At 36.9% G+C, this 144,179-nt stretch overlaps 1 protein-coding gene across 1 annotated transcript; it reads left to right on the forward strand.

Moving 5' to 3' along the window:
• Positions 1–28,344: 28,344 nt before the first annotated feature.
• PCDH11X (protocadherin 11 X-linked) lies at positions 28,345–105,863 on the forward strand. The gene is made up of 5 exons (XM_027911471.1): positions 28,345–28,805; positions 74,232–74,815; positions 92,713–92,760; positions 95,690–98,176; positions 104,267–105,863. Exons 2-5 carry the CDS (start codon positions 74,276–74,278, stop codon positions 104,270–104,272), a joined length of 3,081 nt encoding a protein of 1,026 aa, XP_027767272.1. The 5' UTR covers positions 28,345–28,805; positions 74,232–74,275; the 3' UTR covers positions 104,273–105,863.
• Positions 105,864–144,179: the final 38,316 nt, after the last annotated feature.

Raw genomic sequence — 144,179 nt, forward strand, 5'->3', positions numbered from 1 at the left:
CATTTTGGCATCTTAAGGAGAAAGAGACACTTCATAAGAAAGATGCAAAAGAAGTAATACAGTTTAGCTACACTTATGAAAAGCTTTCAAGGCAGCCCAATATAGAGAGCAAATCTACAAAGTTACCTTAAAATATCTGAGTTGCTGGAATAGATTAATAAAAGCAGATTTCAAATCAAAGGAGACTTGCAAGTGGGAATAGTTTTGAAGGAGTGCAGCAAGTACAGGAGTGCCACAAGAATCAATATCAAGATGAATACTATTATTTTCAATATCTCTTAAGGTTTCTACAATGCCACATGGAGTGTAGTGACAATATCCACTTACAGTACAAAGCAGGGGCAGTCAGCATCACTCAAGAAGGTTGTACCATTCACATGCAGAGAGGGTTCACACGACTATGAAGGGGACAGTGATGGAAAACAAGAAGGAACGTAACATTTTAATGAGTTATATCCTACAGAGACATGCAGGAGAAAGATCTGTTCTCAGAAACAACTGTATTCTTTTTTTAGCTTGGATATCTGGTTAGCAAATGGTTATCAAAGGGAAAAGAGCATTTTGTGATAAGTTTGTTAAGCTCAATTTATGTAACTATTTTCTTTATTTATATCAAAGTCAGAACAGAATAATAAAAGAAAAACAAGAAGTAGACCAATTATGTAGGAGGGTGCCAAAGATGCCCCTATGAAAACCAATAAAAGTGAATATTCTTAAAGAGAATGTGATTTATTTATGAATCATGTTGGACATGTCCTGCCTGAACACTATATCTTGGATGGAATAGGAGTCTCTTGATCATTGTTATCTGGGCAGTATTTTGGTCCATATTCATTCTGAAAGCCATGAATTCATGGCCATGTTACCCTGTACACTGAAGGGTTCATTTAAAAAAAAAAACAAACCTAATTACATGTTCAACACAGAGATTAAATGAAATCCTCATGTTTTAGAATAGGGATTGCTATTTACCTGAGCTCTCCCACCATTACATATACCTCATTTTCCACCATCACACATTTTCTTTCACCTACAACGCTTTTAATGCTTGATGTTGAATCATCTCACCTGTTCAGCATCAAGCAATACTAATTATCAGCTCCATGAAGTAGAAGCAGCCAACATCACAGATTTTTAAAATTCACCAGTAGCATAAAAAAGCCTCAAACTTTTAAGCCCTGTTTATTAGTCAGTAAACCCTTTCTAGCTTCTCTTCCTTCTGACTGAAATTTCAGCAGCCAAAACCTTCAGCTTTACCATGAAATTTCACTGAGCAATTAGTCCTTTGTCCAAACATGCACACTTAACTTAGGAGACCTGTTTAAAGCTTACCAAATTCAACAGTATTGAAACATGCAGCAAAAGACATGAATACACAGACATAAAAAATAACAATCTATATAGTTAAAAGTACAATAGCATTTGCAGTGACTTAATCACCTAAAAACTAAAGGAATTGTTTATATGCTTGACAAAACCTGAATCAAATAAAACAAAGACATTAAATATTTTGGTCGTGCAGAACACTTAAGAAAAGGAAAAGGCACACCCAATCATTACAGAAGAATGATTCAAAAAAAAAAAAAGAAATTTCTAATTAAAAATTACTAACTCCCATTTCAACTAAATTAATCCCTTTATTTGTCAACCTTTCAAACACTACTATCAGCCACAAATGACATCTGAGTTTGAGAAAGCTGTAATTACTGCAGTGATTTTGTAAAGGAGTTAAAAATTGCAAGTATTTCAGTTTTCAATTAAAATTTAAGGAAGACAGCAACACTTCCATAACACACTGGTGATCAGAAGAAAATATTTACTATTTCTCTTCTTTCCCCTCTGCCAAAGTGTCACATTTCCAACTGGCATAGTGGATGACAAAGCAGAGGAGTGCCCTGCTCCCTAAAGGAGCTTCTGTTTGACCCAACACACAATTTAACTGTAGCACAGAAGTGAACCCACGAAATGAGGATATTGCCATTTTATACACAGCCTTACTCAAGGACATGAGAGTTCCCCTCCTGTCTGCTAAAATGAAGATGGAAGCTGGTTAGCAGGATCTCATCCTCAAGACTCTATTGTTTTATTATCTGAGAAAGACAACAGGAGGCACTGCCAAAATAAACAAGATGGAAGGCCCAGAAGTGGCTGAAATCAGTGACCAAAGAGGCTCAGCTGTAATGGTTGAGCAGTGAGGGCATCCAGACATCCATGTATTTGTTAAGGAAAATACATAATGAGGGGGACAAAGGCACTCCACCTGCAGACACTGCTGATACACAGCCCTGAGAGAGCAACACTAAATGAGCCTCTGTTGGTGAAAGGCTGACTGGCAATTTTGGGTTAGACCAACAAAGACCTGCAGCCCAAGACTGCCCTAAGATTTGCATAATGGACAAGGGCACATGAGTCTCACAGCAGCTCAGGCAGCAACCAGGCCGAGGCCTAGAACACTGCAACCCCCTTACCTTTCCATTCTGCATGTTGGGATTCCACCTCCAGAAAAAAAGCAGGAAACACGCAGGTCCCATCACTGTCAACTCTCTCAGACTCCTGGGCAGCTCAGACTTGAGAAACATACCCCCATCTCAACAGCCAGAAAACAGTCGGGGTGGGAGGACTTATATCCTCACCTCACAGCATGACCCGCCCACCCACAGGTGTCCCTGGGGCAGCAGAGTGGCCCTGGCAGCTGCTGCTCATTGTCAGTAATGACTCCCACAGGTGTGGTGAGGATCTCATCACTAGTACCACCACAGGTGAGCAGCAGCAGTTCTAGACCAATCGAGTACTTGGCCACAGCCCTAGGTATCTGTGTTTTGAGCCTCCCTGTGCTCCTGACACACCCCATAGCTGCTGCATTCTCCTTTCGGAGCTGCTCTTAGCAATTGCTTATAAAGTACTTCCTCCCTTTTAGGATGATATAGGATTAAACGTGTGTGTTTAGGAACAGTGAGTCTGCTGCCAATTAACTATGACTACTGCAAACTTTTTCTAGTAGTTATCTTTACACCTGTTTATTGACGAGCTGACTAACCCAGGTGAGCTGGATTAGGATCTCATCAGGAGCTGACTCACCATGTGATGAGTTTCAGGTGCTGCAAGTTGTGGTGCCTGCCAGGCTGTGAGTGCATGACATTAATACACCCCCAGAGGGGTGAAAAAAGTGAAGGCTTTTCCCCTGGCCATGCAAACCTCACCTACCTTCACTACAGACCACCTTTCTCTTTCTCCCCAGGGCTTTCCCCAGCCTCTGGGTGATGTGGTCATGCCAGCTCAAGTTCAGCCATCCACCCACCATGCTCCCTACCGTCTCATGTTTTACTTATCCTGCATATTACCTACTAAAGGTAGTATTCTACCTTTATTTTTGGGACCAAATGTATGGATATTTTTAAATTGGCTGTATTTTAATATGTAGTATTTGTTTAAATTCACCTCAGCCATCTGGATCAGTGACCTGGCCTCTTCATTGTCTGTCTTTGTGTAATCCACAGTAATTATCTTGGATGGTTTGATGTTTTCTTCAAGCTCATTGATAATACGTCAAGCAGTGAAGGACAAAGAACCAATTACATTAGGATCCTATCAGAAAGTCTTCAGCTGAATGACATTTTCCCTCTGACTTCTCAGTTATTAATCCCTTAAATGTATTGTTTTAATTTCTTCATACATCACTGCCTATAATATCAGGATTCCCCATTAGAGTATTTTTCTCTTAATTAAAAAATCCTAACTTTTACTCATGAACTACTAGGAAAATAATTTTCTTTCAAGAATTTACTAAAAGAATTCTGACTTTTAAGTAAATCCCATAACACTGGTAAGTGAAAAAAACTGTGTTGCTATGTTTTGTGTATTTTCTTTGTTACGACATGTTGTAAATTGATCAGGAATTTCTTATTAATTATGAGAAGCTTGTGATTTCTAACACATAGTTGAATATTATTGTCTTCTATGTAGTTATAACAAAAAATTAGTATTATGCTATATAGAAGGTTGCATCAGTGATTGCTTTAAGAGAAGCCTGACTATGAAAGCTAGCAAAAGAAATTTCTAACACTTAAAGACAAAATAAAATATAAACTTTATTTCCAACAAGCAGATCATTTGTTTAAATTTGGATTGACATCATTAGGTTCTTTCTAAGGTTGGCATGATACAATGTTTTTGACCCCTTCTGTGCAAGGACACAAGGGCATTACTTTAAACAAAGTCAGGCAACGAGGTGGGCCACAGCTCTGACTTAAGCAATGCCCTGCCCTGATGCTGTACTTGAATAAAAATACCCTCAAATTTATTGTCTAAGGGTTATTTCCAAATCCGCAGTTTTAAATCCCCTTTTCTGTCGAGTGTGTAACTCAATATAACAAAAACCAGGACTATGCAGGACGCACTGATGGACTGATGCAATTACTCAGCACCTTCCACAATGATAGTCTATGGAAACCTATGTGATTGTTTGAACAAGAGCAGGAACTAAAATAGTACCGTTTAATGTCAGAAGTTTATATGTTACATCCACACACACATATTCCTTTGATTATATTCCACTTCCTGAAACACAATAGACTGTGGCAGCAATAAGACATCAAGTGAGTGCAATAATACATACCTTTTTTTTCTTTTCTTTTGGAATGAATCACATTTTAAGTGTTTCATGTTATTTTTTGTTACTAAAAAAAAAAAAAAGGCAAGCAAAGGAAAATAATTGAAATTAATAATAAAACAAACAAAAAAAATCCACTCCAAATGCTACAACCTTCAGTTTTTAACTGGCTGCTAATTTTTTTCTACCTTGTGTACAAATGTTGACTGCAGCATCTGCAAGTGCCCCACAGGCTGTTTTCTCAACCACTTTCCCCACAGAAACCACTTTGCAGATTTTCATTGACATGAGTAGATTTTTCTTCAGGCCTGGAAAGCCTGAAGGACCAGACCTGTCATCTGCTCAAAAACGCCATTTGGTTTTTCATTTGCAGGGACAAACTGTGACATAAAAGTACTAGGAGACAAAAACACACCTCTGTGCAGTCCCTTCAGTTGCTCACTGTAGGCACAAAGGATGGAGCAAAGGTTGGGCAACTCACGTCCTTTCCACATTTCTCAGGTATAGAGCAAAGAGATGTGAAGGTTTTGTTTTCTACACAAATGTGTCAGCTAACAGAGAAGGGAATGAATACAAATTTAATATGATTCTGGAAAAATTCAACACAGACCCTTGTGCTCTTCTTCTAACACACAACAATCTTAAGGTACTCAGCTGATCTTAAGGTACTCAGCTGTATAAAACAGAGAGAAAAAAATTAAAAGTACAAAGTCTTCCAGCTTTGTTATTCTTTGTTGTGGTACCTGCAATAATCTTTAAATTAATTTCAGTGTCTTTCTCATAGCAACATATTTCAATTTGTTTCTGCACTTACTTTGAAATTAAGTGTTAACTAAGTTACTTGTAAAGGAACAATGAATTTTAATAGAGTATTCCCTTCAAAATCCATTGTAATCCATTTTGTTCTTCTCTGAAGGCCATATATTAGTATTTACTTCATTTTTTTGTAAACGAGAAGCAATGTTTTTAATAATCAACATGCTTTTGTTCGTATTTTGAAGTGCAAGAGTACACATAGTAACAGCCACAAAGATCCAGAAGCTTTATTCAGATTGTGGTGGTGAGCCAACTTTTGTTTCTTACTGCTAGAAATAATTCAAATTGCAGGTGTTTGTACTGTCATTTGCTTGATATGAAAATACACTTCCAAGAAAATATGCACTATCAGGCATCTTTAGCAGTCATTTTCCTTTATATTTTAAACACATGGGTACAAGCACAGAAAACATCATTTGGGTTGTAACAGTAATCATTTAAAAATGGCTTTAAATGATGGTGATGTTCTTTCATGTTTTTTAGAAGAGCCTGTTCAGCAGCAAAGCTGAGCAGTGCCATTCACAGCTGGCTCCTCTCTCCGGTTCTGTTTTCTCTATCCCTGCACACCTTTCCCACAGCCCCACGGTGCTGCTTCCTCACACCAACCTGACAAGCCAAAATTCCTTCTTTGTTTTCCAGCACACAACCTGTCGCTCCGTGGCACACCCGGCTCATTCCCCTCCCAGATGAGAACCAGCGCTCAAGTGATACAAAAAGTGAAGCATTTCTGTTCCAGTTTCATGCAGAGTACATCTATTTCAGATGTACTTTTATGCACAAAGCCATACAGGATGTTAGCAGTTTACCACAGAATTCCACTGTAGTTTCAAAGCAGTAAAAATGTTTGAGTTTTCATGTATTTTTACATTACATATAAAGGTAAAAATGCAGTGTAGTGATTTAATTTTTTAGGTATTAGCCCATGCAGCCTTGCAGTGCAAACAAAGCTGGTCATACAACTATCTGTGTGATCAGAACTGTTAGTACGATTCTCTGGGAAATTTGTCCCCTGGCAGTGTAACCCCAGATTTTGCTTTGCTGAAAAATACTATGATCAAATTATGACTTTTTTTCTCTTCACTGTACTTATTGTGTCTTGTCATTTGCCTTGTCTTCCACATCTGTCTTGTATCCTGGCTCCTACTCAATTCCATTTACTCTCTATCTTACTGGTCACACTTGCCCTTACTCTATATTTTCACTTCATGCTGTTTCTATGTATTTGCTTCAGGTCTAGCACTACCTCCTCCTCTCAATAAGAGGATCTCAAGTGTGTTTAAATCAGTCTTGAGTATCACTCTTTTTTTCTCTGAAATTTGGTATGTTTATATACACAAGTTCTTCTTTTCTGTCCTGTCATCTCCAATTTTTTCATAATTATATTTAAGAAATAGTACAGTTTAAGGAATCACATAGAAATACAGCTTCTGATGCAATGACAGACCACCCACTCTTGTTTTTAGTTTGTACCTACAGAGAAACACACCAATAAACCTCTCCTTCACAAAAGCAACTACTAAAAACAAACAGGTCTCCTTAGAGTTATTTCTTTTAAGATCCTTCTCCATAATGGAGTTGTGGAATTTCTTCACAGAGCAGGAGAGAGACAGTAGCATTTTTGCTATAAAGAGACCTCTATTAGATTGAGGGGAAGAGAAAATTTGGCTGGTGCACATGATTTGAAGATCTCAGTGCTCCTTTCACAAGAATGGAAGATGATAACTGATGAAGAGACCTTTGAGGGACTCCAGAGCTATGTACACCTCTTATTTTATGTTAGTCTAATAAAAGTGTGGCTGCTTCCACATCCACCTTTCTAGTTGAGTTGGTAAGAACTACATTTTTCAATAAATCATTTTCAAGCCTCTTTTGATATCTATTCCCTTGTGTCGATGATAGTTTTCTGAAAAAGCAAAAGCAAAGAACTCTCCTGGGCTGTTTTTCAGTGTTAAGTACTATACACAATGGATCCCAAATGCTGCCATGTACTTATAAGCACTCATAACTCTATACTATCCTATAGTAACAAAACTCCCAGTGCTGTGTTGGTTGAGTAACATGGCACAGTATTTGCTGTACTATGTGGAACATGGGGCCCTGAGTTGTGTTCTCAGCTGTTGCTCTTGTTCTCTCATGTGATGCCCAAGCAGGTCACTCTGGGCCTGTTTCCTCTCCTGTTCCTCATCTGCTTTCCTTGCAAGTTCTTCAGAGGGTAAGATATGTCTTGACAAAGTGAGGCATCCTTATTATTTGAGAGCTGTATAGTAGAGTATTACTAAGTGGATTAAAACAGGTGATTCGGTGCTTTGTGTACAACCTATATTTCTTACTTAGCGAATTGTACAAAATAAAAACTTACAGTTGGACAGCCTCCACTTTATAACACCCAGTCTCCTGGCATCTTCCTTCCAAAGGGTACCATCTGCCCAAAGGGTAGCAATTACAGTGGCATTTGGGACATTTATCACCACTGCAAATATTTCACCAGCATGTATTATAAATGATCACAGAACTCCAGAAGGAGGGATCAGCTTTTTGAATCTGACACAGTTTTTTCTCCTAACTTTGGAATGAGAAGATTGTAGTGAGAGATTCTTTGATTTTATAATAGCATTTGCTTCGTTTGTACACTTTTATCATGTGTGCTCTCCTACATGGAAGTATCAGCAAAGTATATAAATAGAGACTATTTTCCATAAACTTTAAATAAAAATTATCTGTAATTGTCATTATTTCTAATTATTTGTCTTGTGCTGCCACTCATGTGGTCCATTCATGGCATCTCTGTTTAGCTGACCCAAACTCAAGAGTTGATAAGTGACATGACTTTCTAAGGAAGAGCCTGTAAATAAAAGTATTTGGTGTTTTATATTTAGGATAACATACATGTGCTGTCTTCTCATCAGTCAAACAAAGTATAAATAACCTTTTCACACAAGTTTTAATGTTAGGCATTTTGCTACCTCCCTTGCTGACCAAGGAGTACTTTTACATGCATTATGTGCCATATTCATTGCAAGCTAATGCATTATACAAAAATAATTTAAATATAATTTAATTTTTAAAATAATTTTTAAAAATTAAATATTTACATTCCTTTGAAGGTTTAATACCAGATATCCCTAATGGCTGCATTTTCTCATTTCTGCAAAGTAATTGCTTTCCTTACCATGTACTCTTTGGTGATTTTCCAATTAATTGCCAACCCATCTGACCACCTTTACTCTGTCTTTTATTTGTGGCTTATAAAAGAAATTTAGCAGCTGTTAAGAACATCATGGTAATGTTTTTGACTGCTTATGAATCTGAAAATGCTAGGCAGACATTAATTAAGTCACATAATGGTATTTAACAGACACTACTATGATTGATGTGACTACTTTGTAGACTGTATATGTGCAGGCAATTCAAAGTGCAATTTTGTAGGGATTCCCAAGCCTGAGTTTCATTGATAAAGGCCACTTAGGAATTAGTGGGAAATTTAACTCATAACATCAACAACATGAGACAGTATCCAGAAAGTTGTGGCAGAAAATAGAAGGCAGTCTGACAAATGTTAAATCGTATCAAAAGCTACTCATGCCATTGAATCTTCATTCCATTTGTATGAACAGACTTTACTGTCTAAGTAAAGACAGTTTAAAGCAAGTTTTCTGTCCAAAAAACAGGAATTAAGATAGGGAAGGGTGTCATGATGCCTTCCTGAAGCAAATAATAAGAGGAATCACTGAAAAGAAGAGAAAAATTCCAAAACTCAGCTGTTTTGGCTCTGTTTGGTAGAGTTTCATTTTAGGCCTAATCACAGGAACAAGATTTGTTCTAAATTGTTTGCATTTGCTCCTGAATATTTGGAAATTTGCTTGTTAAGTGTTCAGGTGGAGGAAAAAGCCTTCTCAGGTGCAGAAAGAAGTAATGCTGTGCAGTCAGTGGAAAGAAACATTCAAACAATTATACACCCTACTGCTTCAAGTCATATTAAAACAATCTATAAGCTAATTCAATGCTAACACAATGTCTCATAAATGGTAAACGGGCTGGATGAACATCTTGGCTGAGCAGGCTGGATGAACAACCTTCCAAGCTAAGAAATGCTGTATCATTGCATTGTTCAACAAGGTTTTAACTGCTAGTTACACTTTATACCTGATATGTTTAATCAGGGTTGCCAGCACAGATTTGTTTCCAGAATGAAAGTGAAATGGTGAAGCAAAACCAATAACTAGCAAGAAAGGTTCTGAAGTCTGACGATATTTTGCCGTTTTCATTTGACTCCCATATTTTCTCCCGCAAGCTGGTCAGTGGAAGATAATCAGAAGGATTAAAATAGAGGATTATGACAGTTCCAGGACAAGTCTAACCCCTACTCTCTCCACCTCTCCTTCACCAGCTCCAATCACAATTTATAACCAGTCCTGTGAGTTTGGTGTCAAAAATATATAACTTGTGCACAAACACTGAATTGATATAAGAAATCAATGGATTATTTTAAAAGTCCCTCTGCTCTTGTTTAAAAATCTTGTTCCCAGCTAGTTCTGGTAAATTAATTAATTCCTTCCCTCTAAAACCAAAACCTAGCACCAATATAACTAGATAAGAGCACTAATTGCATTACAATTGTAAAGACAATGAAAAAATATCATTGCTTAGGTGGTTTATCCAGAGTCCTCACTGCGAACAGGTTGTGACTTATGAAAGCGTGGAATCCACACTCTAGCCACTTTCACTATCCCCAGCCAGCTGGTTTACATCTAAAGTTTGATCCCAACAGGAGGCAAACACAAAAAACTCCCCCAAAATTATAGGGGAATATGTACTTTGAGAGTCTTAAGAATCTCACTGGGATTCCCTTAAAGAACTGGTGGAAAATTCCTAAATTTGAAGATGATACTTAAAGCCACCTTGCAGGCTTAGTAATGAGCACTTACAGGTCTTTTGATTGAAAATTCAACTGGCTGCCTAGTCTCTGAGGTATCTTTAAATTAATAGAACTTCCAAATACTTTTTCCTTCTTAATTTTTCATGATGTTTCTATTTGATGAAAAAGTAAAGTAAAGCAAAACAAACACACTGTGAAGGTAAAGGTAAACATGAGAATCCTGAATGCTGTAAACCCAAGGAATATCAGTAAGGGATCTCCAGTTTGCAGATTAGATGATAGCATCATCTTCCATATCTTGGAATATCAGTAGGATCAGCTGTAAGATTAATCAGCTGGGATATATGAAGAGAATTGCATTGAATAATGCTCCTGGTGTTACTTACATTATATTTATAGCCTCACTGTTTTTAAAAATGGAGGGGTACTCTAACTCTGAAAACCTACAGATATGATAAAGATTTAAAATATATTTAATTATAAAAAAAAAGGAGTAAAATTGGAGGTATATTTAAGTAGTAGAAGAAACTTTCAACTTTTCCATATTGCTATCTGCAAGCCAATGTAAGTTCATTTATCTCTTTTTTTTTTTCCCTTTCTTTTTAATTTTTTCCCCATAAAAAATTATTTTAGGTCTGGAATATGTCTCGAAAAACCAAGACAAGAAAAGGCTGCCCAAAAAGACAAGGTGGTACATACCATCTGTCATGCATCCCCAAATGTTAATTACTTATGAGTAAGATTTAAGATCAAAATGGAAATGAAAATGATCTTCAAAGTGTAACTGAAGAGCCATGGCTGTAATTCAGCTCTCTGTATGTCTTGATCCTCTTTTTCTAACACTTCAATTGAAGTATGATACTTGGGCTTCTTACGGATTCTATATTGCAGCACACACTACTCATCTGGTACAAATTTCTGCAGCACTAAAGGGCAATATCTATTTGGAATGCATGTAACAGGAAGTTTTGTATTTGTAGAAAATTCAGATTGTAATTAGAGATTTTTAAACAGTCTCTTTTTTTCCCCTTTTGGATACTATGAAAAAAGAAAGAACAGTTAATTTCTTCATATTCCAGTGATATTATTAAAACTACAGAATGGCAGAGATAGAAGAAAGGAGGACAAAACTATTGATCTAATTTTAAACCTCTAGATGTGAATTGTTGGATACAAAGTAGCTCAGTAATTTTGGTTCCCAGCTACCCCCAAAACGGAACAAAATATATTATTTTACCCTTAAGATATAAAATAATGTTTTTGTAATAACTTCTGTTCACTGAAGATTTAGCCCTGAGAGGAGGAAAGACAGCACAAAAATACCTAATCTTCAGGGGTTTCTCTACTTTACAAGGAAAAATTCCTGCACAGAGAATAATCACTTGAAAAGAACTTATTTACTTAGCCCTCAGGTAGAAAAGAGTTTATGCACACACAGAAAATCCAGATAGTGTCTTAAACAGAGTCTTGGATATCTCGCACACAACCCCCATTCATTGCTCTAAAACTGAGTAACAGCTTCAAAATAGCTGGATGCCAGATCTCTGTGGGAGGAGTTGAGGCTAAGCATAGCTAGCAAACGCTTCCCAAAAAGCCTAATAACATTTTATAACATAAGAATGGAAATCTTAATGTTCGGATTTTCTTCGAAGAACTGTTTATTTGTATCCCTTGCTCAGAAAAGGCAAAGTGGTTGTTCAAAGCCCCTTGTTTTGCTGAGGAATGTTTTTGTGGTTACTGCCCCACAGTGGTTCATTGGAATATGTATGCAGGGTGGTTGTTTTTTAATGCCTGAGCAGGCTTTGGAGAGGGGGAAGGTTGCCAGGGAATCTTTTATTTTCACTCAGCCTGCCTTGCTAATGATCTACAGTTACAGACAAATATAGTTATAGTCCAACACCACGTTTTCTTTCATGTCCTTATTAGAGAGGTAATGTATTCTTCTTCTCAATGTATAGATTATATTTTCTATTTACAAGTAGTTCTTTAGACTGGATAAAATAGAAAGGTTTTGTAGATAAATGGGAGACTGATTCAGAGAACAGGCATTTCATTGAGTGCTACTAGTGCCAGTGAATCCTGCAGTATGCCATGAATGGTAAAAACCTCAATGAGTGTAAATACACATCCGTGTGTGTAAATACTCTTTTTCACACACTGTTCCTCTGTACACACTTTTCTTTAATATGACTTATTCTGAGAACAAAACTAAAGCTACCTTACAATGTCAGTAAAAGTTGTCCTCTTTTCTACATTTAAGATGCACATTTAACAACCAGGAGCTCATTTTTATGTTAGTGGTCTGATGGTTTCACTAATGTTATGATTTGGCACAGCAAACACATTGCACAATGACCCAGATTCTGCTGTGCACCGTGGCTTTGGAGTGCTCTGCCAGCGTCATCCATCTCCCAGAGCAAAGAGGAGGCTCCAGTCACACACATTCCCATACCAATGCAACCCTTTGCTGTGCCTGTAGTCAGCAAAACCAAGGGTTAGCCTGGAATATTATTGTGCCAGCTCAGCCTCCTGGCCCTCTTAGCAGTGGACATGGTACCCTAATTCCATGCAGAGACACTGCCCTTTGTGCATAGCAGCATCAGCAGTGTGGTAGTATAGGAATAAGTATAAAATAAGCTCAAAATTACTTTTTTTTTTTTCAAACTGGCACTTGCTGGTTTGAGTTTAGATACACTTAATTCTCCAGTCAAATACATTTTCAAATTGCTATCGGATTAAAATAGCAAAAAGTACTCTGGAGTTCACAACTGCTTTCAGTCAGTGAAACAGGGAGAATGTAACAAAATCCTAAGTAACCCTTCAGTCTGACCTTGATTTGCAATCTACAATTTAGTGAATCTCACATCACATCAGATGTTCACTGGGTTAAAAAGATCAGTGAGCTTACCTGCCAGTACATATGTAGCTTATCTCTTTGTTTTGAGTTCAGCTTGTCAGCATACTAGTGATCTGTGCTCCATCTGTACATGGAAGCAGAGATATTCCAGTCTCATAATACATAGGCTAGCTCTGCACTGTAGCTCCTGTTTCAGCTGAAGAATGTTTATGGGGCTGAGCATACTTGCGCTGTCATCCTAATTTTTCTACATTGTTATTGTACCAGCACAAAGTTCTTGCAGTGTGTGGTTTAAAATGCTGGCTGCTCAGCAAATGAGGTAGTGCATAGAGCATTGTAATAACACAGAAATCTGCATGTTGAATTTCAATTATGCTTTAAAGCTTTCTAAACAGAGTGCTTACACTTTCTTTTCAACATGCAATGAAATGTTGGTTTGGTTTATTTTTTTTTTTCTTTCTCTGGAAACATCAGCTTGGCAGGGCACCAGAGAGCTTCCTTCTGTGTAAGTGATTGTTTACTTCAGCTCCTGTGCCCTGTGGAAAGCCTGCCTAGCGAGTGACCATGTTATAAAAGAAGCTCACTCTGTTTTCAAATCAGTTAATGCATTATATCCCTCTCATGAAAGAGAGGAAATTAATTCTCTGAAATGCTTTTTACTTTCCCATGTTTAAATAGCCAGGGCAGTAATGCATTTTGGGGTTGGTACAAAGTAGGAGGGTGCCTGATGATGAGATTTATTTGCAGGAATTTGTCACTGGTGCATGCAGCCAGCATCTGTAAGGGACTGGTTGCTTAGGACAGCAAATAAGAATCACTATTTCTTACTCTAAACGGAGGTTTGCAACTCAGTAGCAATCACGCTTTTTATTCTGAGAAACACTTGGATGCACCACTCTCTGGCAGACAGGATTTCATTGACGCTTTCATAGTGCCAAAAGAACATCTTTAATAACTTCAATAAAACACAAAGCGGAAATAGTGTGAGGCTGGATTGAGCCATGATGGCAGGAAGGAGGGAACTGGAAAGAATTTGTTCTGGAGCAGAGCATTCTCACTGTCACAAAACACTATAAATTTAACACTGGAATGCTGTAAAGGAGTTCTCACAGCCTAAGAAATGCAGTGGTCACCAAGTAGGCAGGTCTGTACACCAGAATGGCAGCAGTGTGCAGAAGGAATAAAGCCTAAAAGCAATATAATCAAGTTAGTGTGGCCGAATATAATCGCATTAGCTCAGTTTGAAAGGCAGAGCTAATCTGCAAATTGTTTTGATGAAGCCACACTGCTTGAGGGATCTCTGCATGGAGGGAAGGCCATGATCTGCCAGATGAAGGTAAGTTGGGTTAAGGTAATGGCATCTTCCTCATCAAGAGCAAAATCATAGCCTGAGACAAGAAAGCGTTTTTAAAGTTGAAGATTATTAAAAAGATAAGCCAGAACAATTTGAGGTTTGAAAAAAAGGGTAAAATAAGAAATGCAAGAAGCTCCTTTTCCTTCTGTAAGAGCCCAGTACTGTATGGTCCTTGAAGCTAATGGACAAAGGGAGAGTGAGAACCAAAGTTCTCATTAACAATAATGAAAGAGAAGGAAGTTGTAAATTCTGAATAACTACTTCACGAACTTCATTTATAGAGGGATGCAGTTTAAAACCACTACTGGTTTACAAAACAACATAGACTTAAAATGGAGCTACAATATATAAAAATTTTGTGTCACTTCACAGAGAAAATAGAAAGTAGGGTAGTTGGTCTCCAAGATGGCAAAGAAACAAGTGGTGGAGGAAAAAGTGAGGGAAGTAAGATTTTAACTTTCTTTATGTGCAACATAAATTAAAAATGTGAGCACTACACTATGAGAAAGGTTCTAAGTACATTTCAGGGGCCCTGGTGACAGAACAAACCACTTTAGCTCTGTTTTTCAGTTTAGTACAATGTCACCAAAGTCCCTTGAGGTGAATAACTTCATAATCCACAGAAACCTCCAACACTAATTCTTGCTTTACACATGCATGCATTCTGCATTTAAATAGCAAGCAAACTAGGAGTAAAATCTTGGATTTTTCGTACTAATGAGTCCAACAGTAGTCTTGAAACACTGCAATGGATTAAGATCTATATTTTTACGCTTTAATAATTTATCCATGGACATAGCTGTGACAACGATAAGGGGAATCGAACTGCTGCCTATTGCCACAAGACAGTAACTCCAAAATTAACACTGAATTATGGTAAAGCATCTTCTTACAGCCAAGAAGACAATGACAATGTAAAGAGCATAACAACAATCATTAGAATTATTATCCCATTTTTTCAAGTAGAACTTGGCTTCCTGTACAAACATGGATGTTAAAACAAATGAGACAGAATAAACTGGTTTGGTAGCAGCCAGATTTTAAGTTGAAGTGACAATGGAAGAAGACTGAAGAAAAAAGGGACCAGTCTACCCAGTAGCAGGCAGGGAAGAAAAAGATTTGGTCTCCTGTGAATACACTGTGACAACAGAGCTGCTTATAGCAAAAGGGCAAGAGGACATCCCTGCTCCTTTCTTGTGTAAGCCTTCTCGCTCCACAAACTGTGTATTTCCAGAGAGATTTCAGTGCTACAAATGCAAGGGAAAAACACATGGTGACAATAAGCCTCAAAGAGGGGCAGAAATGCAAGATACAGCAGTATGTTCTGTGTTTCTTCACTTAACATGGTCATTTTTGTTGATCCCATTCTACAAGTATAACTTCCAGCAACAGACTGTGGAACAAGCCTAAGCTTAACTTTACCCTTTACTTCCCCCCCCCCCCCCCGGTATCTTGTGGTGTTCTAACAACATAAAGCTGCTTGAAATTTGCTCCCTGTTAAGCTAGATGTAGATCTGTTTGTATCAGTTGAACAACATAAAGCAACCACAGCTGGTGTGCCTGATCTGAAGTTTTCTTCTGAGGCATAGCTCTGGTTTTGCATGTGTTTGAGTAATATGTACAAACATCTTCAAGTCTAGTATGAGACCGCATTTTTATTTTAAAATTATCAAAGCTAAGAAAAATGTCCATGAGAACACGGTATGTGTATGGCTAGTTCTTACATGTTTCACCATCAAGGGATACGTTAAAATGGATGTGAGTGCCTGAAGAAGACTAATTCAGGCTAATTTGTTTTCATCACTACTACATATATGTGTCAGTGGATAGTGATTTGTTTTTTGAGGAAATGACTGGTAAATACCAGTCCAAATTACTGCAGAAGTAGTGGATAGAGAGGAGAACAGCAATCTCTCATGTATTACAGGGTTATAAAAGCAAGTTAGTGTTAGAGAGGTTTTGAGTGCTGGAACACAGAGTGTCACAAATGGGTTGACACTTGTTTTTACCTTATTAGTAGGCAAACACTGAAAAAATTCCAGAAATATATGAAATAATTCTAGAGGAAACTTAGCAGTGGTCTGAAAAGCACTCAGCTTTGCTTTCATTTCATATTAGTCATTGTGAGAACTGTCTTCTGAGATACTGAAGGTATTATCATGGTTGACTACGTTACACTTAAAACCCTCAGGGTAGCACTACACTTACCTGTGCATAACCTGCAATCAAGTATGAAAAATAAATATTAAGGCACATTTTGGAATCCCTGAGGCCTTGTTTGAGTGGCTTATGCTGTCGACTTTAGTTTATATCATGTTTTAAATTTGGCAGACATATCAACAGCAACGGATACTTTATTTTCAGCTCAGATAAACCATTTTGTTTAACTATGGCTAGAATATGCCCTGAATTGCATGGCAGTACAGATTAGAGGTTGATCTTTTTGCCTTCATAGAGCAATGTGAGACATTTTCAGTTCAGGTTTAACATAGATCACAGCCTCTGCTTTTCATTTACAGCATGTTGCAAGCAAATAAATGGAAGCAGAAGCGGAGAAAGACCACAATAAATTGCTTCTGCCTTTTTATATACTGACCCATGGCTGTGGTCAGGAGAAAACAACATTCTCTAAAGAGATCTACAGTCTATTTCTCTGGTTTACATGCTGAAACAGTGCAGAACACTATGGGAATTGTAAAACAAGGTGATGTGCAGTTAAAATAAAGTTAGACAATGCCATAATGTATATGCTCAAGTGGTAATCATCAATCTGGCATTTACTGCTGCCATGCCTGTGTGGGTTTTCATTAGGACACAACTGCCCACACTGGAGCTGGAAACCTGGATAGCTTTGACTTGTATTAAAGGATAACTCCCAAGAACTTGAGGGAGGTTTTACTGAGATCAGCTTCTGGTCTTACTGTGCTCTCACGTCCAGTAAGTCTGACACATAACAGACATTCCTATTATCAATGTGGGATAAGATTTAGGCTTGATCTCATTTAAATTTTATCAGCATCCCTGTTGATCAGCTGTTGTTATTCACACATTTATCCCAGTCCTAGAGTTATCTCTTTAACTGCTGTTGTACTGATGCCAGGCTATGCCAGTAGAAACATTTTATACCTGTGTAATTTGATCTACACTAAAGCGATTCAAATAATGATAAAAGCAAAAGCTGGTCTTGTCTGTGCAGGGAATTTTATGAGCAGAAATATATGGCTATAAGTAGGGGTTCAGGCACACAGGTGACTACAAAAGGCACAATATCAGCTTATCCATGACCACTCCTGCCTGTGTGGTCTAACCATCCTCAGTGCAGGATGGGAGTGTGTTAACAACTCAAAGCTGCTGCAGTTTTTCAGGCACTTGCAGAGGGCACTGGCTTGGTCACCTGCTTAGGTCAGATGATGGATTAACTTGTTAAGCTTCAATAACTTTTGAGCAAGTCTGAGTCCCCTCTTAATGTAGTTCCAGCAATTCTGGTCACCCTGTGGTGATTCTGTGGAGAAACAGCAGCTCTTTTCTAGTTCACCTTACCCTGCCTTTTCACTTATTCAAGGCACACAAACAAAACTATCAAAATCATTACAATGACTTTTGTTCAGTATCTCTCTTCTCTACAAAATTAAAGAATACAAATATAAAAATTTATTCCTGCCAAAAAATCCAAAATAGTGTTCAAGATAGCATAAGTTAAGTAACTTAAATATGGGTGCTCTGAATAAATACAGTGATACAGATTTCAGCTACCTGGAGGAGACAGATACCCTCATCCCTAACCCAATGACCCCTAACCCCATAAATGCTTAACTCCTAACCCTATAATCCCTAACCCTTACACTGAGTTCTTTATTTGAGTTTACTGATAATGGTGATGACAACAACAATGAAGATGATGATAAATACCCATAGGTTATTTTAAAATTTTATTCATACAGATCAATTTTGGAACTGAAGCTGAGGTAATTTTTCAGGGTTGTGCCTGAGATCCATTGTTGAGCTGAAAACAGAGTCCTGTTTATGCCTTATCAGCCAACTGAGTTATTCTTCCTCTTGAGTTGTGACCCATTATAGCATATATATATATTATTGGATATATATTATTAAAAATTATTGGATCAAATGTTGTTTCTTCATTAATTTATAGCCAACATAATAAATAAACATAAATAAAATTATAAATATTCTGGGGTACTTAGATTAATCAAACTTCAAAGTATAACACAAGGGTGTTTTGGTTCTTGAGTTTATGTTGCATAGAAAAATCAAAATATCTTCAAAAATGTTAATTACCTAATATGAGACAATGCCCTGAAAGATGTGTTCTTGAAAACCTATTTGTTCCTAAATGACTTTAAAATGTTTCCAAAGAACACAACTAAGAATACTAGCAATAAACTTAGCAGCATGCAATGCAAAATGTTTGCACAAGTATGTTCTCTCAGAATGTATACTTTAAATGCACAAAGATTTATTTGACTTGAATAATATTTGGGATTAAGATTTTTTAGCCAGTCCCTTGATTTCTAATTTCTTTACCAAAAATTTCGAACAACACTGATGATTTATCCTGGCCCTCTGTAGTCCTGTTTTCATTTTTTAGTTCATTTTCAGAAGAAGTTCATGAAATTTAGGGTGCTTCTGTGCCCAAGCTTTGCAATTTATACTGATATAGTTAAAGTGACAAAACTTAATATTCATTGATTAATATCAGTTTAAAACCAGTTATAACAGTTCAGAAGGGTGAAATCTTACCCACATAAATTCTCTTTGCACCAGATCAACTACAGCTTTTATTACCATGATCACAGCCATAACTGCCATAGTAATGCAAGTAATTACACCTATTTTTAAACTCTATATCTAAGCCACTTAAGAAAATGTCACCTGTATATTTTTTGTCTCATGTTTTCTTCAAATAACAGGCACAAGTAGCCATATTTTGAAGCAAGCTCTGCATCACCACTAAGTACCATAAGTACAAAGCTGTTTGTTTCTTTAAATTGTATCTATTATGACACTCTGGAACAGAGTACACAATAATTTCACTGGATAAATGGAAATTTGAGACCTTTAGGTTATATTGGTAGCTACTAGTTATAGAAAAGAATAACCATGTGTTAGGAAAAACGAACCGTATTTTGTTGTCAATTGTCTTACTATAAATCAAATGTGTTATTTGCCAACTGTCACACTTGTTCTGTGTGTTTCCGTATATTTCAATATTACTAGGAGTAAAGATAAGAACAATGTTTAATCTGTTTTGCATTTCCTCTCAAATTCTTCGGTTCTGAGAAATTATGTGAGCTAACAACTTGGTTTCATCATGGAAATGGTCTAGGACAGCAAATACTTTATTATTTTTTCCTCCAAGAAGCATGTTCTGCCTTTGGCAGCGACAAGAATGCTATATAAAACTTGAATAAAGCTGATTTTCTTCTTCTGCATTGACATCTACATTTTCAATCCAAAAGCAAAGGAGGCCCAGGCTAAGCTGAACTAGACAAAGGTGCATCAGGTCTTACTAAAACTGATTGATCAATATACTTTAAACTGTTTTTTAACTTTTATTTTTCTTTGGCTTGTTTTCTGTAAAGTTCTTTTGAGTATATAATCATCACTGCTTTTGTTCTTTTTAGTACTAATTGAGAAATATGTTAATTTGAAGCCTTCTGTGGGATGTTTCCCTGGTTTGTTGTGGTTGTTAAGTTAGATCATGATCAGTGATAGGTGACTTGTGAGGTTTAAAGCAGCTCCACAAATAATCAGTAACTAGGCAGTGAAATTAAATTATAGCGATGGGAAATATAGAGTATTTTTCCTTTTAAATATTATAAAAAAGCCTTTTTCGATTTTTTTTTTATTTTATTTTTTTTTTGTTTGCGAAGCTGTTGGAGAGGGAGAACCGTTGCCTGGGGCTCCCTCTAGCGGCCCCGCTATGGGAAATGCAGCCAGCTCCAGGTGCCATCCCTACGGAGTCATCCCGAATTCCTCACCTGACAAATCCTTCATATCTAATTTTTTTTATTTTTTTTTAATAATGGAAATTGAATTCTCAACGAATTAAATATGTTTTATAAGCAGTGGGGTAAGGTACTGTAGAACATACACTGTTTTGGGAAATTGATGTTCTGCAGCAAATAAGTGTTTTCTGATATAAGAAGCCTTTCTTCTGTTTAATGGAGAACCCTGACAAACCATTAGAATTAAAAGCTAATTCGGTAAAACTTAACACTGCCAGTGAATTCTCAGCTTGATATTGCTGAAGGCACTTAATTTTCAAAAAATGCTGAACACTCTTGGGATAACTGGGAAACCCCAACACAAAACTGCCTCTGAGGCACTCACTGCATCACTTTGTATAACACTGTCTGCATCAGTTTGTGATGCAGAATGTCACAAGATGATCGACAGAGAACCACTTCATGGTGTGTGACTGTAATTTGCATTCTCACTGACATTTTAGAGTCTTCTCTCCACTTCAAATACTCGCTAAACCCCACAATCAGTTGTTGATATCTTCACACTATGTCGAGAAACTTTTACAAGCACGTGCTCTGTTTTCAGAAGCATTTTAAAAGGATTCTTTATAAACAAGGGCCAACATCTAGTTTGCCACAAACTCCTAAAGAAACCCCAGAACATCTATCCATAGTAAACGATATCCTGTTTTTCTCTGTATTAAACAAACAAACAAACAAACAAAAAGAGAGAGAGAAATAATGCATTAGTTCATTAAACATAAAAATGTCCTAGAAATGAGCCAAATTTCCTATTGAGAAATTATTTGCTACAATTCAATCAGGATTTGGGGACTGAATTGTTATTCTCTTCATGCAGGTATCTCGTGGTTTAATGTTCCTGGGTAGTTCAGTGAAGCATTAACTACAGGTGGAGTTTTGATGAAAAAAACACCCACTTGCAATTCCAGATTTTGATTGGCAAAAATCTGATTTGCAGGAAGTAGACTTGAAGTCCTCATCCAACAGGGAAAATTGAACTGAGTGAACACAATGCCCCTGTGATCTTAGCCCAAACCCCAGGTAAGTCTGTACTGATTCCTTAGTGTTCTTGTCAACAAACTATTTCATGACCCTGTTGTGGAAGCAAGTCTGGGATGTTATGTAATCCTGTGAAAAACTTAAATAATAAATATTTTGTTATCTAAAATGAAGGAAAGGAATCCATATCCCAGTGGCATGCGTTTCTGCATAACTCCTTCTCCCAAAACAATCCCAAGCATTTTTAAATGAAAAACTTCACTCAAGACTGCAATACAGAAATCCCAGGAATGGGAATTACTAAGCCCTTGGCAGCATTACACAGCTAGAAGCATCCATGCCCATTCTCCACTATTATTTTACCCCTGCAGCAGATGTTTGTTCAGCAAGTCCTATCTTGGACTTACTTACATTGCACGAATAAAATTCTTGCTTGGGTCCAGGTTAATGTTCTGTCTTGGGGACTTTGTTTTGCAAAGCAGTTCCTCCATTCTCTCCCTTGGAGTAAATGCTTCAAAGTTAGGGTCAAAGGATTTTGAGACTATGGATACGAGATCTTCTGTTTCTTTGATAAGCAGGTTTGACTCAGATTACAGAGCATGAAAAGCCAGGGAACCTAATTTTCTGCAAATCACACATCAGACTGAACTCCCTTTGGTATTATATGGTCACCAATACCATTAGTATTAAGGTGATGCCAAAAAAAAGATGCCTAAAAAATATTGTGTTGCTAAAGAGCAATGTTTTTCCCTTTTGCAAAATACAATATACTTAAAATATTAGGAAATCTACATCTGATGATGACTTAAAAGCACCTCACTTTCACAGGTCTTTGCTCTCTCAGCAAGACAATACAATTATATCTAGCCATGCAACCTACTCATGAAATCAATTACATTTTTGAATGTGAAAAATTTGAGATATATCAAACATTATATCAAACAATGACTGCACTTTATTAAAACATAATTTGACCCATATTTCTGTTATTGAAGTATTAATTTTCATATTAAATAAGGATCTGAAAGGCACAGGAGTTAAGTGACTTGCCAAAAGCCAGATTGAAGGGGGAACTCTGGTGGAAAAGTAAGATGGGTCTTTCAAGACCCAGACTAGTACCTGACCCGCTGCACTCCTCTTGTTCTCCAGCTACAGGTGTTGTCAGGGGAGGTATCCACCTGTTTTGTTATTGCCCTACACAGCCATAAGGAGAAAAATCTACCTTGGCATGATCGCTTCTGCCATTGTTCTCCAGAATAAACAGCTCTTTTCTATACTGGTGGTCAGACATTCAAAATCTCAATCATGACTTTAGTTGGTTATTCTTTAATTGTACACACAATTCAGCTGAAAGGAGAATAAAGAAAAACATATTTATTTAAGACCAACCAATATTTTAAGGCCTTTAATGAATATTAAATGGTATTTAATAATATTTATATGGTAAAATGGGTTAAAAAAGCCACTGAAATAAGGAAGGAGAGAAAAAAAAAAGATGTGACTTTTCATACTACTAAGTAAAATACCCTGTAAAATATCCTGAAGGTTTATTTTTTCTTTTATAGGAAATCGCTAGTAATTGCATTAACTTGGGAGGAAATTTGTTTTTATAACATCAGGTAACGGAATAGCCTTTTAGTATCTTTTGTTTTGAATATTTGAATAGATATGCAACCCTCTTAGTGTTCATCATTTTAAAATTTATAGCTTTCCAGTAGACGCTAATTTAAAATAATGAAAAAAATATTGTTTATTCTAGCATTTTTGCGTGTCTAGACTGCTTTTTAAACACAAGCTGTGCTGTAAAGTACAGCAAAAGACACAATATATTTCAGCTTTCTTAGTTTGTTTTTATTTTGCAAGACATAAATCCCCAGACACTCTTAAAGATGCAGAGAACAGCACAGCGTAACTTGTTACGTTTACAAAATGCATTTAAATGAACAGGTCCTGCAGATTTTTATTGCTCAAGTTCCTCTTATCAAGGACAGGTATTTCATTAATTCCCAGCTTAAAGACTCGGCGTGATTTTTATCTTATTTAAGTCATTTTAAGCTCTCACTTGTATTGTCATGGAAATCATTGCTCCTGACTGGAGCAGGAAACTGGCTCCACCAGCTCCTGCCTGTGCAGTAACTCCACCTGACGTCTTGTCTTGCACAGCCCTTGCCAAAGCTGTGCCCTTTGGGTGTGCGTGCCTGAACTCCCAACACGCACTATAAAAATTAATGTATTTTATACATAATTCATGGCATTTAAAAAACATTGTCACTTGACAGCAGAGTTGATAATGAAATTAGTTTGTTCTACCTCCCGCTGGCAGGTACCGGACTTCCAAAGCTCCATGTTTTAATGGTTTCAGCAGCAGCCCCCTGTGAGATGATAACCAGCACTGGGGCCTGGCTCTCCCTCAAAAATGTATGGATTTAGAAACTGAGACCCTTCTAAAAATAATCCAATCTAAACCTCTTGCATATTAGCAATAGGTGTATAATGTCACCCATCTTGGAATGGAAGGAGTAGTTTCCATATGGACATGTGACAATTCATCTCAATTTGTGGCTCTAGGGTTGTTGTTTTAATATACCTATGTAATTTCTAGTTAATATTTCACTTGACATAATGATTTGACCTGAAGTTACTCAAGTTTGTTGGCCAAAAAGTAATATTTCTACAAATAATAATAACAATAATAATAATAAAAAAAAAATCAGCCACAGTAATTCTAGAGCTATGCAAAGGGTGGGACTCAGAGAGATCCACAGTTTGTGTTCATTAGCAAAGACAGAAACAGGATCACCTGGCACTTTTGGAACACGGTGCAATGGAGATAAACCTTGCTTACAGAAAAGGTAATACTTGGGAATTTCCAATATTGCAAAGCAGAAAAACAGTGCTCAAAAAACCCAAGTGGGATTTATTTTACATTTCCATTAAATGGGGATGAGGAAAAAGTAAGAGAAAGAAACTATTGTTTACATAAATATATGGAGAAAAAAAGTCTTACTTGGGATCGAGGCAAAACCCTAGCAAAAGATGTGGTACAGTGTGGTTGCAATTTGTTTTCTGAGTTTTTCTGTTGTTCAGATAGGAAAAAAGAAACAAAGTAGAACTATGTCAGGCCTTCAGCAGAGAAAGACCTCCAACCTTATCTGTCAGGCTGGTGAAAGTAGTTTCTCTTTGTTCCCTGCACCAGGCTCCACACACACCCCATTCCCAGTACCAAAAAGGAAGGCTTGTGTCTCTTATTTTCTTGCATAGAGACATAAAAGTGAATTACAATCTTCCCTTGTGGTTGTCATCTACAGTGGCCTCTCAATGACTTATCTGGTGACCAAAGAAGGCTACTCAAGCAATATATTTTACGTGACCTTTGCAAAAATGCTGCAAATTCATCCTACAAGCAGTGCATTTTTATTAACAGGTTTTTCCATGATTGTAATGCCAGGAGTTGTATAATATGAGACTTCTCTCCTTACATTTTGAGAAGTTTACAAACAAGCTGGCATCTGTGGGAAGAAGAAACCACAGTAACTGCAATCAGGGGAAGGCAGGGACAGCCCCTGTTCTGCAAGGCAGCAGCTGCCTGCAAAGCACCTGGCCCCAAAGTCACAGGGACCTGCTGGACACAGATCACCCAAAATCAGCCACGGTGCTTTTGCAGCATCCTGAGGAATGAGCTGAAGGTGCTCTGTGGAAACCATCTTACTGAGAGTTTGTCTGTTAAGTGCAAGTTTTAGAAAGGAAGCAAGCTTGACCTTCACAGTATGCAAAACTTTGGCTCTGGTCCTAGCTCTTTTCACATGTGAATAGTTCCTGTGGGGCCTCTTCATGTGCTCAGAGTAACAAACAATTTCAGGACTTAGACCTTGATCTGAATCAAGGGTAGCAGCAATACCTTCTGATAGAAAGAAACATGTTTTGTTCATAGCCAAGTGATGCATTTTCTGCATGGACAGAGTTAATCTGACTCTGACTCTTCATTTTCATGATGTAGCTGCTCTGGTTTGTAAAGGGTTCTTGCCCATTTCCAGGGTTACCCTGCAATATCAGTTAAATAAGCCATCTACTCCTAACCCTTTTTGTTTGTTTATTTTTAAATTAAATAACAATTTTCACCAAATTTGACTTCTGGCTGTGTATTTCAAACACAGTTGAGGCTGAACTGCTGGGTCCATTGTAGCTTATCCTTAGACACCACTTTGAAAAGCAGGACGGGTCATCCCCCCCAGACATGCTGTTCGCTTTCCTTTCTGGAATGGCTGATGCTATTGCAGTTGATTGCTCTGGCACAGGACAAACCATCCTGTAGGTCATTTCTTCTCCCAGTAATGTTCAAATTTCTTTCAGTATTTATTTCTTTGTGAAGTAATAATCTTTATTTTAATTTACTCTGAAGCAAGGAGGACAAGAATATGGCAGTGTCCAAGCAATAGACAGAAATTCCTTCACCAATTGCCTCTTAGGTGTAAAATCCAGTTGTCTATAATGGACCTGATTTTCAGAATTTCAGAAACCCACCTTGGCAGCTCAATCAAATAGGTGTTAACAGGATTGACAGCCAGTCCTCATCTGCAAGCCACCATTGTGATGTAAACCAGACATACATAGCTGCACACTGCTTTTATTTTTTATTCTTTGGTCATTTATTCATATCCCATTTTATTACAATATGTTCAGAAATGTTGATAAATAGTGTCCCTGACTGGTAGGTGTTACTCTCAGCAGCATGCTGCACTGCAGCCAGGACATGAACTCTAATTTGTGGGTAATGTTCTGTTTGTACCTAACAAGGCACCTCTGCCATCTGTATGTATGTGGGACAAAAATAATGAAGTCACAACTTCACTAAGTTCATAGAATTTAGCACCCAGTATAAGTGAAATACAATGGGCATGTGGGTAGAGTCAGGAGACTGAAATACGATATGGAAATACGACCTAGAAGAAAAGGTATTACATCTGTTCTGGAGTATTTCAGCATGGTTAATGGCCATGCAATTGTTCAATTCGAGTCCGTATTCAAAGAATCTCATTGAATATATGAGTTAACAGGTAAGATGAAGACAATTCACTGAATGACTGGGGATTTCTAGAAGCTGATTTTAAAACTCGCTCATCCTCTCACTTATATACCTTTATTTCACTGAAATTCTGGCGTTTAAACTATATATAGTGATAAAAGTGAGGCATCACCTACATCTTGCTACAGTGAAGAAGGTAAAACAAGGTTTTCAGACATTTCCATACTATTTTTAAAGATGGACACTTTCATACTATTTTTAAATAAGGAGACATGAAAAATGTGTGCTGCTAGGGTAAGTGCAATGTCTTTTCTTCATCAGCAGAGTTGAAAATTGTCTCATCACCCAAGTACAGAAAAAATACTCAATTATTTACTAATAATTGTTGTGTTCACTGAGAAATGCCTACTGCAGGCATCTGGCAGAATACTGCAAATAATTTAAGATACTCAAATTATTAAAATCAACACCACAAATTAACTATTAATTACACTGTATTTTCACGCAAGCTGAACTCACCATCACGACCACCTCACTCTGCCACCACTAATCCCTCCCTGCACACAGAACGCACTGACGTGCCAAAGGCTGGGCTCTCGCCCCCCTGACACGACCACCCGCCTCCCCGCAGATACAGCGCCCTGAGAAGCGCTCTCCGACAGGACCCACCGACCCGCGGCCCCTCTGGGTGAGCGAGGTCCGGCTGCGGGACACCCCGGACCGACGGGGACCTGAGGCCGCCCGGGGGCGACCCGAGGCAGACGCTGCTCCCTCAGCAGCGGGTCCCCGTCCGAGGTTGCGGCACGACCCCCCCCGCGAGTGTCTCCCGCACCGCCGAGCCCCGGCCCCAAAGCGGACCCTCCGGAACGCGCGCCCCGCGCTGCCCCTCCCGCCCCGGGCACCCAACACTCTCCGCAGGGGAAGGCATCGCCGGCCCCGAGCCCCGATCTCGATCCCTCATCCCTCCGCGGTTCCCCCCGCCTGGCCCCGCGGAGCCGGAGCGCGGCGGCCGCTCCGCCGGCGGCTCCTCCGCTCCCAGCACCGGCTCCGCCGGGGCGGCTCTGAGGGAGCACCCGCGGCGCTGCCGAGCCTGGAACGGGCGGGCGGCGGGGTCGGGGGCGACGGCCGCTCTCCTAGCCGTGGCTGAGCCGAGGAGCTCGAGGGGCTCCCTCATTTCAGCCCCTTCCTCCGCCGCCGCCGCGGCGCTGGTGCAGGCGGGGAGCCCGGGCCGGGGGAGGCAGGGGCGCGCCGCTGGCGCTGGGCTGCCCGGAGCCCCGGGCTGCGAGAGCTACATCCTCGCTCCAGCCCCGCTCCGAGTGCCAGTGCTCCCCGGCCTCCAGCAGGGCACCCGCCCTCCGGGCAGCACCGCGGGGCGGGGGGCGCCGGGCGGGGACCGGAGCCGCCCCCCGGGCGAGGCGGCGGAGCGGGCACGCCGCCGCTTTCGGGGGATTCTCCGAGAGGAGCGCGGGCAGGGCGGCTCCGGGAGGGGGAACCCCCCTCGGTCCGGCTATTCGCGTCCCCGGCGTCGCTCCTCCTCCCGGCGCTGATGTCAGCCGCGGGGAGGGCCGGCTGGCAGCGCCAGAGCGGGGCGCGGGCGGCCGCGGCAGAGCCGAGCCGGAGCCGCCGCCGCCGGGACAGCGCTGGCTCCGGGCGCCGCCGGCAGCGCAGCCCGAGCCCCCAGGGGCGCCCAGGGCCGCCGCGCCAGCACCGGGCCAGCCCCGCCGGGGGCCGGGCGAGCGCCCAGCGCCGGCGGCTGCCCCGCGGGGGCAGCCGGCGCTCCGCCGCCCACAGTCGCCCGGCCGGGGAAAGGAAGGGACGGGAAGCGCTGCCGGGCTACGCCGCGGAGCCGCTCCGAGTTCGGGGTCTCTCCGCGCAACTTGGGTTACGCGGCCGGACCTCTGCGGGGTTTCCATCCTCTCGCCTTTCCGTCTTCTCGCAGCTGCTGCGAGATAATTGACTAAACCCAACAGAAATAAAACAAACTCAGGTTGCCTAAAAGTTAGGATACCTTACCCCCCCCCCCCTTTATTTCTCCCGCCCCCTCCCTCCCTTTCTTTTACAATTTTATTCCCTATGTGGAAGTCGTGTGTGATTCGTGCTCGGCACACTGCATGGGAAGAAGCGGCTTGTGCTTTGGATCGAGGATTTGCTGTTGCAAAGCGGTCTAACTTCCATGCAGTGGGGCAGCCTTCACTACTATAAACGCCTTGATGATGTGCTGAGGAGCCCATGTAGATTCACAGCTTGTGCAGAGAAGGCGCTGAAGGTAAGAAGGGGTCTTGGGGAAACGAGGGATTTTCTGTAGCCTTTTATATGATATCTTTTGTCCGGCATCCCCCTTTGAACCAGTTCATCCAGAACAGTATGGATAGGCTGGAACCGATGAAGTAAAATCAAAGTCTGCTCCTATGCAAAGTACACGGAGCTCACAAGTGATTGCAAAAGCTGTATTTATTTTTAGTCTGATAGCACAGCACGGCGAGGATCTGTGCTCGCGGCGCGGACACTGAGCAACTCGCATAGCTCAGGAATAAGGAGATCCACGGTCTCAGTCTCTGATGGGCAGTTTGCATTGGCTGCTGCATTTTGTTGAATGTGTACCCCCACTACCTCCCTAGAGCATCCCATCAGCCTGTGTGATTTGTTGTTTTTTGCAGATATAGTGCCTACTATTAATGAGGGAGGGAGAGGGATGAGAAAAAAAAACATATGGAACATTTTATTGATGTGATCATAATCCTGTAATGGAGATTGCATTAAATGAGGATTGCATCAAAATGCCAGGCTGCTGTGGAGAGCCGAGAAAGCAAAAACTATGCTGGATTGTAAATGAAGTTCTTTGATTGAAGGATTTTCTTGAACCACGAAGGGATGTCTGTAAGCTTAAAGTTGCTGTGTATGTGGAGTACTGGAATGGGATAAAAACCAGATCAAGCTGAAATATATTTTATTTGACTCAAGCTCTGGATACAATTAGAATTGGGTAGAGGCATTGCAGTGAATTCTTGGTTTCAGCTATGGAGACCACAGAAAGGCAAGGAGAGAGAACACAGAGAGGCAAGGAGAGAATGTGATCGTTTGGGAAGAGAAGGATGGCTCGTTTGTGACTTTTGCCATCATGGCACAGAGCTTACAGCCTGCTGGCTACAAGCAGAAACCTTGCAGGCAGTGAGGAAAGCACTTTCCTTTTGCAACCTGGGTGTAGTTGCCTGTAAGAAGTAGCTGTGAGGTGCATGTCAAGGGGCAAACAGAGACCTATTTGCCCCTCTCGGACAGTGAAGCAAACCGTGAGATTGGGAGAGATGGAGTCGGCTCAGCTGATCCTGCCTTTTGAGCTTCAGTTGCTAATACATGTTGAGTAATTGTTGCTGCTTATCTCAATTGGCAAAGGAGGGGAGAAGATGTTCAAGTTTATTGAACCGAAGCAGAGCTGAGGACAGTAGATACTATCAGCTCACCCTTGCATTCTTTTTGTGCTCAGTTGCATTCTGGCATAGAGAACTGAACCACAAAGAGCACCTTCTTCAAACCTTACTGAAAGGAAGCCTAAAGAGAACAAAAAGATTAAGTGAAAGATAAATTTTAACTTTTTTGCTTGTCTGCAGTGGAAGTAGCATTGATCTGCCAGGCAACACAGGTCAGAAGAGGTAAGATAACGAACAAAGTTATTTATTTATTTATTTACTAACATTCCCCCACACAAACAAAGTTGGCATACAAAGAAACATCACGGAGTGGGGAAGTACCACATCTGGGAAGCACCTAAGTTATAACTGATGTAGACAGCAGAGAAATTCTTGTAAGAATGCTCAACAGTACCTATGTGTAACTGCAAAAGAGCTGGTTAAATTCGAAATTATATAGAATAAACCAAAGCCAAATATCTGATATTCTCAGAAGTAATTTGTTTTCCCATTTGTATATAAAATCTGAGGTAATAGTTCCACAACTCAATCTCCCTCTTCCTTTATATTTGGCATAAAGTTGAGATAGAAGCAGTTATTTTAAATAAAGTGATGAAAAGCAGGGTAAGCATATTGAATTCCTCTTAAGCATTTTATTTTGGCAAAAGATAACTTTTCATGAATTGTAAGAGATGGGTTTAGAGTATTCATGGCTAAACTCCAGGGAGCTTAGTGTTAGCTCAGTAGGCAGAAGGTTCTTCCTCTAAAGAGATATCTGGAAAAGATGTGTTTAAATTTCAAGCCATATTCAGTGGAAACTGTTGGTTTCCACATTTTAAAATCATTTTTTTATGCCTCTTAGGGGAATGATGGTTAATCTGGGCAGTAAAGCAAGTACTCCTAGCTCACTAGAAAGAGCAAGCAGTGTGCTTTAACTGTACTTCTGTATATCAAATACTCCAGAATTTACTCTATTGTTAATCAAATAACAGCTGTGGAAAAATCTTGTCTTTTGAAACCATGGTTATCCATGCAGATCTTGGTCTGTATTTTTGCTACAGAAGAACTCTGCTTCATGGCTGCATTGTTCATCCTTTCAGCATTTCTTTAAATGTGAGCCTTTCTATAGTTAAAGGATAATTTATATTCAGTGTAGTACTGTCTGCACAGTGGAATTGGCTTTATACATCACAGCCTCTGCAGAAAAGGAGATCAAAGATCTGAACCTGTGGTCCTGTATTGCATTTGTATTCTATGTGGACTTGAGCAAGCTCATACTGGAGCCATTCACGCTCCCATAGTTAAGAATATGTCAGCCTTTCCATTAAAACATTCATTTGCTTAGGAATTTAACATTTAGTTTTAGGACAGGCTCCAAGCTTAAGTTGGACATATTCATATAGTAAAAAAATAAATATATTCTAAACAATGAAGTCTAATAACATTTGGCACCGTCAAGTTGAATTTATAGAAAGCTTAGTAGAAAACAACACCTGTCTGAAAAATTTGGAGATTAAAAGGGAAAAAAACCTCATCAACAAACCTTTCAGATTTGGAAAGCACCTTGTGGATCCAGGTGAGTGTTTCTACCTGGATTTTAAAGTGGCCTCTGATGGTTAAGCGGGCAGTAGACTTTTCTTAAAGGAGAATTGCACTGGCTCAAAGCAGGAATTAGTCAGTTCTCAATTTAATGGATCAGTGTTACATTGCATCAGAATTCAAGTTCTATTGACAGTTCTTTTGAGGGTCAAGTTACCAGAACTACAAACCCCAAACCTTGCGCTGTAACCGGTGAAGTTTTCCATGCAATGAGCCAAGGAGAATCATTCGCTTTTGAATGGTGCTTATTGTCTGACACAGGTGTTGAAAGCATTTGGGGGATGTGCTGCTAAAGCAGGCTTGCCAGGTAGTCCACCTGGGAGCAGCCATCCCGGTAATCCTGCTTCCCATCAGGGGACAGCCAAGGGGAACAACGGTCTGTTTACACTTAAACAGAGCTCTTTCTTCTAAAGCATCGCAGAGTCTTTTCCATCACCCGTCTCAGAAGTAATTGCTTCATCTGTGCAAAGTATAATAACTTTGGGCATATTTCAGGTTAGAAGTGAAAAGACTGGAATACCAAATACACCTGGATTCAAGGATACAGTTGCACGTGCTATGTAATACCAGTGTTCAAGTAGCAGGTTCTAGATACAGCTTCCTGTATTCCAGGTGGTTTGGGCTGGATGAAATAAATGACTATTGTTTGAATGAAAGTGTTGCCATTTACATGAAAATTCATAAGGGAGATTAATATTCTTCTGTCCCAATTACCTCTTTCTGCAATGAGATCACTGAGGAGTTTGTAGCAGTTGTCTCTCAGCAGTGCAGTGAAGTAGCAGCGACTGTATCTTTCTTGGGTCTTCTCAGAAGTCATGCTCTTTGCAGATACACGGGCAAGTAATGTGAAGCCAGGAAAAGTTAATGTAAAAGTTAGAATACAGATGAAAAAAATACTGTGGGATTTATTCTGTGGAAACAATCAAATCATGGTAGTTTTGACAGTAAGTAGGAAACTGTGAAGCGTTTTCTGTAACTGTGTCATAATTAAGCATTCTTTTCCTTTGAAGTCTATTGTTATTGCCTTTAAGAAAATCCTGTTGAAAATTAGTTCTGATACTCTTTGAAAATGTATATTTTCTCATAGATTACGCAAGATTTAGCCTTAATCAAATATGGCCTGAGCCAAATCTTCCTGTATTCTGTGAAAAATTCCTATTGGAACAGGGCCTTCCATAACTGCTTCTTGCATTACATAATGTACATACTTAACTTCTGCCACTCCTTTAGGAGTTCTTCATGTTCATGTGGTATGGAAAGCATAGGTGTGAAGGAGTTTAGCTTGCAGGAATGGCAGAACTCAGCCTGTTTAACAGCAAATGCTTTATTAACTTTTTAAAGAAGTTCTTTTTAAATGGCTGTTGTTTTCCTTAATTTAACTTGTGATAGACTCTGCAATGATTATATAATTTCAAGGGAACTTGTATAGCCAGATCATCAGAAAACCTAATGTGTTGTTAGAGAGGCAGTTGAATGCTGAAGTCATTGGAGACTTCCAAATTCAACAGTGAAATTGCAACCAGAGGTGCCCACTGTCTTTAAAACCCATTGCTTGGGGCTTTAACATGACAGCTCTCCGTGCTCAGAAACTTCGCCTGCTTCGTTTTCCTGCCAGGGGAACATCTTGAGTTGTGTACTGCTTTGATGTGATATGGTTGTTTTGGGGAAGATTTTCTTCCTCCAAGCTGGTCTAGAAATAAGATGTCACTGGTGATGTAGTCTGTTTGCATATCAGTGTTTATCTGTTGCATCCTTAAGGACATAGTTTTATTATTGTTGTAAGAATTTAATTAGTAATTATATACGCTTGATGCTGTCTACTGAAGTAGCAGGAAATACATGCTAAAGGGAAGAAAATCAAGCAAAAGTTTGGAATGCTTTAGGCACAGCATGTTTCATTTAACCAACTGTGCTATCTTGTTAAATAAATAAATGTATATGTATGGAAATCTATGATCTGCTGGATTTGTGTTCACATATGTGGGCACACTGTAACCACACACACTCTTGTTTCCAGCTGTAATCCCTGGCACAAGGCACATACAGGCCCACCCAAAGAAAAGTAACGTATTTGGGAGATGACAAAACTGCAGGTTCCATAAAATGGAGCATAGGAAGCAGTTATAAAAAATCCAACTGCCTGCCCTTAGCCTGTAACTCAGATTTCATTCAGTCACCTTTTCTTTATAATCGTCCTAAGAAAGGAAGTTTCATCACTTTAGGTAGAACCTGAATTTTGTCTCTGCTGATGGAAGTAAAACCCATTTTTAGAAATTTCTGCAGGTTCTGTGATTGCTTTTGCAGTTATTAAAGTTTGTATCTCTCCTCATCTGGCAAGTGCGAAGCTGTGTGTCCTGACAGGCACATGGATACTTGGGTTGTTGGTTTTCTTTAGGTGTGATGGTAGTTTTCTTCCTGAAATCAAAGGCAGCTTCAATAGGAGGCATTGTGGCAAGATGCAGGTTGGATTCACAAACTAGAAAGGGGTTTTCCTAGAACTTGTAGGATGTCTGTGATGAAAAGCCTAGACCTGACTTGTCAGCAAAAGAGGCTGCCATAGCATTCCCTGAAGAAAAGTATGGAGGAACTCCAATCCTGGAAACTTCATTAAATTATGACTTAACAGGAACTGTAATGTGCATATATAACTCTGAGCTCAAATAATTTGAGACATCACTGTAGTAGTTTGTTCAGATTATAGTTGCTGACAGTAATTTATAAATATATGCAGGATATAAGGATGAAATTAAAGTTATGGAGTAATGGAGTAATGGCTTTCCTTTGTCGGTCATTTAATTGACCTTTGGAAAATGTACGTGGCAGTAAATCAAAATCTAGAGTGCAAGGCAACACATTTTGGGGATGAAAATTAGGAAAGGAATGCGTAAAATTAATTTTCTGTTCATCTCCCCGACTTGTCTTCATGTGAGACTCTACCGGAATGAATGGTTTCCAGTGAAGGGTTTTGTAATAGTTTCCTGTAACTGAGACTCTGCTACAAGAGATCAGTGAAGTGCTTGTCAGACACGTGTGCATTCATGTCTCATTATCAGAGAACTCTCTTTAAAATTCATGTTCGGGAGATCTGCAATTTTACGACTTATTAAAAAAAATTGTATGTAAGGTAAATCAAGGGTTTTGTTGTCCCAGTTTGTTTGTTACAGTTTTCTAAGATAATTGAGACTCGCCTGATCCTTTGACAAAATAGCAGCAGAAGTAACAGTTATTACTTCTTTGTCTTCTATTATTCCACCAGAAACTTCAGGAAAAAATATCACATGCTTATACTTATGTAGTTGTTTATGGCATTAGTGAAATCTGAGGAAAGAAAGTTACAGAAGGGTTCTTAGATACCAGGAAATAACTGTATTTTAATCGCATATAATCAGTCTGGAATAATGATGACTACAAAGTGGAACTATCCTAACATATTTAGTATTCACATATTCTTCCACACCCTCTCATTTTTCATGTATAAGCCCTTTAAAAAGACAATATATCTAGGAGAACACCTTAAACCACACTTTCTTAGCAAAAAATTTCTTTAAAATCCTTCTTCAAAAGGCTACGGAATTGTACAGTTTTTTATTTTTTGACAACATACTCTGTCAAATATCAGTTAGTTTGTGTCTTTCACTGTTTAACTTTATCTACATATAGAAAGAGAACCATTTCCATCAACTGCTCTGGAAGTACCCTAGAGCATAATGCAAAGTATGTTTGAGATCAGTTCACAGAACATTAACTTAAGGTGTTTCAAGCTGGAAATGGGGAGAAAAAAGACATTTGGCATATCAGGAAAAAAATAAAATTGACCTCTCTAAAAAAAATAAATGTGAGTCAGAAACAAAAGATTTTAATACTTTCAAAGAAATGCATCACTTGTGTCTCTGGTCAGAAACTGTTGTATTCTGAGCTCAGGAATAAGGTTGAATATGTCAAACACTGGCAGCCTCCTGATGAGCCGTGAGCCAGTAACATCTTGTGGCTGTAGCTCTGTGTCAGTGCTGAGCTATGGGCGTCACTGAACAACCTGAAACTTGTGTGCTAAAGGGAGAGAGATTCTTGGTGACTAAATACCAGTGACTCTCTAAAGAGTTTTGAATGTTTTAGTGAAAGCACTTAAAAATTCCTGCTTTCTTTTGGCACTGAAAACAAAGAAAATTGAATCTATGTGGCACCCACTCTTTCTCTCTTTTTAAATTCTACTGAATTGTCTTTGATATAAGTTTGTTAATTGAAGTTTAAAAGCAGTAAAGTAATAAATTTTACTATGGAACTGAGTAGGATTAATATTTTCCAAAGGACTTCCATAGTTTGGGTGTGTAAGTGCCATTTTCGAAGCGAGTTGGTTTCTGACAGAGCCTGAAACTTCCCTGCTTTCAGAATCTTTGAAGTGTTTTTTTCAATCAGTACTATTTTTGTTAATGTCTGGTTATAGTAACAGTCTGTACCTTGTCCATGTTTTCTTACATTTCTTTGAATATTAGGTTAAATATGGTCACATTCAATATTCAAAATATAGTGAAACCCAAGGATGATGATTCTATCCAAAACCTAAATGGAAACTATGAATTTGAGTGAAAAACTGACAGTCTTTACCAGGGTTGCACAAAATAAACTCTTCAAAGGGATGATTATGTCCTTTTAATCAACTTTATTTTATTCAAGTAGATTTTAAACACTTAAAGAGAAGGAGGAGGAGCAGAAGAATTAGAAAATTAATCATACATTAATCATTCTTTGTCATAGAAATTAATCTATTATATTAGGATGAGAGTTGAGTTTGGGGCCACTTGCTTCTTATTTAACACCCTGTATTTTGTGCCTCATCAAACAGACATGTTTAAGCATCAACCAACTTGTCCAGTTAAACTGAGTGGAACCCCCAGCACTGGAAAAAGTCCCAGTTATATTCTAAGACAATCACACTAAGAAAGAACTACAGTCAGAAAAAGAGATTCTTTCTACTTTCTGTTAGTCTAAAGTTTAAAATCCAATCAGACAAACTGAGACAATAAACAGAAGTTAAAACACTGAAGGAAGTTTATAAAAACTTTGCCGGAATTTATGATAAAAGTAGTTCATTTTTCTTCATAGAATCATAGATTCCATATAGAATGGTGAGGCCAAACCTGAAATCCATTGTACTATTCATTAAGTTGGAAAATAAATAAATAAAACAAAGTAAATATACTGGTAAGTTTGTTGTGCTAGAACGGCCTTTTTTGTGATTGTATTGCATTACACAGCTCACATTCAGCTCCTAACATGAATGAATTTGGTTCCAATGCTGTGTTTGAGTAGTGCTCTTTGGAATCACTGTGTAGAGTACTTTTAAATTACCAAAAAATTCCTAATTAACGAGGTGTTATTGCTATTTGGGACTGCTTAGCTTCATATACTGGCCAACTGTCCCATAGCTGCTTCCTTTGGGTATTTTTTATCTTGATAATACAGGTTTCAGGTTTTGGTTATTATTTAACACCAATGGGAAAACATAAAAACCCAGAATATTTTCCTGTCAAGTTCAGTGGAAACCTAATCTGGCTTCATATAAATGCCATTTGTTATGAGTCCACTTAATGCCAGTGTTTGTATTTTTGTTGTACTGCACTTAACAAAAAAGAGTATTTAAAAAATAATGTCTGAATCAAAAATTGTGCAACATCAGTCTGCAAAAAATGTGTACAGTCTCAGCTCTTTACATGTAATTCATTTTGGCAGGTGCAGTACTTTTAGGCTCTATTGTATTATAAACACTAAAAAAGCTTGAAAGAAATCATTGGAAAAAGGTTTAGAGTAAGTGATTTAAGGGAGACTGGCAGTTGGTACAGTGTGGCTACTGCTGGATTAACTAAATTCTGGAAATGCAGTCACTTCAGAGTATTGGATCTGTGTCTTGATTTAGTCATCACTAAAGCAAGTCACCACTTTGATGATCTGCTGAACTGTGAGGCAGTGGTTAATGGAGGTATTAATCAACCAACACAAACTACTTTCTGAAAAATTTGGGATACTTCAGTTATTCAAGTGATAACTTGGTCAGGACACCTCTTTACCTGCTGTATGTGTAGTTTCATGTGTAGATGATAAATATCTAACACTGTGGCATTACAAATATGTCCTTTGGGGAAGACAGATAAAGTGTAGGAAACCTCTAAGGAAAAATGAAGCTGAAACGATAAGATTTCAAAATACTCTTGGAAACAGCTCGACAGGGTTACTGTGGTAGTAAAATACCTGTTGAAAAGCCTCATAAAATTAGATAGTTAGGTCTTAGTCTGATGGCTGATGGAATTAGGATTTTTAACAGACTATTTTGTGATCCATAAGACCAGATTTAGGATGCCATGCATCACTTCGTGAACCTCATTTGTGGCAGATTTTCCTCCTTTCCTTTTCTTTCAGTACACACTCTTGGACTGATGTATTTCTTACAACTTCAGCTGTAACTGTTTTGGAGGGAGAAATATGTCAAATCCTTTGTGGGCTGGCAGCAGCTGTTCTCTTTCTCAGATTTTGGAGATCCTACTAAGTTTTATGAAGGACTTTGTAAATGGGAGCCCTAGTTGGAGTTACATGTTTCTGTCAAAATGAAGAGTTGCCTGATGTCCTTGACACCAGTGTGATTTTAGGCTGCATTCTGCATCCTAATTTGCACCAGATCCTTTGCCATTTTATATTTCCTGACTGCAAACTCTGTACTTATCTGAGTTTCCTAGTGGTACGAAGTGCTGCAAGCACATAAAATAAACTTGGTAGTGAACCAAAAGAAAGACTTGAAGCAGTTTCTCCTTTTTGCACACTACAAAAGTGTTCACTTAATATTCAGAAGAATCACTGGAAATTTTCAAAGCTTGACCTAAGGCCCTAAGCAACCTGATGTAACTTAGAAGCTTTAAGCAGGTTTGGCTAGACAGGCTCTCTGGAGGTGTCTTCCAGTCTGAACTTCTCTTTGGTTCCCTAAAAAGACTTTGACTCCTCTATACAGGTCACACCTTTTTGCTTTGTCTCAATTGTGATTTTTTTTGCTGCAATTCAGGAGTTTGCTATGTCCTTGCTGTTCTGGTTGTTCAGGTAGCGAAGAAGAGAGGAGCAGGATGGAAAGAGGAACCTACCAGTGAACAGAAGAGAGCTGTTATTTTCGTGCTGGGATGTGGATCTCAGCATTGATTGCTATTCCTGTCTCAGTGTGTGCTATTTGGTGTAATTTTGGAGGCCTCCTTCAGCTGGGGTTACACAGACAAGCTGCTACTTCAACAGGTCCTCTCTTCACTGTCTTTGTACTGTGCTGTTCTGAATATAGGTTGAAGTACAGCTTTTGATCTCTGAAACACTTTCTGGTTTCCTTTCTCTTTCTGAGAAAGTCCTGTTGTGCGTTTTTGTTCTTCTGTAAAAGCCAACTGGAAAGCAGAACCCTCAGCTTTATTAACAGAGCTGAGGGCAAGAAAACCCGAGACCGATTCTTTTCCCTTAGTCCTACAAAACCTAAGTTAGTTGACATTCAGAGCTGTAAGACAAACTTGTTAATTTAGTTTTTCCTGAGTGTTTTCTTGGGTGGACACATTAGTTCCAGTGTAATTTTGTATGTATTTGTGAGGAGTGTTCTGCTGATGCTTCATATCAGTGGTTTAGTGCTCTTGACTACAAGAGTGTCTGCAGGTTGATTGACGAGTCCCCTAAAAAAATGCCAGAAATGCAGTTTCTAGAGAGGGACTTAAAAATTTGTGACTGTGAGGAAAAGAGAATGAAACCAAGTTGAGAATAGACAATATTTTTATGGACAGAAATTATTAAGTACTTCCAGTAGATAGAAGACCATTGTAAATGAAACCAAGGTTCTTAAAAATCTCTAGAAAGGATCTTTACTGTTACAGAAGCTCTAATTTACTACTTGTTTCATCATGAAATTTTTTATCAAAGCAGGCAGTCAAACAAAAATTGTGCACTGGAAAGCAGTGAAGGTGCCTGAATTTGTACAAGCATGTCATGATTGTTGTTGTTAAAGCCAGATTAGAGTACTTCTTCATTTCAGGTACTTCCACTTACTTTCCATGCTGTCTGCGGAACACGTCATTGGTATTTTTTAAAATATCTTAAAGAATCATAACACTGCATATACTAAATTTAACTGAAATTTAGATTAAAAATTACTTCTGAGGCCTTTTGTTGGTTGATTTGGACCAATTTAAACTGAAAGCTCAGCAGAATCCTGAATGTACTCAGTGTTTTCCATCCTTGATTCTTGCTGTACCATTTTGTTCCTGCTGTCTGAAAAAGAATACTTTGTTTCCCTTAAAAAATACTTACAAAATCTTTCAATAAATGTCAGCTTCATGCAGTTCTTTGGTCATTAAACCAAGTTGTTCCACAATCATGGACTGTTTCCTTCAGATTGCATTGAGGAAAGCTTTTTATCCTAATTATTTGTTTATCTTAATTAATGTGTGGTAAAACGTGTATTGCATTTGTACTGTTAGACACTCTCAGTCTGATATTTTCAGAACCCTGCAGATGTGAATTTTAAATAAATGAAAAGAGCAGATGGTGTACAGGGAAATCTTTGGTAGGCCAAGGAGCTAAATCAAAGTTTCCCTGAGTTCCAGGAGGCATCTTACGTAGGGACTATTTTTCCATCACTAGAAAATTTAATAAGGAAGTGTTGGTCTACAGTATGTTGTAAATGTAAAGAATATTCTAACTATGAAGAATATTCTATAGAAAAAGTGTGTGCCATAGGAAGAGATCTGCAACATGCACTCTCTACTCGTTAGCACATATTTTAACATAGGGCTTAGTCTTGCTTTGAGATTATCAACCCTGATGGTGCTGAATATAAAAATGTCAATATAATTAGTCATCTCCAGCAGAAAATAATTTTTTCAATTTTTTTTTTGCCTGTCTGGAGGAGGGGATGAACTGGTTTTCAGTTACTCTTTATCATTTCAGTTTCTATTTTTGCCTTCGACTGGGAACATTTACCAATTACTTTTTTCCATCTTGTATTTAGGGATGAGCTATTTTATGAGATAAGTCTTTGTAAGAACCAGAGTGAACTGGTGATAATTCAGCAAAAGCTACTCCTTTACTGATGGTCAAAGAGTAGGACACAGAACTGTACATGGTCAGCTTTGGATATAAAGTGAGCGAATTACACTATTCTAGTGATAATCCACACTGTCTTAATTAAGGCATCACAAATGTTCAGTGTAGAAACTTCATGTTGAATGTTCTGGATAAGGCACATATACATGAACAGATTCTGTTTGGTTTTGCATCGGTGAAACTACAATAAATGTTATGAAAATATATGATGGTACCCAGAAATTCAGAACACAGACAGTTGATCTGATCCTTGCCTTATTTGTATTACCCTAAAAAAATCTCAAAGGATACTTCATTTCAATGATACCTAGGCAAGAGAGTGCAATTTAAATGTATAGTTGCCATCATAGATGTATGTATGGGCTGTATAACCACAGGGAAATCACAGATTTTCTCTTTCCCTTGGAATGTATTCATTATTAGAAAGCGTTACCAGAGTATTGTTTGTTGTAGGAGAAGAAAATCCTGTTCAAGTTTTTAATGAATCTCTTGAGAGATTCATCAGATTTACAGGTTAAAAAAGCTGTAAACATTCTACTGGGAGTAATCATTAAAGAGAAGATGAATGTGAGTTATCTGTACACTTATTCTGAAACAGAAGCTCTGAAGATGATTTACAAACCAAAGAGCTGTTTGTCTTTAAATGGTCTGTACTGCTGCAGTCTGAAATGAAATACGTATGATTAAAAGTAAGTCTGTTTGCAAGATGAGAACCAGTTCCTCTGTTTTCTTTGGAGAATTTTATAGGTAAGACAGCATTGATCTGAATTTGAAGGTAAGAAGTCTGAGACAAATATTTCCTTCATTTCTAGATTAGAAAAAGCATTAGAGTGGAAGAAAAAAAAATCCTTACTGCATAGATAATCAACTTGGAGGGCCTTGTGTTACAAATCTGCTTTTCTAAATCAAATAAAAATTAATTGGTAAGAGGTCTGTAGATTAAATAAATAAATAAATTCAAAAAACCCCCCAGCTCAATCCTCAGATGAGTTACTTTTTTGGTAAATCTAAAAAGTGACAGCACAGGGCCACTAAAAGGTTTGCCTTTCCACGAGGCACTTCATACCCTTGATTACACACTCAAGCTTGACTGACCCAGCAGCATGCTAGGCACAGTTCATAATTTGAGATGAAACAGTCTGGTTAATAATATTTTTTTAGTCTGGAGTATTACAGAGGCAGTGAAGAGAACAGTTTTGAATATATTGCTAAAAAAATATTTCTAAACTAATTAATGAAAAATTGTTCCTTCAAACATTTTAATTGGTCACCCAAGATTCCAGTGAACATGTTTTTGTAGTTAATATCTCCTGCTTCTTCAGAAAACTCTAGAACTGCCATATAGAAGACAATGTGTAGTTGGGGTGAATTTTGGCAATAGTTTTGTTTTGGTGGTGTAACTCTTCAGTGAAGCACAAATGGACTGAAAACCTGGAAAACAACAAAATATGAACTGTGTCCCAACCGCATCTGTTGGACATAACAGCAGTAGTTTCACAGTCAGTCATCTTTCCAAGAGGTCACCCCCTTTGCAAATAATATGCATAACAAACTGCTGTATTCTCAGTGCCTCATCATTATGAACAGAGTGTATTTCAGCTGACACTGCCATTCACAACATGATGTTATCAGTTTAGTACATGACTGTGAATCTGATCCTGTTGTCATACTGGAAATATTTAGGACTCCAAAATAAAATCACTCTGACACCAAGAGGATTGATACTTCTTCCAAATTTTTTTTAGTATTTTGTAAAGATTAGCTGCCCTGTACAATTTTTTCCCCTAGATATGTGTATGTGTATTGAATTTTGTTCTATTCAATTTTTTTTATTAGAAGTGTGTGTTTGTGTTTCTCTGTCTGTGCAAGAACATGCTGTGGTCATAAAAGTTGTCACTTATGTCCTTTGTCTGAGCTAAACACTGGGCTTAAAGGCTTTGAACAAACTTCTTCATGAAGCAGTCCCAGTGAAAATTCATCTCTGACCTGAAATACCCATGAGCAGAATCCTCTTGAGCAGACCTCAGCCATGGCATTTGTAACAATGTGGCTGACGATGAAGGTAAATCAAGACAAGAATAAGGACGTCAGGTCTACTCTAGCTTAAGACTGAAATGTCAGAAAATGTAAAGGAATGTACTCATTCATGTAGAATCATTTTTGTGAGGCAGCCTGTTGGTGGAAGATTAATGAAAAAGCCTTGTGACGTGTTTTGTGCTGGCGTTGTGTTTGGGTATGTCTTAAACATCAGTGATGCGAAGTGTTAAGTCTTATGTTCTTTATGTTTGCTTTTACAAGAATTTACATTTGGACTGTCATTTCTCTAGATGACTGGAAAGCATTTTGTCAATTTTTATGTATCCATTATCCACTGCCACCTTTCTGCACCTGTTTGTCTCCCACTGACTCCTACTTTTCCACAGAAATGGGCCCTAAAAGGAACATTTCTTGCTATGAAAGCAATGTATGCCAAAAGATGATTTGCGATCCTATGACTATTGCCTTCACAAAGGCTTGGAAGGTTTTAGGAAAAATGCCAGCTAGTGCACAGACAGTTTGGCTCTCTAAGCCCAGCATTAAGGTTAACAAGTTGTAAATAGCTGCATGTTGCCATTATCTCAAAACCCTGCTGCTTTCAGGACATGATGAGGACTGTAATAAGAATGTTGTTCATTGCTTGTTGTATTTTTTTCCTTCTCTTGCACAGCACTTACTGAAGAGTGAGTTTTAAAGGTTGGATGGCTTGTGATGGGGTCTTGATGTGATTCTTTCATCTTACTGACCAGCATGTTGCTGGTAGAACTCTAACAAACAGATCACTGAGATGAGGGGAAAAACACCAAAGCCAAACTTGCCACTGTTTTTTTGAACAAATTTTTCAGGAAGGAATTTGTAATTCTGGATTTTTTTTTTTCCTTCAAAAATAAATACAGTGTTAAGAGAGCTGAATATATTTACAGTATCTTGTGTAAACATTCATATATGTATAAGGCTTTCTTACAGCTATATAAATCTGCACATCTTGATTGAAGTCTGTTGAGCTGTGCTGACTTATAAAAAACATGGATTGTATCTAGCATATGCCACTCAAAGTTACAGTATCTCTGTTTTTCAGACATATATAAAAATTCAGCTTGGTGTACTTAATGAAACAAAATATTTTTTGAGTTTAAGAGATGCTTAGTTTGTTTTGAGAATGTCTAATGTATTAACTTTTGCATGGATTGCTCAGTGAAGTGGCCAACTTTGGAAAAAGGTGGGTAAATTAATCTGTATTAGTGGTTTTTTTTCATGGAACAATCATTTTAATGACAACTTGATCCTGACTGAGGAAGAGGTAGTCTATCAAAATTTGGAGTTTTATGTGACTATTTCTTTCCAAAAGAAAACATCAACACTGATCACTAAGAGACCTTAGCCTTGGATAGAGTGTTTAAGGAGCTGATGATCCTTCATTCGTTCATTAATTTTTTCCGATTTTGTTTTGGATGGGGTGGAGGGGCAGAGGAGAGTGCCCAGTGTTACCTGGGAGCACAGTGTTGTGCTGCTGTCTGAGCCGTGTCTGCCTTAATTCTGGAAAATTTACAATGGGGCTGAAAAAACCACCTGTGTAGGAAAGAATTAGAGCAGGATCTTGGAGGAGAATTTTGTAGTTGTGATGGCAGGGTTGTAGAAGTGCATGGTTGGAACACCAGAGTACTGAGATGAATATGCTGCGATACCAAGGCAAAGTGCCAGGAGGAAGGGAATGTGTTCAAAGAAACTGTGGCAATGGAGCTTTGCAATAAGGAGAAGCTTTGAGGCAAGACACTGGAGTACTGACAATATCAAAATGCCAAGCTAGCAGGGAACACAAACCAAGGCAAAACATTAAATTCTCATGGAGAAGCACCCAAGTGCTGAAGGAAAATGCTAAAATGTTCAAATCATATTGATGGTTCTAATGCGAAGTGCTTAAGAGGCAAAAGCAAAAGTGCAGAGTTGAAGAGTGTCAAACTGATTGGCTGAACAGGGGAAGCGTGGAAGCTGGCAAATTAGGTCTGTTCTTTGAAACTAAATTTTTAGGGAAGCTGATGTTACAGTTCTGTCTAGTTTTGATTGATGGTCTCCTTGTGGCAACATCAAAAGATTTATTGGTGTTTTTTGGTACAAATGGGATACTTTTACCAAAGCATAGGGTAGCAGTAATTATTGTAACACAGAAGACTGCTGGGTTTTTACTAAAGAGAAAAGTGATATGTGGGGTACAAAGTGCATTCCTCATAGTATTTGCTGTGTATAAAATTTAAAGGTGGGAAATTTTCCCATAAGAATTCTCCTTGGGAGGTTTAAATTCTACAGAATCCTACCCAATGCCACCAACATACCTTAAGATCAAAGGCTTGTTTAATAGCTATGTGACATGTTTGCAAGTTTATAGGGTATGAATCCTACTGCTAAAGATCTTCAGGAAAGGTCACCCAAACCTATCCCCAATCCGTTTTATTTCTGCAAAGACAGGGTATGATAATTCAAGGAAAGGGACTTGGTTTTAATATGTAGAAGTGTACAGTTCCTTCAATATTCAGCTCATTAATATTCATGTATTTTTTTGTCTGTATGTCTTTATTTTAGAAATAGCCAGGGCACCATAAGATAAATGATGTCCTGTGGTTGGTAAAACTTGCTGGAGGGAAATGAGATACGGATTTTAGCAGAAAGGAAGAAAAAGGCCTTCTAGCTTATTTTCAGGCAAAATGTGGTGAAACTGTCCCTAAGTAAGCTTGTCTCAGTCTAATAATGGCTGAAGGACCAGAGTGATGACAATTTGTGTGGGAAATTGTATCTATGTAAAACAATGCACGTTTGTCATGGTTCAGTGCACCTTGAAAGAGAACATTGTATGTGCTATACACGTGTTGTTGTCCATGGGGTTGGTAAGAGGCCATTTAACTCTGCATTTACTTTCATTAGAAATTGCTCTGTCTGCAGTTGTACAAATTATTGCTTTATTGTAGGAGCTGCCTCGGAGTGCCAGCAATGCTTTTTTCATTGTTGCAGAGCTTTTCTATAGAGAGAAGATTTTTAGTACAGTTAAGGGTTCTACAGTCCTGATAAGTGTGCCAGTTATCAGTATGACAGAAATGCTGCCTCACCTGACACCACCAGTGTTGCTTCACTTTTCTTCACCTGTTTGTTCAGACAGCAAGTGACAGATACTTCCAGAGTACACAATATCTTGTATTCTGTGCACATTCTGACAGATTGATTGCCACAAAACATAGATCCAGTATCAAATATGGAAAATATATTTTGATTACCCGCTTCCATAATGTCCTCTTCATGGAATAAGAGGAGTGATGCCTAGTGTAAGGTTTGAAAATGTTCAGGGTCTAAATCACACGGATGTGTATGGAAGGATCCCTCAACTTGGAAAAGAATGATCTTGGAGCAGCCAAAATTTTCCCTTTACCCTTCAAGTGTTTGCTGTGTCAGTCCGTAGCCCTGAACACATTGTAACTCCAGAGGCACTGGAAGTTTGTGGGAGAATTATTGGAGATTCAGAACAAAATTTGTACATGATCCAAGTCTCTCTTGGGCAAATACAGCATGCTGTAAACTTGGGAAAAGTGTATGTTATGTAACCAGGCTCAGCTTCACAGCTGATTTAGAAAAAAAATGACATTTTGCTTCCCAGAATGAGATCTGGGGAAAGAAATTTTGTCTTGATCAAATGCAGCAGCTGCTGCAGTTTAGATTCAAGTGTGATGCAAATCAAGCCCCCATTTCTACTCTGTTCCGTTCTGCCCAAAGAGGGGACCATTGTTGGTTTGTTTTTTTTTTCAGACAACAAGTCTTTGGTTTGACCCCAGTAATTAAGAATGATTCATAAAAAAAAATAATTATACAAGTTCTGCCATATTGTAATGACACATATAAACAGTTTAAAATTTCTTAAGTGATGAATCTCTGTTTTAAGAGCCAGCTGCAGAGTACTTATAACTGGAGTATGTTAAACCATTTAAATATTCCAAACATTATGTACAACAGATCTTGTACTAATTCATTATGAAAACAGCAATTTCATTTAATCATTTATTAGCTATTTATAAGGTGTCTGCATATTAAGTATGCATACAGATTGTTGTTCAACCTGGCGACCAGTATAATGCTTGCAGAAGTGTCACCCGTGTGTAATCACTGATGATTTTTTTTGGTGATTGTTGTTCTCAATTGCCAGTTACCAGCATGACTATGTGGTTCTGAGCCATGTCTGTGTAATAGAGTAAATGAGTCTTTGTCCCAGTAAGAGGGGAAAAAAACCCCAACAAATTGCTTAAAACAATGCTCAGACTTGAATGTAAGTCATTCGTTACTCAGTTCTGTTCACTTCTGGAATGTGTATTTACCACATGAAGACAATGAAGCAAATGGCCCAGAAACACTATAAAATCTCTGTCCTTAGAGTTTTTAAGGACCAACTGGCCAAAGCCTGAAGCAATCTGGTCTGAGTTGGGTACTGACACATCTCTGTGCAGGAGATTGGACTGCAGCCCTTTTAAGGGCCGTTCCAACATGAAGGATTCAGTGACTTCCTACAAAGTCACAGTGGGGGACTAAGCAGAATTCTGTTAGTTATCTGTTGTGTTTCCAAGGTTGTTAAACATAGCTTTATTGTAGAATACAATGTTGGGCTGTGATTAAAAAAAGAAACAAATCCAGAGGAAGCAAACTGTGCAATACTCTGTCATTCTACACTGGTGTATCTTGATCATTGGTATTTTTACCACACCGCTGTAGGGCTTTGTTTTTTCTTTTTACATGACTGACATGTGAGATTCAGCTTTCCTGTTGTGATAATGAGCTCCTTTGATGGGTCTTGCTGTACTGTAGGTGTAGGGTGCCATAGGATCCAACTTCTATTAGCAGAATACTGGTTGCTACACATCTTGCACTTACATCTGAATCGTCTTACTTATCTGATGATTAAAGCTTTGAGAACATTAATCAAGAATTTGCCACCAAAGTTAAAAATATCCTAGGCTTTAGGCTCCCAAATCCTACAGCCATGACTCTTATCTGTGTCCCATAAATATTTACTATTTTGGAAATAGTAGTGTGTATCTTTCACATATTGCAAAGATCTTGGCTTGAGCTCTAAACAGCTTTACAGCATAATATGAAATGCTACTGCTAACAATAAATAAATGTACAGTGTGCAAAAGGGAACATAGAACCATCTTGCTAAAATTTATCTGATAAGGTTCAGATCATTCTCTTCTGTGCCTGCCCACATGATTCTCTGCCTGCTGCATAAACCAGTATGTGCAGATTGAACATGACCAGTAAAATTCTTAGAGATTGTTAAAATTGTTAGTAACTGGATTGTTTCTCAAGTCTAGTCTTACTCCTATACTGAGTATATGAAAACTGCAAGAGAACTTGTAGCTCTTAACAGTTGTGACTCTTGCTGTTGCCAACACCTCACTGCATATTCCTTTTCATATATACTTACAGACCATTTAAATCTTATGAACAGCATGGGAAAGGGATGAGATTGTATTGCAAAAAATAATTTTCTCACACATCTCAGAACTTACATTTTTTATTTTTTCCTTCCCAAGTAGATAAATATAAAAATTTCTCTTGACAGCAAAGAATTGATAGACTACTGAAGATTTCAAAACTCCAGCAGATTCCCATAGTGATACATTACTTTGTTCTTTCACTGTTAAAGTCTTAGATGCAAATTTTTAGCATTGAGGTATTTGAGCACAGCTATATTATGCATTTCTTGTGAGGTACCTTGCATTGACAATGAAAATGTGAATTATTCACAGAGATTTGGCATTGTTTGTGATGCTCTGTGCCAGTGCACCTGCATTAGCTTCTCTTTTTAATACCTCTATTGTTGCCATTTTAGTTAAAACTGGGTCTACATTTTGTTGTAAATGTCTATATTCATGGATTCCAATTGCCTTTTCTGATCTGTAGATATATAAAAAGTCACCAAATGATAAAATCAAAGGGCAGATTAGGAGAACTGTGAAAAGCCAGAATCTTAAGTCACATATCAGTACCTGTGGGCCTTCAACAAAGTGGTACAATATGGCATTCAATCAAAATTAATATCATTTAAGCAACAGTGATTGAGCATAAAGGATTTCAGGGCTTATTGACAGACTGAAAGAAACTGCTGGCTTGCGGTAACCAAGAAAACTCATCTGGCTATTAATTGCCAGGAATACCTGCAATGAGGTGTTCATTGCTGTTGTAGCTTGAAATTGATGGATACAATTGTATAGATTCTTCCTGCATGACAAACATTCATTTGCTGTTTATTAATTTTTTCAGCATTAGTTCCTATCACCTAAATATGTTTCCAAAAATAGAAAAGAGGAAGGAAATTATCTGAAATTATCTGAAATTATCTACAAGGGCTTGTATAAAGTGCTGCTTTTGCTGCTGCCTTGAAGAAATGTGCCAGTTACAGGCATCAGTTACAGGCATCCCAAACCCAGCATAAAACTAACAAGAATCCAGCAATGATGATACCAAAAAAACCACAGCAAATTAAAAAAAAAAAAAAAAGCTTCATAAAAATATCTGTATATCAGCTTGCTTGGCATCCCAAAGAACTCTTTGCTGAAGAAGCAACATCATTTTACATATGTTTTGGTGCTCTGAAAATGAAGTTTAAAAGTAACATAGTCAACTTGTACTTCCATTTATGCTCTTTTTATACCAGGGCACTTACAGTGACTTAAATAAAATTACTTTCTGGTGAAATATGAAATTAGACTGTCTTTAATGTTACTTTTTGTAACATTAACTTCCAGAAACCCTTTGCTTGAATTCAGAACGAACTGTTCCTTGAACATGTGACAACAGTGAATTGTAATAGTTTGTTGTGGAAATTATGGAAGGAAAACCACAGAATACTGAGAACTGAGATCCCAAAAGTGAAGTGTGTGACAGACCATTTCTAAGTAGCAGAACTGGCAACCAGTTGTACAATTCAGTGTCAATGAGTACAGAAGCCAAGGAGCTGAGTTATGATCTTGTATTCCTTACAAAGCAAATCAAAGAGAAGAGAAATCACATTTGTTAGTTGAACAGACCTTGGAAAGCTCTTCCTTCCATAGTGCCTGGTTCTGTGATGTCACGTGAATATCCTTTTATATGCCTTAACACAGTAATCTCTCTAAATTCCTTTTCAATTTGTGCTTAACCGTGCTGATTTGCATGCACATTGAAAGAGAAATGAGAAACTTTTAAACCAAAAATCTATATTCTTAGAATTTGATATTCATGCACATTTTTATGCATGGAATTCCCACAAAGATTACCTACAAATCTCCCATTCTGGAAGAATGATTAAATTCCCAAAGTTTTATGAGGAATAATATATCTTGCTTTACAGTTAGTGCTAATGAGAGGGGTGTGCAACCACACTCTGGCATGTTTGAATTGACCGAAAGGTATGTGTGAAACTGGTCTGAAAGCCAGAGTTGGATCAAAATCCAAGAGTTATTCATGTCTCAGAGGAAATGCTTTTTGGTTTAGCTGCCAAATAATTTTTATATTTTGCTTTTCTGTGGGAAAAAAACCTTTAATAACAATGTAAATACATATCAGTGTGTATAAAGCAGATATATTACATGAGTATCTGCTAAAATTATTATCATCTTTCCTAAATAAATTATAGCAATTTAGATAACAAGACTGTTTTTTAAGGCTACTTTTCAATATAGAGAGTCATTTGGTCTTTTAGAACTATCAGTTAATCTGAGTATGGTCTGTTGCATGTGATGTAGCAAAAATTCCCATTCCTATTTAAATAAAAATACACTTCAGCTTCATCCCATCCAATTGCAAAATGCCCCAAAACCTTGCCTCATTTTCTGTTTTTAGGGAAGCAACACAGAATGGACTATTCCAAGTTTGCTCTCTAACTTGTGGCACAGATTGGGAGCATCATTTTGTCAGACACACGATACCAGGAATCTTGAAGTAATAGAGGCATCTGAGTCTGGTAGTGATGAAAAGCTGAAAGAAAGATCTGGTTATTTAGTTTAAGCTGTTACACAGTAATATAGACAAATTCTATACCCTGTATTTTATTTTTAAATGATTTCATATTTATTTATTTATTTATGAAGGTAATGGCTCTCAGCATATCAAATATTGTGTCTGACATAAATAATAACTGAGTAACATCAGATGTTTGGAAATGAAAGTTACTTGATGTTTAGAATTTATACTATAAAGAATTAGAAAGTTCTCATTGGTCTTGACTGATGAAGGTGATGCACAAAAAAATACATGATTCTGGCCTGAAGAATCTGGCCTAAGAATATAAAATGAATGCAATGAATAACTTCATTCCTGGACAAAAGGAATAAAGTATTTTTTCTGGTCCTGACATGAAAAGAATTACTATGGATTTCTTAGCTCTGTATGATTACATCTTTTGCAATTTGGAAGGGAGGAAAAAAAGACCTAAGAGGAAAATATAATCTAGAATATGATGTTACATCTTAGGGCAAAAATCTGTCCTTTCTACCTATAGATATCTCTAAGTCTAAAGAAAATATTGGCAAAACTGGGGTTTGATTTTATTGGCTACTTTCATATTGGCAAAAATGTCAGAAATTGCCTGAAACCTACCCAATAAATCACATACATTCTTAACAAAGTTGTGAATTTAAGATATACCTTGTAGTACCTGTTTCAGTGTAATACTTTTGTTGATAAAGGATGAGGTACTTGCAGTGTATTCATTTTTATGCAGTGATCCTGTATTTTTACATATACTGATTCTTTGGACTAATGGCTTGTGAAACGGTGTTTTCTTTTATGAGCTCGTTCAACGTATTTGTTACTTTGTTATTAAAGGGGTTGCTTTGATTTATAAGTGCTGAACACACAAGCCAGGCACAAGGCAGGGAGAGTGTCCCTATGTGGAGACTGAAATGTTTGTGGGAAAGACCATGAAAGAATGTTCCAGCAATGACAGCTGTCAGCTGATTGAAAAACTCTCTTTTCCTATTATTTTTATAGGCTGAATCTAATTTTCATAAATTATCATGATTCTCATATCACATCTTTTTGGAGGCACAGAGATTCAAATATTTTGCTTCTTTTGCATTCTTTGTGTTGTTTCATCCCTGATGTATTTTGGAAGTGGTATTTTACATATAATTGTTATTGACTGTTCCATTCTAACTACATACTCTCTGCATGGAAGAGAAAGTTCTGATTTATGAAAAGCAATATACTTTTTTCTGGAATTCAAATTCCCAGGGTAGCTTCTTTCTTATTTTGGATATTGTGGGTGACAGTAACATCCAGGGACAGTCTTGTCTGTTACTCCTGGTGATAATGTCAGTATTCCTGATTGTATTAATTCTGGACATCTAGGAATGTCATCAAGAGTTCCAGGTACTTGTTGGCAGAGTAACAGAGTTTCATCACTCCAAACATCTTTATTTTTACCTTTTCAATTAATGCTTAATGCCTCCTACTTGCATTTTCTTGGCTTCCTAATTACCTTTAGTTTTCTTTTACCTATAAATAAGGGATTAAACCATTGAATTTACAGCGAAAAAGGACTCCAGATTAAAAACAAAAGAAGAAAAGAGAAAATCTAATTGGTATAAAAGTTGTATAAATTAAGTTTCTTGTTATTTTTCTTTAAATAATGAATTATTCAGTATTTTGGTGTTAATAATTTAACAGAACCCAAAGTAAGATATCAGCAGGACGTATGTGGGATGGGTGGTAGTTCAAGTTTGATCTGAAAGGCTTGCCTTTGTATTGAAGTTGGGTTGAAGCTTTGATCTATTTATAATGAGTATTCTAAGGGTTTACTAATTATTTTAAACCTGAAGAGAATCTCATAGTCCATTTTTCTGTTGGAAAGGAACCAAAAATAAACCTTGCTGGGAGGTAAAGGCAGAAAGTCATAAAGTTTGGGCATGTTTTTTAAAGTTAAAGCACGACCGCCTACTGGCTATAATTTGTGAAAAGTTTTGGGGGAAAATGTATTTTCTTTCTCCTTTTTGCATTCTCTAGCATGAGAAATTTTCTGAGGAACTTCTAACTTCTGACTGGAGATATTGCATCCTTTATATATTGGATCCATTTAAAAAGTTTGCAGCCATAAAGTTGAGATGCAGATTTGTTTGTTTGTTTGTTTTCTTTGGAATTATATTTAGACAAAATGTGTACCAATTTCTGTTACCTCATTTTCTCTATTAACAATCAAAAATAACATATTTATGAGAATTTGTGGGATGCTAATCCATTTATCAAGGGAAACTTTATAAAATGATCATGATGGCACACAAATACAACTTCAAAAATAGATCTGAATTTAACACTGCTTAGAACACTACGCAAGATTCGAGAGGTTTTTTTTTTTTTAAATCAGATACTTGTGCCTGATCCATGTTTAATTCCATATTTAAAGGCAGGATTCTCATTCCACTTTGTTACAATTTCTTTGTATGATGATTTTGTCTTTCCTCAATGGATAGACAGAACATAATTGTAATTTCCTACACTGATCATTATGGAAGAGGAGTGACAATAACCTAGGGGACAGAAGTCCTCTGGCTGTTTGTCTACAAGCACTGAAAGATGAAGCCCTAACACCTGGAAATTCTCATTGTGTTTGGGGCTCAATACAAATATTCTTCAGAGCTCTAGTAACAAATTTAGGGAATTGATATGTATTTGCATCACAGAAACCAGAAATTAATATAAAACTGTTCTGTAGATTCTCTCCTTGAATCAGTGATTTTTAAATTTGTAAGATGTGGAAAGTATTTGTTTTATGCAGTTATTTAACTTACTTGATGGTGACTATGAATATTTTTTCTCACTGAAAACAGAGACCTATGGTTACACTATGGTAACCATATACTACGGTATTAAGTTCTATTTACACATGGGAGAAATTCCCCCCTCCCTTATTTCCTAGGAAATTTTCCAGTTTTCAAGGGATGCTGAGTAGTTTAATGAATCTATAATGCATACAAAATAGTTACTTTTTTTTATTTTTTTTTCCATTGAAACAGTATTTGGGATTAAAGGTGAACCTCTTTTCATGGTTCAAATCATTTTCATTAGCAGGAAGGAAAAACATTCCCAATAAGCCTGATACTGCAAAGAATTATTTAAAATAGTTCTGAGGAGCAATTTTTGCCTTTTCAATTATGCAAATACTCATCAAGTTTTTGTCTTTGGCAGTCTTTGACTCACAGTAAAAAACTGACACAGACTTTTTGACCTGACACAAATGTAATAGCTGTGAAGGGGTTTTTCATACCTTTACCCTGGCACAAGATTAAAGAAATAGAAGTACTGCATTCCACAAATCAAGCTCATACTTATACCTGCATCTTATCCTTGTGATTAAATTTTTATAGAATCAGAATAATTCACACAGGAAGGAACCTTGGGAGTTTCTAGTCTGATCTCTGTCTGCTCAGAGCAATATCAGCAGGGAATTCAGATCTGATTGCTTTAGGCTCTGTCCAGTCAGGTTTTAACCTGCACGCAGATTGATTCCACAACCTCTCCGGGCAACCTGCTCCAATGCTTGATTATTCCAAGGGATTTTTTTTTTTTTTTTCTAACCATAATATGCTGTCAGAGCCTTCCTCATTTCAGTTTTTGAACCTGCCTCTTGTGTCACTGTGCACCTCAATAAAAGGCCTGGCTCTACCCTCCTGAGATTATTTCCATGTCAGTAGTTCCCTTACTCCTTGAACCTTTCTTTAGGCTCAAAGACCTTTCCCTAAAGTCAAAGACCGAGCCAAAGTTTCTCTTGTCTGTCTTCACTTTCACATCCTGTGTATGTTGTTTCTGTTCTGGAGCTCAGTCATGAGTTCCCTGTGAAACCAAACAAGTCTTACGGGTATATCTGCTTGTTTTCCTGGGACTGGAGTGTTCTGCTTGCAGAAGATTGCCCTTAAAGGTCTTCCAGCTCTCTTGAGATCCTTTTCCTTTCAGAGCTGCCTCATACAGGGTCTCAGCCACCCAAAAGAAACCCCTGCCTAAGCTGAAGTCTGTCCTCTGAAAGTCCAGCTTCTGTACTTGGCTGTTTGCCTCCCTCTGTAGTCCATGGTCATTACAGGAAAGGATGCCATGGGGTATCACACACCTATTTGCTTTCTTTGTGGCTAGCACATGCACCAGTGTGTTTGGTGAGTCATTATTTCATTCTGTCAGCTTGGGAGCCAGAATGATAACATTCTTAAATTAGTTCTTTAAGGGCTGATCACAGAGCTTGATTATCCAGCCAACTTTTCGAAGGGAAACCTGTATATCTAACAAACCTAGTTGTAATATCACTCCTCCACACTGGAAAAACATCTGGAAATGGTGTTTCTGCAATGACTTTGCTTAATCACCATTACTGAAGTAGGCCATACAATGGTATATTTTAAAAATCAGAGTAGATTTAGGTAAAAAAAAAAAGACAAGTTTTTCAAAGGAACTGAGAGTATCATCATAAAAATAAATACACTGAAAATATTTTTAATGGCTGAATAGTCATATTTATCATTATGTTTTTACCTATAGTTAGACTTCTAGGCTGCTATAACTGATCAAATAGTATGTGGGAATCTCTTAATTAACATACTCGTATAACTAGAGACAGTTTGCCAAATTCAGTGAGGTGTAACTACTTTCTGTTAATTAATTACTGAGTGATCATTTAAGAATTTGTCACTGGGACCTGGAAGGAATGGATAATGAGACTGTTTGTTACAAATTCAAATAAATCTAGACCTGAGAAGAAAGTTTACAAAAAAAGAATATTAGAATTAGACCTAATCTATCACTTAATTAGGTCTACCAAGTTAAAAGCTGATAATGAAAAAGGCCTTTAACTGTTCACTCACAGGATTTCACCTCCAAGATGCTGTACTTTTAAGGTACAAAACAAACACTAAATCCATGACTAATGACTGCAGCAAGTAGATTTACTCATTGTCATCAAATTAAGCATTTAGGGGACAAAATTTGTAATGCCACAATACTAGAGGCAATTTATTACTTTTATACAAGAGAATTTTTGCTGTGGAAATATTTTTGAGTGATATAACATCTGAAATACTGTAACAGTGAATCTTTCATAATGTCAAACTAACACTGACTCCAATCAAACTGGGGCAATGGAAGTCTTGTCCAAGTCAATGCAAATCAAAATAATATAGTACATGGGTGTAATGTTCTTTAATATTAATTATATCTCTATATATCTGTTGGCTTTATTGAAATTATATATATATATATATGTTGGTTTTATTGGGATTACACTGAGGTAGAATTTGGTTTAGTTTGAAATATTTTTGTGTTTGAAACAGGCAGATGATTGGAAGAATGGAGATCTTCTGAAAAAAAATTTCTTTGATTCTATTCTTCCATACTTTCTGTTTCGCTAAAGCCACTGGAAGAAGAGATTTTTAAAGCTTGTAGGCTCCTGCCTGACATGGAAACCATGTATGGTGAACCACAGTGCTAAGCAGTCATAGTTTATTGTGTAAAAAAAAAAAAAAAATACTTAGTTCTAATTTATTGTGATTAATCCTAGAATTTACTGAGTAATCCAGACATACTGTAGTAATCTACTAGCTAAGTAATATACAGTAAAAGAGATTTTTTGCTTCTCTGCTCCTTATTTTGCCAGGTTAGATGATACATAGAAAAGGACACATTGCTTGTAGCTTATACACGTTTTCCTTGGGCTTGTGGTAATTTGAGTCTGAAGAATGACTAAATACATAATATATAGAAGATACCAATAGCTAGGACATATGCAAAAGCCTTATTCAAAACACAATTAGTCATTCTAAATGTTTTAATTTGATCTTTTAGGCCACATCTGTTTCTGTTATTTTATAGTGTGTTCTGGTACAACAGTAATATATGAAAAAATGTTTAAGTGTTCACTGTTTGTCTCAGTACAAGAACACATTTGCTCATATAAAAAAAAAACAAATAGCATTACATTTTTCCATCATGACTTAAATATATTGTTGATGAACATGAGATTTCATGTGTTCACTCACTCAGCATGGGAATATTCTCTGTTTCTAAGAAGAAAACCCTTTAAAACTTTTAAAAGCAGGACATTTGGAAAGAACTGCGGTTATTTCTCATTATTTAACATAAATAAAAATACGTGTAACAACAAAAGGAAAGAAAAAAAAAAAAAGAGGGATGCTTGCATGCCACCATGGACTGAAAGTGTAAGCAAAGCACACAAATAACTTTCGAAAACCCAGGCTGATTTCTCTCAGTATTTACCATGTTTAAGCTCCCTGAAGACTGCCGTAATTAGTTTTCTCCCTTACAAGTAATTATGAGCACCTGTAATTTAAAAAAAAATATTTGTGTCTGAGATATGATCCCTCGGGTATTTTTCTTTTAGATCCTTCCTCGTTTGCTCTCAGAAGTTCTTTTTGACTAACTTCTACTCTTGGGATACTTTAAAAGAGATGAATTGTTTCTCTTCAATTACTTTTAAAACCAGGTGAGGCCTGAAAAAAACACTTTCTCAAAATAGCTGTGGATCACTCTTAGGGAATTATTCAGTACCACACACCAGAAGATACTTTGGAGATTGAAAATCCTCGTATTATGTTCCTCTACTCTTCCTTCTGCTTGGAGGTGTCTCAGGTCAAACTCTACAGAAATTAATCTTCCATACCTGAATGCTGGCATTAACTTTAAGCCGAAAGATTTCCTCAGAAAGAATTATTTCATAGTAATTTTGCTTAATGCGAGAACCTGACAGGATAAGCCATGGAGTCCACAAAGAATTGTCCATTAATTTGACAAACCTAAACCGCTGACTATCTGAGGAAAGAATTTGATTCAGTTTTTATTCTACTTGTATATTGATCTTAGAATGTTCTTATCATTCTTTTTGGTGCAGTAGACCACAGATTAAATTTTATATGTTTTCCTTTTCATTAAATATTTTGAAATTTCTCTGTGCCTTACGTCACTGGCACTGTCTGGAGGAGCCACTTCATATAAGAAAATTCTCAGTGATGGATAAAAATCACTGAAATCACTGAAAGTGATTTGGTTTCAGAAAGCACTTTGGTTTAAAGGTTGTCAGATACGGTACATACCCCTCAGTACTTACGAGGATAGAGATGTGTAGCCTTAACATTTTAAACCTGTAGGTAAATTATAAAGCACAGACCTATAATGTCTTCCAGGTTTTGGACAAAACATCCATCATGGGAATTTTGTCAGTTTGTGCAGATAAGGAATTCACACCTTTCTGCTTTTGTATGCTCCTTTTGTAGAAAGAAATGCCAGTTGCACAAGCTTAAAGGTGGCACATACTGGCCTGATCTTCAGTCAGGCTGAGTGGGAGACCAGGAGTCAACAGCTCCTATTGTACAGAAACAGCCTAACTGGCTCTAATTGTCGTTTTCATCCCTTCTTTTATCACTGTTGAAAACAATGGAGACACTTTATTCTTGGAGGGCAAAAAACCCACTGTCTATCAGTTTCAGAATTTCTCTGCCTTTCTAACTTATTAATATCAAACTAAGAAAAGGTTAATTAATACAAAACCCAGAAGTACAGTGTGCTCCAGAATGCCCTTCTTTTAACCTGTCATTCAAATATTCTACAAGAACAGGAAAGGTATAAAGCTATTTATATGAGCCCTGTGCTTGGCTGAGAAATTACCTATAGAAGAAGGTCTTTTCAAGGAGCAGTGCCCATTCCCTTTAAGGCCCCTTAATGTTTTCTGGGAATCAGCTCCACTTTGTTACGCTCGACATTGTTAAAAGGACTGCATTCAAACAAAGGGCAACTAATCTAGGTTTCTCAACAAGACTAAAAATGAAAGCAATCACTGGCTTTTCAAAACTTGCAATGGTCTTGGCTGGACATGCTCACCTTGTAATTGTATTTTCCCCAAGAGCCTTTCTCCCAAATAAGAGGTTGGGATGCTATTGTAATGTCAAATCTGACTCACTGTTACAGTTGCTATTAAAAGTTAGCAGCTGTAATTAGGGAAGAATTTTGAAGCTGCAGTGTTGTATTGTCAGTTGTAACAGCTTTTAATTATCTTATATTTTTCTTTAAAGTGATCAGCTTTGCTGAAGTTGAATGTGCTTTTATCATTTTTGCTCTGGAAATGAGCTGACACATTTAATATAATTTAGATAGAAATACTGTTGCTGCAGAAAACAATTGGAATCTATGAACTTTTTAAAGGATTTTGAACACAGGAGACAGCCATAGTGCTTAGAGGGATTTTGCCATCATCCAATTAAAATGGTCCTCCATTCTTTCTAATACCATTCTATCTGGTCTTAAAATGCATAAGACTAATTACATTAGCCCGCAGAGGCTTGCATGGCTAATGCTATTGGCCATTTCCTCAAATAGAAGAATTATAAATGATTAAACACTTTGCAAATAATACCAGTGTTTCTGCTGCAGGACTGGATTTGATACATAGCTACACTGCCATTTTCACACTCTGCTCACAGCAGCGACTGGTGCTCGAGCTCAGAATAGATGCCAGTGTTGAAACTGCAACAACCAATTCCATTGTCCCTCCAGCTCATGAGGAAACCAAACCCTTTTGTTTCTGTTTCTACTCTGGACTTATGCTGAGGATAGAAAGAATAAAGACAGAGCTTTATAGATTAGTTTTACAATAAGACATGCCTTGTTATGCGCAACTTCACTCCCTTCAAGTCCCTTCGCTCATATTGCAAAAAAAATTAGTTTTCCGGGGAAGGATCCTGAGTTTTAAGGATCTGAAAGAAGTGGGTGTAGGATCTAGTTGTGAAGAAGAGTCTGGGTTAGCAGACTATCCTGTGGCATGCAGCAGCCCAGAAGCCAAGATGCAGCTAAAGAAATGCTGCACAGTATTGTCATTTTTTGGCAGGCAGCATTCTTGTCAATATTCATGAGCACTCAGCTGAGTGAGAGAACCTGTCACCCAAGGCATGTTACACATTGATGACAACAACCAGTCACAGGTCCTCTACCCTAACATGGAGCTAGATTAAGTTCATTTACAGTTGTCACTCTGAAAGAAGGAAAACTGTTAGGCAGGAAAGGACAGGCAGCACTGGTGCTGCAGCCACTCTTACAGCCAGCATTGATGTTTTCACTTTTTGGATCCTGCTTCATAATTGTTTCCACAAGACTGGAAAAAGTGAAAATTCTGTCAGCTTCAGGATCTCCAGCAAACCTGAAAATTAATCCTTATAATCCTCATATTATGTTGTCCCCATTAGGGACCAATTTAGCCCACGACTGTTAGTTCTGGGAATGCTCTCACTGCAGCATGTTGGTATTGCATTGTTTTGATAAATTCTAATTTCTTATATTGTAACATTCCTATCCAACTAAAAACCCATCATGGGAGAGACTCATTATCATGTCATGATCTTGTTCATGTTCTATCTTTTTAATTATCCCAGACATTACTGGGTCTATTATGCAGTCCCCAGATTCTTTGGGATAGGGGCTACATAATGGTTCAGTTGGGGGGTTCTGTGCTGTCATTAATGTTTGAGGAGGTGGGATGCCTTTCAAACCACAAAAGAAGTAATCAAGCAAACAGGTGTGGATGGGTGTTCTTTATCTTCCTAATGCCTGACTAATCAAGAGATGGGTATTTAGACTATAATGTTTCAGAAAGGATAAGACCTTCTCCCTTTGAAACGCCCAAAAGGGAGTTTGTAGAGAAAATGCTACAGGGGAATTTTATTGTTGTGAGTCTAAACAATAGAATTGAAATTTGGTAAATGGGAGCTTTGATTTGTCACAGAAGAAAGGATAATTTTCTCTCAAATGCATTCATAATTTATTTCCCGTACTATGCAGGTCTAACACCTTGGAAGGTTGGTTGGTTTGTTTGTTTTTGTAAATATAAATGCCCACCAAATTAAGTCTCATCAGTAGTAAATGCAGTGCAATATAAATGGTGTTGGATGGTATTGGACAGTTCTATGGTCACAGTCACCCATAAAGTGTTCAATATCTTGGGGAAAGAAAATATCTAAACCCTTGAGCAGGTTTGTAAGTTGTGGGTGTGTTCTCTTAAATTTTGCTTTAATGGTCACTGAATGCTTTTCATTATTTCTTTTCTATATAAGCACTGTATATATACACACATAAGTCCTAAATGTTTATAAATTGAACCAGGAGATTCAGGGTATTATACTTTCCAGGGTAAATAGCTTTTTGAAAAAATATTTAACTTCAGCTTTAAGAGCACTGGATGAGATATGCAGCACTGGATACACATTTCCCGGTGCTGTGGGAACCCAAATTCCACTGATGTTCAGAGGAACCAAAACACTTGATTCCAGCTAAACCATTTGTGATGGAGGCATGTCAAATTATAGTATTTGCAAATTAGTCTGTAGAATCTGAATACAAAAATATTTTCAGTATCTTCTAATACCTTTGAACAGAGCCTTTCCATGGCCTTAAAATCTCACTTTTCCGAGGAAAGCACTAAGGGTAATTTAAGTTTGAGTAAAGAAAGAAGTGGTCTTTTTTACTTTGTGGGACTATTGCCTGCTTCTTGAGATTATTGAATTTTCATTCTAGTCTAGAGAAAAGCAGTATATTGCCAAGATGAAACAGAAAGCTTAATAGGCACTATAGCTCTTGATGTTTATAGAAACTTTGCCCACAATCTTAAAAGACACTAAATTGGACTCTAAAATACTGACACAAATGAATTAGGAGGAAATGCCTCTTGCAATGGTACTACCAGATATGTCGTTCACATTTAAAATGCTACGTTATTGTTAATTTAATTAGGTAAAATTAGACATGACATGTGCCAAAGAAGAATGGGAAGTCATAGAATCATAGAATATGCTGAGTTGGATGGGACCCACAAGGATTATCCAGTCCAGCTCCTGGCCCTGCGCAGTACACCCCAACAATCCCACCATGTGCTCCAGAGCATTGTTCAATTGCTCCTTGAGCTCCATGAGGCTTGGTGCTGTGACCACTGCCCTGGGGGGCCTGTCCAGTGCCCAGCCACCCTCTGGGGGAAGAGCATTTTCTTAGAAAAAGACCAGCATTTATTTTTTCAGCAACAGACTGAAATAATTGAAATCTCATAAGCAACTTGAAGACCTACAAAAATGAAATTTTAAAGAAAAAAATTTTTAAATTTCTCAACAAGACAAGGATATATATCTATTCCAGTTTTAAAATTGTTACAGGAAACTGTCACAATTCTACTCAGGGGCAGGGTGAGACTTTGGGGTGATTTTAGCAGTTTTAGTGTGGTAACATGGTTTTGATATCCAGTTGACTAAGTGCTGTTCCTTCTTGCCGAACACTTCAGGTCAATATAGAGTACTTGTTATTGTTAGGCACTAGGTGGCCTGCTTGCTAAAACATCGTAATGAAGGCTTACACAGACAATTTGCAGAAGCACTGCGTGAAAAAAATACGTAAATATAAATGCATCTTTAATTTCTCATAGAGGAGGATGCATTCAAACCAAAAATGTAACAAACACATGGAAATCTGCAGTGAGTGTAACCTACCTGAATCCAACTGAGCATGCAATTACCTTGTTCTTGTCTTGCAGACAATATTTAGATAAAAGATCAAAGTTTCCCACCGAAAGATGGGGTAACCTGTATTTTCTCTAAATCATAAGCTCTTAGTTCTCTCGAGGGAAGGTAAAAACTGGCAAGTACAATATAGCAGGGATCTTTTGTTTTAGTGCCCTAATGGTTTAATGTATTATGCTCAGAAACATGAAAAGGGTCGGTATTATTTATAGTTTCTAAGGAGCAAATGTAACAGCTGCTGTTGCAGGAGTTGGTTGTACACATGCACTTGATCTGATCTACAGAAAACAATAATTAGGAGTAGTAGGCACAGCAGCACCTTGCTGGCTTTTTGTTGTTGGTTTTGTTTGGTTTCAGTGACTGAAGGGTAGACATGACCTGTGGTCTTTGAGTACTGCAGCCTGGGTCCTGTGCCACTGCAGACCATGTTAAACTATGTTTCTCAGTTAAATCAGTGTTTTCATTTGTTGGTTTTTGACTCTTGATAGTGTCAGTAGAAGGAGATGTGTGAGGATTTGAGGTGGTACCATGAGCTTTTGGACACTGAATTAAAAAAAAAAAAGTATAAATTGTATTTATTTAAAATATAATTAAACAATAATTTCAATAACAAACATTCATTAAAATGATTTTGCTGTTGAACTGAATGGCTAAAATAATCAATCATGGAATTTTTTCAATATGATTATTGACCTTCTTTATTGCAGGTCAAACGCAAGACTAATGAGATGGCTGAGATTGCAATGGTTATAATATCTACCATTGATAGAATTCTAAAATATTAGTCATCAAGAAAACTGCAAAACTTTTACTGTTCTGCAGAGACCATGGGAGATGTATCTGAACCAAGGCATGGAACATCATCTGCATTCTATGCAACATTATTTCAGTCATTGGCTTGGAAATTTGTTTTGCAGATATATTTCAGCTGAATTCCCCAAATGTCTCTGTTATAAACCAAATAAATGAACAAGCAAGAGAAAACCCCATTGCATCAATTTCTAATTGTATGGGAAAGGGCACTGTGTGGCTTGTGTAATTACTAGCTTTGTTTTCTCCAGAAATAATACGAATTTAAACAATAGATTGAGATAATTGGTCATATTTTTCTAGGACAGGAAAGATATTTTAAACTGATATTTGTGTACTTTAAGCTGGGTAAGAGTAGAACACACCAGCAGACATGTGGCAGAATATAGTGTATACCATGAAAATGTTTATTTATTTATTTTTTTCTCCAAGAAAACATTGTGCCCCGATAGAAGGGGAGCTATAAGAACTTGTGTTTTTGTGATTTGATCAAAAAGTTTATTCCTCCAGCCAAGCCTGAGCATGAATTTCTTGAATTGATTTTAAAGAAACCAGACTTGGCAGTATCCCTCAGGTTACAGAGAACGATTCTCCATATAAAACAGTGCAGATCCATCCACACTGTGCACTGAGAAATAATATGTCTCCTCAAACTCTGCCAAAAAAAAAAAAAAAAAAGGAAAAGATCTGTGATATGTGGCACAAAATCACACAAAAATATCCCGTCACTAATGCTTGTAGTAGAAGCAGTGAAGAAATTAGTGATGCACAGAGAAACATCACTGTGAGATGTTAGACTGCCTCTAGGAGTTCATCATGTCTGGATATCAGAAAATAGTTGTGCTGCATCACGTAAAACACAGAGGAATTTTATCAGGCAAGTAGACTTGCAGACTGAAGACACTCTTTTTATATGGTATATTTGAAAAAAATCAAAATATCTTCTAATACTTCACAGTATACATGGGACAGACATCATTAAGTTCCAGGGAAGTATTCTATAATCCTATTAAATTGACTGTATTTTCTTCATAATAATTTGGTTGCAATAGGAATTGTGCTATTTTTCAATACCACAACAATTTAATACTTCCAGTTTCTATCCCAGAATAGAACTTGGTCTCAGGGAAACTCACTCAGTACACTTAATACTTATTTTATATAACATGGCTGGAATTCTGATAGATTTTAGTAGCAACACCAAATTTTCTTTACTAACCAGGATTTGAAGTTTTCAAGTTCTGAGCATCTATTTTACTACAAATCATCAGGAGTCCTGACCAACAGTTATATGATCAGATGCTAAAGATTTGAAATGTTATTATTTTATCTTAATGTAATCACAAATCAATATTTCTACTCCTTATATCAGTAACTGATGGAGCAGTTAATCTTATCACCGTTGGTTTTCTATCTTGTGAAGCAACATATAATTATGTCCTCGTGTCATTTGTGTTGATCTTGTTTAAGACACTCAAAAAACCTCTGCGTAGAAGGAAAAACATCCATTTTCTTGGCAAGTCTGAGGTTTGGAGGCACAATTAGCTGATGTAAAGAAATAGTCTATCTGATGTGTTTGCATGACATTTCTATTACAACCTTAATACAAATCTCCAATTTCCATTAATAACTAAAATGTCTTGAGTCATCTTTAGTTGCATGAAACAGGCAAAGTAACCAAAATATGAAGCATGATAATACTTATATATGATACAGTATTTAATGCAATGCCATGTTATTCAAGGTTCTCTGTGTTGTAATTATTTCAGCTAAGAGACAGGTATGTGTTCTGTGGTATTTTTTTTTACTCTTTTCTGGCTTTCTTACAACTAAATAATAAGCTTTTATCCAGCATGAAGTCACTCCATTTATATGCAAAATTAGTTTTTTTCACTTGAGTTTGAGGAGCAAGGACATGACTTTTATACAAAAGAGAGGAAGAAGAATATACATCTATTTGAAACTTTAATTTAATCCTTGTTCACATTACTCCTGTAAGATTTTTCCTCATTTAACTTCTGCTTTCAAGAACTAATATTTGATTCTTTTAAAAAGTATTCTATGTAGTATACCAGTTATAATAAAATGCATCATGGTCCCCTGATGTTGTGTGGGAAAATGTGCTTCAGTATGACTTTCAAAGGCTTTTCCATAAAAATGATAACCTACAGGACTCTGATATGCAGAGCTCTCATTATTAGATATAACTTTTCTGCCTTCCCAAATCTTTTTAAGCTGTTCATCTGGTTGCACGATTTCAGAAGAAAGAGAATGGATAGGAAATAATATCCCAAATATCCCAAACTTGGTGGTTCTAGGCAAAACTTTAAAAATCAGGTTTTCTGAGCTTCAGGTAAGCAACAGCTTTACTATGACAGGCTTCAAGAGTATAGCTTGTTTTCATCTGGCCTGACATTTGTAATAAAATCTAAAATTAAGCCTTAAATGCTGACATGTAACAGCCTATACAAATATTTAATGAAGTTCTGTTGTTGAGATGTATAGGCTCTCTCACTTTAAGCTTAAGTTAAGGAATTCCATTTCCAGAGCTGTTGTTCCAGTAAACTTTTTAAACCCTACAGAAGATGCCACTTGTTTCAGTGGGCTTTGAATCAATTTAATTGTTGACCAGATCCTCCAGTTCTTAAACCATACTTTAAACCATACTTACTATACAGGCCCTGCACATCACAGTGCTGTAACACATTTTAAAGATCTTATAATTCTGTTTTATCTAATTCTGTGACTCTTTTTACTGAGTATTTTTTGTACAAGTAGTTTAACTGTCTTTTGGTAGCTGCATTCTCCGAGGTCTAAACAGCTATGCTCCATCATTTCCATGGGATAATTTAGTTTTCAATCCCTTTTTCAGAATCACTTTAGTGTAGTGCTCCTGGCACAGAATTTGCTTTGAGAAGCAATTCATGTGTTTACAACCTCTGCAGCGCTTTGGGGATCTGTCAGGATGGGAGTTGCTAGGCACAAGGAAGTATTTTACCAGAACAGTCAAATGATTCCTGTGTCATTTTGTTGTGTTTTTTTAATGTTACAGAGAAAAAGCTTTACATTTTTTGTCTACATAAACTATAGAACCAGAGAATTAATTTTCTGATGTATCAATAAGGCAAATAACTGTTGGGTAATGGTGTTGTGGTCCCTTGTCAGAAGGTCCTCTTTCACCAGGTGGTGGTTTGATCTCCTGGGGTTGAGGTGGCCAAGGGCTGCCAGCTGAGGGGCTCCCCTGACAGGAAGCAATTCCTGTCACAAGGCTTTCCCTGGCTAAAGATGTTGAATTTGCCTTTTTCATCAGGTAACAGGAAAGCAAGAGTTTTCGTAGAAACTACCTGAGGAGTGGAGGATTGTCAAGTCTTCAAGTGGGCTGGAGTCAGGAGGCTGGCTGGGAGGAAGCAGTTGCTTACCATCTGTTTTTGGTTTGTGTTCTAATATAACTTATCTTCAAGTGGTTCTGTTCTGCCCTTGGAGAAGCCTTCCTCTCAAATCATCTTCTCTTAGGAGTGTTATATTGCATATTGCCATGTTTTATTCATACAGTGTATTTAGATAGGGCCAGTTAGCTAAAAAATGTGTTGATTGCTTCCCTTCTCTGGGACCATACAAAAATTATGAGAAAATTCCTTCCAAGACATGCAATTAGTTTTCGAGTTCATGGTACTCTTAGAGATTCCAGAGCTGAATTTATGATTTATAAGGATGTCTTCTTATGTGAGGTATCCATATGTTACTTGTGACAGCTTTGGGCAAACATGGTGATGTGGCTATTAATTGGTGTTACATCCCAAAGTATAGGAATTATCTTTTATAATGTATCTGATGTTTTGAACTCTTGATTAGTACCTTGTAGTTTGAATTAAATTTACATTTAAGCTGAATAAAAAACCCCATATGAAAATAAGTAGCTATGCTACTACTGGATGAAAAACATACTATTTCTTTGGGTGTGCTAAGACAAGGAGAAACTGATGGAAATATGAAACTTTAGGCAGTTTAAGAAAATTATAGAAAACTTAAAGTTTTTGTATCATTTAATGACTAATATATGTATTCTGGCACCCAGGAGAAATATATGTTTCCTTCAGAAACTGGGTGCAACTAGTGCAAAATTCTGGATATCCTGAATTTAACAAGAATTACAGAATACAAATAGATTTTTATTTATTTATTTAATTCCTGACTTTAGAAAAAAATAAAAATGGCAGTATGTATAGTTTTTGGGTTTCTTTCTATAAGTTTCGGGAACAGTACTCTCACAAATGGGTCTTTAAAGGAAAAGTTTAAGTTACTGTAGTTACCTAATCTCTGCGTTTGGAATTGAACAGGTGTTGGAAGAAGGCAGCTGATTTCTGCTACTCTGGAATATAAAGAATAGTATTACTGGGCTCCAGGCAGAATTGTATCTGATGTAAGCAGGTGATAGAGAATATAACATTCAGCTGTGAGCAGTATTCCTGGTCTGATTCATAAATACTTGTGTTGTTTAGTAGACACTGTGAAATGTAGGGTTTTTACTAGTCAATAATGAAAGTTATTAACTGGCAGTGAGGCAGTAAAACAAAATGCATTATGTGTGAAACAGGTGATCTTGACAATTGCCGTTTAAAAGGGTTTGACACAAATGCCTAAAATCAGATTTACTTCCATTTTAAATAAATAAAAATGTGTTTTATGTTGGAGTATATCCAACAATCACATATGTGGTTTCACAGAGTTTTTTATTGTGATACTGTGTTCTCTTGCCAGTGGTTTATGGATGACTTTTCTTTTGTTTGTTTTAGCAGAGGTTTAATTTTCAGATTTGAGGCATCAACAGATTTTCAAGCACCAAAACTAGAGCAATTTTCACTTGATTTGTAAAATATATTCATGTAGTACAAACACACAAATAAAAAGCAAAGAAAATGACATTATGAATCATACCATGAATAACTCGATTTTTTGTAATGTTTTTTAAAGTCAGCCATTGAATTTTAGTGAATATATATTTGAATTTGTAGAGCAATGTTGTGGTAACTTTGGAGTTGTAACAGTCTGCAGATTTAAGGGAGTATTTCTTTCTAGGAAAATGGAAATAACCATGCTTATCAGAGACATCTTCACCTCTTTTTTTCCAAGATTTTTCTTTTCAACCTTTAGCTCTTATGCACCTCTGGTGCAAAAATGTTTCACTGCTAAAATCAAGATGATTTGTTAGTGTCACTGGTATATGTAAATAAATTTGACACTGCATATCTCAGAGATCTCTGAAATAAGTCACAGGATATTTTAAAAATATTTGCTGAGTGGCTTCTAGATGTGTTTTCCCAAAGGTGGACTGTAGTTACTATTTTAGTATAAAAGAGACTTCAGCTTTAAAGGGATAAGTTTGCAACAGTTAAATAAATTACTACTTATGCCATATATCAGTGTTATTGAGTTTAATTTGTTCATTCAGCATGCTCACTGCCTACTGTGTTTTTATAGTTCTGTTCACTGGTTCCAGGATCTTCATACAAATCTTAATAAACACTTTTCCTATCAGTTGCAGATTAATATCAGGAATATAGAATTCTCTTTCAATAAGAAGTTATCCATTGCATGTTTTCCACACTGTTGCTGCTTCTTCACATGGCTGTGAGAACCTGCCTTTTGGCCATTAATGTGTTATTTCCTCAAGAGAAGAGCATTTTTTACCCCCTATGATGGGAAAGTCATAAAAAAACCTTAAAACACCCTAATTTTAAAACAGTAAAAACCCTGGATCAGGAAAGAATGCAACTGTAAGCAAGTTGTGGCTAACACTTACTTAATTCTTTTGTTCACTTAAATGGATGTGGGGTGATGTTTTCTCCTGGTGCTAAGAATTTCCAGTTTCATTTTGTTCATTACTGAAAAAAAATTCAAATTAAAGAAACCTCATTGAAGTCAGTACCATCATGCTAATAAAAAATAGATCAAAGAATAAATCAGTCCCTTAGTGGATTTAGAGTAAAATCATATGAGGGAATGAATTTGAAAGCCTTGATAATATAACAAATTGTCTGTTTCTCTTTGAGGTAGGTCTTTTTCTTTGAATATGATAATGAAATATCCTATGTAGGGAGTGGATCCTGTGGATAAATATTTATGGCTGCAAAATAATTTATATTTGAGATACTATAAAGTGTGAAAATGAGTTCAGTTTGTTTGTTATATCTTGTGTCTGGCCTTAAAAAAATGAGAGGGATTTCTGTCAGGCAATGGCTTTGTAGTGCTTCTTATTGTCACCAAAACCAGTAAAAGATATCTATAAATTCTCTACCTTTTTAAAAATAAGCACCATCAAAACCAGCCAGTTCCCTAATGAAACCTGCCATGTGTGGTGGCAAAGGAGACGTCTCTGTGTGCAGCCGTGGTGGTGGTTTATGGCAAGCAAAGGGAAAACCCAGCAGCTAAAACACCCAACACTAAAAATTTGCAGTACCAGAAAGTTCCTACCTAACACTGCAGCAGTTGAGATCTACAGGATAAAGTTGAAATGCACACCAGCATGGTTCAAGGATTCAAAACTTGTGCATAGAGCTGTCAGGTGGCACTTTAGAGGGAGTCTTTGTGAAGTAGAATAGATGCAAAGAGCTCAGGCTCAGTTAAATAACATTATAATCATGGTATTGACTGACAGACAGAGCCCATGTCATGAAGATCTTTTGCTCTGAGAAACACCATTTTAATACAGGGATTTAAATAGTCCTATTTAAGGAGGCCATGGTGGATTAGCAGCAAATGAAAAGGATATTATATTGAAAAAGTGTGGTCTCCTGGCTAAATTTGTCCAAGTAATTAAAATAGGTTCAGGAGTATGAAGATAAGAATGGGAGTGATATTTTCAGGATTTCTTCTCTACTATGATTTCAATAATTGAGTATTGATGTAGTTTTGGACTTCAATTAAATAGTCCTAATTTATTAAATACAATACTTTTTTCTTTAAAATTGACATAATAATTACAAAATATTGCTGCAGATTATTTGTTCCTAATCTAGGTAGGAAGTGTTGCTTCTTAATCTGACGTGGACAACTGAACTCTTTACCCCTTTTACTACTTTTCTGTGATCCTCTTAAAGAAGAAATAATGAGTCCTGTAATAAGTCAAAGGACTCAGGTGGGACCAGCTGGAGCCTTATGTGTAAGCAACAGATTTAGATTCTACCTTCACAGCCTACTCCATTAGGTGGTTACAGTTTTTATGTTCTCTCTGCTTTTCAAGGTATGATTTGACAGCTGCTAAGTGAAGGTAATAATGAGCAGTGGTAATATGGAAATGACAGCATTAATGTTTGGTATATTGGACAAAAAAACAGGTATATTTAAGTGCACAGATAGGCAGATGAAGGAGAGCAAGTTTCAAATTTTTTTTCCCCCTCCTACCCTCCATCTTGTCCATCTGGGCCATTTGCCTTACTAGTTGGGAAGTCAGCAGCAGAGACATCAATGCTTTCTTTTGAAAGCTGGGAAAATGGCTTGGCAAGCCTAATGTTACCTTCTGTTAAACAATTTTATTTGTTCTTAATTTTTTTTTATTTTTTTTTACCACCTTAAAAGTGTGAGTGAGTGCTGGAAGGTCTTTTAGAGTTGGGCTATTCTATTTAGCTTTCTGCACTTTTTCTTTCCTCTGTGCTCCTCTGAAATACTCTGATTTCATAAATGTCTTTCAGGATGATGCTTGGTTGCTAGAAAGTACCTCATGCTCTTTTCCTTTGCATTGCTGTTGCCATAGTATTGCTGTCAGTGCTATGGCACAAATGACAGGCAACATACAGCTATGACTATATAAATAGGTTTCTGTAAGAACAACTCTTTCCCCACGACATAAGATATTCTACTCTATATCTAAGCAGAAATCTTAAGTCATGTTGGGTTTTTTTGGTTGTGGTGTGGGTTTTTTTTTTTTCCCTCTCCTTAAAGGTCTGGAGCTCTGGAACACTTTTTAAGGGTAAAAAAAAATATTCCTAGAATTGTTTAGAAAGAGGCAAAGACTATTAAAAAAGTAGTGTATTCTTCAGCAGTTCAAGAATTGTAAGCCATTACTGGTTGGTTTTTGCTGTGAAAAGTCCTGACACTGCCTATTAGATGTCTGTACCCTTTAGTCACTCAGGAAAATCTATGACAGTAAAAGACCCTACAAAAAGTCACGTTAGCATTTATCTGACGTGGTTTATAAGAGTGGTGTTCTGCCATTTTCATGCTTTGAGGTGTTTTCTTCATTATGGCACAAAAACAATTTTAAAAGAGTGCTTCAAACTATGTTTAATTAAAAAAAGGAAATAAAAATGTGCATAGGAACGTAATGCTAAGTTCCACCCTGTGGTTTGTCTGGCAAACCTCTTTGAGTCCTGCTGTTGTTATTTTATAATCTCTGGAAAATCCACTGTGGTTAAAACTGGGGTTATGGGAATTCTTATCAGTTATTTTTAATATAAATTATCTAGTGGTACTATCACAACTTTCAAAATTGATTCAGGAAAGTTTTTGATGAACTTGTTAGACTGTTTCATTTATGTACTCATCCACATATTGCTTTGTAAAACTTGACAGATAAAAACCAAGATTTTGAGTGTGGCTAAAACTCCTCATGTATTCAAAACTAGGGAGAGCAGAGTGGTGTAACATTCATAGCCTTTTTAATAATCAAAATGTCTGTTTTACAATGTAAGATTATTTATTTGGAAAATTTATATACATGAATATCCAATATTTTTACATTATTATGATTTATAAGCAATAAGTACATCTGTAGTGTCACAGAAGAATTTGGGATAGGGCCTGGAATATGATTTATATCTACAGTTGTTGTTGTTTTGTTAATTTCCTCCCCTAAGAAATTAACTGTAATTTAAAAATGTTACTCTGTAAACATCAGGATGTAAAGGGATTTTTACCCCTATTTTGTTATGGTTTTAGTTTAGCTTGTGATAGAGAGGGAGAAGTGGCAAAATAGTGCTGTCCAGTATGCACAGAAAGTGCAACCATTCTGAAATTTTGTTTTCAGGGCAGCATTTAAATACCAGCTCTTCACTGGGACCCACACATTTTTATTTGTTTGTTTGTTTGTTTGTTTGTTTGTTTGTTTTTTAAATAGGAAACAATGTAAATATATTTATTTTAATAATAGTGAATACAAAGATGTACTTCCTTGAAATAAGAGCTCTCTGCAGGTTTGAAGTATGTGGTCAATTACTTTGGTGGGGTGACAATTGCTGGACATGTATTTAAAGAAATATAAGACTGTTGATAAATAAAATCATAATAGTCAAGCTAATATCCTTGAACAACATCACCACAGTTATTTCATTAAGCTCATGCTGCTGCCATAGTGTTACCAGTAATGCTAATCAGTATCTGCTCATGACTTCCTTATTTGCATATTCAGAAATTAATATTATAATGGCTTTATAAACTGGCTGTTTATACTACACTGTTAGTTCCCTCCTGGAGGCCTGGTTGGTGCTGTATTGTGAATTCTTGCACACTGAATTCCTGAAGTGCTGCAAATACATCTCTGAATTACTGAAATGCTGCAGGTGATGCGGTGACTGCACCACGTAAACTGCACACCCAGTTCTCACCTCTGTCAGCAATCTACTCCAGGTTAATTGAATTACTCAGTGAGCAATGCCTCTTTTCATAAGTGAAGACTTGCAACATTGGATTTTTACTTCGTGTTGCTCCTTTTGTACAGCCATAAAAGCCAGAAAATGCTTTGCAGTTAAATTATGCTGACATGGAAAGATGCACCTTGCAGATCTAGTTTGAATGTTCTTTATCTGTCACTTATTCCAAGTCCAAAGCAGTTCACAGTGTTTAAATGGAATAGCAATATTAATTGTTCCTAATCTATTTCACTGCAAAATCAAACGTTTTAGTTTAAATTACCCTGAAAGTGGCACTGCTGAAAGGCAGTAACTAACGGGTGAAGTCAATTACTGGCTTCAGTAATTTTTTCAACTGCTGCAACTTGATCTGCAGGAGTAAATCAATCTGTGCTATGACAGGGAGAATAAAATGAGAAGAGACAGGGAAAAAAATTACATTTTTACCTGCACAATGAAAAGACTGTAGCTGTGTTAGTACATGTATATTTGAAACAGATGCTAAGGTGGTAGAAGCTAAGATTCCATTAACTAGAAAAATTACTTTACATGGAACTCTTGTACCTCACAGAAATGTTATTCTAGAAGATCCTAAATTCTGAAATGACAGAATTATATAAAGATTAGGCAAAGTAGCATATTGTCTACGTGAGTTTAATAGTGTTATTTTTCTCTTCAAAGTTCTTGGCTAAAGGCTGTGTATAGATACACAGATGTCTGTATTTACCTCTATCCTCCCATTCTACTTCCACCTTTCTTGAGGATGTTAACAATCTTAAGAGGCATTACATGGTTATTCAGAACCGAGGTTGAGAAGTACAGAATTTTCTTCTGTGCAGAACAAATCTTTATCTCACTTTAAAGGTATTGGTATTCCAGAGTACTTTGCTTATATGTGAACAGAGATTACCAAATTTAAAATTATATGAAATTTCTTACAGTTCACCAGACAGATTTCCACCCATTGTTGGCTGAAGCTCACCAGACATCCACCTAGATTATATTTTTCTTGCCAGTTTAAGTTCCTGAATTAAAAATAGCTGGATTTCTTTGGGGTTGTTAACAAACATTATATAATTTTGTCAGTGCAAAACTTGGGGGAGACTTAAGACAAGTGTTTTTGGTTTCCCATCTTTTAAGCAAGAGGTATAAAAAGATCTGTTTCTCAGCAGATGGTTCTTGAAAACTTCTTGCCTACTTTTTTCTTTGCAAACAAACAAACAAAAAAAATTGACTACAGTGTGGTAGAAGGATGAAAGGAAGAGGTTTTTCCAAGGAGCAAAGGAATATCTCATGCTGGAAACAGGGATTTCTGTACTTATTTCTTCATTCAGTCTGATCCAGTTCTAAGATTGTTTCCTCAGTGTTTAAGTGATATTTTCAAGTAAAAAGTTGTGCAAGAAATTTTATGCATTTGTATGAAGGATTAAGTCAAATACTACTTTATTAAACAGTTTGGGTGGTTTGCCACAGGATAGGTACTCGTTTACTCTCTGTTACTTTAAGAACACAATATGCTCTAAATTTTTAAGAGTTTTCCTTTTCTGTTTTCCAGCTACTCCTGGTGTTCTACACGAATACTCATTAGTCATTCTGGAGATGGACTTGCTGTCTGGAACCTACCTCTTGGCAGTCTTATTAGCCTGTATTGTATTCCAATCTGGCGCACAGGAGAAGAATTACACCGTGCGGGAAGAACTGCCTGAAAATGTCCTCATTGGCAATTTGCTCAAGGATCTTAACCTAACACTGGACCCAGACGTGCCCCTTTCCTCACCACTGCAGTTCAAGCTCGTGTACAAGACTGGGGATGTGCCACTGGTCAGGGTAGAGGAGAACACTGGGGAGATTTTCACAGCTTCAAACCGCATCGACCGGGAGAAGCTCTGTGCCGGCATCTTCAGTGAGAACCGCTGCTTCTATGAGGTGGAGGTGGCTGTTTTGCCTGATGAAGTTTTCAGACTGGTCAAGATCAGATTCCTAATAGAGGATATAAATGACAACGCCCCCCTTTTCCCCTCGACGGTGATTAACATCTCTATCCCTGAAAACACAGCAATTAATTCTCGCTATTCTGTCCCGTCTGCCATCGATCCAGACATCGGTGTCAACGGGATTCAGCATTATGAGCTGCTCAAGGTGGGTTTCTTCCATTCTTCTGTGTTACTCTCTGTGTTACTGTCTTCCCACAAATGTTGCCAGTCCTTACCACCCCATTAGAATTCTGAAGCTGTGTGCCAGAGTTGTGGTGCAGTGCAGGTACGTCTTGAGATGTGAATCTATACCCCTGAGTGCATTTACTGCACTGTACCTTCACTTTGTGGAGAGCTCTTTGTGCATGTGCATATCTGTGTAACACTGTGATGAAACATCCATGTCTTCATGAGCTCTCTACCAAAATTCAAAGTGTGTGTACACTTTGCCTGTCAGTTGTCTTAGACCATAAAAGCTGGGTGACAGTGCCAAGTGCAATAGTATTTTGCATTAGGTTTATACCTCCCATCTTTATGTAAACATCTGTTTTTGTGTGTCTATCTTGCACAGCTGTTAGATTTGAGCAGCAGAACTTCTCCCAGAATTTGGTGTGATGCTCATCTCTATATTGACGAGCTGTTCCAAAATGAAAGAGTCCATTTGTCAAAGCAGCTTTGCAGTGTCTGGGCAGATCCAAGATATGCACGAATGCAAGAATAGCAGTGCCAGTGCAAATATTTCTTATTCTTGCTTGTTTTACTCTTTCTACATAAGAACAGGAGGACTGCAATTAAGGAACAAAAGAATAACATATAAGCATGTGGTGTTTATATAAACAAGAGTGTGTGATTGCTAAATACAGGATTACTTTCATTTGAATTTGCTAAAATAGAGAGTTTAGAACAAGAAAGACACTTGTCCTAAAACTCTTGGGGGAAGCTGAAAGTGTCTTCATTTCCCTTGATCTGGAATCTGGATCTATTTTGTGATTTGACTGCTCAGCAATCAATCTGACACTCATTAATGACCAGAAAAATACAGACTCTATGGGCCAATATATTTCTTGGCTGACTTGATAGCTGATATTCACATATATTAATACTTACTAACAATTTAATAAAACTAAAGTGCTGCTTTATTTTTTCTCTTTTAAATTGCTTGAACCTTGAGGTAGTTGTGTTAGTGTGGGTAGTAAGCAGAGACAAAGACAAAAATCTCTTTCAGAAAACTGCATCCCACTGGGCATTTCTAGTTAGTCAGCAAAAAAAAAAAAAGAATAAGAATAATAATTAAAAAAAAAAATCCCACATATGTCTGTCTGCTCTCAGTGTAGCCAAGGGATTTAAGAACTTGCTGTAATGTTTGAGGTCTGTGTAGTAAGCTTTTTAAAACCTTCCCTAGGTTATAAGGAGAGCAGGTATATCTATGTGTGTGATTTTGTTTGGGTTTTTTTCAGATAGCAAAGCAGAAACACTCTTCTTTATTTGGCATATTAAATGAGATTCTGGGGAATGAATAATAGCATATTAAATAAATAACTGTAGGACTAGAAAATAATAAAAAATCTAGGGTTACAGGCAAAATGTGGCAAAATAATACCTGGTCTAACAGAGAAATATTAGTTATCTGAGAGAAAAGTGCTGTTATTGTAGGAAAAGGAAAACTGTAGAAAATGGCAAAATCAGGAGTCCCTGAGACTGAGTGAGCAACAGTTCAGATCACTACAATAGCAAACTTGTTTTTTCAGTTTATTTTTGGACTGTGTATTCAGAAAGAGAATGTAAGAGATCAGCAGAGGTGGTAGCACATTGTGTCACACAAGTGGGAGCTCGTCTGAAATACAAGCTACAGCTCTACCAAAGGTAGTGTAGTTCATAAGGCCTTGTCTAGAGATGTAGTGTGAGATAAGATGCTCTGCCAGAGAGGTGTTTTACCAGTAAACGTGCAAATAAGTTTCAAATAACAATTTATTTAATTTTTAATTGGGGGAAAAGAAATTAAAAAGAACCTGTTATATATTGGAAAAACTGCTTTTACCACATAATGGAGAGAAAGGTTATGAGATTAAACACATACTGGTATGGACTTAATGTTCTGAAATCCTGTGCTACACATGCCACAAGAAAAATAATTTGTAAAATCGCAGCCTTTTAGTCAGATCTTCTAAAGGAATTAATTGCATTTTTCGCTTACATGCCTGTTGTTCAGGTTCTTTTTGAGTTATGGATCTACTGCCTTCAGATAAGTTAGCAATTCCACATACCTTGGGAAGTATCTGTAAAGCCATGAAGGTGTTTAGGGCAGCCAGACGTCATCTGGAATAGTATGTCCTGATGTCATTCTATTGTTAGTTTTTAACTGTTAATATCAAAAGTGAACATAAGAGGAATAAAAAAGTAGAAGAAATGAAAGATTCTGGTGAGCAGGCAGGAAATCCAACATATATTCCAGAGGAAGGCCATGAAGATGATTAGAACGATGAAACACCTCTCCTATGAGGAAAGGCTGAGACAATTGGGAGTGTTCAGCCTGGAGAAAAGAAGGCTCCAGGGTGACCTTTTTGAGGCCTTCCAGTACCTGGAGAGGCTGCAAGAGAACTGGAGAGGATTGTTTGACAAGGGCATGTCACTACAGGACAAGGGGGAATGGCTTCACACTGACAGAGGGCAGAGGTAGATTGGATATTACGAAGTAATCCTTCCCTGTGAGGGTGGTGAGGCCCTGGCACAGGTTGCCCAGAGAAGCTGTGGCTGCCCCATCCCCTGGAAGTGTCCAAGGCCAGGTTGGACGGGGCTTGGAGCAACCTGGGATAGTGGAAGGTGTTCCTGTCCATGGCAGGGGATTGTAACAAGATGATTAAGGTCCTATTCACTGAAACAATTCTGTGATTCTGGGATATACACAGATCCATCCCGCCCTGGGGAAAATTAAGGAGATGAAAAAGGAAGGGAAGAGTGGTGGTGTCTGAGAATTCTTTCCTGGGTAGTACTGAAATATGAAGAAAGAGGGTGACAGGCACATGAGGGTGATGTTGCTTTTGCTTGCCTTTCCTCCCCAAATATTCTTTATGAGCAATATCCTCCTCTGGTTTTTGTTGTACACTCTTAAGATACTGATGTCTTCTGGCTTCAGAGATGTGTTGACCTTTTCCTTCCTTTTATAACCAGCATAGAAAAACATGGGGAAGCTGCAGCACAGGAAACTGTCCTGCCTTTCGAGCATGACGAGTCTGGCAGGGCTGGCAGATGACAGTCGTGGGGAATTTTGGAAAGCACCTAGTATGAAACTCATGGGCAGGGCAGCTTACTTGGAGGATGGCAGAGGGTTGGGAGATGATAAGATATGAAAATCCCTTCAAAAAAGCAGAAAAGCTGATGCTTTAGTGTGTGTGCAGCATTAGAGTGAAATGTGTTGCTCTATGTTTTGGAGAGAAAGTAACAGAAAATTGACAAGTTGTGCAGAGAGTTTTCCATTTATACTTCAATTTTGAAAGAAATTTAGCTAAAATTTGCTTGTTGCCTGTGTGAAGCCCAACTCTATTTTGCCAGAAGACAGATATTTTTCCCATTACAATGTCTAAAAAAAAAAAAAAATAAACCTCTCAGATGAATCGTTTATAGGTTTTTAACACATTTTCAGCAACTCTGCAGCTCCTTGGGAAGGTAACAGTCATGTGTTACAACATTTCTTCACTTTGTTACACCTACCTTACTGCCCCTTTCAAAGTGTGGGGAAAAGGTTACATATAATTGTTGTATTCAGCTTCTTTTGCAGAGTACATAAAAAATGATGAAATCTTTTAACTATATGAAAGACCTTCATGTTATTTTCATATCTTGCCTCTTTCTAAAACTCTTTTTGAAAGAATAGAAAACAAAATTTTGTAAAAATATGTATTTTTATATTCTGTGTCCAGCGCTACGTGGAAGCTCTGTAATGCAGGATTTGACTTATTTAAAGCAAGAGAGTGCTTTGATTACCACACAAATTAGCACTTGAGTATTTTTTGTCTGCCTGCATTTTATCAAAATGTACCTCAATAGAGAACCACTTCTTTATATGTAACTGATTTGTGGTACTGCAGCTTCAAAACTTGCTGAATGACAGGTGTCTGTCATTCAACTGTCTGAAATGCATGAACTCTAAAAAGGCAACAGTTTTACAGTTAGTAGAAAAGAGGAGCCAGACATGCAAGGCATCTCACTGTTATCTAAAGAAGTTGTTGTGCAAAGAATTATAAAATATTGTGTTTCACTGCTGAGGTACCCAAAGGCGACCATGGAGAAGATGATGTGGAGGTTTCAAGTGGTAAATGGTATTTACTGTGAACAAGGGTAGGAGGGAGAACTTAGATCTTATTTAACAAAAGAAGAAAAGGCATTTAGAATGAGAAATAGCTGGATTGGGCAGCAAGATGCCACAACAGTGATGGTAGGAGTTGGTAGAAGGGGCAGCTAAGATAGTGAAGTAGTTCAGAGAGAGAAATGACCAGATGGAAAGCCAATGATTTTTGTCTCAGTTGAGGTAACCACCTAAAGTATAAATGGGAAATAATAGGGAAAAGAGTTGGGCATTCATAAATAGAAGTTGTATGTTAAAACAGTAGGATGAAAGAGCAAATTTGAAACTGAAACTTTAATAAACAGTGATTTCTGTTTCAGGATGAATCTAAATATACTATTGTTCTGGTTTAACCTAGCAGGCAACTAAGTCTACAGGGCTTTGTTCACCTCTTCAGGGCATTCCCATTGTTTCCAGACTGATGTAACGTACATTGTCCCTGGCAATGCCACCACAGTGTTATAAATGCCTACGTGCTGTTGTTGATTACACTACTTCAGTACACTTATATTTTAGTTCAAGGCAAGCTAATATTTAGTATAACCTGATTAATATACTTTGAATTTACAGCCGTCACAGGCCTCTGCTTAGATTATGAAGATTTCAGTGTGAAGCATTTCTTTTTTCTATTGGATGTTAAAAAGGGGAGCTGGTTCAGAGTTAAATTGCAGCTTGTATACTACAATGGAATCACATGTACTTCCAAAAGATTCGTATAAGTGTACGTTTTAAATGATATTTTATTATGGATTACTTAGTATTTCTTGTCAAGTAGAATGTTACATACGCTAGGAGTTGCATCATTGCAACAGGAACAGAGCATTTTCTTCTGTGAGCTAATCTTGTGTGCTAATAGTTTATAGTTCCATTTCTTTGACCTATCACAGTAATTCTGCTATATTTACCTACCAGAAGCAACTGGTGCATTCCTTCTAGAATAATATAATAATCTTTTAGTAGTCATACCTCTGTAATCTATCAAAACAGATTCTCTCGGTCTCGCAATACTTCAGTCTTTCCTCTGATGAGGAGAGTTACATCTTGCTGCTGTAAATCATCTTTGTGATGTCTTTCAGTAGAAGTTTCCTCTTCTTTCTGATGCAGTTTATAAATTCCATGGCCCAGGAAAGGAGGAGATCACAAATCATCATATTTCAAGCCAGCTTTTGCAACTGGGTTATTCCTGAGTCTCAGAGTAGTTCTGGATCAAGTAGCTGTTAAGATCAAGAATGGAAGATGTGTTTTGTGTAAAAAGAAATCTAGAGAGGTAGTTAAATTTACAGAATAGATTTGTAGTTAAATGAGAATCAGAAAGTCCAAGAAGTTCAATACACAGAGAAAAAGGAAGATAGAATAGTTAAGGTCCCTGCAAACTCAGTGCACAGTGACACAGACTTAGATTTTCTTAACACGATGTTAACCAGATCAGCTTCCTTGTCCCAAATATAAACTGCTTGAACCTCTCATTTCTGTCCTTTTTTAACCTTCCATTCCTTTCAGTGGGAGCTGAAGCATCAACTCTCACTTTTACTCTCCAACCATGTTTGAATGAAGGAGCACCCCACAGCTAGTCACACTGGAATTAATGTGGATTAAATTAATGTGGATAATTCTTCTGGGTAGGCTTCAGCAGCATGAGAGGACAGTGAAGTGGTATATTGGCCCTTTAAGTAGGTCACAGAAAGCCTGGGGTGGTTGTTATTAACATCTGTATTCTGTGAAAAAACTGCCAGAATAGAGCTTTTTTTCTACATGTAAACAGATATTTATTAATATTGTCAGCTCTTACTGAATATTGCAATTAGACACTAACATAATTAAGGAATTTCAATTAATTTTTCTCCTGTTATCAAAAATTCTTTGTAAATTTATTTTACTCCACTAATAGCAAAGTATTCTGCACTTCCTAATTTCTTTTCTATTAGCAACCCTTTCTAGTAATTGTTTAAGGGAAATGTGGCTGTATTTTTTTGCATTTATTTTATGTTGTAGTTAATTATGCACCTTCTTACAAATCCTCTTCCCCAGTTACCCATTTTTCTTGCTGGATGAAATATATGATTCTAATGAGAAAGTCTTGTAATAGAATAAAAATATTGTAGTAGTGATTTCTCTAGAGAGATCTGGACAGACAAGTGGTCATCTGTGAGCGTATTTTGAAAAAGTCACTGGGTCCGAGCTTCAAAGGGGGAAAAACAGCAGATTTGCATTCTTACAGCTGTGAATGTCTCTGAGGAGATAAAACTCTGCTCTGACTGGTGGTAGTGAGTCAAGAGTCAAGGTAATTGCCTCTTGTTGGTTGATACAAGGCTCCTTTAGGGTGGTTTATGGCATTATTGCTGTAAAACTGTCAGGTTCCGTTATCCTGACATCCCTTTGGGGATTGAATGAGGACTGGAGGAGAAAGTCTTGCTTCCAGGCACAGCGAGTTCAGTGAGTTAGGGTGAGGGACAAGTTGGTGTATCCTTCTGCAGTCGAGGCTCTGATTTTCACACTAGCTGTCATGAGACAATACTATATAGCTTAGCATGTTTCTGAGGGGAAGGGATGATAGACTCAAGCTGGAAGGCACAAACCTGTCAAATGGAGAACTTCATCTATCTTAGATGAACATTATCTTTTGCTGACGTCCGGACAGATCAGTTTGCCAGTTAACACAGATGTGGTGATGCTTTCTGAGCACAAAAGACTAAGGATTTGTTTGCACAGTCCTCTGGAAACCAAGTATAGACTGCAGAGAGAAATGACAATTTTCCCAAAATACGCTGAGAAAACAATTGTTTCATTTATAAGGAAAGAAATGGCCAATTACACAATCTATAATGCTCTGAACAGAAAACCACAATGAAAGCACTAAAATACCCTCCATCTAAATGAAATTATACTTTGTTTTGCATCTGTGCATGATATTGGAACTGCAAATATGCAACGTCAAGCCAAGTTACAAAAGGTGTGTTGCATTCTTAAGCAGTTCACTGGAGTATTCTCATGTGAATGGTGAATTTTTATGTTTACAATAGCAGTGTAATGCACCTCCAAGGCAAATTTCTGGAAAAATATAAATTGTCATGTTCAAAATCAGTTAAAGTAACTTTTATGCTAATGATGTGTTCTTGGTTTTAATTTTGCTTTTAGCTTTCTACTCCTGCATTTTAGCGATAAAGATTTAAGTAATCCTAGCCAGTTTCCCCCCTCCCCCCAATACATTGTATATAATATTTTTCTTCTGTCAAGAGGAAGTATAGAGAAGAGAAATAGGTAAATCCAAAATTATATTCTTTTAACTATCAAAGAATATATTTAAATCGAGTGTCAGCTATGGCTTGTGGCACTTGACTGCATTAGTATGGTGTTTTTTATTCCTGAAAGAAAGGTTTATTGCAAAGTAATTTATATTCTCTAACCCAGAAACATAATTGGTCTGAACACTTAAGTCCCATAGAGCTTTTGAAGCTGGGACACATAGCAAAGAGCATTTCAGACAATTCTGAAGAAACAAAAAGAAACATTGGGAAAAGGAAAGGATTCTGAGTCATCAGCTGTCAGTATTGAAATACATTTTTCTCTTATTGTGCTGTAATTGCTGGCTCTATTAATGTGATGTGTATTCTTGCTTTGGTTATTGCTGATGTTCCAAAGTCGAATAATTGTAGTTTATTCTCTGCTTTTTCAAGCAAATTGACATTTTCTGTTTCTCTTTTTTTCTTCTCTTTTTTTCTTTTGAGTCAGGATATTCCTCTGTGCTTTTCAGAATGGGATATCATATGGCTTTTTTTACTTGGAAACTACATTTTCCTCTTCATTTTAACCCAGCCATATAATTTTCATCCTCATTTCCGTTAGGGAATTTTCAAAAAAAGCTGCAGCAGATCAAAAGGTATAAACAAAGGAGTAGTTTCTGTTTGTTCCTCAGCCTGCTTCCCATCTAATATAAAAAATAGTATTCTGTCACTTATATATAATTTTTTTGGTGAATAGACCTTTCTTTGGAAAGCCCAACAAATATTGTGAATACCATAATTTGAAAGTCAGTTTTACTAATAGAACCTGAAGGATTGATAGAATTTTCCTTCTTTCCATCAGCCTTGCACACCTTTTATTGTTTTACCAAAATGAAGTGTTCATCCAAAATGAATATCCAAGATACTTGCTATGCTTCTACAATATCAGAACTTGAACAAGTTCCTTGAAGTTTCCAGATTACCTAGTTCTGTGTCAGATTTTACATTAATTGAATGTGTCTTTTTTTCATTTAAATTCTAAAGTAGTCCAGTAGTTGTCTCTCACTGTTCAAAAATTGTCATTAAGGAGAACAAGTTCTTAGTGTGTGTTTTAGCATATGCTTGTGAAGATTTTTATTTTTTTATTATTCAGACTTTGAAATGTGTTTTGTTAAGACTTCATCCCTTTGCTGTACACCTTCACATATCATCTTAGCTGCACTTTTATCTTTTCAGCCTTTCCTCATCTCTGTTTCCAAAGTCTACAGCTTCCTCACAAGGGGCAGTGGAGGGGCAGGCACTGCTCTCTGCTCTGTGTGACCAGTGACAGGACCCAAGGGAAAGGCTGGAATTGTGTCACTGGAGGTTTAGGCTGGATCTCAGGAAAAGGTTTTTCTCCCAGAGGGTGGTCGGGCACTGAACAGGCTTCCCAGGGCAGTGGTCACAGCACCAAGGCTGAGAGAATTCAAGGAGCATTTGGACAACGCTCTCTGGGGCAGAGTGGAATCGTTGGGGTGTCTGTGCAGGGCCAGGAGTTCGACAGGATGATCTTTGTGGGTCCCTTCCCACTCAGGATATTCTGTGATTCTCTGATTACCTCTGCCAGCCTCGCTGAGTGCCAAACAGCATGGACAGCAATAGAACTTATTTTGTTTCTGTGCTGGTTTTTGCTTTCAAGGTTGCTTGTGGGTGTGAGGTCCTAACAGGAAAAAGCATGTACATTTCAACCATAATGAAGAGAAAAATAAGCATTGTTTAGAAAAAGAAAAAAAATTGTTCAAAGAATCTGACTGCAGAAACAGAAAGGACACAAACCACTCCAGTGGTCTGTCTCAGTATTGTGGTATGTGGATGGCAGGATGATTATTTGCAGTGTTCATGACTTCTAAAAAAGATGGAATTTATCATCATTCTTCCTACTAAATTTTGGAGACAATAAATGAGCAATCTGAATATAAGTTTTTTGTTATTTATGGCAGTGCTATATGAAAAATAGTGGTGTCAATTGACTTGAAATCCCAGTCCCATTTTGTAGTGGTTTCTAAACCAGTATTCTTTGTGCTTTTGTGTTGCTTTCTGTAACACACACTCTGTGCTCTGGTGATGTGATCTATGAGGGTGACTGAACTGTTTTTTGTTACTGGCCTGCAGAGTAGTTGTGAATGAGTCACTTCTGCTTTCCCTGCCTCAGTTTCCTGACAGCTTTGTGACGTGAGTGATACTCACTTGACCTGAGAATGGTCTTGCTGGATGAAAATGAGTTTCATCTGATCTTGTATCCTGTGTCTAACATTTGATATTGGATACTTAGGATAGATTGTAAGAACACCACAAGCATATTTTTCCAAGCTATTCCTGAGCTTCTGCTAGTTTGAGGCTCACAGATTTCTTGCCCAGCAGTGATGGTTCTGATACTCAGATAAGTAGAAATAAAATTGTTTTGGTTCATATTTGAAGTATGTATATACTTGAGCTAAGATGAGAAGTAAAGGCCAGAGATACAAGCAGAACTTGTTCTGCTACCCAATTGCAGAAAATTTTGCACATACTAAAGGAATAAGGTTTTCTCCTTCCTGTGTTAAGAAACCAGAAGAACAAGGCTTTTTTAGATCTGAATTTACCTTTGTGGAATTAAAACCTGGATGGTTTAGATGTTTCCATATTATTGATTAGCTTTAATAACAACTTCATAATTGTTTGGTATAGGAGCCTGTAATTGAGTGTTCCAGTTGTCTGAAAATCTTTCTCCCAGGCTCGAAACCTTTCACAGTCAGGTGTGTTGAAGTCGTATTTAACCTCCAGGGACTGGAAGAAATGGTAAAACCACCAGTCTCCTCACCACTGTTGTATTATTCAGGTAATACTAGAGAGTTCCAAACAAGAGCAAAACCTTTCAAAATCTATTTTTAGTATTGTTTTGAAGTTCAACTCCATATTTGTCACAGCATAGCATGTGCTTCAGGCCACTGAGTTTCACAAGCAAGGTAACAAAGAAAATTCATTTTGTTACTCGTTGCCACCAAGAGAGACTTGAGTAACAGTTATGCACAGTTAATTTTCTTTTCCTCCTTTTTGTTGTTTTCTTTTTTTTTTTTTCCTCTCTTTTTACTCTATATACTTGTGGGTGGAACAAGTTTATCCATCAGAAAAGGTTTTAGCTTACATTGTGCTGATTGGGAATTTGCATTTGAAATATTCAGTATCGCTGTACAGCAAAAGACAAAAGTTCATGCTACAGTGCTCTGTGCTATCTGGATGTGGAATCACTGAAAACTAAGGAGATGTGTTACTACACGTATTACTGGGGAATGATGGGTTGGCTTTTCCTGCTGGGCAGCTGTTGGAACTAATCAGATTGTGCCTAAGAGCATAATAAGGAAAAACTTTAATAATGCTTAGCCCTCTTGGAAGCTCTGTTGCTTCAGCTGTCATACTCACTTTCACTAATTTAGTTTAGGTTTGCTGTTTTGTTAAAAGCCATAATGCAGGATTTCAAAACAGATTTCACTTAATTTTACATTTCACAATGGGTGCTTCCACATATATCCACAGTAGGCCTCTTCTTATGTTACCAGTAAAGTTAATTGAGTGTGGGACTAGAGTTTTGCCTCTGTAGGTAGAATGCATAAAAAATTTAGTTTTATAGTGTCACCTTAGGATTTGCAGATAGTGCTCTGTACTGTGAATCCACACAACAACTGAAAACTCTTTTGTTGTACGGAGCAGTCCTGCAGATTTCTGTGAACAAATCAACTCAATCCTGTCTTGGAGAGTACTTGCTTTGTCTTCTTTCAGTATCTTTGAATCTGATGTCTAATGACAGATATAGTATTTGGTAGAACATCCTAGGCATGTTTTAAAAATAGAAACGTGCCTAACATAAATTTTGAATTCAGAAACAACTGTTCATTCACTGCTTCATAAACATAATAAATTGAACTCTTTTTAATAGCTTAATACCTTAACATGCAAGAATCCTAACAAAACACTAAACTGTTTAATAAAGAAATAGAAATTAATTCATATACATTTCAAGGGTTAGGCTAAGTCTTTGTGTCAGAATAGCAAATTGTTTAAGGAGTGTTTAAATTAAATTGTTTGAGGTGTGCTTTGTTTTCCATGCTAATGGTCAGTTTCCCAGATGATGGACATAAGCTAACATGTTTTTTCTGGATTTTGTGTTCATTTATTTTACTGGTTTTGGTTTGGTAGATTCAGTTGTTTACATCACATTTTTAGAGTATGAAGGCTAAACTTCACATTGAATTATTCAGAGCATGTTTTCATCCCCAGAGGGTGCTTTCTTCCAACCACTTTCCTAGTTCTAACCTGCGTGTGGCTGAGAGATGCTGTCTTTGCTAGCAAGTGTCTGAGAGTAAGATTAATTCTCTGGGCAGTGTGATGGTTGTTTAACCGGGGGTTATTATCATACTGGAGCAGTTGTGAGGAGTCTGGGGAAACTTTTCAGTTCTTGTTTGCCACACTGACACCTTTGTGGCTGTAATCATGCTAGTTGCCCAAAAGCTGTTGATATTTTGCACTGAGGAAGAGGCCGCAGGTCCAATCTCTGTGTGTGCATATTACCAAGTTTTATTGTACCACAAACAATATGTGTCCTGTTATTTGGAAACATCTGTTTTAGGACAGTGATTGAATTAACCTCAGGAAAGTAGTTTATGCATATCCAGACATGGGAAAGCTTGCTTTTTACTTTCACTTGGGTTATACGAGCCATTACTGGGCAGAAATGGCTTCAACTATCTTGGCCTAATTTGCTTTTTCTGGGGTAGCACAGTTAGTGTGAGGTCAGTCACATTGCTAAATAACTCTTGAGCTGTTTTATTTAACCTGGCTTTAGCCTTCCTGTGGAGATCCACCCCATCACTCACTTTCCTACCAAGATTACTACTCTCTGCATTTTTCCCCGTGAATTGTGGGAGAGCTTGTCTCAGTTTACAATTTATTGGAGGATACATGTTACCTGGTGAGACTAATCTAGTTCTTTACAACAGGAGATGGATAATGTATTTACCTTCTGAAGCTGGTGCTCTCAATGTTAAATATTGTCTTCTATAGTTTTATATATAGTTATATAGTTCTATAGTTTTATAGGAGTTTTTAATTTTTTTTTCCTGTTACAGAGAAAATCCCTGCCCCTTAGCCATAATTTTTAATGTATATTCACAACTGAACGGCTACACAGGAATATAAACTGTGAACAAAAACTGAGGAGAAAAGCTGGAATGGAATGATTAGTGTTTGGTGTTTTCCCCATAAACATGAATTCTAATATTCTTAAATTTATTTCTCTTGCAAATCAGTTATATCAATTTCATCTCTGATTTTAAGTCTTAGGACTAGCACAAGTGCATTCAATTAGAGGGAAATTGGAATTTTATTTTTGTTTATAGAAAGGAATATATTCTTGAGTATGACTATATAGAGAAATATAAATCAAATACCCTTTTAAGATTTTTGATTCCAAACTCCCAGGGAAGCTTCCTGGAATATAAATCATTAATGAGCAAGTCATGACAATTTATTTACCAGAACTTTCAATACACACAGGTAGCATGAGATTTCTTTTCCAAATTGACTTTCAGACTCGAGTTATTGCCTTACAGTAAGGAAATGTTTCTTCCTTTTTATCTTGCTTCAGTTCCAGTGATTCAGATAAATCAGAGTTAGTAACATTGGAGGAGGGAGAAGTCAAGTTGTCTTCCTGATAAATCCAGCTCCAGAAAATACTTCTTTGGTTTATCCCCTACATTCCTTGATCACTGTGGTGAAAAGACTTTTATTTAATGAGTTTTAAAATTCAATGTCCCTGGGACTATTTTTAGTATTTAGTGTCTCTCTATATGTCTTCTCAGCAACTGTCTCTGATTTATTACTCTGAAATTGCAGTATTATTTATTATCTTCCAATGTGCAGTGAAGTGGCATCTTGCACTTATGTCACATGCTTTTGCAGTTTAATATGGTAGTTTCACTGTTATTTTCTAAGAGTAATAAAAAAAGGATAAGTTTTCATTCCTTGGAAAAGTATAGCTTTATTTCTTTCAAAAGCAAAACTGATCCCACAGAAGTTAAACGTCACACACACACACACACACACACACACAGAGACACACTTTTTCTTATTTTGGGTTTTACAAAGCCCTGAGGAGTGGAGGCCTTGGAAGAGGCTTATGGTTGGGTCACTTCAGCAGTATTTGGGACAGGTGTAGAATTCCTAAAGCCTATTTGAGGAAGCTGGGGGAAATCTACTCCGTATGGAAGATGTAAACTCTTTCCTACTAGAATTTTTTTCCTCATGCTGTTGCATTTTTGTCCAGATGAATAGTGAATCTTCTGCGCTAAGGCTGTGGATTTTTTAATGTCAACATCCATAAAACAGTGAGACATGCACATTATGAAAGTTTTGTCAACATTTTTTCCTAAAAGTGTAAACATAAAGGGAAGATACAGTGCTTTAGCCCAAAGCTGAACTTTAGCTTTCGAAGGGCCTTACATCAAATAAGACAATCTTGTTAAATAACCTCATGAAAAAGCTACAGCATCAGAGGTTGGGGTATGGATTTGTCTTGTTTAGGATACCATGGATTTAAAGATATCAAACAGCTCAGCTGAATGTGTGTGTGTGTGTGTGTATGAGAGAGAATAAGAGAGTAACTGTACATTAATTAAATGAATGTTGATTTGCAAATATTTATACTCCTTTTTAACAAAGGGCAAGGGTTTCCAGTCTCCTAGTTTTTGTTTTTCTGTTTGTCACAAGCCAAATCCATTTGTATCTATCACACCCAGTTTCCGCTGAAATTATTGGAAGCTGAGGATGCCAGACAGTCTCTGCTTCAGGGTAAAGGAATTTCCAGAAATGCCTCAGTTGTTTCTATTTTCCTGTGTACAAGTGGCTGTCAGTTTTCATCTCCTTCTGCCTGAAAGTCCTGATGTGCTCATAGAGCAGGTAGTGAGCAGGAGGGCACTGCAGGTTCACAGCGCACCAACACCCTGGCAGTGTCCGCCTGAGAGCTCCAAAATGTGCCACTGGGAGCCTCAGAGACCTTGTTTGGCTGTCGAGGCCAAATGAGGTTGTGATTTAGGAGCTGTTGTGAACAGCAATACAGAATTGTTAGTGCTTCCCTCCAAAGGCACAGTGCTGCGTTAGAGACTTGTGCTCATTTATTTCTCTTTTTCAGAGACACTCAGTTCTGTGCCTGTTGCTGTTCTCAGCTAGGAAATTAAGCAAATATGTAGTTCTCACACAGATATAATGCAAATATCAAAATTCACTTCGTGAATATATTGTTGCCTCGTGTCAATCCTGATTTTTTCTTTCTTCATTATGGATCTATAGTGGGACTCCAAAGACAGAAACATATTGAAGGGCAAGTCAGGTATCTGAAGCTTTGTCATGGGAATTCAGAGCAAAGCTGAAACATATTTCATACCTGAATCTGTGTCCCCTCAGGTTTATTGAAAATGTAGGTTTTTGTTCAATAGAATGTCTGTGAGCATTTCTGAGCAACTATAATAGAGGAGATTAAGAGGGGAGGTTACCTCCCTAGTTGTTACCATAAGCTATTGACCTCTCTTGTTTTGGTAAAAGTATCTCTAAATAAGAGAACTTTGCTTGAAGTTTAAAACTCTAAAGTTTAGTTTCCAAACTTTAAAGTTCTAAAATTTAACTTTAAACATGACTGGTAATTCAGAAGTGACTGCCTTTTTCAGACAAGCTTCAAGCCTTGGACAGTCAATGAAATGTCTCTGTACTTCAGTTTCCCATCTTTAGTGAGTGTACTCTTCCTGTTTATATAGCAAGAGTATTGTGAACATAAATTCCTTAAAGTTTTGAGGTGCATCTGCGTATTTTTCTGAAATATATAATTATATGTCTACAGTGCATTGTGCAAGACTACTCAAGAATGTTCCAGTTTTTTGGAAAGCAGTTATCTTGGTAATTTTGTGTCATGTTGTTGCAGTAATGTGGATACACCATTACTGGTACAATAGTTTTCAGAGGTGGATGAAATTAATTTTTATTAAAAGAGAAGCTTCAGGTTTATGTTTTGCTTTAGGTTTTGGATTTTGTTTGTTTGTTTGTTTTTAATTACAATCCATTTTTCTAAAGAGAAATTAGATTTCATTATAAAAACCCACCCCACCCTGAAACAACATTTCAGAGACCAGAGTTGCAATATGGAAGGAGAGTTAGCCATGAAACTTGGTGGTGTCTTGAAAATGTGAAATGTATGTGTGTTGTCACTTTCCAGCTCTTCCTGTTCTCCTCCTTGTAAAACTTTGAGATTAAAAATATTAACACTTTTAAAGTATGGACTTTCAGGCTTGTTTAAGTGTAGACTGGAGAAATTAGGGCAGCAAAAGGTAAATATATTAAAAATATAGTATTCCTTGTCTCTAATTGTTTTTCCTCAGTGAAGATGAACACAATCGAATAAACATGTTGCACAACTGAATGTCAGAAATCAAGTAGGATGCAAAAATATTCCACCTTAGAAAAAAAAATATCTCTAGCTTACATCTGTCTGTCTTAGAAAATAAATTTCACAGTGTTTGACGATTCAAAGGGACTCTTCGCAGAATGAGTCAAATCGTCTTTAAGGCTTAAGGAGCAATGTAATTGTTAGAACTGTTTAAGTTTTGTTACAATAGCATAAGGAAGTAATTTCCTGTGTAGGTAAACTCCATAGCTCTTTTTTCTTCTTTTTCAGAAAATCAGCGTTAGACGCATTGATTGTCTGCTTCTTCATCCCATGTTGTACTTTTTACTGTTCCTTTCCAGCATGAAATGGTTCATTATTATCCTTGTGTTCTATTGATCCTATCTACAGCATTTTTCTTGCTGCTTACTTCATAGGACAAGTACAGTTTTGTGTGTGGTTGTGTACATGGAGAGGAGATCTTTGGCAATGTTTTACATTTATGGAGGCTCTTATATAATTGGAGACAGAAAAGAACCAAGTTATGGTATAGACGGTGCTAGTAGTATGATATCCTACTGTCCAACATGGACAGTAAATTACACACTGTGTAAGTAACAGAAGACAAAGAACCTTTATTAGAGCTACAGCACAATAGTTTTGATTTTAGTGAATTAATATGCACCTGTTATAGAAACATAGATCCATTATTGCCTGTCATGTAGAACATTTTGTGCTTAAGGCTTTAACTTGGCTTTAGGAATTCACAGTTTCACATCCAAAGTATTACCTTTGAAAGAAAATTGCAAGTTTAATTTTCAGCTCTTATTAAAAATGTTGTCCACCGTACAACTGGGCCGGTTTTCTGCATTAAGAACTGAAATTGTGCTGCTATAGTTTCTTCTTTTCTAATATAACAGCACAGTTACAGAGCAGTTCCACATGACTTGACAAAAACAGACAAGGAGAAAGTGTCTGGGACCTATCTTGTAGTTTTGTAGAAGACCTGCAAAGGTTTTCTGTGTTGCACATTGAAATAACTAGCAAGCATGCATTATTATCTGGACTTTCTGGAAAGATTTTAGGGTCCTTTGAACACAAAACTACATGTTTTTTTTTTTTTTTAAAGGTGTTTTTATTAAGTAGTTACTTCAATACATTACTGATTTACCTTCTATTAAGAAGCTGATATTTTAATCTTTTTCTTCCTTTTTTTTTCTTTGAAGAATACTGTTGCCATGTAATAAATGTGTACTTTTAGGTTGTTGTAATATTCATTGAAATTCACAGAACATTAGTAAAAGTTTGAGATTTGCATGTTGTCTGGCCCTTCCCTTCTGTTTAAGATTCAGTTGAACTAAAGACATACATCATAAGATGTGTTTGTCGTTTACAGTACGTGAAGAGAAGTATTGATAATAAGTACAGAGTGAAGCTGTAGACACAAAACAATGAGCTGTCTTTGCTCTTGTGTCTTTCTCTAAAACTTCAGAATATTCTTTAGAATGAAGATTGAAGACAGTGTTGTTCTCCTCTTTGTCATTTAACAATGGATAATTATTATATACAATTACATCATTTGTATGTTTTAAGAAATACTCACTAGTAGCCTTTCTTAATTTGAGTGCTTTGTATCACAGTCAGTTTTGTGTGGTTATTTATCACAATGTTCTTTCCCTTCCCTATTTTTTGAGAAATTACTGTATTCTATCAACTTACTGGTCTGCAAGTTTAAGTTCATACGGTGTTTTGAACACAGCAGACCGTGTCACTGTTATCAGCATTAGCCAGAAGCTGGTCTTTTTTCCCATTCTTCTTGACAACATCGAGGTAGTCAGTACCCCATCGATTTAACAAAACACTGTGATGAAACAATGTGATATATCTATGTGTAGACTTGTTGTGCACTTTGTCACATACAGTCCTGTCTGTAGTATTAGAAGCTCTTGTAGTTTTCAGTCACACTAAGTGTCCATGTGTCGTTGATTATGTGTGTATGAAACTACCTAAATTTTACAGTTTTTAAAATACTCTCTAATTTTTTATTTACATGACAGCCCAAAACAGCTCCGAAAAGGACATTTGGATCCATTACAAATGATCAGGTAGGGAGTGTTCAACAAGTAGGTTTCATTATCTGAGAGGCTGTGTGTATAAATCCACTGAAAAGGTTGTTATGAAAATGGAATAAGGTAATAGAGATCCTTATTGCCCTGATGAAGATTCTTGTGATCAGGGCCAGAGCCTCTTTAAAGCTTTTTTATTTCTCACTCCTATCCTTCTGTAGTGCGGGAGACATTGATGTAGCAGATTATTTCTACCAGTCATTTTAATGGCCAAACTGTTAATTATATATTTTGCTTCTCCTATGGACTCATAGCCTTCCCAGTGTGAACAAATACTTAAGATCCCTAGGACAATGTTGTGACTGAGGTACAGTTCAGTCCAAATAGAAATCTGACCCTAATGGAAATTTTAACTTCACTAAGGTTTTAAGGAAGATAAAGCCATTTACTTCAACATCAAGAATTTAATCCTGAAGGTTTTTCTTCATGTTTCTTGTTTTAGCTCTTAATTTCTTTGCTCAGGATGGAGAGAATTAGATATTTATAATCTTAAAAATATATTTCTTGAATGTTTAAATTTTTTTGAATGTTCAGAATGTGAGAAATATCTGTTCTCAGAAAATGTGTTTGTTAAATTATCCCTTAAAAAATGTGAAATAAGCTTGCTGGCATTAAGAGAAAGTCTACTTCTCTTTAATATTTTTTTATGGTTTAAAAAGGTATGTAAACCTGTAATGAATAGGAAGAAATACACATGGATAATATTTTCTTCCATAGAAAATTATTCAAGTGTTAATAATGAACTTGGAAGAGATCTTTGCATTCCTTTTTGTTTCTCCAGTAATGTATTGCTAGTGATGGGGAACTAAAGCATGATATTTTATACCAAATTTATGTGCCATAATGAAAAATACCTTTCCCATACTTGATAAGAAAAGCAGAGATGGGTATTCACATGTAGGGCCACATGTATTGGAAGTCTGTATGAAGTGTTTGTTGTAGCTGTAGGATCTAATGACAGAATAATCAGTGCCCATCTGTCAACTTGTGTACAAATAAAGAAGTAAAAGAGATCTGACAGGTTGTTTTTACTGTGACTTCTGTTACTTTTTTTCCCCCGGAATCTATGTTAAAGCATAGAATATATAATTTATTATTTCTCAGTAATTATGAAATTTATTGTAAATAACTGCTTGCCAGATTAAATATGAAGAGGAAATGCATGCTCTGCCTTCATGGAGATAAGAATTGCCATTCTAAAATTTATCCTAATTGGTTCAAAATGTATATGTTGATTTAGAGACAATTTGCAGGGCTTATATTTTCATGCCTTCTGCTAAAGCAGCCAAAGCTGTATTTGTTTTTATGCTTCAAAATGTGTTCCAGTTCACTTTATACTGTCCCTAGTTGCAACTTAGTGTTGTCACAAATACTGTGCAAGTGGCACAGCAGTTTTTGATATGTGGGTGAATAGTTCTTTCCCATGAAATAAATGATTATTCATGTAGGGTCAAATTCTGGCTTTGAGAAAACAAATCAATGACAGAGTATATCCTCACATAGGAGTATGCAGAAGCTATAAATGCATCCACTTTAATAGTGGGTAGCAAGATACAGCGAATACAAATCATTTACAAGTAATGAGAAATAAGGAACCTTGCACTCTTGGGAACATTTGCTCTGTTCTTAAGTGTTTAGACCACAACTGCTCCAAGCACTGAACCTGGTCTGGTGGAAGGTGTCCCTGCCTGTGGCAGGGAGTTGGAATGAGATGATCTTTCCAGCCCAAGCTGTAGATGATTCTATGACAGTCACATGAGTGAAGGTGAAAGACAAGCGCAATAAGTAGAGAAGAACCAGACTGGGCTCGCTTTTTCATTATTACAGACATGACACCTAAAAAGAAAATCCTAATTAGTCCATAACTTTATCAATGCTTTCTTTTTTCTGGTCATCCCTATATTCAGATTTAGTAATTTGCATTCTAGCTCTGTCCTTGTGGAAGATGGTTAGAAAACTGCCTTTGCATCATTTCTTCCTCTGAAGGGTGAGATGTGAGAAGAAATGATAATTCTTATATTCTTAATTCCTGTTTGTCTGAAGAGACAGAAGAAGAGGGAATTTCGGTTTAGATTCCAATATTGATTTTAGCAGATTTGTCAACACTAATGTTTTTAAAAAAAAGCTATGTATGTTAAATATATGTAGCATTTGGGCACAATTCCAGAGATGTTCAACAAACCCCATGAAAAATATTGATTATTTTCAAATTGATCTCACAGGTCTGTGACATGTTTTGAAATAGAAATAAATCTTCTTTTCTCACTGGGATTATAATTTTCACAACAAATAGAAAATATGCAATGATGAATACAGAAATAGTTTTAGTGAGTTTTTAAATATATTTCTAATAAAATGTTATGCCTTCATTTTGCCTGTGCCATCTAACACCTGAATTATGCAGTAAGTCCTCCTTCAACGATGGTGTTGGATTTTTTTATGCTAATGGTTTTAGATCATGTCCAGACTTGCTCCACAGAGAAACAGTCCCTTTATCTTTGTTGGTTTCCTTGAAATTGAATGTTGATGTAGGTCCTCCAGTGGCTTCATTCCTCATCTCAACACTCACTCATACAATAGAGAAACTGAATTGCATCTGTCCACGAATTTAATAGCTTTTCTGTAGAAATACAAAAACTGCATAAAAACCCCAGACCCACCCCCCTCCACTTTCCCCCCTTTTCTAATGTATCTGTTTATTGCCATATTTGCTCTGAAGCTTTCTTAAAGCTCTGGAGCTTAAAGCAAAATCAGATATTGCAAAATAAAAGTAACTATAAAAATGTATATTCCTGTACAGAGTATATGTGTAAATATATATTCCATGACAATTTCAGAAACAATAATGAGATGTTTTTCTATTTAAATATGCTGTCAAGCTAAAGTATGTTCTTTCTGTGTCTTGCAGGGTCAAAATGTATTTGGTCTTGATATAACTGAGACACCCGAGGGAGATAAGTGGCCTCAACTGATTGTCCAGCAGATCCTGGATAGGGAGCAGAAGGATACCTATGTGATGAAAATAAAAGTGGAAGATGGTGGAAGCCCTCCAAGGTCCAGCACTGCCATCCTGCAGGTCACAGTGACCGATGTGAACGACAACCGCCCGGTGTTCAAAGAGAACGACGTCGAAGTCAGTGTTCCCGAAAATGCTCCAGTGGGCACCTCTGTTTCTCAGCTCCACGCCACTGATGCAGACCTGGGCTCAAATGCACAAATCCACTTCTATTTCAGCAATCAGATCTCCACTTTGGCCAAAAGGCTGTTTGCCATCGATAACACCACTGGCCTCATCACTATAAGGGAACCACTGGACAGGGAGGAATCTCCTGTACACAAATTAACTGTTTTGGCAAGTGATGGCAGTTCAACTCCATCAAGAGCAACAGTGACTGTTAATGTCACAGATATTAATGACAATGTCCCATCGATAGACACGAGATACATCATCAATCCAGTGAATGGGACAGTACTTTTGTCTGAGAAGGCTCCCCTTAACACAAAAATAGCATTGATAACAGTAATGGACAAGGACGCTGATCAGAATGGAAAAGTTGCCTGTTTTACAGATCATGATGTCCCTTTTAGGCTAAAGCCAGTGTTTGATAATCAGTTTCTCCTGGAGACAGCCACATTTCTGGACTATGAAGCAACACGGGAATATGCCATTAAAATAGTGGCTTCAGATTCAGGGAAACCTCCCTTAAACCAGTCTGCAATGCTTCTGATCAAAATTAAAGATGAGAATGACAATGCCCCAGTTTTTACGCAGCCTATCATTGGCCTTTCCATCCCTGAGAACAATGCTCCTGGTACTCAGCTGACCAAGATTAGTGCTACAGATGCTGACAGTGGGCGGAATGCTGAGATCAGCTACATCCTGGGTTCAGATGCACCCCCTATTTTCAACCTTGACCGCCGAACAGGAATTCTGACAGCAGTGAGAAAGCTGGACAGAGAAAAGCAAGACAGGTACTCTTTCACTGTGCTGGCTAAGGATAATGGGATGCCACCTTTGCAGACCAATGCTACCGTGACAGTGTCAGTCCTGGACCAGAATGATAACAGCCCTGCTTTCACACATAATGAATATAATTTCTATGTGCCAGAAAACCTGCCCATGTATGGCACAGTGGGGCTTATCACAGTTACAGATGCTGATGCGGGAGAAAATGCTGCAGTCACTCTCTCTATCTTAAATGGTAGAGATAATTTCATTATAGATCCACTTACTGGTGTAATAAGACCTAATATTACCTTTGATAGGGAACAGCAGGGGTCATATACTTTCCAGGTGAAAGCTGTGGATGGAGGAAGACTGCAGCGTTCCTCAACTGCCAAAGTGACCATCAATGTTGTTGATGTAAATGATAACAGGCCTGTTTTTGTTATTCCTTCATCCAATTATTCCTATGAGTTGGTTCCAACATCAGCCAGCCCGGGGTCTGTAGTTACTAAAGTCTTTGCAGTTGATAATGACACGGGAATGAACGCGGAGCTCCGCTATAGCATCATAGGTGGGAACTCCAGGGGCTTGTTTACAATTGACCAATTAACAGGCAATATTACTTTGAAAGAGAAGGTAATTACATCAGATCATGGCTTGCACAGACTGGTGATAAAAGTCAATGACCTGGGACAGCCAGAGTCTCTTTACACAATAGCTCTTGTGCATCTGTTTGTGAACGAGTCGGTCACCAACAGCTCCTACGTGCAAGAGTTAGTGCGCAGGAACATGGAAACTCCCGTGGGCCAGAACATTGGGGATGGTGAGATAACCCCCCAGACCAACGATTATGTCAAGATCATCATTGCCATTATTGCAGGCACTATGACAGTTATTCTGGTAATTTTTGTTACTGCTTTAGTCCGCTGCCGCCAGACGCCCAGGCACAAGGTTGTCCAGAAAAACAAGCAGAGTGGTGAATGGGTTTCCCCAAACCAAGAGAATAGGCAGATCAAGAAAAAGAAGAAGAAGAAGAAGCGCTCTCCAAAGAGTCTTCTCCTCAACTTTGTGACTATTGAAGAATCCAAGCCTGATGATCCTGGACACGAGCACATAAATGGCACTTTAGACATTCCTGTAGAGCTAGAAGAACAGACTATGGGAAAATATAATTGGGCCACCACACCAACCACATTTAAGCCTGATAGCCCAGATTTAGCAAAGCACTACAAGTCTGCTTCTCCACAGCCTACCTTTCAAATTAAACCTGAGACTCCTGTACCCCCCAAGAAGCACCATGTCATTCAGGAATTGCCTCTAGATAACACCTTTGTGGTGGGCTGTGACTCGCTTTCCAAGTGCTCATCAAGCAGCTCGGACCCTTACAGTGTTTCTGAATGCAGCTGTCAAGGAGGCTTCAAGACCCCAGGCCCCATACACACCAGACAGGTAATGGAATTTTAAGGTGCTTTCTTCCTCCTTCTCACTTCGCCATTCCTATAACTCTAGCTCAAAGTGCTGCAAAATAAGCCCTTCTGCAAGGGCTAAAACTTTGAGAGTTCATGTTCGGTCGAGGCATTGTAAAGTAAACAATTTGAGATTCCTCAGTGATAAGGATGAGAATAATAGGAAAAGGAACGTTGGCTGTGAGGCAGTCAAGCAGGGAGGGTGGGTATCCTGACTGCAGATGGCAGCATGGCACTTCCCGCTTCACTGCGGGACCTGGAGCAGCTCTGCCAGGCAGGAAGGGGTTGTGGTGCTGTCCTCTGTAGCATGGTGTGCTCAAGGATCAAAGTAATCTAGGCCAGGTGGAAGGCAATAAAGCTTTACAGGATCTGATAAGTGGTTCTTAATATTAATGGAGTCTGGAATTGCAGCCTTCATTTGGGCACAGCTTTGCTTCAAGGTCTCTCAAAAGCAGGCAAGGATTTTCCTCTGAGAGTTTCAGTGCCATTTTCAGACCAGACTCACACTTAAATCTGGTGGAATGACACAGTTGACAGGCAAAGTTAGGAAAAAATTAGAAGCATCAGCATAATTGCTCTCACTTATTTGCTGCTCTGCCTGATAAAACAGGTATTAGCTTCCCAGAAATTCAGTACAACAAAGGAAGTGTCTAATGTATCCTCAGCTTAAAATGAAAAGTATATTGAGGACTAAAGAACCCTTTATTCTTCAAGACCCTACAGAAAGGCTTTAAGTGACTGGAAATAAAATCTATGCAAATTCTGAGCAGTTTGCTGTTCTTCTGTTTACTTCTTTCTTCACAAGTATCACAAAGTTTTCAGTGAAAATAGTTTTCTAGTTAAGCTTTAGTTGGTCAAGGATTTAATCATTAAAGAAACATATTTCAGGGGAGTTTATTATATTACTGATGATATATTTTAACATTATTACTTGGTAACATATCCTCAGCATGACTAAGTCTGTTAGATTTTCTACTCCAGCTGAGGTTTTGATTTTTTTCTGGGGACTTCGTTTTATTGCAACCGTAGGGATAACAACATGCACAAAAAAAGCTGCTCATTCAGAGCAGTTATCATGTCTTTGAAAATTTCAGGATATGTTTTTTCATTTTATTCTACTTTGTTCCTTTTACCAACACAAATCTGTGTGGTAGTCTGTATCACTATGCATAGCATTTAAGCTTTGAGTATTTTTTATGAAAGTTACTTGAATGGAGTAATTTACATTACACATTAGAAAAGCTTCTTGCCAGTTTATTCATCTGTTTGAACTCCCATAAGTCTGAGGAGGGTGATCCTGTTTTCAGCATTCCTGGAGGCCTGATCTAAGTGATTTTTCAATGGAATAGTTCCTGTGAACCACGTTCTTCCATTGTTCTGCCATTGTCTGCTGAAAGATACTTTGTGGTGCAGTAATGCTGCTAACAAAGAAAGCAAGCTCATGACTCTCAAAGTTCCTTCTGTGTTAGCAAAAACCTAGAAAGGAGAATGGAAAGCAATTCTCTTCTGCAAAAGTTGGCTGGGGAAAAGAGCATTTTCTTTTATCTGTACCTTGAAGGTCTATGACAGGGGCTTCCTATCTTGAAAAGCAGAATAGAACTGTGCTTTTTTAATACTCAGTACCTGATATTAGCTTATCTCTGTATAGCTGAACCTGACATGGTTAGTGTGATATGCTGAATATATAAAAAAAGAGATTAATGTTACCATTTTTTTCTGATTTGGCTGAAATTACAGTTATCCTTCCTTTAGGTATATTTTTCTGCATGAAAGTGATCACCTTCTTGGAGAAAGTGTAACTAATCACTGTCAATGGCTTTACACTAATTTGCAAACAACATTTACCATTAAACACAAGAATTTAAATTTTAATTATTTAAATAGAAGTAATTTCATGAATGTATTTATTTATATAAATTAGGTAAGAGAGTCCATTAGAGGAAATCCTTTGTGTTGGACTGTGGCAAAATGAAAACTTTATTTCATGATAAGTAAAAACAAGTAAAGAATTTCTTAAACCTCAAAGGATCTTTTAAAAGTCTATCTTACTCCTAACCTGGCTCTCTCTGTGTTGTAGTCTGGATAGTTTTATCTCCTGCGGGGTTATAGAAGGTGACTCAGGACAGGTTAATTGAGAGTTGTCACTGTTAGCCAGTAAAAAGAAAAGAAACAAATACAAATAAAAATAAGCTTGTGGCTCAGTGTTCCAGCTGTTGTGCTGTCCTGCCACCCTTCAGGCTTGGAGATCAACAGGATGTTTGTGGTTAATGATGATTTTGTGTCACACACTCTCTGAATTTTCAGAAAACTGTAGGACAAGCTGGAGAACTGAAGGACAGTAAGTTCAGTTAAAAAGGGAGATGTGCCAGTTTGAAAAGTGAAAATAAGATCTGAGAGAAAATATTGTACTTTAATGCTAATAATTACCACAGTGCAGCCCTTTTATAAGCCAAAGGTTCTCTGGAGGAGCCTAAAGAAGTATCTCTTCAGTTTCTAGTGGGGGCTGATATTAGCAGACTACACACCTGAACATTCTATTGTTAGTTTTGTCCATGCAAGACTTTCTACTCTGATATTTGAAATGATATTGAGTTACAGCTAAAAATATATGTTTTCTTCCAAAGCTCTAAATTTTGTATCTGTCTGAATGGTATTGATTCAGGTCTTTAAAGAAAGGAAATTATGTCTTTGCTTTGCTGCTAAATTTGTCTAAGTGATCTATAAAATGACAGAAAGTCATTATAACAGTTGTACTCAAAAAGCATGAAAGCAAAGATGGAAAGGTTTTTCTACTAAAAAACCCCAAAATATCTCGTTAGTGGTCATGTGGGCAAATAAATACAGTAGTGCCACAGCTGAAATTTTTATGGAGAAGGAATTGGAGACTTCTGAAGCAGCTGAGGACACATTGAATTGTGAGCTACAGGAAACTAAGAGGTCTTAATGCAATATCCCCTAAGAAAGGTCAAGCTTCTGGTGTGTTTGTGAGGAAGGGCAAGGGGCACTGATAATTATTTGAAGTTACTCCATAGGAATTAATAAATGCTAGTACAATAGACCTTCAGAGTAGCATGTTTTGTTTTGAGATGTGGTAGAGATAATTCTTTTAATGAGGTTTTACCAAGTGATAAACTGTGAAGGGGCTTATTCATAATAAGGTTTTTCAAACTGGAGTTTTATAAAAATCAAACTGACTTTCCATGTCATCAGATTTCCATTCTTTTAGTAGTTGTGGGACTCACAAAAAATATGTATTTCTTTGGTGAAGAAACAGCACCCTAAAGGTTTATTTATCTGCAAGCTTTGTAAAAGATCAGTTATTTTTGACATTTACCTCAGTGGGAGCAAACTGATTGAAGTATTCCACAGTGACAGAAATCTTCTAATTCTCTTTACATTTGCACAGTGATGATGAAAAGAAGGGAGAGGAGGTTTTTTTCCAGTCTAGTTTTCATGTAACACAATTTCAAAATCTGAAATCTTTTCTCAAGTACTTAAATCGACATTCAGACAATTCAAATGCCTGTCTAGGTATCAGCCTGTCTAGTCAAAACATGCATAATTATAGAGCACAGTGCTATCTGTGGCAGCTTGGTTCAAAGAAGATACAGGTACAAAGATTCATTAAAACTTCCCATGCATTCTCCTTCTTCTCGTATCTTTCTTTAAATTATTGCTATTTCAGATGTTCTTTTCATTTGGAAATAATACAATGCATACTACAGGAACAGGAGAAATCTTTGAAAATTTATACCTGGTCACTCAGGAGGGGCTCTGAGATCTTTTGGATGGTCATTTTAAACTTTTAACTTCAGAACATGTTTTTTTCTGGCTTAGTGTTATTGAAGAAGTGCCAGTGTCCAGGAAAGCAACACTTCTTCCACTGGTAGAGCTGGAAGGTGCAGTGGCACTCTCAGTCTATGATTCCACAGGTTTTTGGTGGTTCTCCCTGCTTCACACAGGACTCTGGTCTGTGTGTTAATTTAGTTCCACTGCTAGTGCCATGTCTGGGAGGTTGCTGAGGGAGGAAAGAGGCATGCAGATTGATTTTTCTCATATTTACTAATGCAAATCTTCATTAGTAGATTTGAGCTGGCAGGATTCCATCTGTGAACTTATCCATACTTATGAATAGAAAATTCAGATGACACAGTGATCTCTGCTGCACTGGAGATAGACATTATGTTCTTCACAGAAATCTGAACGGGAAGTAGACCTCATTTAAAATACATTGCATTTTGGGGCCCCACTGTCTCAGTTCTCTGATTCTATCACTGGCTGCTTAGACCTGCTTAGAGTTATGGTATATTTGGTTTTCTGATTTAAAATGTGGTGAAATGTCATTATAGCTTCCCACTCACTATGAGAAAAGTGTACTTAGGATATGAATTGAAAGAATATTGCACTGTTCCTGAAAGTAATAGCTCTGAAAACTCACATGTTCTGTGAATCTTTAGCTGCAGGATTTATTGTTTTCTGTAATAACAATGAGACAGTGAATTTATTCAGTATCCTGTAATCATCAGGAGGCAGGGCTGATGCTTCTGGATGTAAAAGGCTATTGACATAACACTGGTATTTTGCATTGACAGAGTCAATTACACTCAAAAAACATTTTCTTCTAAATATCAGCTACATAGCTGTTGGTATAAGCCCTTCCTAAGAGCCATCTCAAAATTGATTATGCTGATCCTAAATATTCTCATTATTTTATCCTTATTTTCTGACTGGTAATTTAGCTGGTAATTCTAATCTGCTGCCATTTATACACATTTCAGAAAAACCCCTGAAATTTTCATCTGGAGAAGAGATTTCTAACTGAAATATAAATTGAAGTCTGTGAGTCAAAAGTTAGAGACCAGTTACTTAAATGTGCATCACTACTGAAAAACAGCTGGTCAAGAAAATGCTTTTCCTCTGTGCAACACTTTGAAGAAAATCTTCCTCAGAGTTGTCCTTTTAATATCTTTCACTAGAAAAGCAAGAGGGAAAGTGTCTGTAAAGTGTTCCCTTTGCCTCATAGTAGAAAGCAAAAACAGAGCACTTAAAAAATGTGAGGAAAATATGAAATATTTTGAGTATGATACTTCACTAGAGAAAACAAAGGCACTTTTTCCCTCCACTAAGAACTCATGGACTGAGTTTATACTGAGGTTGGTAGATGAAGTTCCAGCATTAATAACTGAGTGATTTTTATGTAAGCTGAAATGGCACACAACTCTTTCTGCAGTAGGTGCTTGCCTTGGGGTAGTAGTTACATAATTTTTCAAACTTTAAGTGCATTTTACCTCATTTTTTTCAGTGAGATAACTGAAAAGTTTACTCTTTCCTCCTTGTGACCTAGCTGTGTGATTTGAAATGTCTTATAGCTATAAACTATTGCCAGTGATGAAGTCTGATTTGACTGTGGTTTAATTTTCACACTTGTTTATTTTCCTGTTTTCTCCCAGAAGGTATTGCACTCAATAATCTGCAGTTGATAGCAATTTCCTGACCAGTGAGTGGCTGGTGTCTTGATGACCGTGGTATTGATAGTGCTTTCTTTTCTCTGAAATGATTGATCAGAATGGCTGATTTTCTGTGAATTTTTAGGACTAACTCTGTTGATGATAAATATAGATAAAAGATGCAAAATAATTCCTCAAATGAAAGTGTTTTATGGTTTTAGGAACGATGCTTTTGAATGAAGCCTACAAAAACCCTGTAGAACGTGTTCTAGGTAGCACAGTAGTCTTCTGATAGCCCTAATCTTGCAACAGCAATTTGGGGTTTGAGTTGGTAAAGAAAAAAATGTAGTAAGAAACTTAGAATAATTACACAGAAGCTATTTGTGTGGCTCCTTCTGTTCCAACCTTTTTGCCATGTGTATTTAGATGTGTGCAGATCTTTGCTAGTGCTTAGAAAGCTGAAAACACACACGCACCAAAAAAAGGTCGGTTGGTTACTTAGAATCTCAGTAGCTCAGCACACCTCAAACCGTACGGTGGTTAGAAACTTGGAGAACAAACTTGACAATTTGTGGGGAAAATGCTGCAGGAAAGGGCTTTTCTCATGCTGTTTCTCTGTTTGCCAGCTCTGAACGCCATCGCAGCTGATGTTATGTACTGAAGTCGTACGTGTACACAATGATGTTAAGCCAGCAAATATGAAAACAAGGAAATAGCACGAGAAAGCCCTTTGTCCTGTCTCTGATTGCCGAAGACATTTATCGTCTGATCTCCAGAGGGGTTTGGAAGTGACGATGAACTGTTCAAGCTGCCCTACTGAAAGGTATCAAGGGCAAGAATTTTTTAAAAAAGAAAAGACAAAGAAATTTTAGTACGTTGTGCTATAGTGTTCTATAACGTAGTTTTGCTAAGAAAAAAGTAATGTGACCCATCCTTCTTCACACTTGGTGATTATGGTAAATTTATTTTGCTTGTAATCATCTTCTTGTCCCAGATTATTTTTCCTTATTTATTTTAGTTGAAACAATTAGGAATTTTGTTTCTATAAATATATTAAAAGGGAGCAATAAATTTTATTCATATGTTTAAAAGAGAATGTAAAGTTCTTTATACTCCCTGCATTTAAAAGAAAAACAAATGAGTTATTGTCACTTATAGCACCATTATACATGTTAAGAATTAAGTGTTATTTATATCTATTCCATAATATTTTTAATGATTATATTGCTGCTATGGATCATAAATAGAATTGATCAAGTCACTGCTTTCTCATTTTATAGGCACAATAGTAGTAGTGAAAAACCGGTAATTCCTGCTTTCTTATCCACATTTTGTAATAAATGGTCACCTTTTAAATATCTGGAAAGCATTCACGTAACTTTTAAAAAGAAAATTTAATTTGCATTTTGCTTGCTGAAGTCTGCATAACGTCTGTGTAACAGGTGCCAAACATTTAACCTTTTAAAGTATTTTTACTTAATTAGAAAAAAAAAAAAAAAAAGAAGTAATAAATCCAGTGGCTTGGTTTTCAGTGTCATAAAATAGGAAAAAGCATATGTAATTTTGTCACTGTTAGCCAGCACATGGGGTGGAAAAAAGGGCCTACTGTTGTTTGGTTTTTTTCCCCACATTATTCCTCTATATAGTCAATCTTTTTTAAAATTAAAGGTTTTTTTACATTATAATTTGTTATTTAGCAGGGCTCATTTAAAGAATAAAATTCAAGTATCATAGCTTTGTTTGCAGGTTGGTTGCAAGTTCTTGTATATTGCCTCACATTTTAGGGAGTAATGCTTAATATGTATCATCTATAATATTAGAATTTCATATGCAATGCAAAATCTCTTAGAAAGCAAAGGAGTATAAAGAACCCTGTTTTCTGCACTTATATGAAGACATGTAATATTAGTTTGCTAGAATAAAATGAAATACAGACACTGCTTTTAACTGGGATGTATACAGCATATATAACTTCCTTTTAAAGAAAAAGTTATTAATGATTCATGAATTAGACTACAACATGGAATTCTTACACATTACTGTATGTTTGATGTAAAGATATTTATAGGCTTGTACTTAATAATCACGTTGCCTCAGTTCTTGGACTGCAGAATGTCTACCATGACTGTTGCCTATAGTTTGCTCCACATTTGCTATCTGGCTCTTTTGAAAAAATGTGTATTTGACTATTTGATCTGTAAAATAAATTCTATTAATAATGAAGTACGTATTGTAATTTAGCATATTGTATTGCATAATTATAGATATGACTGTTACAGAGAATCTTTCATTTCCAGTAATGAAATCATTTTCTTGGGAAGAAGTTCATGTATCTGTAAGACAGTTTTGCTGTTCTTATTTATCTTAGCCTTGCAGCATTTATGCTTCAAACTAAAAACCCCAACACTTTCAGTGGTTAGACATACAGTAGTGATATTTATTGACTCAGTGCCACAATTCAGCCAGCTGAAAGTTCATCCCTAACATAGCAAGGAACATGGCACATTCAATAAGTGTTTTTGAGTGTAACCAAGATTGGTCCTGCCTATTTCTATTCCAGTTGTTTGTGTAGGTGTTTCATAGGTGGGTGATGGGAAGCATTCAGTGATGTTTATAAGTAATAACCCTTTGGCCTTGTAGAGTTGTTTGTCAGGCAGACTGTGATTTCATGCACTTTGAGCTTCTGTTTTTTTCTTTGAAACTTTGGATTTCTGTTCTTATGAGAATTTGATTGGATTTCCATGATGAGAAAACTCCTATACATAAAATTAATGTTTGATTAAGAGACGCATGAAATAATTTCAATGCTTCAGTTGAAATTTTTTTTTTCTTTATTTTTAAATCAGGGGATACTGAGTGGAGATCTCTGACTGGGTTAATCTGATCTAACCTCAAGCATGTAATTTAGTTATTGGGAGCCCCCGGTGGTCCAGGGGAAAATTCACTGCACTGTCACTGCAGAGATCCGGGTTCGATTCCCGGTCGGGGCCCCTCCCCGGGCAGATGGAGCTCGTTAGCCCGTAAGGCAATCCATCTACGTCCTGAGGACCTCGCTGCCACCGTCCAAGCGTGCTTGGCCCCGGCAGATGAACCTCAGGATTAAAGGGTGGGCTCAGTTCCGCGCACACTGTGTCTCACCTAAAAAAAAAAAAAATCCAATGCGCAGGCTGGAAGGTGGAAAGACCTTCCCCGGTTCTTCGTTCGCGAAGAGACTGGCCATTAATTTAGTTATATCAAGTGAAAATATAGTTGCCCTCAGTTTTTTCTCTGGTGGTAAAAGTCATAGATAGACTATAGGAGGTTATTTTGATCTTAGGACTGCACACCCACTAAAAGTGCCTATACTTTCTTGCACTGAGTATGAGGAAAACCTTTGACAAGTACCTTTCTTGTACCAGATGTGCCAGTCATGTGCTTTCAGAGAAGAGTATACTTCATGAAATTTCTAGTTCTTTTGCCAGAGCTCTAACTTTTTCCTATTATTACACTGGTCCTATCATTCTAGTCTACCAATAAAGATTTATAAAACAATCTAGGATGATTTTAAAATTTAAAAAAGTTACATGAAGGAAATAAAGGTGCGTCATATGGCTTATTGGTCCAAATCAATAATCTCTCTTCTCTGGTTCTCTGATGAGTCAGCACAGCCAAATATCATTACCCTCCAAATGCACTAAGGGAAAATCAAAAACCTCTGAAGTCATTTGGTTTCAGATGTTTCCTCTGTTTCAATTTTTGTTTTCTTGCATTTAAATATCAGTTTTTAAAAAGCCATTTTTTCAGAGAGTGGTATAAAACTTGTTCAGAGCTCATTTCCTCCTCATGGTTGAATGGGTTCATGAAAGTCTCATGAAAGCCTAATGAGTACTGACCAAATATTGTCTGTGTGCTGAACATCATTTTCTACACTTTTCTGTGATGAAGACCAGACAAAAATTTCTATTTTTTTTTTTAATAGTATTAGCATCCTGAGTCAAAGCTAGGTGTATGTGTTTCAAAACCATTTCCCAACTGTTTTCACCTACAGAAATATTGTTTTCTCACTGTATAGAAGTCAGAGTAACTTAAAAGCAAAAATCACTGAGTTGACCAAATGTTGCTTTTGAAATTGAAAACTCAATATATTTTCCTTGGAATATCAGTAAGTTATTTTATTATACTTTAGACTGTAATATTCCAGTCACCTCAGTGAACTTCTCAAGAAATTCACCCTTTGTCTGGTGTGCATTGCCAGATAAATCAGACAGGTCAGTGTCTATATATAAAGCCCCAGAGTGTACTTTTGCTTGGTTCCAGTTGTCTCAGCAAAGAGAGAACTCCTTTATTTGCTGCCAGTTTTACAGAGCAGACTGATCACACCACTGCTTTTAGCCCTCCAACGCCAGCAGCCAGAGCTGGCTCCCAGATGTGCTGTTGTGCATCCAGTGCCACGTTGGCAATGCCTGGATTTCACCTGGATGTGTGTCTACCAAAGCTCCACACCACTGACCTCAAACACCTGATAGCCAGGGAGTCACTCCCAGGAAAAGCCGTGGCAGTTTGTGTGAGAACTGCCTGTCATATCAGATAATAGCTTGGACTTTGGGGGATTGAAATCCTTCTAAATTTAATTGAGTGGGGGACTTCTGAAGGGCAGTAAAGTGCTGTCAGGAACAAAGCTGGTTTGTGATGTAAATAGAATTATATTTTTAACATAAAATGTAATGCTGCAGGGTTTTTTTGTTACACATTTTCAGTGATTTCTCATTTTACCATAAAACATATATTTATGGTATATCCTGGTCTTAAGTATTATTTGTAAAATCTTTTTAACAAATAATTTTAATATATATTTTTGCTTTCATATTGAATTACTGAGCACTGTTCCTTTTATGTCTTATTTATCTATTTCTAAAATAAATTTTGTTTGAAGATTATATTTGTATACCTTCTGGAGAAGCACTGTTTTTAAACACACCTCTGGTCTGTTTGCTTAATGCATGCACACCAACAAATCTGTACAGAAACTGACATTTTTCACAGTGATTATGATTATTAAATAACTTTACCACACAGATTACCAGTAAGATTTAGAGTACATCTGAAGAAATATGCTTCACACTCTTTAGCAGTACATTTCTTTTGCCTACTTTTTTTTCAAAGAAATCTGGTCTAAGCAAGAATTCCAAGAATTACACAACTTCTAAGAGTATTTCCATGCATGTGTGAGTGTTTATATATCCATGTACTTATTCTTTTTACATATGTATATAAAGACCAAGAGGGTGCATATACACATTTATCACACATTCAATTAGCAAAGCTTAGAGACATTATATATTACACAGAGTATCACTATAAACATGTGCCCATCTCAGTACCCAATATATCTTTCTATGAAAGACAGCCAAGCACTAAGGTTCTCAATTTGCAAGATTATTTGAGTTTTGGAAAGGTTAATCTTCCCTTCTGAGAACATTCTGAGTTTTCAATATGTAAGAAGGTGACTCTTGATAATTTGGAGGCTAGGATACAAATTTGATAAGTACAGCTTTGATTTTTAGTTCTTTGATTGTTTCACTAGTTCACTTTTACTCATTCCAGTACTGCCTCTCAATGTTCTCAAATAGTTTTTTTTTTTCTATTATATAAATTCATACACTTAAATTTTGCCAGTGAAAATGTAGTAAAAATGACATTTCTGTATTTTCTCCAAACTGTGAGCCTCTGCTTATTTCATAAATAGACACATATAAGTCAAATTCAGTTACTTTTAAGAATAAAAAAGCATATCAAGTAAGCTTGATATCAGGAATTTTTCAGGGGCACTACTGCGTTTCTGCAATCTTTTTAATGGGTTTTATTCATTTGTGTTTTCATTTCCAAGGAAGGTGTTCATTCAAGCTCAAATAACTTTCCAATAAAAACTGAATGATGATACCAAAGGTATGAAGTTTGACTCCCCATTACTGAATTGCAGCTGAATTTTGGTCTTTTTTTCTCACTGTAGTTTTCCCCCTTTCACTCCCAAGGGAAGAGGTCCATGACTGTTGGATGGATGAACTGCCCTCTGCTTATGTTCTCTGTTTCCTTTTGGGCTGTCATGTTTGACTTTATTCTTCAGATGATCACCAGTCCAACGTGAAATTTGAATCTAAGACCTTTCCTCAAAAGAATTTCCTCCTTTTTCCTGGGCAAGCATTACAAAACCTTCACTTTTATCTGTATGCATCAATAGCAAACAGGTTGCAGGCCTGTGGACACACTGACACTAATATGGATCTGAAACACTCCCATTGTAGACTTTCCCACACAAAAACATTTTTGCTAAATGTGTATCTAAACCATCAATGTGCTAATAACCTTTCTCTCCCTCTCTTCTATGAGAAACAAAACAACGTTGGAGAAATTCTGGTCTTTTCCGTACACACATGTGTTTCAGATAACAACCAAATGACCCCCAGAACAGAAGTACTTCAAACAGGTGAATAGAATTTGGAACCTCCTTTCCTTTGAATTTGGGAGGTGTTTGAGTAACTGAAAATTGCTCAAAATTTTGGGGGTGTCTAACAACCAAGTTTGCCAGGGTCTGCATGTCCCAAGTCATGACCATGTGCAGGACTTAGGTGGAATCAGGATGGAAAGGGATGAAGGAAAAGCAAGATCTCGTTAGTCTTATAATACTGTGGTGAGAGAGATCAATCAAAATCTAAAGTGCCACATCAGAGATCTTTTGCAGGTGCTTTTTTTCTTAATTGGGTGGGTGTGGCTTTTGAAGGATAAAAGTAACAGAATAGTACCTGCTGACTTCTATTGTGTGTGAACACGGGGGTATGGGCTCCTACCTGAAAAGTGATTCATATCAGGTTTATTTGGACTGAAAGGTAAGGTGTCTTAATTGTATTGTTGACTTATTTTTATAGGTTGCTAGAAACTTTTTTTTCCTGCCTTTGAGAACTAATGTATTTTGAACTGGAAGAGCAAAAGAAATGCATCTTGGAAAAACATAGGGTACAGGGGGTTTTGTGGTTGTTGCAGTTTTAACTGGAAGAAACCATTTCAGTTCTTTAAGATGGTGCAAACATTTTTTAGTATTATATACCTTTTCTTAATTCTTAAACTTACTTGAGGCAAAATTATTGGTTTTTGTGTGAAACTAAAATGTCTTCTGGCTTTATTGCATTTTATTTCTTGAAATACATAAAAACAAATTTAAAAGCAAATACTTTTGCTTGCTAATACCTAGTTGTTACAGCTATGGAAACATATAGATATGGCTATTTAGAATTGCACACTATTGAAAGCATAAGTATTTTCTACTTTCTGTCGTCTGTATTTGAAGGTCTCTGGTTTTTGGGTGGTTGACATAAAACTGTCAGTAGCCAACACACCGGTGAATCAAACTGAAGCTGGGAAAGTGCTTTTCTGTTTAAATATTTGTAAACTAAACTTCAAGAGGGGAGGAAAACATTGCATTATATTCTCAAGCTTAGCAGAAGGGAGGCAGCAACTTCTACAGCCTGCTGAGATTTTGATTGCTATTGATTTCAAAGTTAGAAGCCCAAACCTCTACAATTTATACCAGAAATGTTTCTTCCAACTTGTGTTAAACTTGAAGCTCAGTGAGAGCTGCAGCTAAGAGCTGCTGCCACTTGTAAAGGCATGTCTGATATTGTTATTAGCAGCAGTGATCAGCATTGTTGTATTCACTGCTCCACAGTCCCTGCTGAGTCACCTTGATCTATAATATTTTCTAGAACTGAGTGGGAACAATGGATTTACTGCAAATCCTGCAAGAAAATATTTTTTTTCTTCTCCTTCAAAATAGCAGGAAGCTTCTTAGCCAAATACAGGTACCTAATACTTTTCAGTAGTATGTCCCACTAGAACCACTGAATAGTTAGCTTTTTAATCCTTGTTTTATACATTATAGAAGCTTATACATAGGAATATACAAAAAAAGAAGGTAACTTTCTAAAACACTTCAAATTCTTTTACAAGACAATATTCAATGATATTTCTTGCTGTTTAGCAGCACGACTGAATGCTTTTGTGAACAACCTGAAGTAGATTTTAAATGTAATTTAAATCCAGCAATGACACTGTGGCTAATAAAAAAACTTGGATAAACAGATTGGTGTTACTTACACATGGGAAAATCATCAAACCTACTGATTTTGGAAACATGAGGCTGGACAATTCCATCAAATATATTAAAGATATTAATTTCTAAGTATCTGGTGAATGCTTTTTAAGAAGGTTGAATGGCCAAATTTATGAAGGAATTTTTGCCACATGATCCCTACTGATTCAATTCCCTTTCCTCATCAGGTTTATTGCAAGACCACTGCTATGTGTTATTCCTTTGGCCAATTTCTGACTTGAGTTACTTCATGTCCTGTTCATCAAATATTATCTTCGTTCTTTCGTAGTGTAAAAGAATACTTCGGTGGTTTAACATTGTGAGATTCTTGTTTTCTGCTCTCTAGTAGAGGGTTCAGGTTGTTTTATTGATATGTTTTCCTATTTTATATTATTAATGTATTGAAACTATGTGGTTTGTTGTGAAAGAATCCAGACACGTGTAAGGTCTTGTACTCGGTATTGCGTCAACTTGATGTTTGACAAAAACACTGATAAAAACCAAAGGGATTAGTATCACATATATAAATATCCTTGGGAATATATGATAATAATTTAGGAGACGGGTCACAGAATATATATCTATTTGTTATATTGAAATTCTTCAAGATTACAGATTATGGAATAATTATATAATTCAGGCTCGGAGGGACCTGTGAAAGTCACCTGGTCCAATCCTGATACTCAAAATTAGGCTGATTTTAGATCAGTTTTCTCTGAATCTGATTTAGTTGATTTCTGGATATCTCTAAAGGTGGAGATTCCAAAACATTTCTGAAACACTAGTTCCTCTGTGATTAACCCCATGATGAAAAGTTTTTCCTTGTCTTAATTGAAATTTCCCTTGTGTGTCATTTCTGTTGGAAGAGCAAGAGTGTTGTAAATACCTTACAGATTGCTATGAAATACTTGAGTACCAGGGAAGTCTCTTCTGGGTGGACCTTAAAGAAAATCAAGCAAAGTCTGTTTTGAATACAAGTCACTAAGCAGATCAATCATTCTTTGTTTGTTTGCTTGTTTGTTTGGGATTTTTCCAATTATATTTTTGTTGCTTTGACAAAAGAATAGTATTTCAGAAATCCTAGGCTGTCACTTGTACTCATACCATATTTGGGAGAATTGGACTCTGCCATATCAACACTTGGAAGGGAATACTTTTTAATATGCAGTCTATTTCTGAAATCTTCTTAGAGTCCTTTTGGATCTTGTCAGAATTCTCTGGGATTAAACTGTTCCTATGTCAATACAAATGTTTAATATTTCACAATCATCAAGAATATTTAGCTGTCTCCGTGGCAATCAGAATTGTAACTGTCTCTATGAATCTGCTACTTATATGCATAAATATCCAAATGAATTAAAATTAGTTATAGCTGTAAATATTTTAAATATATCTATTCATATGCATTTTCAAGGTGAAACCCAAAGAACACTGATAGCTGTTGACTTGTATGGCTCATTAACTTTTGTATCCATCTTTATTTTATAAATGTGTTGTGAAATTTCATTTGGATTTCATCTAGTTCTAGTGAAAACACTGAGAAGCTGGCACAGTCCTGATTGTTTTACTCACAAACTAATAAGTGAATCAAACCTTTTCACAAACTTATCATGAAGGTTGGTTATTAAAAGCAGACAGAAATGACGGAATTATTCTGTCAAAAACAATTAAACCAGGAAGATGTAATTGGAGGGGAAAAAAATTTTGATGCTTCCTGTACACAAGATGTACATTGGTGCAATTATCTGCTTTCAGCTCCCAAGCATGATTTATTAGTTACAGTAGTTTGGCTTTGAAACACTGAACATGGCTAAGACAGCATGTGCTCAGTTGTGTGAGGGTTCCAACATCTGTCCTGACAATCCTCTTACAGCATGTCTTTTAGGAATTAGGAAATGGCAACATGACTTCTGAAATGGATATGAAAGAAACAGAGTCAAGGGGGGGATGGGGGGTGGAAGAGAATATTTAATTATTTTATTGCCCCTTTTTAACACTTTAACTGCTTGAACTGTTTGTTTTTATAATTCCAGATGGTAGCAAGATGCATATAAATGAATAAAATGAAATAGAACAAATCAAATGCTTGGCTGCTGTTCAAGAGCAGCTATGGCTAAGCTGTATTAAATTCACACGAGGATATGATAACTGTGGAATTTCACACAATGAACTGCAATAATCTTACTTGTGAAGAACATCATTCTGCTTGAGACGGATGAGAGAATCTAAAATTTTGTCATGAAGAAACCAAAGCCCCTTTGGAACTTTATTTTCTGAGGGCACTTAGTATTTGAGTGAAATCTGTACATTCCCACAGACAGAACCATCATGCACAATCCTTTTTTGCACATGAAAAGTTTCAAGGGTTTGTTCTTTCTCGGAGGCAAAGTGGAGCAAACTTCAAAGTAAGTTGGTGTGTTCTGTGGTAAAATTTTTCCCTTTGTCATGTCACGTCCCTTGAGGAATAAACATATTTATATTTTAAAAGGGGGGAAAAGCATTAAATATTAAAATTATATTAGACATATTTAATTTATATTTAAATAGGGGAAATATAAAACAGAGGTAAAACAAATATTTTTTATGATTATTTGCAGGATATAATTCACAGATGCCTATTTTTTCTGACTGTAGACTCTTTCTATGCTCTGCAGTTGAATGGCTGTTTCTAACTCAGTGTTTTTGAAACATCTTTCATTACTTAATGAAGTTTATGTTCTTAATATGCTGGTTTTCCTCACTTCTTCTAACTGAAATGTCAAAATTCCTAAAGAAAGAATAATTTTATCCCTCAAAACTCGAGAAATATAATTCCTACCAGTACTCACATGATGTATTTTGTTAAACTTTCCGTTTAAACGGAGTATAAAACTGCATTCATGAAATACCTCTCTTTATTGATAATGAAGGAAAGAGAAAATACTAAAATTCAAGGCTAAATGACTCTGAGCTCCCAAATCTATGGAGGACCTGATCAGGGAATATTGACTTTTTTTCTATGTGTATATTCATGAAATATTTAGACTCCACAATAACTTCCTGGTTTCCTATTTACCTGCATAGAAAAGTGAAACAAATAAACAACAGAACACTGATCTCTGAAAGTAGATCCCATGGAGAGATAATTGATACAATCAGAATTTAGTCTATTCACTAAAAGTTTCAAAAAACAAAACTGCAAAAGCCAAAAAAGAGATATTGAGTCAACTCTTTACTTTGTGTTAAAAAAAATATTCTCAGTTAATTGCAAGGCTTTCTCATAAATGAAATAAATTCTATTTGTGATGCCTACACAGGGAAAATGTGCAGGGAGAATCACTCATAGGTTTGCTGTCCGCTGGAGAGGGATCATCTGAACTTGAGATGGTTTACTAAATTTCTTAGGCATAGACAGAAATGAAGTAACAGGTGACTTATCAAGTCCTGCAGATCTTGGTATTTACACATAACTGATGGCTTATGTAAAGTAATTTACTCTCTCTCTGGAGATTCTACATGCATCAGAGGAAGAGGTGAAATGAAATTTCTTTGAAGGAAAACTTCTCAAGCATTGGAAAGGACGTAGTTCTTGCTTGCAAATATGTCTTGATACAAGTTTCTGTTTGAAAGATCAGGAAGATTTTGAAGCACTGAGATAGCTGAGTTATAGCAGGTAACTCTGATATGACAACTTGAGTAGCTGCAAATGTCAACGTATATTTTTTCTCTTTACCTGTTTCTTGGTGGATTTTTAATGCTTGAGAGTTTCCCCCCAAGGATCAGAGGAAGGTATTTTATCAAACTCACAAATGCAGAACTTAGCTGAAGGCTACCAACACTTATTCTTGAAAATAATAGTCCAAAGGTCTATAAAAAAGATAATGGCCAGAAAAAGTCTGACATATGTCATAACAGATAGATAGCCTTTTCTCCTTGTGAAACCAGCCCAAATAAAAGCTCAGATTTAATCAGAACTGTTTTTTCTCTCCCTACGTCAATCAAACTTTTTATTTTGATAATCTGAAGAGAATAGGGTTGAGAACACAAAGTCTACTTTTGTATTATTAAGATGAAAAGATTCTGTAAGGGTTTGATAACATTTGAGATGCAGAGGCTGTTACAGGAACATAATGAATATCAAATACATCTGCAAAAAGAACTTTTAAGATAAAATCCTTATGAAAAATGCCACTTATTCTTTATTTTCCAGCAGACAGGTTTAAAGACTGCAAGTCAAGAGTGTTGATATGTATTTAATGAAGGCATTTAGTTTAAAACTCTTTGTGCTGAAATATGAACCTTGAATTCAGTTAGTTCTCATCAGATCAAAAAAACAATAGTTCAAAAATTAGGCTCAGTTCTTTCATATTCAACTACAGAATATTCTATTAATAAATCAGATTTTACCAATGGATGTCACAACTTGGTGCGTAAGTCTATGAAACCTGTTATTCTAAGTGAGTTCTGTAGTGTTTGGACTGTCTTTTTTCAGTGTAACTTATTTTTGGAAATGATTTCCAGAAGTATATTACTGATTTCTTTTAATTTAAACATCTCAGAAGTACTGGGTTCCATGAGAAAAGAAATCATATTGGGTACATATGAAGCAAAAGGTGCCACATGCTAATTTTATATAATCATTCAATGACTGTCTGTCTCTGACAGGAGAGGGTTTTAATCTGTTGTTAATTGTTTATTTCTGGTTTTATCTATCAGTATAAAACTGACTTTTTAAAGGGTATTATTCAGGACGGGGAGTGAGGAGCTGGAACAGAATGTTCCACTTCTGGTCAAAAATATGTTGCGTGATGGGAATTCACAAGTGAATGTACTGTAATCTTCCAGAGGGATTGTGGAAGATTGTCTTACACTGTTTCTGTGCCATGACTTGTGTGTGGTTGTAGGCTTTGTGTGGATTTTTTTTTTGTAATTGTTTTTTGCTTTAGCCATACTGTGGCCTGAGATTGGAAGAAAAAGATAAAAAGGTCAGAAAGGCTTAATAGCAATTTTGTTTCTGAAAGAGAGAGACCAGTTGATCCAGCTTAAATGGTTACTGTTATTGGATAACTGTTGAATTACAGAGACAAATGCAAACTGTAAAACATTATGGGTCAGCTCTGCACCAGAGGAGGCAAGTGAGAGGGAAAGGTGACTCAATAGGACATTTTGTAATAACTTCTTGAGAGGATATCCAAAAGCAGATGGGTGGGAAGGGAAAATCCCGTCTTTACTATGTAAATGACCAAGAAAATAAAAGAGTTGAATTTTCTCACCCTGCTGTTTGGTGTGGTTTTGAGGATGAATGGGGTGTTCTTACTGACAGACAGATCTGCACTGGGTGTACAGCATGGGGTTTGTGGACCATTTTCAGGTGTTGCTATGATCTCACTGAGACAGACCAATCCCTCACACATGCCAACATTTTATACCTATTTTAGTAGGAGAAATGCTGAGAAGTGAGGTAATGTTTTACTTGTTACTATCTATGGGTTACTTTTATTCTCTTTTGCAAATTTAGAACAGCTTGGCTGCCATAGAGGATCAGTAAATATGTTGTCTCAGGCCCAGACACTTGACTGTCAGAACACTAAAGCACAAGATGGGGAGAGAGACCAAGCAGAGCACAAACAGCCTCACCATTCACTTGGGATTATGTAAGGCTGGATGCTGGAGACAGACATTGGAATGTTACAGTGATTTCTTCTAAGTGATAATACTTTCCATTCTGAATGACTGGAAAGGTAGCAGAAATAGGTTTTTTTTGTGAAAGGTTTAGATTGAAATTCATTTCTTCTGTAGGAGGTGAAGGAAGAGAGACACACCAAGAGAATCATTGTGAGAGCTGCCTCAAATACCTAACATCAGCTGGAGTGAGTCACTCTGACTCTCGTCTATGTACTGTAGGAGGTAACTATATGAACACTTAGCTTCTAGATACCTAAAGCTGAATAAGATGATTTCTGAAATCTAATACAGAAATAATTTTAAAAACTAGGGCTCACAAAGCTGAGAACATTTCAAAGCCATGACCTTCAGTGCTATAGGCAGATTATTCTTGGTTAGAAAGAGCTGAGGTAATTGAAAGATAGATAATACAGAGAGGAGTTTTCAAAGTGAGTAGAAGTATTGTGCTCAGTTATTTTCACCTCCACTGACTCTAAAGTTAGAGTGCTTGTTCCGTCTAGGTTGTTCAAAATTGTTTGAAATATTAGTAAATTTTACTGTGTAGAGAGGAATTCAACTCTTTAATACATTTTCCCTTATTTTTGTAGAATAAAAAATTATGTGCTGGGTTATAATGATATCTCTTACTTTTGAAGTAATTTTGCTTCATTATATCAGTTTTGTGTATGTATTTCCACCATTCTGATTCACCTGCTTTACTCTTTGCTCTAAGCACAGATCCAAATGCATTCCTTCTGCTTGTTTATTTGGACGTATAATTTAGGTGCAGTACCATTTAAAAATAAAAAAAGAGCCAGGATTTTAGGGAGTGTAGATTTAGTGTATCAGCACATACCTCCACAGTGCCAGCAGATAAACTGCAGTAAATCCTAGTACACTGCAGTAATCTGAAAGCCACGACTGAGGAGAAAGTGAGCAATGTTGTCTTTCAGGCAAAGTGGATGGTGTAAGCACTTTCTTGTTTGTAAAGTTCACAGGTGTCAGCATGCATGTTTTTATTTCCTTTGATAGCACACAACCTTTGGAGAAAATGCCAATCCCTTTGTGGTCTTGTGGCAGTCATGGTGGTCACTGTGGAGTCAGGCAGTGAAACCCTTTGGCAACATATCTTTACAAGATAAAGTTCATGTCATGTTGTGAGAGAAGGCAGAGTCAGTGTCATCTTGAGCTGTGTTCTTGTACTGCTACTTCATATCTTGCAGCACTTTGGGACAAGCAGTGCAGTACAGAACTTGTTTTCAGAGGACACTGGGTATTTTACCATAGAAGTGCGTTCAGTTAACAGCATTAAAGGTTTCATCTTCCTTTTGGATTACACCAGTGGTAGTGCTTTTGGGAGAAACTGGACTGAGAGGGATAATTTTTCAGTATAATAATTCTGAAATGGGTTATAAACGGAGAATATTGCATTCAGTTCCTATTTCCTTTTCCCTAAAACTTTTGCAAGACTGAGCAGCACAGCTGCATCTCTGCACACAAGTGTAGGAGCAGGAGTTGGAAGTAGGGTGATAGGAAGATGGGAAGTGGGCACTTTGAGGGGGAGGACTTTATCCAAATTAAATCTAGAAACTCCTAAAATGTTCCAGATTTTTGAAGCAGCAGAAACTTGTTTCTTTGCATAACTTTTGGAAAAGTCTAAGAATGTTTATGTGTATTAGGCTTTTTTTTTAAATTATCCTTCCTTTTGGAGGGAGCACTGTGTAGGGTGAAAATGGTCTGATGATGTGGGAAAACTGGAATTCAACTCCACTGGAATACGATTCTTTTTCCTAAGAGTATATTGCTCTTTACTGCTGCTGGAGACAGGCATCCCAAATCTCATCAACTGCTATCCCATGAGATAATAATTAACATAGTTATTGTCATGTCCAGAGGGATATCAAAGTCTAACTAGGCAGTTGAACTATATTTCAGCAGAAGTGCAGCTCCCATTGTCAGGGTTTGTTGTTAGGTTGGTCTGGTAAAGCTGCTCACACTGTGATAAGATTTGCAGACTGGAGAGGTTTCAAACCTGCGCCTTCCTGAGTAGTCCTAATACTCACTTGCAAGATTTAAGGTGTAGAAAAAAAGGCCTCAACAAAAACTATATTTTAATCTAGTTTCTATTAGGATAATTTTACAAAAAAAAAATTACTTTTCATGACTTCGTTTTGGTCAACCTAAAGAATTACTATTAATGCCATTTCTTATTTGGATGATTTTTTTCTTTAAGGCTACATCTTCAAGTTATTTTAATGGAACATCAAAGGTGCAGTTATTATCTGATGCTTCATCTGCTTTCTTGTAGCTTGGAGAAACAATACACTGTTACTCTATGAAAAAAAGGCAAAAAAAAGTATAATAATGAACAAGTTGAATGATGTTTTATAGAGACATCTTTGCCATATTGTACATTGCATTGCATTTTATTTGTTCACTGTAAGAAAACTGCAAGGGGATGAAACCTGAAGGGGAAAAGCCCTATGAAATGAGAACAAGCAATATCAGATGATAAGGTGTCTTCGTAACCTTTTAAAAATACAGTCCCACACAATTTTCTTTAACAAGAGCTCTTTAGCAGCAAACCAATCAGTTGGGTTCTCGCTCACTTTGATGTGCAAATTGAAATTTAATACAAGAAAGAAAAGATCTTTTGGAAAATTATATTAATGGAGTTTCATTTTCATTATGTCGTTTTCTTTCACTATTGGTCACATGTAGGGATAGTTCTTTTCCCCCCAGGGCCCTTCTCTAGATGATTGTGTGGTGTGTGTGTTTCTTCATATGCCTTGAAATCCATGTGAAACTCTCAGCTTTCTTTCATCCTATCTTGTTGTAATAATTGTAGCTACAAATTTTTATAGGCTAAAATTTTAGAATCATCTGGATGTCACTGTGCTGTGACTTTTTTTTTTTTGTTCAGTGGCAAAAGGTTGCTATTGCTTTCTAGGAAGTGATTTATTTGGAGCTTTATATTAAATCAAGGATCTCTTCAAGTGCTGAACAACAACCAAAAAATGAAGTATTTTAGTAAATTGTTGGAGTTAATGACCCTTAATGATTGAGGGTCATTATCTGCTTTTAGCTCACTCTATTACCTACTTTTACTGACTCAAAGCACTGGGGCTTGATTATCATAGTGAATGAGTGCTCATATTTTACAGTGGAGAGGAAACTGCACTTGCTCGGGGGTTGAAGCCACTGGTAGAGTATGAGGTCATTTCTTTTATTCAGAAATTCTTACTTCTGTACATGCCTAATATGGGCTTTTCACACTCTCCTTTCAGTGCTAAAGTGTAGCCATTGACTTCTGGAGAAGCAGAGTAAGGTCAATGCATAAAGCTGTACAAAATTCCCTTTATCTGGTTTTCATTCCAGGTTATCATTAAGGCTGCAGCCAATTTGAAACAAGGAGTTTAACTGTGAATTCATGTGTCATGGAAATGACTGGAGTTACAGATCACTCCATTACTGTCACTCTTTTATCTAATACCATATTGATTTATTTTCAAGTACTTAATTTTTCAGTGTTCTGTACAGCTTAGAGATCTGTCTTTTCAGCCAAATGCCAAACTGGTATGGAGTACACTGAGAATTATACCTCTTCTGAAATTATATCAAATCAGGTAATTCTGTGTGTCTGTATAATAAAGTGTTACATTAAGCTAAACTTAGCATTATGCTAAATTAAACTGCAGTTTGAGTCTCAAATTTGAAGCAGAAATTACTTGAGTTTTGAGTAATCATAGGGTCATGTGTGTACACACATTTATTTCACAAGTTGTCTATAGATGTCTACAGAAGAAAAAAGATTAAATATTTAGAATAATTTAAACATTGAAGAGTAAGGGAGGGCTGTCCTTGGAACCATGAGAATCAAGGCTTCTCTTTGCCGTTCCACTGCTATTTCCATCTGTTTTCTGGGATTTCTTTCATAACAACGAGCTAAGCTACAACTGAATTAATCTAAGTTTAAACAAAACCACCCTTCTTTGATAGGACTAGGGCAGTGGATTGATCAAAGTGAGGTGTAATGGATCAGTTACCTTGCTACTTTCAGAGGGAGGGAATTGTCATCACAGGAATGATGATCTGAACACACTTTCATGAAAGGGAAATTACTATAAAGCAGTGGAATGGAAGGAAAAGTTGTCTCCCATTTCAGCACCAGAAGTTATAATGTATAGATCTTTGAATGATAAAGACAGATGATTCATGTGTTCTGAAATTCTACTGGTCATCCTCACCAGTCATCCCAAGCAAGGACAGATGGGATCTAATGAACATTTTGTAGGCAGTCTTAAATTTAAGTGAAATAAAATGTTGCTCAAGCAAACAAAAGAGAGAAGGATTCACTTGAAATAATGCCTGTTATTAATTGTACTGAAAAACTATGAAATCCAGATTGAAGTTCTGTGAATTCTGAGAGAGTTGTGAATAGGACAATTCTTGACTGGTATTTGAAGAGAACTTGTGTTGCACTCCTGAAGGAGTATGTTGTTGCTACACATTGTCCTGCATCCCTTTTTACTTTGGAGACCTGAATGTAAGGCCATTTGTGAATCAAACAGTGGGATGCAAGTAGAAACTTGTATTGCCCAGCTGATGTGTTTATTTGCCATGTTGTAGATGAACGTTCACTTTTAGCACTATCTGCTCAGTCTCATCTGCTGATAAAAGAATTTTTTATGGTGAAAGTTAACCAACCTAGTCACCTAGTGACACTTGATTGGGAAAAGTGTGAATCCTTACAGTTGGGTAATTCATTATTACGTTAGTAATAATTAGTAATAGTAATACATTAGCAGATTTTTGTATTTTGGGTGGCCTAGGAACCTACCATTTGGAAATCCCATGTATCATTTTGACTACATTCAGAGCAAAAGATGTGGCTTAGTAGTCTTCAGTTTCAATTAGCTACACTCCCATATCAAGGGCACTGCAAGCTTTTTGGAAAAAAAAAAATCAGAGTAATTACTACTGTGAATTATTGACCACTTGTTCCACATATTAGGGATTATTAACCTTACTTGTTATCCATTATTTAAAGGAACTATATCACTTGAGAAAACTGAGTATTCTTAGGTGGCCAGCAAAAAAATTTTATTAAGTTGAAACAATTTTCTTTAATTATCCTTCAACAATTCACAGTTTAAGAACAATTGCCCTTTTAGCAAAATGAATATAATGAACCACTCCAGAGAACTCAGTTTGTACTGTATAGGATGGTATTAAGTAGTAGGAGAATTTTCCCAGCAGATGGGACCCATTAATTAGAGGGAAACCAAGAGCAAAACCTAAAAAGTACCAAGAGCAACCTAGAAACTAAGAGCAAAACCTGAGAGTGGATTAGATACATACTGACTGTCTATGCCTAAAGAGAAGCTTCTCAGCTTCTCAGTCCATTAGGTAATGCCTTTCCCAGGGGGTCTCTGGTTTGGTTTGACTTGGAAGAAGTAATTGTCACTGGAGAATGAACAAGATATCCTTGTGCAGGATGTTTTCTGATATAGACATTCAAACCAAAGTTTTTTGTAAGTTTTGGAAATATGACTGAATTCAGTTGTTGTTAATATAGCTGGTTTGTTATTTCTTTATATTCAGCTTTACCCTGCTCTGGAAGAAAATAGGATAAAAATCTTACTGAACTCTGTTTTAGGATTTTGGACTAAGAATGCCTGTGTCATACCAACAATCTTATTGTCTTTACCTGTTGTTAGATGCTTCCTGAAGTTCCACCCAGCTAAATAAAAGAAGTTTGTCAAGTTTGAAGGTGTCTGTTAAAAAGAAAGCTGTTTCACTTACATTCGGCTTCCGATGGGTTTGCAATCCCCCATTTCCATACTATAGCCCAGCATTTAATGCCTACAAAGGAAGGACTTGTAGAATCCTGCAGTTCTGTGTTCTTTAAAGTTTTGGTTGAATAATGATTAGGCTAACCTGGCTTAGATGAGAAATAGGCTGTTTAAAATGGTGCTATCCTTAAATGCCTGGATGAGTCCTGATAGAGGGCAAGCAAGGCAATGTGGAACTGATTCTGAGTATGAGCCCTTTGACACAACTACCAAGAAGCCAAATCAAAGGCCTCCTCTTTGTTGCTGAACGTTTCTTTCTTGAATTAACTTATATACAGGAGCTTTCCTGAGGCAGAAGCTCAGTAAAAGGCTGTATTAGTTTCCCTATGAGGAAGGCTGGGTGAGGTCAGCTGTGTGCTGAGGCACAGTGCTGAATAAGTTTGGTGTGTCTCATGATAACATGGAAGAGTTTGATAAGCTCATCTGTGTTATGTTCTTGTAAGTTTTTTTTCCTTAGAATTGGAATTTATTATGCAATTTTACTGCTCAGCAGGAATAACTTCTCTTTAGCAATGAAATTACTTTAATAGCATACCTGAATTTAATGAATACTCCAATTTATCATCAGAAAGAGACATTACTTGGCTTCATTAGTCAATACAAGACTACAATCAAACATATTTTCTGAAATTTTTAAGCTTTTAACAGATTAGGACATCAATGAGTTGAGTAATTGTTAATTTTATGCATTTCTCTCATCTTATGAACAGTTTCCAATGTACCAACATTTTGTGGTCTCTCAAGAAGCTTCTTAACTCTTTTCGTTCTCTGAACTCTCCTTCATATACACAATAAGGAATTGACTTGTTTTCCTTTTATGTTAGTCAAAATAGAGAGCCCAAAGAAATAAATCTGGTTCAGTATTTTATGGATGATCCAAATCACTGACTAACCCAAGTTTAGTAAAGTGTGAAAGCAATTTCCACAAATATTTCTGATAATCTTCTGAAATACTCCAAGCTTGCACACTAATTTGTGTTTGTATTTAAGGGCTCTTCATCTCTTCTGCTGTAATAAAAGTAATTAAAAGGCAAATAAGTGCTGATTTGACAATTTATGGACATAAAGACCATTTGCAGTCTTTAAACTGTAAAATGTGGTGTAAAAATACAAATGAAACAAGTTATTTAGCATGTAAACCATCTGAAATATATATATAAAAAAATAAAGAGTACTTGATTTGAGAACAAAGACCAAGGAATTGCAGAAGGGATTTGCTATGTAACAACATCTTGCACCATGCGGAGGCAGCTGGAGTTTCTTTGGTGAACAGAGGGGGAAAAAAACTCCACGTGACTAGGAAAGTGAGGGTGAGTTTTAATTTGAAGGTTTTAAGGACCTCTGATATATTCCATTTCAAAAAAGGGACAGAATTCTGAGAGCTATCATCATACATCATCCTCAAATCCAACTGAATATTTAAAACAGAATTTACCTTTTCCCCACTGATGTTTAGGCTTGGTATTTCTTGATGTCTGCTATCATTGAGAATGGTATAGCACTGAAAAAGAACAGAATCTGAATCTGTTTGCCTTCCCTTTTTCTAAAGATTTCATATTCTTACAGATAATAGAAATGCCTGTGAAGCAGTAAAGCAAAATGTGGCCACTCGACTCTGAAAGATGCCAGATAAAAGTCTGCTTCTTCATTCAGAGAAGTCCATCACTTTCATTTCCAGTCTTACTTGCATTTATTGTCAGATAGTGTCTGTCCTATTTTCATAATTAAGATAAATCTATAGGGTTCACCCTCAGTTGAGTGATATGCTCTAAGTTCTGTTTTTCTCCACCAGCTTATAAAATCAAGATGATGAATAGATAACATCTATGTATTTATAAGATGTACACTGTGGCAGCTGGATAGATTTATCTCTGTCTTTGTTTTTATTTCGTGAAGTTCATCCTCTCCTGTTCTGGTAGCATGAGTAATATCTGTTCAATTCAGTTTGAGGTTTTAAAATCTGGGAAAACTGCAGCTATGCGCAAAATTAAAAACATCTCTTAAAAGGGGGGAAAAATGCCCCTTTTTTGTGTGTTTATGTACAAATAGTCACAAAAAATCAAGAATATCAGAGTTTTAAGATCGCATCTCAATGTTGTCATATCCACTAATTTGAGAGCACAGTCTGCAAATGCAAAAGCAGGAGAGAAAGGTGGTTGTGATCTTTCAGAAACAGTAAGCATTGACATAACAGGACTGAGTTATAGACTGTAGTATGGCTTAATAATATGCATTTCTACCACTTTATAGAATACTCTCTAAATTTACTTTGACTGCAAATTTTGTCTCTCAGTGCAACTATACTGCCTCAGTCTCTCCCAGACTGTTTAATGTTTTGCTTTTGTCAGAGGAATTTCTTTAAGCACATAGGTTCTAAAAATTAGTTTTTCTTGTATTTCTCCAGTAATGGATTGCAAAAATCACCTTGGCTTACCCTGCATTCCTTCCTCAGGCTAAGTTCCCATGAAGTGTGACTTTGATGGAAGTCGTGGGTAAAGAGTGCTGAACAGGACCCATTGTGATTAGACACGTTTTTTGAAAAAGCTTTAGGAATGATAAACTGCACAGTTGCAGGGTTGCTATTTTATTCTATATTTAAGAAAGACCAATGAGATTTGGGATCTTCTAGAAGAGCAAAACGGATAATAAGAAGTATGTTCTCTGAGTTTTCCTGAAGGCACTTTCTTGTCTGCTTCTGTCATGCTCCAAAAAGTGTAAAATATATTGTTAGAAAGTAAATGAAAACTTCTACAAGGAGAAGCTTTTTTGTCAGTGTAATGTAGGATGAAGTCTTATGAGAATTCACAGGAAATATAGTGGTTTAAAGATTAAAAAGCCAGCAACACTACAAACAAGTAAAAGGTCAGATGGGGCCATCACGCACACAGACACTGAATAATTCAGGGGTTTGCTGTGCATGTCACCTGCAGAGCTCAAATAGTTGAAAAAAGAGCAGAATCATGGCTTGCTGACCTGTGGTAATCGCACAGATTATGAAAGAACAATATTACCACTGTGTTAATGAATTGGCACCAAGTAGTGAGCTCAGGACTTTGGTCAAGAGTTCAGGTGGTAGAAGGAAGAAGCACCTCTGTGGTTTGGTGCCTTACCCAGCAGCCCAGCCTGAGCTCTGCATCCTGCACTAGGGTGTCTGGTTGGGCTTGTAAACCTAAATCAGACACTTAATACTTTTATTTTACATTTTACTTCATATGATAATTGGTTTTCTCTGAGGAGCATGAGGTGGAGGACATTAAACAGCAGCTGGGAGTGAGACTGGGCACTAGGCAGCCGCTGGATAAGTAGTTAGGAGTGACAATGAGTCTCTCTAGGGAATCACGTACAGGGTGTCACCTGCTGGCTGCAGCATAAAGGAGCCCCACCAGGAGACTGATAAGAAAAAAAAAGCATGCAATTAGGAAATACAAAAGCTAAAATTACTGTGGAACTCAGTAGGGGTGCACGGCAATCCCCTGCTCAGGAGCAGATGAAAACTACCTGGGACAGAATCAAGTAGTCCAGGTTCCACACAGCACTGCAGATAATGAGTCCACTGCCAGCAAATCTGTCAGTGCAAAGCCAACTATTTAACGTGTCAGAACTGTCAAGGACGGTTTGACTTACCCAATGACAGTGTTGAACCCATGTCACTTACAGGCAATCAACAAATTAAGGTTGAAATCTCAAAAAGATTATCTCAATTTAAAGATGACTTTGGAATCAATAAGCTTTTGGATCTTCTGGTGAAAGAGGGATGTACGTTGATTTAAGTTTACAAGCTTTAGACAATGGTCTGTTAAAGCAATTATAGTCACACGCCAGGCTGGTTGAAAATCAATATCTGCAAATGTGAGATATTTTCCTTTTTTTTTTTTTTTTGTTTCCTTCACAAGCCTATTTGAAATAAACTGATCATTTTCCCTTTTCAGGCTTTGAGTTACAGCTGCTTAAAATCCATTTTATATTCTACATTCAGGCTTCTTAGAATCAGGTAATATTATTGCAAATAGTCTGGGGAAAAAAAGTGAATACCAGACCTTGTTTAAAATTACTGTCATGTACTACGTTGGAAAGAACTTGAATATTCTGTGAAATGAACTTGATTTACTGTCACTTGTCTTTACTTCACTTTCAGGTAGATTTCAAGTGCATCAGTACTGTGATGCCAGCTCTTTGTACGTTTACTTAGCCACCCTTTCAACAATCTTGATGGACTATTTTGATTCTTGTAGTCCTTCCTCAGAGTAATTTTAAAGAAACACTAATTAAAGCTTTTCTATTGAATAATACATGCACTTCACCCTCCAAAGTTTAGCTTGAGGGACTCACACTGACAAAAATACATTATATTCCTTTCACTTAATTTCATTAGTGAGACTTCTTTGACTTTGTGGGAACATACAGATTTTCCTCCAGAGCATGTTAGAGCACAGAACGATTAGCAGAGCATTAGAAAGAGCCACAGCCCAGGAATAATGTCAGTTAGGCCTGTGGCAGCGTGTGAGTTCCAGGGCAATTTGTAGATGTTCTGTTCAATGGTGTATAAAATAGGGATGCGCTGCATTGTTCTTGAGGCACTTTGTCTAGAACTCCAGCCAAGTCTGATACACTAAATAATCCAGACTTATGTTTTCCCATTTAGCAAGTAGTATATTTTATGTACTATATTGATAACAGAATAACATCCACTTAAAATCGTGGGGGTTTTTTAGTGTGCAAAGCTTAGAAAGATGGTTTTATTCTTGTGTTTATGCTGCTAAAACCCAAAAAAAGTTCTTCTGTAATCAAGAGGGGTTTACTGGTGTAAAATGAGGTTAAGGAAGAGAAGAATCCTGCCCTTGTGAAGCACTGAGACAAGGGGTAGCAATGGAAAAACATTGGCATTCTGCTGTGCAGTGAAGCTTCCTGCAATAATGAGTGCAAAGCAGAGGCCAAACAGAAAGCAATACATTTGAGTTCAACATCACATTCACCTTTTGTGGTCTGAGAACACACGGGAACAAAAGGAAATACGAGCAGTGATTTCAAATATTTCTTGTTATCCTTTTATTTCTTTACTGCTTTCTTTTCCTCTCTGTCAGTTATCAGTGATCATCATTTTAAAACCACTTGTAGTTCTGGGAACAGTTTGTACTCCTTTGTTGAAGCATTTATGATTGTCAGTGAAACTTTTCAGGCTATCATTTTATTTAATATAAGGCTGTCTTATTCTCTTTCAGGCTACTAAATGCGTTTTTCCTTTTCATCAGTCAAGTTGCATGGTTGTGCTGAATGTGGGAAGTTTTGCCTTATTGTTCAGAATTAACTGCACTTAGTCTCATTTTAGGATGGGTCTTGCTCAACCTTGGTGGTAGCATATGCAGGCAATTTGCTAATGCTGATAGCAATTTATAGCTATTTGCTGTTATTGATACAGCTATTTTTTTTCAAGTGCCAGGTCTAATAGAGGGAACAAATACAAATAGCACTGAGGGCTGTTGATTTGCATGTTTGTTCTATCTAGTGCGATTCACAAAATTCACATTACACAAGTATGGACTAACAATAACGCAGATTGTCTTTGAACAGTAAATAACCATCCAACTAAATAAATTTTCAGTTTAAAATGTTAATAAAAATTTGTTGATAAGCTAAAATACAAAAGTGTCTGAAATCCTCACACTACTGAGTTTGTTCTCTTCCCTGAGTATCTGCAGTCACAGCTTCTATTTTACAGATTTGAGAATACAACTTGAAAACCTTTGCACTAATGTCAAGACTTTGCTCACTAGTTCACCCACTTATCTGTCTTCCTGGTTCTCTGATCATTCCTGTATTGTGTTATCCAACACGATTTCATCTCCTCTTTTGTCCTTTGCTACTCTCAGTCCATTTCCATCATTGTCCTGTCCTTATTTCCTTTTCTGTCTTCCTTTAGATAAAGTATCTGAATATGTTGAGTTTCAAGGCCACCACAGTGCTGATGATCCACCATTCCACATCCTTGCTCTCCATCATGTGTCTCTGTATACAACCAACTGAAATGCTGTGGTCAGAATTATTCTTCTTATGTTTTTCTTTCAAGCCCTGAGTGCTTCTGGCTCTCACTGTGTTGCATCCAAATTCTCCAACTTTGGGGATGGGACAGCAGACTATGTAATAAAAGTTTAGCACTAACCCAAACACAAGCTGATCCTTTTTCTTTAAAGTATCTGGCATATGCAGTAATAAAGGCACTGGAGAGATCATCATATCTTTATGTGCAATAAGGCAGCAGCAGAACTACTGACTTTTTTTTTTTTTTCTCAGTTTTCCATACAAAATTTAGGGACAAGGCTAGGTGTGTTCTCTGGTTGCTAGGTGAGGAGTTGAGTCTGTGACCCCTACAGAACATCCAGTCAGTATTTCTCAACAGGTTCCATCATTCCTTGCTGTTCTTCAAAATAAGGAGTTTTTCCAACAGGAGATTTTTGTTTTTTTCCAGTACTCTTTAGGATGCAGCTTTCTGATAGCATAACTAATGGCTTCATTAACAGAATTAAGCCCTGCACACAACCTTGGGTTTGTCATTGCTTTGTTATGCCCTGAAGCAAGTTTCTTTAGTTTCTTTCCAGGTTGTGTTCGCTGTTTACTCACAAGTGGTCATCTGCATTTCTATTTCTGTGGCTTCTGTTTTTTTCCTCTGTATCCCTCTTTCAGTTGTCTTCTGTCACCCTGGGATTCACTCTATAAGCAATATCATTTAAGTCATTGACAGCTCAGCCTTCAAAAATAATGGTTTCTTTAAAATGTATTTATTTGTATGGATGTAGTACTTTTTCAATTATTTTAGTAGTGATATCTAGATATGGCAGTGTTACTGGAAGCTTTCAGATGTATTTTCTTCATATTTGTTTGACTTTTCTGATGGTTACAGCACCTATTAATAAAGTGCTTCAAACGTGATATCCCAATCAAACGTATTTTATATTTGACTCTTCCTCATATGCTTTGATCCCCACGTACTTGCTGCTTGCTAGAATCCTCGTGTTTTTGAGATTTTGTTTGATCTTGGGTATTAAACTTATCCATTTTGTTCAAATCTGAGAATATCCAGAAGTGAATCAATTACCTTTGACTTTTGAAACAGGGAATTATAGCTTACCATGCTACAGATATGGCATTTGAAAGGCACATTGGTCTGAATAATAAGTACATTTTGATAAAACTTGATTCTTTTTGTGTATATCAACTTGAACACAAAGGTTACAGGACACAGCAGAACTTTCACATTCCTTGTTTTTCACACTTTTTACCTTCAAATTCGGATTTGAAGAAATTAATTAGTAGGTTATGACATAGGCAAGAAACATTTTACAATATCTTACTTACAGACAAGTTGTCACTTCAAATATGAGGTTGATAACAGAAGATAAAGCCCAGAAGTAACACCAACCTGCTATTTATTTCACTTCTGTGCTCAACAGTAAATGCTTTTTTTGGTTTGTTACTAATCCACAGACCCCCATGTTTTTTCTCCTGCTTTGTCACATTTAGGCAAGGAATCCACACACCAACATTCCACTTGAGGGGATGGATTTTTCCTGTGCGTTGTTTCCATGTGCAGTAACCATGTGTGACCCACCACACATGTAGAACCAGTTTACTTCGTAGGCTTGACCTCACAAGGGCATTTCCATTTCTTGTCTCATTGTGAATGCAGGGTAGTACATAGATGTTTTATCAGTGTGTTTTATACAGAAGTTTCTTGTGGTGCACAACACTGCATCTCCTCAGACTCTTGTGTGCCTTGTAGACTTGCTTTTCGGGTTGTTTTTGCATCTGCCTTCTTGTTTAGTATTTACTGAAACTCTAAAATAATATTTTGACTTTTTAAAGGCAGAGGCTCGAAGTGAAAAATGCTGCAGACACTGTCCTTATTTGAACAAAAGCAATGCGAGGGCAGAGATGATATTACAGTTTCACAAGAAAAAAAAAATATATTATCAAACCTCTTTATAATATTGATATAAAATGTATATATTGTACACCTTTTTATAGTTGCTATATTGCAGTCGGAGAAAAAGGACTTGGCTCTATGCATTTGAACAAGAAATGCCACTGATTGCTTGATCACTTAATTGTGGTAAACCTGACTAAAATGCCTTTATTTAGTTTTCACGAAAGAGACTCTTAAACATAAAATGTACTGGCCATTGTAAATGTATCATCTAAAAAGGGTTGTGTGGTTTTTTTTTTTTTTTTTGGATTCCTGCCCTTCCTTTTCATTTTCACCCAAATCCCTTCTCCTGTTGGATTAAAAATCAAAAGACCAACTACAAAGCAGATGTCTCAGGATTAGAATGCTAAGTTTTTTTCTTTATTTCTTGATTTAAAAAAAAAAAAAGGAAAAAAAGAAAAAAAAAAAAGAACAGTAGATTATAATCAACATTGTTTATTTCACTGCTTGACTTCCTAAATACGAGAGACTGGATTATGAGCTTGTCTGTGGATAATCAGAAAAGGCCAAGAATTGCCTGTTTTGAAAATCCTTTCTAACTGGGGGTAGGAATCTGTATCTAGCAAAGCTGATGGCAGCTCTTAATTCCTGATTAGTGAGAGTTGAAAAGCTGTACAAATTAAATGACCAGACAGTAATCAGAAAGCAGAGAGAGAGAGACTAGGAATAACTAATTGATAGACTATGATTATTAGCCTGACAGTGGAGAGATTGTTGCAATACTCAAAGAGAACTAAAATTTTAACTTTGAAGTGGAGTACCACAACTAGAAAATAGTTGAACAACTTGTATGCAGTGATAAGAAAAATTTCTGTGCTACTTGTATAACTAAGTAATAGCACTGGAACTGTCAGTTCTCCCTTCTGGAGGCCTTTGAGTACTTCACCTTAGGATGAAGAGGTATTCCAAAATCAGAATTTTTAATCTGTGAACTGATATTTGGCAACATATCTAAGAATGAATAGGGTTTTAAGAAGTTCAGTTCACATCTGATACGTGCTCTGTGTTTGGGTGGTGTTGGTTGGTTTGTTAATTCAAATTCCACCTGCTCAGTGTGTGTAGGGGTGAAGGAACTCTCAGTTAGAAAACTCAAAGGTTTTACAGGAATTAATTTGCAATGTGTCACAGGGTTCATGGTTGTCAATATCCAGGATGATTCAGTGTTGAAGGTGAATCTGAAATGCCACGAGTCACAATTGCTCCTTTAGCACGTAGGGATACTTCAACTGACTTACTGTGTCATCTTTATATTTTAATGTCCTCTGACTGCACAACACGGAAACCACTTGAGTGTCCTGAAATGAGACACAAGTAAGAAAATTAAATTGTGACTCCAAATTCTTAAGAAACCTAGGCATCATGAGTTGTTTCAAATAGTGGTTTTCCAGCTAATAGAATTTCATCTGTTTTGCTGACTTCTGCCTGCACTTTTCGCATTATTTAATGTCTTGATCTAGTTTTGAGAAGGTTCTGTTTTGTTCCTCTTTTTTTGTGAGTCATAGTGACCCAGTGGCCTAGTGTTAGTCACACATTTATCTTCTTCTTATGATGTGAAAAGAATTGTCAGCAATGTGACCTTTCTCTTTTGAATAATCTTGAGCACTGATAGAAAATAATGCAGAATGAACACTCTAAAATTCTTCATTGTAAGTGTCGTGTCCTCAACTCCACAGTGTTCTTTCACAGTGAGAATAATTCTTTGTAATGACACTGTGGGTATATTTAGCTTGCAGTAATGTGACACTTTTTCCTTTACTTAAAAGTTGCATCATTTTCTTGGAACTAAATATAATACAGTGTAGATCTTTCCTAGAATGTTAATATGACTCACTCCTACTTTTGTTACTCTATCACTTTATTATTATTATATCTTCAGTATAACATTGCTGCAAGGACATTTTTGTACACTACTTGACCAGCTACATTAGTTCTTCAGGAAGTGTGAATTCATGTCCACTATGGCATTTCTGGTGTTTGGGATTCCAAGAGCAACAAGAAGAGACCAGACAATATAAGTTGTCTTCTTCCTGTGTTTAGTTATCGTGAATATTGAGGTCCCATTCTGCCTCTCATTCTGTAGATCATGAAAGTATTGCACGTGTATTTCTTAGAAAAATGATTCAACAACCAAAGGTATCATAGAGACTTGATGAACAAGTGTGGCTGTTGGACTAGTAAAATACATTGAGGTGTTACGACTGAAATAGTGCCTGTTGTTCCTGTAGTTGTCAGTGATTTCATAAAGAATTCAAGCATTTGAAACATTCATAAGAGATTCAGCTCAGCAAGTCATGAATTAATGGAATGCAGAGAGTCAGAAGAGAGGGAAATGATATTTTGGAATATATATCAATTGCAGGGAAGAGTGTTTTTGTGTGATGCGTAATTAAAAATGCATATTATGTCCAAAACTCCAAATGTGAAGAAAACAGTCAAGTAAAAGCATTCAAAATTCTCAGATCTCCATTTTCTTTTCACCACTGGGACAGAGATGAAAAAACTTCCAAGAGGCAAAAACCAATAGGAATTTGTGTGTGTGACCCAAAATGAGCATGTGATGCTTAACATCAAAAGCACTCAGAACTGATAGCATTGAAGTGTGTGTGGAAGCAAATACATGGTGCATGGAGGGGAGACATAGAACGACAGATCTGAGTCTTATTAAGAGTGAGAGTAAAAGACAAAACAGAAGAGTGAAACATTGTGTGGAATATAATGAGCTGAATCAACAGGAGAGTGTTCAGAGGAGAGGGAGATGTGAGAAGTCATGGCACTGCTGAGTTAGAAGATCTGTCAAGGTTCAGAAGCAATGGGCAGATTAGTGGTGCAGCTGCAGGCAGAACAAGGAGAATTAGTTACAGGGAATTATGTGAGCTCTACTCATTGGGAATTAATTTAAGCTAATGAGCATTTCATTTTATGCAAAGACTTGGTGCCAGTTTGAAAAACAATGAGAAAGTAAATGGTTAAAATCTAAGAAGCTGCAAGAAACAGTTTGAAGTATCTCCATGGAACCTGAGACTTCTGTGTTATGCTCCATGAAACAATTCAGGTTCTTTATCTGGCTCTGCAAAAGTCTTCTTCTAATAGTGGGGATCTTGTCAGTGTATGGCACTGAAAAATATCCAAATGACAAGAGATCCGAAGCAGGTGGTCTCCTCTAGTGTTTGCCATGCATACTTAGAAGCTTCTGGAAAAGCAGGAAAGGAGAAAAAGCCAACATGCTGTGTTTGTGGTCTTGTGCTACTATTCAGCACTTGTGTTGCTAAGAAGAATTATAGAATTATGATCTTTCAGCACTATAGCTATAAATTATGCTGATAGTCATCATTTTTAAAATGTTGAGTAGTATCTAAATTTCAACAAATTAATTAATGAAGAGATACATTTAAGAAGCTGAGAGAGTTTTTTGATAAAATTGAGGCATTTTGTAAGTCTGCAGCTGGAAAAAACATATGGAATGATCAGAGCCCTTCAGAGGTATTTTAGCTGTTCTCTTGTTAAGAAGTTGCTCGTTCTTTGTGGCTTTAATAGGAGGGAGACTTTTGGTTTTCATTAAATGGTCCATCCATCTGCAAGCTAAGAGATAAGAGGATCACAGAAATAACTCTAATATCTATCAAACTTAATGGGGTTTACTTTTTTTCCCTTCTTCCTTTGAATGGGGAGAGGTATAGTTCTGTTGTAGATTTTTTTATCATTAGTATGAGAGGATTTTCTCATTGTTAACAAGTAAATTAAATAAATAATTGGCAAGACTTGATCATTTGCAGCCTAGTTTTCCTGTGCAGTTTGGGACATGGATGTGTCCAGGGTAAAGCATAATTTGTCCACTGGATCAGTGCATAAGTGCAGATGTTATTATGGTCATGAAGGGATTTGTTAAATGTGCAAAGTGAATTTGTTATAAGCCTGATATGAAATCATTTACGATTGATTAATGCAGTCTGGTTTGAGAAGTTGGGTAACAGGCTGCTGATGGAATTTTTTACTGGTTTTTTTTTTTTTTTTTTCACATTGTATTCCAAGGACTTCTGAAAGGAAAATGGAAAAAGAAAATAAGCCTTTTTCAGAAACAATAATGAAGTGTGTAGGAGAGCACAATCTTGTTTTTGATGTGAACTTTGAGAGACAACATTGGACACAGTTACTACATAAGAGTACACTTTCTAAAAGTCATTGTATTAGAATTATCTTCAGCTGCTCTTTGTGGTAATTTTTAGAAAAAAGTCCATTTACTGTCCTACTTGTAGATTTTGGGTTCAAATGTAGTAGTTTATTTCTTCTGATGGCTCATCTCACCTAACTATTTTCTCATGCAAATATGACCTTTCTCTCATTTCGTTCGATTAAATTAAATTATGGTCTTGGCAGGATTTGCAAATACTTCAAGAAAAGCAAAAAGGTTATCTGAGTAGAACTGGACCTGTGGACTCCTCTACTATTTGTTCCGTGCCTTTTTAAGAAAACATAGTATTTTTCTTCTTGTTACCTTCTCAATTCTTCATTTTGATGATGGAACCCCTTTAATATCCAAAAATAGATTACAAAGGTACCTTTAGCCATTCTGGGGCTTCAGTCAACTTGAAGTGTCCAGTGTTTCTGAATAAAATGGAAGACTACACTTGCTTCCTAGTCCTATTGGTTATAATTCAATAAATTTTCATGAAAGACCAATCCACTTTCTAGGACTAATGTACTGCAGACTTCTAATGAAAGAGTGAAAACGATGCTGCCTTTTCCCCATCAGCACTCTCTCATTTTCTCCTAATTTGATGCTTCCTGATTTCCTATTCCTGGTCCCAAAAGACTGACTTTAACGTTTTGGCAACATTTTCTCTTGTTTAGGATGACTGCTATTGATAGTGTACTAAATAAATGGACATAAAGATGAAAATAAGGACAACTGAAACAGACAGGACAGAAATAAAAGAAGGGAGCAAGCAGAAAATTATCATGTTTTACATAGTAATAATATTTTACATGATATTTTATTCTTCAGTCTCCTTAAAGACAAACAGAAAAGGTCATTAATGATAATATTAATGAGTGTTGTTATTATTAAAGGAACAGCTGTTGAATAAGTCCTTGTAGTTGCAATGCCTTTAGTTTTTTTCTCTTCCTTTGTTTTGATGCAAACTTACCTTTATGTATGTGATACTGCCTGACATGATGAAGCAGCAGACTAGATATGATTTCTGTTTTATTTGGTGCCATCATTTTGGATTAAATTATTATGATTTTTTTAAGCTCCTTACTTGTAAAATAAAGATCAAAGCTGTTGGCTTTATCCATCACTTTTTTTTTTTTTTTTATTCCAAAGCCAGATAAATCAAAGAAGTTCAAGTCACTCAAAACAACTTAATACAAATCTATTCAAGGCTGGATTGAAAACTAAGAATAGACTTTGTAATTTTTAAAAAGTAAGAATTTACCAAGTTTAAATATTGCAATCTTTAACAGATTGTAGAGGATTTGAAAGTAGAGGGGGTTTTATGGCCCATGTTCATTGTCGTCGCCTTCTCATTTTGCTCACCTACAGATGTAAATGTAGAAACAAATTTGTACTTTTATCCTTGTTCTGTCCCAGTGTGGAGCTCTAAGTCGCAGCAGTACAAAATTTATCTTATCCAGATGAAACTGTGACTGGGCCATGCTTTCCAGACTGGTTTGGCAATTCTCTTAATGAGGAGCAGTGGAGGGGAAGGGAGGTCTGCTTCTGCTGGGCACTGTTTTCTATGCTTCAGTCACTTTAGTGAATAGCTGTTCATGTTGATATACACTTTAGAAAGGTTTAGAAAGTACCTCTAATAATGTCTTGCTGTTTCATCGTTTATCTTAACTTAGTATTGATGTTTTACTAATCTGATTTAATATGTGGGGGCACAAAGCCTTGACTGATGTTTTCTAGTGTGGATATTCTTTTGGCTTTTGTTTTGCTTATTTTAGAAGTAGACAGTTTAGATTAGTGCCTGCATAATTCACAACATTCTGGAAGATTTCATGTATCCCCCTGCAATTACCTTGATTGCTTATGCATTTTACCTGTGCAGTTTGGAATTTGGCACTGATCCTTTTCTGCTTCTTGCAGTGACTGCAGTTGTCCAGTTGTGTATTATCTGTACAGAATGTGCCTGAAGCACTTGTGCAGTCTCCTTGGTGGATTAACAGGTGCTGACTTTATTTTTATTAATTGTAAATGTATTGTTCATTTGCTTTCAAACCTGTCACTATCCCAATCAAGCACCTTTGCTTACATCTCTGACTGTGGCTTTTCCATAGAAAGGCATCAATTGGAAAAAAGTATTTCTGTGGAAATATATTCAGAGCACATGTCTCTGACATAACTTGCTAAATTATTTTTTGGGGGTTTGTGTTCAGAAGAGATTTAACTTAATCATGTTCTGAAACTGTTAAAAGCAATGTTTGACTAGACTGCTGTATTCACCTGAGCACAGTCAGACAGCTCTAAATTCTGCAAGAGATGTTTTCCTCCTGTGGTTGTTCAGAACACTGTGGCTTGTACAGCATCTGAGTTGGCACCTGCAAGGCGCAATAGCAGTTCACAGCCAGACTTCAAAGTGCTTGGAACTGAGAGGAGAAAGTGAACGTTGTGTTCTTCCTTTGCTTGTGGAGTTCAGAGTGATTTTTATTTACAATGAGGCTATTAGGAAAATAAAGAGGAGCAATAAATGAATAGTCTTTTCCTTACCTCCAATATAATAACGTGTGAAATCTATAAAAAACTGATTGTTTGCTAAATTTTTTAAACCTGTTTGTGTTGTCTGGATGTTGGTGAAAAGGAAGAGCAAGTTATTCTTCCTTTTCTAAAACCTATTTATTTTACTCTACAGAGTACTGCTAAAAGTTATTCTTAAGCCCTTGTTCAAATACAATCATAGTTGAAAAACCCACCAATGTTCAATGAAAGCTCCACCTCATTTGGTGTGTTATTGCTTCCATTTCTGCCAGGGCAGTAGGCACAACTCTCTAGAACTGCTTTAGTAAAGTCGAGCTTCCACAGACTAATCTCAGTTTACTCCTCCACTCTGCACCTAAGAGGATGCACCATATTTTATTTTGACTGTATGTACTGGCAATTCTTTTGGAAGATTTTCATTAGTTCATATCTATTACCCAAGTAGTCCTCCTTCTTGTTGGTGTTGGAACCTTTTGAAATGGCGGCAGAACTAAAACATGTGACCCACTGATATGAGGATCAGTGTTTAAAAATCATTTAAAAAATCAGTTAAGAAATGACATAGTGGTGAGACTAAAATGCCAGCATTTTCCTGTACCAAAAACTACTTCTGTCTTTTGCCAAGCCTTTGGACCACTCTTGCTATTAAAGCTGTTGAAATGCTGTTTGTTAGAGAAGTGGTTTTTAGTTCTATTCTTCCCAGTGCAAGTGGACTATCTATCACTGCTCTGACAAATGGCTTCAGTCTGTGTATTTCCACAGTGGGCTGTTCTGCTGCTGGAATAATCATTTTCAAGTTACACTGCCCCAAAGAAAATTAATCTTTGGCAGTTTGGTTGAAGAAAAAAAAAAAACAAACCCTAGGCAGATGGTAAAAGAAACTAATGTATAATGTTTTATTTTGCAAATTGTGATTAATTTCAATTTCATTTTATAATCCTTGAGGAGTAAAGCTTTCAAAGTCCCATGAGATAATATGAAAGAAGAGCTTTATTATTTAGTGGATATTAGACTATAATTTCCAAACTTTCAGTCTGGATTTAGATCTTGAGGATGCAGCTGAAAGCCAAAATTAGTTCATAGTTTTGAAAAACTAGTTCCTTTCTGCTGTGAATGATAATTCTATCACACAGTAGGTAGCTCCCAGGTTTTTCCCCTGGTTCTTTCATCTTCCACACCTACAAATATTCCTCACAGCAGGAGATTAGAGATACTGCAAAAACTGGAGATTCACCGGTCTGGAATCTCTGCCCAGACTGGATCATTTGATCTTTCACTTAGTTCTTCTTAGGAAGGGCAACTCTAACAGAAACGCAGGTCTCAACAATTAAACTTATATTTTGTCTGCAAACTGGCAACTAAAAGGCTTTTTATTTGTCTTTTGAAACTGAGGCACTCTTATGGATTCCTAAATATAATCATTAGGAGTTAAGGCTTGATGTTTGTACAAATTTTCCATTTATAAATGAAAAATGATGATAATGAAACTTCATGTGAAATCTGATGCTGGGTCATACAATAACGTACAGGCTGAAAATTATGCAAGTGAAGTGTCTGCTAGAAATAGAATCAAATGAAGTGAATTCTAAGTTAAATGAACACATTTTTCAGTAAGATAATCTGACAGGAGACTGCTTTAGAATTTCTGTTAAGGAACTGTTTTATTAGTGGGCATTGGTGGCTGTGGTGAATGCTGGGTTTTAAAAAAATACATTATTTTTAGTCCTTTTCATAGTCAGACTTTTTCTCTTACAAATTATCAGGATAGCTATTCTTTGCCCATCTTACTTAATTTTTTACCTTCCATGAAATTCCCACTAACTAATCAGAAGAAAATTAAATTTCCTTGGACCACAAAACTCAAGAACTTTGATAAATGATTTCTTTTATTGCCCTTTCCTGTAAGTCTTGTTTTTCCTTTTGTGTAGAACATTTATACAACTTCCATGAATAGCTCACTTGGATTATTATTTGCTAAGAAGACTTTTATTTTGACCTTGAAAATTTCATTTCTTTTCTAAACTACGAGCAAATCTCTCTCCTCATCTGACATCCTTTTGGAGTGAAACCTGAAAGCGAGCACCCATTTGCAGAGAAATGTCAGGAAAAAAAAGAGTGAGTTTGTGTCAGCTATGGTTAGGTTTAAAATGAAACGTTTAACTTGTTTATTTCCTTCATTTGGAAATCTTAAGCAAGCTCTGCAACTTTACCAGTTTGAAAGGCTCCTTTCCTGTGACAATTTTTGGTTTTAGCACTGGCATCTCCAATGGGTTTCAGCTTGAGCTGCTGTGGAGTCCCAGGAGTGAACTCCATGGAGAGTGACAGGAGTAAGAAAACATGAGATCTTCCTTGGATCGATATTCTTGGAAGAGTGTGTCCATATACTTATAGCAGGCAGACACATACTTAATACTTGAGACTTTAGAATATATTTAAGTGTTAAATATATTTAGTGTACAAAATTATAAGGTGTTCCTTTCCCCTGCTGCTAACTTTTTAAATAATAATATTATGTATGTAGTCTTTTACTTTCAGTTAGGATAAAAATACTTGTGTTCTTTCAGTGTTTAGTCATCTACTGCTAAGTCTATTTTTTTTCTCTAGGTCTATTTTTGAGTGCTTTTTGGGGTTTTTTGTGTGTTAAATAGAAACATTAAAGAATTCGAGAGAGACAGAGAATAAATGAATGAATGTTATATTAAATACTGTGTAGTGATGCAAAAGACCGGTCTTGAGGACCAAGTTAATCCCCCAAGAAACTGGATTTATTTCAGAGCAGTGTCTTTCAACTTTTTAGCATATGCCTCCATCCCCCATATCACTTAAAGGAATGTTGTCACCCTGCAATATTTCATGGAATGTGAGAGCTGCTCGTTCCCAGGGAAGGGGACCCCCTCCACTGACCCTGCTAAGGAATGTGTTAACCAGATGCCACTTACAATTTATCAGACACAAAGGAGTCATTTCTTTGCAGGAGTTCCATCAGTGTCCTGCTCTGAGGTAGTTGGTGCTACTGCAGATAGTTATGGGAGAAAGAATCCAGTAATTCTTTCCCTGGCCACAGCCATCACCCCTGTTACTTAAGTTTGTGGATGTCAAAGTGTCACCTACCTGCAATTATTTAGGCAGCTTTTGTGTTGTAACCATTTTCCATAAAAATTCCTGTGAATTCAACAGTTCTTTACCAACGTTGTGATGAAAAACTCGAAGCAAAGATATCTCCTTTGCTTACACCTGTGTTGCAATACTCAGGAACAACTCAGACACGACTTGTCGTGTCTGCCTTAGGAGTATAGGAATTAAACCTTTTTTCAATTGTACAGTTTTTCCTGTGCTACTCAAATATGTTGATTGGACTCTCTCTGTAGTTTGCCTTTTCCTCCTAAAGTAGTAACAGAAATATTGAAGGTTGTTTTATAGTTGTGCGATACACCCAGCACTGCAATCAATAGGAATCATATGACTCCAAGTACATTCATGCATCCAAGAGTAAATTATCAGGGTTTCTGGGTATTGATTCAAGTCATTACAGAATTGTCACTTAAAAAAGAATTTGAGAATACTTTCATATTTATTTTGTGTATCAGTACCTACTGGGTCTCTGTAATTGTAGAAATTTGCATCTTTTATGTGGAATCCTGGTGATGTTTATTAAATAGAAGTAATTTAAACTAAATGGGCAGTGCTGAAAAAACTGTCATGAGAGTACTTAGTTTTATTAGGAAATGTCTTCAAAGTTAACTTTACCATGGTAATCACATAAATCTCTTAAATAATTATCAGTGTTTTCACTGGAGCTAAGCATTTAACAGGCTTTAACAGCAAGTAAGTACTTTGCTAGGTTAGCAGAACTTTTAAATAATTTTATTGAGACAATCTCATAGAATATTTATATGAGCTTTGAACACAGTTTTTAAAGTATCTTTGAAAGAATAGCATGTGGATACTCATCAAGCTTGTTTATCACAGTGAATCAGGGTGAGTTACTCTCAACACTTGCTATTTTGACAAGCCAAATGGCATAAATTGAAGCAGCTTTATTCACTGGATTTTGAGCTCTGTAAAAGCAAATGTCCATCTTTGTAGTGTTATTAGGTAAAAGTCAATGTCAGTATATGCAGTAATCAAGATACAAACATAGAAGCCCCACTGTAAAACCTGTTTCTCATATATATATATATATATATATATATACACACATACATATATATATAGTGGTAGTAATACAGTGATAGCAGTTTATCCCTAGCAGTGCAGGATGAGGACTGATGCTCGAGGAAAATAAAATTTTTCAGGAATGTTTGGAGTTTTCATTTTCCCTAAGTCATTGATGCCACTTTCAGCGTAACCTGAATTATGAATGTATGTAATCGTACCACTGTGAGATTGGCTTTTTCTGAGTACCACTCTAGAAGAGACTTATTAGGGCTGGATTGCTGGTGTTAAATATTATTAACTGAAAATTTAATTGATTATTTTCATTAGATATTATCCTTTTGGAATCAAATGGGCACAATTGAGGGAGTATGTAACATTCAGAAAGTATCCTGAGAGTACTCTGAAGATGTAATAGCACTGGTATCTTGTGTCCCTTTGTGCAGGGATGGCTTTTAGTGCCTTTGTTTTGTGAGCCTGAATGTGAGTATGTTCCTGAGTGAGGATAATTCTGTCTGAAGTGAGACTTGTTCTTAATTTGAAGGAAGATGAAAAAAAGGTAAATGACTGATAAATTCATGTTTTGATTTGTTTCCTGCTAAAATGAGCATATTACACTGGTTCTGTCTTAACATCTGAAACTAAATCCATTATACAAATCATCTGATATTTACTTTTTATTATGCTATATTTTGACTTATGTAGGAGATATTCAAGGCTCAAACCCAAATTTTGTGGTCAATGGGTAAATGCTGATAATGTCAAAGATCAGACAATAATCTGTTGTTCAGAGGTTAACTATTTCCTGAGTTAGTATGAATATGTTAAGGGGCTTTTGGGTCACTATAGAATTGGAATGAAAGTCAAGATGCTCCAGTTTGAAGATGCCACCCCCTACTCTGATTAATTTTATTCTTCCCTTGAGACAGATACATTTCCAGAGAGCTAAATGCCAAATGTCTCACACTACAGTCCTGTATAACTGTTGTCTCTCCCACTCTGATACAGAGCCCTTAATTGCTTGCTTAGTCTTTCTGTGTTAGTCCATATTATCACCTAATTAGTTTGTGTTTGAAACACCATTTGGCAATAACAATCCAATCTGCTTTGCCATTTGGTTCTTTATTAATTTACTTCCAATGGTTTGTTTTATTGGAGGGGGGGAAAAAAAAAACAAGAAAAGGGAAAAAACCAAACAAGGGATTTTACCACAAGGTATCCAACATGTGAGCAAGCTTGTATTAAAATACCACGCTGAGGACTGCACACAAGCGTTTTGGTAGATTGACTCTAAACTCCACGTGGGTTTCAACTTTACTGCAGTTTTAGCTTGAGAGAACTGACACATCTCTATTAGAAGCTGCAGGGGAAGATTGGCAGGTAGTGAAGACAAACCCCAAATGCATTTTTATTCTATGTTATGACTCAGGCCTATTATCTGCTTTTACCCATCCAAACCTCCTTGTCCTTTGCAGCTCTGTGTGCTGCTGGTCTTACATGGAATCACTTTGTGCTTTTAACTGTGAACAAAAACATGTCATTCCAAGCTTTCAGAGCAGTAGATATTTTAAATATGTGATCATCCCTGAAATAATGTTTGATAACTGAAAATACTCTTTGATGAAAGGAACTGCCTCCTTCAACCATTTGTTTTCCAAAGCTGGTTTCCTGTGGCATGATTGTTTTACCCATGTCTGAACAACAGAATGCACAATTTACTCTGTGCCTTAAATCAGGGAAACATCCTTGAATGAAGAATAAGATGTTGTTCTCACTCACAAAACAATGTTTTGGACTGTATGATAAGGTAAATTTAGGACCTATAAACTTGATTGCAGATAGAAAATATGTAATGACACTTCATTTTCTCTGCAATGTAGCTAAATGAAGAATTGTTGTAGGCAGAGGACAAAGAGCTCCCAACGCCCTTGTAGAGTGGTAGGCAGTGGATAAGGAAAAAGAAATTAAGATTTTCTTACTTCATAAAAATATTATATTAAAAACTTCTATTGTAGCATTATACATAATTAAGCCAGATAAACAGAACCTTGGTAATGAAATTTCTATTCACTGAAATGATTTGGTT

Source organism: Empidonax traillii, unplaced genomic scaffold (assembly GCF_003031625.1).
Source record: "Empidonax traillii isolate 1590-97213 ecotype Southwest subspecies unplaced genomic scaffold, ASM303162v1 scaffold32:size1966603, whole genome shotgun sequence".
NCBI classification, from domain to species: Eukaryota; Metazoa; Chordata; class Aves; order Passeriformes; family Tyrannidae; genus Empidonax; species Empidonax traillii.

What these genes read in the sequence shown, in the direction of transcription:
- PCDH11X (XM_027911471.1), top strand. Translation starts at nt 74,276, where the DNA reads ATGGACTTGCTGTCTGGAACCTACCTCTTGGCAGTCTTATTAGCCTGT. An exon ending in AGCATTATGAGCTGCTCAAG is followed by an intron (nt 74,816 to 92,712) that starts GTGGGTTTCTTC and finishes TTTACATGACAG; the next exon opens with CCCAAAACAGCTCCGAAAAG. An exon ending in GATCCATTACAAATGATCAG is followed by an intron (nt 92,761 to 95,689) that starts GTAGGGAGTGTT and finishes TGTGTCTTGCAG; the next exon opens with GGTCAAAATGTATTTGGTCT.